This window comes from Leptodactylus fuscus, chromosome 5 (assembly GCF_031893055.1).
Source record: "Leptodactylus fuscus isolate aLepFus1 chromosome 5, aLepFus1.hap2, whole genome shotgun sequence".
In the NCBI taxonomy this organism is placed as follows: Eukaryota; Metazoa; Chordata; class Amphibia; order Anura; family Leptodactylidae; genus Leptodactylus; species Leptodactylus fuscus.
This window is the reverse complement of record NC_134269.1, coordinates 50,465,435-50,591,878: the sequence shown is the minus strand read 5'-3', so window position 1 is coordinate 50,591,878 and position 126,444 is coordinate 50,465,435. Positions and strand designations below refer to the sequence as shown.

The 126,444-nt window shown below is 42.2% G+C and overlaps 1 protein-coding gene across 1 annotated transcript; it reads left to right on the top strand.

The window, feature by feature from the left end:
- Positions 1-8,569: 8,569 nt before the first annotated feature.
- Positions 8,570-115,145, top strand: MAP2K5 (mitogen-activated protein kinase kinase 5). Its single transcript, XM_075273170.1, has 22 exons — positions 8,570-8,782; positions 12,992-13,040; positions 15,435-15,502; positions 19,980-20,049; positions 29,368-29,408; positions 31,322-31,389; positions 33,099-33,147; positions 42,212-42,276; positions 55,911-55,950; positions 63,465-63,533; positions 63,622-63,703; positions 67,340-67,401; positions 71,062-71,110; positions 73,948-74,021; positions 76,976-77,026; positions 84,367-84,438; positions 93,396-93,425; positions 102,475-102,501; positions 102,869-102,901; positions 106,239-106,300; positions 106,667-106,712; positions 114,517-115,145. The coding sequence occupies exons 1-22, from the start codon at positions 8,648-8,650 to the stop codon at positions 114,619-114,621; spliced, it is 1,347 nt and encodes a 448-aa protein (XP_075129271.1). The 5' UTR covers positions 8,570-8,647; the 3' UTR covers positions 114,622-115,145.
- Positions 115,146-126,444: the final 11,299 nt, after the last annotated feature.

The window sequence follows — 126,444 nt, the reverse complement described above, 5'->3', positions numbered from 1 at the left end:
AATTCACAAATATAATGGAGGAAATTTCTTTATCCCTCTATACCAGGTTTCTTGTGATACTGTGGTGCACATCTGGTGCAAGGTCCTTTCTTGCGCCAAGCGTGCGCCATAAACCCAATCCACTAGAGATGAGCGAACACTGTTCAGATCAGCCGATCCGAAGAGCACGCACCCATAGAAATGAATGGAAGCACCTGTGACGCTGACTTTGCCGGCATCACAGGTGCTTCCATTCATTTCTGTGGGTGCGTGCTGTTTGGATCGGCTGATCCGAACAGTGTTCGCTCATCTCTACAATCCACGTTTTGTTTGCCATTGTGCCAGTTTTCTGTCATGAGTCATAATGGAAACATGGGCGAGTTCCTTACTGCCTTCGGACGCAGGGATGTCGGATTGATTTTAGTGCACCCTCATCTTAAGGGCCCCTTCACACGGTGTAAGCGTGCCGCTCATTTAGACACGTATACACATGTCCGAGCGCGGCACTTCAAAACAGAGCCCATTGATTTCAATGGGAAGCGCGCCCTAACCTCTCAACTCTGTGCTAGTTGGGCCCTTTATTAAAACTTGCATACAATACTGTCCTAACACAATCTGCAACACATCACAAAACAAATGATACCTGTAGAGACAAAACCAGACATTACTAAGTAACAACCTAATAACCAATTCAAGCAAGACGCGTGGGAGCAAGAGCTTTCAACTCGCGAGGAAATAGGGCTGAGAACCGATGAAAAATATTGTTACACTTTACAGCTGCATTGTTGTGTTTTCTGTCTATCATGTGTACATCTTGCCAAGAATTCCCTTATTTTTCCATATCATGATCCACTCTAGGGTTGGGTTCACACAGGGTTTTTTGGATCAGATTTTGACGTGGAATCTGCATCAGAATCCGGTTAGAAAACCCCATCTCCCATTGACTTCAATGGGAGCTGTTCATTTCCTTTTTCTGCTAGCGGTTTTGTGCTGCTCACTGAAAAAAGAAGCGACCTGCCCTTTCTTGCCGTAGATTCCGCAGCGGAATCTGCCGCAGCGTCCACGGCGCGACACCTCCCTCCCGACTAGGTCCATTCATTTGGGCTTCATCTGGAGCGGGCTGCTGCGAATGGATGCCGATGCACTGGACCAGGCCACCAGGCTTACTGCGGAAGCGGCCATTTTTCTTGTGACCATGGGCATGCGCAGTCAGCTCTGCCCGAGGCCTAGAAGTTTGAACCCAGCTCCGAAAGAAGACGAGCAGAGAGGCCGTTCCTGAAGAAGATAGAGGCATCGCTGGAGAGTTCTCTTGCAGCATTGGTGACGCCCCCAGTGCTGTTTGAGCGCTGGGGCCCATCCCCAGAGCTGCGAGAGAACTCATTTGCATACAGACAAAAGCCGGGATTTCTACCGAATATGCATCGTGGAGAAGACATTTAAAGGTAGGAGAAGAATAGCCTTTCTTAAGGCTATTCTTACGTGTGAACGAGAAAAAATGTTATTTTAATGGTAGAATCCCTTAAATACACCATATGGGTCAAAATGACAATGTTTATGAAGGAATGTTATTTGTTGTAGGCACAATGTTGGTAAAACTTTACTAGGTTTGTGTCATTATTGTTAAATGCTGCGCTTTTTCTTTCCTGCATTGACTTGAAGGAAGCGCTTACGTTTGCAGAGTGTATAAGCCCTTGTTCTGAGCCTCCATTCATATTTATGTGTCAGTGTGGAGGCCATTAATAGCAGCATTTTAATCGCTTATCTGGAAAGCACCTGAGGGCTTTTTCCAACTTACATTTTACTATGCACTTGTGTTTATTTAAAGGAACAGGCCAAGAAAAAAAATGAACCCGTTATGTTAAACAATGAACCTGCGTCTTGTGTGCACTTGTAGTGTTCCTTCTGCGAGTGCTGCATTTGTTGTGCATCTTTTGTGCTTTCCTTTGTAAATAAAATTTTCGTTTTGAACTGTAAATACCTAAAATGCCCATAAACCTAAATATGACTTGAAATTGAGATACATATACACCACTACTATACAGGGGCGTAACAAGTAGCCATAGGGTCCCATAACGAAACTGGTAATGGGCCCCCCACTCTTCTTGAATTGTGTGGCAAAAAAAAACAAAAAACGAAAAAAAACCATACTCCCATTTCCCTGGTGCCTACCAGCGCGGTCCAGTCCTACTGCTCTAATTAATGTTTTCTTGCAGAGGAAGTACCTCATTTTCTTGGAGTACTCCCACTGCAATGTGACGCCCCTGTACCTTTCCTTAGGCCACTGAGGTCACATGATTGCTGAGGCCAATTACCTGCCTTAGAAAAGGACCCAGGACATCACAGGCAGTGACATCAATGTCCTTTGTTGGGGCGGCTGATTGTCCTTCTGCGATAATGTGCAACAGGGCTTCAGCCAGAAGTACACAGTGACCAGACTGCACTGGGCGACCACGGATCTCCATGGAAAGGTTTCTTTCGCCTTCTCTGGCTAGATAGATAGAGTTATCTTGGATTACCCCATTAAGACACCTATCTTGTCCAACTCCTTATCCATACTTTCTTGGTTGGGTAGAGTGGTGCAGGTGTCCTGAACTCGGAGAAGGAAGAATGGCCTATTTCCTTGAGAACAAAAGAATTAGGCAGTTGAAAGCTAAATATCTTATTCTTATCTCCCCCAACACCTGCCATCAACTGAGAGTCAGGAGGCCCCTTTATACATTAGATGGCCAGCTGATACACATCTAATGTATGTGGCCAGCTTAAAGGGTTATTTCCAACTACTCGCCTGTTCACCAACTTGCAGGCTGTATTCTCTGTTCACTTCCTGGTTTTCTCGGTAAATTGGTGGGTGGGGTTTCACTTGCTGTCTCACAGACAAAGCCAGCTCTGCTATCTCTCTTCATAGCAGTACATGTTTGCAGTCAGTAATGAGGGATGGTTGTAAATAAATTAGCACAGTATCACTGGAAGATGCACAATATGAAGTTGATGTAGCAGAGCTGGATTTGATAGGTGATGAGAATCCCAAACTTACATGCTACAAGACCAAGAGTCAGCTTGCAATAAACTCCGTTTTAGGTCTGTGTTACATACAGAGGTAACAGACTCCCTGTCTCAGCCTTTATCAGCAAAAATCAATTAGCAGGCTGATAACTGGAAGAGGGAGCTAAAGAGCTCAGAAATACAAGCTCCGAACACTCAGCCCCCCTCCCTCTCACTTGTCCTGGGCAGAGAGATAATATCATCCCCAGGTCTGTGGTTATGGAAACACAGTGTAAACAATGAAGTGAATAATCTAAGATAGCGGCCAAACAAAGCAGTTTTGCTGAAGCAATGTATTTAGTAAAAGTCTTAAATCCACATAAACTAGCAATATAGATAAGATCCTTGAGATGGGACAACCCCTTTAAGAAGTACAGCACTGAATTGCTTAAACTAAATGAAATTCATTGAACAGAGCCATAGAAACTATTGTTTTCCCTGTGGACACCTATACAGCACCACTAATATATAACAGAGATATAGTTTAGAATTTTGTGTATCCCCTGTTTTGAAGCAATCATTTCTGTTTGTTTCACCACCCAATATGCTATTTAGGCTCTGTACTGTCAGAGAGGCGGTACTAGGCAGGGGCAGACATCCCAGGACAGCCCATCTGACAATACAGAATCTAATTAGAATATTGGTGCTGAAACTAATAGCACTGATTGACGACTTTTATAGTCCCTACTGAACGGTAGTGACTAGAGAAAAAACTGCAACTGTGCTGGAATCACTAATACGGCACCTATTGAAGGATCAAAAGAGTTGGAGTTAGTGGAGATGGTGAAAGGTCCTCTTTAAATCTGAGCCTAAGACTATATTCACACGGACGTGAATGGTCTGTCAAAACATAATACATATCCTATTTTTGACTGATTTCACAGGTCACAGAATAGACGCAAATCTATGATAGATCTGTGAAAAGTGGTGCCCCAATCCTATTAATATTATAAAGGTGAAAGTTTGCGAGTTTGGATGTTTGTGGGTTTGTGTGTTTGGATGTTTAGATGTTTGTTCCTCAATCACGCAAAACCCGCTCCACCGATTTGGCTGAAATTTTCCACAAACATAGTCACTACACTCGATTGCGCAATAGGCTACTTTTCGTCACAATAGCGCACATACTTTTTTCCCAGGACCCCCACAAAACCCAAACTCACATCACTATTTCTGCAATCTCACACACTTTCGACCTTACGATTTGGCTGAAATTTTCCACAAACATAGCCACTACACTCGATTGCGCAATAGGCTACTTTTCGTCACAATAGCACACATACGTTTTTCCCAGGACCCCCACAAAACCCAAACTCACATCACTATTTCTGCAATCTCACACACTTTGGACCATAGCAAGCCACAAAATTCATATTACCCTTCACAGCAGAGGTCAGCATGCCAAGAGTGGCACTCCTGCCATATTTCACTGGCACACCAGCAGCACAGGACCTGCAACCTTAAGACCTCTGCTAGAGCTCAAGCATAAGGACACTCCCCTTTGAGAGGGGTGCAGGAAACCCAGGGGGTGGAGCTTAATCGCTCAGGTCTGTGCCTGCTATAGTGGTCTGCATCCTGCTAACATTCCCCGAGGAGAAAAGGAAGCTGCTAGCAAAGTGACACTGAAAAACACACAGGTACATAGGATTACTGTTCTCATTAATGCCCGGCATTTGGGGTTATTAGTTTAGTCTTAGTAACTCCATGTGCCTCACATTAATAGGAATAACACCCATCATGTCCCTCATATTAACCCCTGTGTGCCTCACATTAATAGGAATAAACCCCATCATGTCCCTCATATTAACCCCTGTGTGCTTTACATTATTAGGAATAAACCCCATCATGTCCCTCATATTAACCTCTGTCTGCCTCACATTATTAGGAATAAACCCCATCATGTCCCTCATATTAACCCCTGTGTGCCTCATATTAATAGGAATAAACCCCATCATGTCCCTAATATTAACCCCTGTGTGCCTCACATTATTAGGAATAAACCCCATCATGTCCCTCATATTAACCCCTGTGTGCCTCATATTAATAGGAATAAACCCCATCATGTCCCTCATATTAACCCCTGTGGGCCCCATATAAGGGTTACTAATAAACCTCAATAATGAAGATACTTAACTATTACCTCCAAGTCTCTCACATATCAGTAACTCTTACACAAGGGTTAATGTGAGGGACATGATGGGGTTAATTGCTATTACTAAGAGGCGCATAGAGTTACTAAACTGTCATGCACAGGGCCAGACTTTATGTGGCTGCTCGAGAGTATCCTGTGCCCAAAACTGACATGTACTGGCGGAAAATAACAAATCATACAATGTCGTATATCGAAGTATATTAACCTGAAATACCTCTGTCCCAAACACACTATGTGCAGTTTATACCAACACCGTATAGCGGCTGAAATACAAATTACATTCAACAAAAAAGTCTCATGTGCTCTCTGAATTACAGCAAAAACAAGATACACAGTTACATTTCATATCCCATACCTTATACACAGTACGAAAACCTTACCTGCGCCTGTATATACCCACTTCTACAATCACCCCAGACGAAGTCGCGGGTACCAGCTAGTGTATGAATATAACCTAAGCAGGAGAATTGGATTTACTTACTGCTACCACTAGGGGAAGAACAGGACATTATTATTACTTTGTTTAGTTTGTAGCTATGGCTGCAGGTCGCCAGAGACTTACATTGTAAATGTGTGTGCATGTCAGTTACTCGAGATACATTTTTACACTATGTTCATATCTGCAAGCAGACATGACCATAGCCTGCAGGACCCCATTGATGATAATGGGGTTTGTTGGGTGTCATGTTTTTTGTTTTTTTTTAACTGCAGCACTTTTCCGTCTGTTAGTTTCTGATGAACACTGTTATGGAGACTCTGTACAGCTGTGAACATAGCATAGGAAATAAAACAAAAACAACAAAAAGATATTAAATACGTAAATATTCCTCAACTAATCCGTATCCGATTAAGTATGTTGAAGACTTGAAACTACGCATCATCCCGATAATCTGCTGCAGAATATTGTATGCTTAAAATGGATACAGATCTGAAGAAACCTTCTACTGGCATGGGACTCTACTAAGCTAAGAAACTTCGTGTGGGGTTGGCAATCGACATTTTGCAACAAATAAGCGATGTGTGAACTTGCCTCAAGGCTGCATTCATGCCTGAAAAACATGAACTGCAGGCTGTTCTCCTGAAAGTAACTTTTACCATAGAAACCTATTAAAGGGATTCTACCATTAAAAACTTTTTTTTTGTAGATAAGACGTCGGAATAGCCTTTAGAAAGGCTATTCGTATCTTACCTTTAGATGTGATCTCCGCAACGCCGTTTCTTAGAAATACCAGTTTTTATCGGTATGCAAATTAGTTCCCGCATTTCCAGCGGGCCCCAGCGCTGGAAATGCGATTGGGGTGTCCCCACTGCTGCTCGAAAACAGGCTCCAGCAACGCCTCTGTCTTCTGCTGGATCCACCCCTTCTTTCTTTGACGTCACCTCCAACACCTGCGCAGTTGGCTCTGCTAGTGAGACACTAGTAGAGCCGACTGCGCATGCACGGAATTGCGGCGTCGGAACTATGGCCACGGGCATGCGCAGACGGCTCTACTAGTGTCTCACTGGCAGAGCCAACTGCGCAGGCATTGGAGGTGACGCCGAAGAAAGAAGGGGAGGATCCAGCAGAAGATAGAGGCATCGCTGGAGCCTGTTTTCGAGCAGCAGTGGGGACGCCCCCATCACTGCGAGATAACTAATTTGCATACCGGTAAAAACAGGTATTTCTAAGGAATGGCACAGCGGAAATCACATCTAAAGGTAAGAGACGAAAAGCCTTTCTAAAGGCTATTCCGGCGTCTTATCTACAAAAAAAAAGTTTTTAATGGTAGAATCTCTTTAAGATCTAAGTTATATTCAAAATAACCATGGATAGGGAAAGCATATCTCTGGTACACATGTTCACATCCTCGCTCATATGCAGATGGTGCACTGTCCATGGTCGATAAAGTTTTCATGTCTGCAAAAATCAGATCATTTTTTTCTTTACTTTCATTCCTATATTCTGGATGCCTATGGGTCTGTGAAAAATGGATGACACACGGATGTCATTCATTTTTTTTTCACAGACCCACAGACTTTCATTGATGTAATCCATCCATGAAAAAAAACAACTGATGCCTGCCAAAGATATTGAAATAAACAGGCAGGGCCAGCGTCAGCGCACGGCATAGTCGGGCAAGTGCCGGGGCCCACAGAGCCTCTGGGGGCCCCCCAGCACTTGCCCGCCCCAGCACTTGCCTGTCCCGATTTAAGCTCATCGGCGTCCGACGGACGCTGATGAGCTGAATACATAAGCGATTAAAGCAGGAGCTGTGAGATCAGCTCCTGCTTTAAAGCTGTGGCCTGGTGTGCGTGTGTAGGCGCGATGACGTCATCACATCGCGCTTACACACGCAAGCCGGCCCGCAGCTTTAAAGCAGGAGCTGAGCTCACAGCTCCTGCTTTAATCGCCTATGTGAATGGAGTGGGAGAGCAGAGAGAGGAGGCGTCGGGGGAGCGATGGAAGGTGAGTGTAAGTGTTTGTTTTGTATTAAATATTAAGGTGGAACATAATGAAGGGGGCCCATGAAACTGGGGGGGGAAATGAAGGGGAGGGGGGGAACGGCATGACACTTTCTACTCTTTAAAAATTGGGAGGTATGGCATTGGTGACGCCACACTCCTGCGTGACGTCACTCACTTCATCTGCGACGCACAGTGTCTCAACTCCCCCGCCTCCTTTACAAGGGGGCCCACTGAGGCTCTGTCGCCCAAGGGCCCATAAAAACCTGGAGCCGGCCCTGTAAACAGGTACATATGGAATCTGTGAAAAATGCAGGTGCTATTGGTACATGAAAACCTAAGGTTATGACTACACAAGGACATGTGTTCTGAAACAGAGTCGCATAGTATAGCAACTAAAACTGTTGAGCTACTTTTCTGCAATTTACTGCTGCGTGACTATTTTTTTAGGGATATGCATTGGCAGTCAAGTCATAGACATGTTGCAAGTGACTTCCATTAAAGGCTATGGTAAAAAAAAAGTGCACGCAACTTGTGACCAAAATACAACAGGTTAGATTTTCTGCGACTATCGTGTCATGTTGCACTGCAACACCATAGATTGAAATTTTGCCATGCAACTTGTGTGACACATATTGCCATGTAGCCTAAATGTAACCATATCATCCATTTCACTAGACTTCTCCTTTCAGGAGTAGGAAAAAGTTGGGTCACACCCTATGTAGGATAGAAAAAGCTCATCAGGATTGAGTTTTCAGTAGAGCTCCCATCAGCACACAATATATTCCTGTCCTTCAAGGCAAATATATAAACTATTCTTCCAAATAGCATAAAACCTGCCACTAAGAAGCTGGCTGCTGTTTGCCATTCACAAATATGGCGTGCTTATAGTTACGTGACGATTTTCCCTTCCTAAATATGGCGACATGTCCGTTGCCCTTTTCTTCCCCAGTCTTCCGGCTCAAAATTATTTGGTTCCGCCAGTCACAGTTTGTCCCCGATACCCCCGTACGATGTAACCCGGCCCGGGCCGGGATGCTGTTACTTGGCTACGAGCAGCCTCAGGACATGGACAGCCAGGCCTTGGTCATCCGGATCCGCATTCCTGATGGTGGCGCCGTGGACTGGACCGTGCAGCCGGCCACACAGCTGCTGTTTCGGGATATCCTGGTAAGAAAAGCCACAGAGGACGCTGTGTGTGAGTGTGCTTACGTCATAGTGACGTCACGCAGTGCTGGATGTGGTCTGCCCATCTGTGTGCAGTGTCTATTGTGCCCTATGGTTGTGGTGCTGGGTTTGGGTGACTTCTGTATAAGCAGGGCACCAATCACAGGTCCTTGTGTTGTCTGTCGGCTGCCCCAAGAGGGGGCAGGAAGATTCAGGACACTGCCTACACTGCAGCCTTGTGTTTAGATGCTATGTTGTCTGTCCATATAAGTGCCCCCATAATACAGTGCCCCCTTAACGCTAAGGGACCTGCTGCACTGAATGTATATGGAAATTGTACTACATAAATGACAATGCTGATACAAAGTCAATGGCTTTTATAGCACCAACATAGTCTGCAGCGCTGTACAGGGTATGCAGAGAATTACATGACGCCCTGTCAATCTTGTGGCTTTTTTACACAAACTCGTTCAGGTCCAGAAACATGGCCAACGCACAGACCGTATGTTTTGGCCCCTATACATTTGTGTGTAAGGGCCATCATACATGATTTGCTCGGAAGCTGAAAAGAATTGTGCAGGTCATATACACGCCAGTCACCCTGACATGCACCTGTGCGTGTAGAGCAGTAACTACACACGGAACTGGACTGTATAGCATATCAAGCTTTTCCCCAGTGACACATCACACATTGCCCCCCAATTCCATAGGGCCCCATGTTTAAACCAGCCCTGCCTGGTAGTCACCCACCTCAGTGATTGACTGAGAGGGTATTTGTTTCTGCTGTTTCGTCTCCCCCCCAAAAAAACTCAATAAAGAGTGATCAAAAAGTCAGACACTGCCCAAAGCAGTCAAAATAAAATTTTCAACTTGTCCCACAAAAAAAAAAAAAAAAGACACCTAAGGCCGGGTTCAAACGGGGTTTTTTGGTCAGTATTTTGACGCAGAATTTGCATCAAAATCCTGGTAAAAAAAACGCCTCCCATTGAAATCAATGGGAACTGGTCATTTTCTTTTTCCGTGAGCAGTTTGTTCCCGTTCATGGAAAAAAGAAGCGACATGCCCTTTCTTCAGGTGCATTCTGCGGATGTCCGCCTCGCGACACCTCCCTCCCTCCCAACTAGGCCCATTCATTTGGGCCTAATCTGGAGCGGAATGCTGTGACTGGATGCTGGTGCACTGCATCGGCATCCAGGCGTGGCTAGCCATTTTTTGGTCTGGAATCTGAGGTGGCCTCAGTGTCAAATTCCGGACCAAAAAACCCCATCTCAACCCGGCCTAAGGCTTGGTTCACATCTGCAGTCGGGCCATTTCGTTCCCCTGTCCGAATAAAATATGCGGAGAAAAAAGTCCTGCAAGCAGCACTTTCATCTCCGCGTTTTTTGTGTGGAAACCACACAGACCCTATCTTAGGTAACCACTTTTTTTGTGCATATAGGTTTCCCTTTGGTGAGTCCCCAAGCACACTCCCCAAAAGGAAACCCAAACGCAGATGTGAACTGGGTCTTACCCAGCTCTCTACATGGAAATATAAAAAACTGTTAGGGGTTCCAGATTTTTTCTCGGCTTCCCAGTACATCATATGGAATACTAAATGGCACCGTTACAAAGTACAACTTGGCCCACAAAAAAATAAGCCCCCATGTGGCTCTGTGAACAGAAAAATAAAAATTCTTTAAAAAATGCAAAATTGAGAAATGCCTGTAGCGGGAAAAGGTTAAAGGGGTTATGCTGAAGCAGTTGTTTTTTTTTTTTACTTTCCTGTCCAGGTTCTTTATATGTTGATGATTGGGCTTGTTGGCCGGTTCTGACACCAGGTAACATGATCAAAACCAGCACTTCATGTTCCTTAGTATGATGTGTATCTGGGGCCGGCAGACTTCACCATTCTAATAAGAAAGCCAGTTTCCATATCCACGAAATACTATTGAACACTGAGCCAGTCATGTGATCCGGAATCAGCCCATATAATCCCGGTTTTCCAACTAAAATTCCTCTGCTATTCTACCTGACAATTTCTGAATAGATTGACAACAGGGTGATACCATTCCTATGTGATGTGTTCATTTACATTTTGACCCTGTCGTAGCTAATAAGGTGAATAGATCACTCAGTTGTCTATTTCCAGGAGGAATAACATAGGGACATTACATAATAGATTTGTAAGAAATGCTCCAGATTTTTTATCTTATGAGGCGTAGAAGTATTTAAAGGGGTCATCAAGCCTTTTATCCCGAACTTTTATTCCTGAAACTACCAAGATGCTCGTCCAGGCCCTCATAATCTCCCACTTAGACTACTGCAACACCCTTCTCAATGGACCAAAGTTTGCATGCAGGGAAAGGGAAAAGAGGAAAATGCACAGCCTCCCGCTCGATATTAATTCTTAAGGTAATATATCATTAACAAATTTCGAAGTTCATAAGATTAGATCACTGACCCGTCTATCTGAAGTCCCAAACACGGAATATGAGCACAGACTTCTCCGCTCCTCCGGTCAGAAGCATTTGTACACGTCCACAGGAATAAAAAATTGAAGATCCAGCGTATCCGTAAAAAATTTTTCTCTTACTTTATTAAATGGCTCGTAGCCACATTAAAATTGAGTCACAGACATGGATGGTATAGGCAAGATGGAAACAGCATTAATGCTGTTTCCATCTTGCCTATACCATCCATGTCTGTGACTCAATTTTAATGTGGCTACGAGCCATTTAATAAAGAGAAAAAATTTTTACGGATACGCTGGATCTTCAATTTTTTATTCCTGTGGAGGTGCTTCTCAATGGACTCCTAGCAAACACCCTCACCCCCCTCCAGTCCACCTTAAACTGCGCTGCTCACTTAATCCACCTCACCCCCCCCCCCCCCCCCCGATCTTCATCGGCTGCTCCCCTCTGCCAGTCCCTCCACTGGCTACCTATAGCCCAGCGAATTGAGTTCAAGCTACTAACGCTAACATACAAAGCCATCCACAACCTGTCCCCTCCATATATCTCTGACCTAATCTCCCGCTACCTGCCCACACATAACCTCAGATCCTCCAATGACCTCCTACTCCACTCTGCTCTCATCCGCTCCTCACACAACCGTCTCCAAGATTTCTCCCGTGCATCCCCCATACTCTGGAACTCCTTACCAAGACACATAAGACTGACCCCCACAATCACAGGCTTCAAGAAGGCCCTGAAGACTCACCTATTCAGGAAGGCCTACAACCTCCAATAACACTATCACCGCACCCCCATCTGTACAGTCTCCTCCCTCTCCTTCTGTCTCTACCCCCTTCCCTCATAGATTGTAAGCCCTCGCGGGCAGGGCCCTCTACCCCACTGTGCCAGTCAGTCATGGTTAGTATGATATGTACCTGTATATTTTGTGTATTGTATGTAACCCCCAAATGTAAAGCACCATGGAATTAATGGTGCTATATAAATAAACAATAATAATAATAATAATAATCATAACGTTAGAAGGGTGAGGGTCCAACTTCCAGGATGGTATGAGTCGCAGTCTGTACTTGACCGTACTTTTAGTTGTGGCCATTGTGAGTACCGCAGTGTTGTCTTGTACTGGATTAGGAAAACAGCTGATCTCTGTTCTTCTCACCAGTCGGACCCCCAACAATCTAATTTGATGTCCTGTCTTAGGCTAGCTGACTCCTTTAATAAAACAGACATGTCAGGAGATCTTCTTTGTAAGGTGGTAATAACTAGAGATGAGCGAACACTATTCGGAACAGCCGTTCCAAATAGCACGCTCGCATAGAAATGAATGGAAGCGGCCGGCACACCGACTTTGCCGGCGGCCGGCACGCCGACTTTGCCGGCGGCCGGTTGCTTAACCCCCTGCGTGCCGACTACGTCCATTCATTTCTATGGGAGCGTGCTATTCAGAACGGCTGTTCCGAATAGTGTTCGCTCATCTCTAGTAATAACTAAGGCTATGTTCACATTTGTGCCAGAGACTTCGTTGCAATGTCCATCTAAAATCGGTGGGCAAAAAAGTCCTGCACGTGTTTTTTTTTTTTTTCTTTTTCATCTCCTGTTTTCAGTTTAATAACAAAGGACACCCGATGGCCCCAATTATATTCAATCTGTTGGGCTCCTTAGGTAACCACTATTTTATTAGTCCGCCTCTAGTGTGAACCTAGCCAAAGTTACATGAATTGTTTTGCTGAGACGTTGTCTTCTGCTTTCTCGTTTCTTCTAGGATGTGATCGGTCAGGTCCTTCCTGATGCTACAACCACAGCATTTGAATGTGAGCTACGTATTATTATCTTCATTATGGGAATTATGTTACAGACTCTGGTATTGGGACAGTCACCAAATAGAAGACCATTCGCAACCAAACACAATCTGCTATGGTGTCCAATACCTCAATACCCTGCAAAGAAAGCCAAAAAGAAGACAAATGTGTTGTATAGCTGGATCTACTGTATGCTTTTCTCCTATCTATCTATCTATCTATCTATCTATCTATCTATCTATCTATCTATTTCTTTAAAAAATTGCTTTCTCTTTCTGGCACAGATTTAGGTAAGTATTCACATACGAGGTATTGCTCACTGTAGAAGTATTTAAGTCATTAGCTAATGTATATCACAAAAGTATGGAGTGAGCTCCCTCTAGTGGAGGCTGCAGTTAGACATAATGTTATCATTTTACTCTATGGAAGGAAGGGAATCAGGTGATGCAGTGTATTGCTGGGTCCCCTTAACCCACAAGCCTTCGCTTTTACATGGTACAACAGTAAAATTTTGTATATCCCAGTCTCTGTTCTGATATATCTATCATTTATCCAAACACTATTACTACAAATGATCATTTTTTGACAGATCATCTTGAAAACCGTGTTTTGATGTATACAATGTCGCATATTTATGATAGGGCTGTAGTGTGAAGGTAATGCAATGGTCTAACCAAACAAAATATAATTTGTAACAATAATAGCTGTAATAGCATACATTGTATCCGTTGGGCACCAGCACTTGGTGGAGGTCGAAATAGTTTCCTTTTGGCCTCTGTTGAGCCGGTATATGGCGGTATATCACTGTATAGTGTACTGCATAGTATATAAGGTTTTTTGTTGTTTTTTTTTTTTTGCATGGAAGTCAACAAACAGTTTATGTCACTATATCCTGACAGAAGTCTGTGATGTCATGTGATGTGAACAGGGCCTGACACTGCAATGAGTGAAATCTGGTAGTGTATATTGTATATTTTAAAACCCGCAGCCTGCCTCCAAACCACTTTTGTGTTTTTTTGCACCATATCTGAATATTTTTAACATCTTTATGTACTGAAAGGGCCGGGGTCAGCAACCTCAGACCTCCAGCTGTTTTTAAACTACAACTCCCAGCATGCCCCATTCACGTCTATGGGATTTCCAAAAACAGCACAGCAAGTACGCTTACTGGGAGTTATAGTTTAATCATAACTGGAGTGCCGATGGTTGCTAGCACTTGGAATTGGGCCTGTAAACGGTGCTTGTCTTTGATACAGTCCCTTTACTAATGGAAATTAGGATCTAGTTGATATCGGGGTGCTGCTCTATTTACTGTCTGCACTAGTTTTTATACTTGAGTCTCACTGTCTGCAGTTCACAAGCTGTAAAATCTCTGAAGGACACTTTTGTGCATTCGTGCAGGAGCCGGATAGTGTCCTGTATTTACTGACTGTGAATGTATTGTAGCGAGCGTATGGGTTATGCTCCCTGTCTATGCGCCATCTACATGATGAAAGTTTCTAAGCAGCATCGGGCGCACAATATCAATTAGCGTCTGGCCCTCAGATACTGTGAATATTTACTGCGGCACCGCCAGAGTTTTAATTTAAGTTTTTACTGCATCACTTTGTTTTATATGTGCTAGATTTTATTAGGTGACCTCCTGGGCAGCTCCTAGAAATTTCTGGTGGAAACTAAAACCGTAAAAAGAAATAGGTTGTGCAGCTATCTGTACAGAAGAGCTGTGAAGCGCAAGCTGGAACCGTAGTTAAGTCGCTTCACTGGCGTTGCTTTGCCCAGCTAGACTATTTTACGTTTAAGATGTCTATTTTGTTGACATGGTTTCTGCATTTGTGTTTTTCAGTGCTTTTCTTTTTTGGCATTTTTGGCTAAATGATGTATATTGTTAGTGTTAGGGCAGGTGTCGTGCTGTAGTCGTCTTCATTTCACATCGTATTATTAGGTGGTAGCTATTGTGACTCGGTATGTATCGCTGAAGCTGTGGGTAATGGCACCCCTGCTGTAGGCTATGGCTATGTGATGACTATGGCGGCAAGTTTCCCATTCATACCAATATTGGGCATTAAGAGTCTCACTAGGGACTTTGATTTAATGTGGTCAAATGTTTCGCAGTGGAATACAGTAAAAGTTTCAGGAGCGAGAAGTCGCTAGGGCAACTTTTCTGTAGAAGTTTTAGTCGTATAACAGAATTATAGCAGAATACTGAATTGCGGGGACCATAACCTTATTATATTCCAGTAATAGACAAGCTGTTTGACTCTGATCCTGTATAATCAATATATGTTATGGGATAGCATTAAAATGTAGCCCATTTACCAGTGCAATACACACTGGATGTCAGATACACATATGGATCCATATGCATGCCCTAAATTCCTGTTTTACCTTATTTTTCAATTTTTGTAGATGAAGATGAAGACGGGGACCGTATTACCGTCAGGAGTGATGAGGAGATGAAGGCAATGTTGTCCTATGTAAGTGTTTCTAGTTTATTTGTTTGTCCAATTTCGTTGAAAAATTGGCCACGGCTGGGTGACCCTAATCTTTCTTTCTGTGGCCTGGGTTGATATGTTGGTTTTTGGTGATGGATTCTTTTTAAAGAGTACCTGTCATGTCCTCATAGATGTGCGGTATTAAATAACATTAGAAAGACGACAGTATGTTGTGCACCCCAGTGTTGGAGGTATCGGTGCTATTAGTCTTGGCACCAATATCTCCCTAATGTCAGAAGGGTGGGCCTTACAGTCTATAGTCATTGCTAGGCTGTGAGGGACGACCCCTGGCTGCACTCTTCCATAGTTTTGAGATTTTTATTGTTGGGAAGGGAGTGGAGTGTCTTTCACAGCTCAGAGATGACGCTGAGCTGTAAAGCCTTCCTTTCTGACAGTGGGGATATATCTGTGTCAAAACTAAAGCCACCAATACTGACACCGGGCCGCATCCAGGGAATTTATTGCTGCTTTCTAGCTGTATATAATAATACCACATATCTATGAGGCGCTGAAAAGTCTTCTTAAAGGGATTCTATCATTAAAATGACATTTTTGTTCCTAACACATAGGAATAGCCTTAAGAAAGGCTATTCTTCTCCTACCTTTAGATGTCTTCTCTGCGCCACTGTTTGGTAGAAATCCCGGTTTTCTTCGATATGCAAATGAGTTCTCTTGCAGCACTGAGGGCATCCCCAATTCTGCGAGAGAAATCTCCAGCGCCGCCTCCATCTTCGTCTGGAACGGCCTCTCTCCGCATCTTCTTCCGGCGCTGGGGTCAAACTTCTACGCATGCGCAGTCTGCTCTGCCATTAGGCAGAGCTGACTGAACATGTCCGCGGGCATTTTTTTGTGCAAGTAAAACTCAAGTGTACTAGTGCTACAGCCCCTTCATTCAGTCTCAGAGGTTGGATCTCCATTGGTCATAAATGATGGCATATCCTTTAAGATGGGGATACTGCTTTCAGCTTGATGGACCTGTGACCTCTTGTACAAGGGGCTCTCCTTGCAGTATATGGGTGACATGACTGTGCTGTCCGATTTCAGTGGCTTGTATTTAGTCTCTAGGATGTGCACTGTGTAACTGTGTTGTCTGATCTCTCCTTCTCCCTCTGTTTTTCTTAGTCTACCATTTACCTGTGTCTCTGTGTAGTCATCCAGTCTGTCTTCCAGCGTCTTGTCAGGTCCTGGATATACAAATGATCTCTTATGACTCGGAGGGTTAGGGTCTCGCTTGATGTTTTTTAATGTGAACAGCACATTAGGAATAATCTCTCTTAATGACTTGTGCATTAGGTATTGTGCCGGATAAATGAACTATCAATTTCTAAGCTTTTTTTATGCAGTACTTAAAGTTACGCCTCATTGGTAATTAACCCCCTCCAGGCTGTCTGCTGCCTCTTCTTCTCATTCCGGTGGGATTGCACTAACTTAAGTCTACTTGTGAAGTGTATCCATCCACACATGCTATAAACTAAGGAAGAGATTATGATAAACTTGCTGTGTTTGCAGTACTTTGCACCAGAAGTATGAAATGACTCCATTTTTTGTGAGCTATTGCTCCCGACCTACCTATACACATACGTGTATTGTCCATGGGAACAGGGTAGTAAGCAGCTGCTGGACACTTCATGTGGTGGATTTTCTACCCTGACTAAAATAGGCTTGAGCATACTGATATCTTCAAATGGGACACCGACATACACATTAGATTAGTTTCCTGCTTCCTTTCAAACTGATCCTCTTTCCTGCTCACTGCTGCTTCTGTTTCCCCTTCTGCCCTCCAGGGGGCCTCATGCGTCGCATATGATGTTGCGAGGCACAGGCTGCCCTAGAGGGCAGAAGGGAAAGCGAAGGCGGCTGTATGCAGAAATTAATTAAACAGAAGACTCACCCCAAATGCCCTTTTTAGCTAAGATCTCGTTCACATCTGCATGGGCCCCCCGAACAGAATACCAAACACATTTACAAGTGGTGTGCGAGTGAATGCACACGGACCCCATAGACTATAATGGGGTCCGCGTACTTGCTGCGAGATCTCCGCAGGGAACATGCGGACAGGAAAGTAGTTCACAATAGATCTCCATGTGGACCCCATGATAATCTATGGGGTCCATGTGCTTTCACTGCACACCGCTTGCAAATGCGTTCGGTAGTCCGTTCGGGGGGGTCCCCATGCAGACTCTCCGAATGGATTACCAAGCGCAGATGTGAACCAATAAAATACTGATTTTCATGAAAATGGAGATGCAATGCAGAATAAGGAAGGCATCTTTGGAAAGTGTAGAAGCCGCCCTTGAAGGTACTGACATTAGTTTAATACGGATTTTCCTACTGACAGACTCCCTTCAAAAAGCTAGTGATTGACTCCTATGAAAGTTTATAAGTAGCATACTGTACATCTAATGAATAATTGTATAACATAATTACATTTATTAATTATTTTAATTTGAAGCCAGAACTGACTTTGACTCCACAGCCCTGAATAATCAATGTAATGCTATGGTCAATGTTGGACCTTACCTGTCATATAGTTACTCACACTGAATTTCCCCATGTGGGACTATTAAAGGATTATCTTATCTTATCTTATGAAATGGGAAGTTCTGCATCCTATAAAAAATTATTCTGAAAAAAAATAGATTTGTTGACATTGTGCCATATTTTCTGCATATAAGCTAGCAGAGGCTGACGTGCTGAAATATGGAGCAATATTTCTGCTTGTTATAATCTGTGCAGCAAATATGACTCTGTAGTAGATTTGCTATATATTCATTGATTCTAAACATCACGGCTTTTGATGTACATCATTGTGCTGAACTTCATTATGCACATAAATGTAGGTCAGTCGTATATTTTGCTTCAAGTATAAATACTGAGAAAATGAGAAACGCGTGGTGGGGTGAGTAATATAGTAGTGCTGAAATTTGAGATGAGACCTCATTGGCAAATTTATGGAAAGTATTAAATAATGGTCTAGTTAGCTGCGTGTTAATATAGAAATTAACTTTTGCATTTACCCTTCTCAATTCATTTTCCGAAGAAACAGCAGCAATTTGTCTTATAAAATTCAGGATGAATGGCTCTACTAGCGGTTTTATAAGGTTTAATGGAAATATTGCTGCTGTAATTTCTTTCTGTTTTGCATAAAATTCTACCAGCGTTGGAGGAATACTTTGTAAGGTAGAAAAAGAGACTAGAATATATTTCTATAATGTGATGTGTGGCAAGTATTCCGTGTAAGTACTGTGCTTTTCTGAATTCTTCTATGGCTTCAGTGGGTTCCATGATCAACATATTGATCAAATACCTGCAAGCTAAATGTCCAATCGGGTTCAATCCATGAGTGTAATGAACACCAACAATTTTATCATTTTAGCAGTTCTGATTTAGATACTGCTTCACAGTGCTCTTAAACATGGCGATGATGTCATCACTGGACACTTCAGACTGAGTGTACTCACTTTTTCATTTGTATTCCTTTTTGAAGGCTAAGGACACCTTTGCATAAACATTGATATTGCTCTTTTGTTTCTTAAATTCTCCTTAGGTTTTTTTTTTTTTGCTGTTGTAGAGTCTGTGCAACTCCTTTACATAGCTGGCTGCCCTGCTGATTTTGACATGCATATAACACATTGCACCCGACACTGTCTCTCTTTTCTCTCCCCCTCCTTTCTCTCAGTGTTAGAAATACCAGCAAAGTTATATATGATGTAAAGAGGGGGGAAAACGGCCAATGAGCGGGAGAATGCAGTTGAATGCATTCAGATAACACTGAGTGATCGGATACTCACTTAGTCGTGTGCATGGGGTCTTAAGAGAGGGTAGATATCGTAGGGTGTATCAGGGTGTGGATAGAGAGGAAAGCACACAAGACAAGGGAGTAGAGGGAACACAGAAGCTGTGTATTAGTGTTAAGAGAAAAAAAAAACGCTACTACAGAGGGAGAGTAAGGGCAACTCCTTGGCATCAGTGTCTTTCAGCACAATACTATTTACCTGTATGGGACTTAAGGAAACAGCATAGCAGAGCCATGTACCCCTGTCTAATGAAGTCCTGGCCTAGTGGTCACGCATTGAGCCCTGTATTCCCATCTCAGCCATGACTGGTTGAGATGGAAATAACCCTTTAAACTTGAGATATAGGGTGTGGTATTGCCCTAACCTTTTTTTTATTATTTATTGTTTTTGTGGAGGAAAATTTTCTAAATTCTCTATCTACTGGGGTTGTGGACTGTTCTTGATGTCTTAACATTGCAGACAGTATAAAGACACCTTGGGGAGGGTTATTTATCAAAGTAAGGGTAAGGAGGAAGAGTGATGGTGTACATAACAACCAAAAATGTGTGTGCCTAAGGTGTGCAAGTGTCAATCGTATATAGCGAGTTGTAGTTGTGTCTTGTAGTCTCCTTGTTTTTGAAGGACTCATTATTAATAATAATAATCTTACATTTTCCTTGCAGTACTGCAACATGGTCCTTGAGCAGCAGGGTAGCAGTCCTCTGATTGAACCTCTGCAAATCTATCCCCGTGGTAAGTGTTTTTACAGTTCTTTTTTTTTTTTCTCCTGGAGGCTGGGGAAGGTGAAAAATAAAAACAAAAACAGCTGCCTCCAGTGATCCAGTGTTTCCCTCCCCTGTCCAACATCACCCTATGGCTTCTTCCGGTGGACGTCCTCACCACACGTGACCGCTGAGACCAATCAGCCACCTAAAGAAAGAACTCGGGACGTCACTCGCATGTCACCTGTGACGTCTCTGGTCCTTTCCTGAGGGCGCTGATTGGCTGGAAGAAGCCCCAAGCCTAGTTGGACTGGAGCATCGGGGGATAGGTGAGTATGGTGTCACATTGGGTACACCACCCACCAACTAGTCACCGCAACCAGAAGCTAGAGAGGAGAGCAATGGTAAAGACTCAGGAACAGTTAAATAGAAAATATTTTTGTATGTTTTTGGATCTGCTTTTGCAGGTGGAAATCTTGATGAAGGTGTGAACTAGACCCATGACTCTGACCCATAGACTTTGTCATTTAGACACCAGAACAGGATAATAAAAACTCTTTAGAGATGGCATTATACTCAGAAAAACTAGTGCCAAAAATGACCATTAGTCCAAAGCAGTTTTATTTCATCACTGACCCATCAGTCGGACCCCAGGTTTTTACAGGGCCCATAGTCACATCTGCAATTTTTGGGTTTCTCATAAATTTTCTGAAACTGTGGTCAGTAAAAACGTGTATGGTAAAGAGAAGGTGAAGGACAATTGTATCCTTGTCATTGGATCTCTTTTCAGTTTTATTGATTGATTGTAAAACAATGGAACTGCAGCTTTTATACATATAAAACCTAAACCTCTGGTCTCCCACCCCATAGCAGACTTGTGACGTTATCTCTTCTAGCTGTGATTCTCATCCGAATTTGTTGTCCCCATTGCAATATCCAGCCATTGTATAAATCACAAAATGCATTACCATGTGTCAAACCTAAACTGTTAGCACATCCTACCCGTATGCTTTGTGTCTATGGCGTCTGCGGTGGCGGGGAGGTTATTTATACACCCTTTGTGTTAGAAATTCACATTCAAGATGAGGTTTAACCTCTTGATGCCCTCTTTATTATTGGAGGTTACTGGCTGATCACACATGATGGATAGTAACTAACTGATTCCCTGTATATATGAAGCCTTAAGGGCCATTCAGTCGTCCAAAGCCATCGCAAAGTGTGACAGATCATCAATGAAACTGATGCACTCAGCCTTGAAACAACATCTAGATCATTTTTTCCAGATCATTTCTTGTAGGAGACTTGGAGACATTGGGAAGGAAACTATGCAGTCTCCAAGGGACTTTACACTCTTGTCGTCCAGAACTGAGACAGATGATACTGTTTCGTAGCAGTCCGGTTTATCATAATTTGAGGTCTGAAGGGATTCTGGAGAAGTTGCCATTGGTTGTGTTCAGACAGTGCAGTTAAAACTGCATCAAAACCACATGCAATGAAACTGGGTTTTTTTTGGTGTGCCTTTTGTTTTTTTACAGTAAGTGTTTCACCTGTAAAAGAACAAACAAAACACATTGAACGCTGCAGAAAGAAATGCAGCAACCAAGATATCGCTTCATAGGTAGGCATAATTGCCTTTCAGGAGATGGGGAAAGTTGGGTTGTAGTTCAAGTTGTATGGTGAATGTATTTGTTTTTGCACTGTTTTGTGTTATTTTAGGAGAAATGTTGAAGGGAAGGAAACTGACATCTTCCTCTTTATCGTAGCTGTCGTTCATGTCTGATCAGCAGACTTTCCACTTGCTCAGATTTTGTAATATTTTATTATCAGAGGCTTATGTTGTCAGGGGGTTCTCATAGTACAGGTGTGTCTTTAAAGTTTAGTTATTCAGCAAGTTTAGATTGTAAAAGGGCATTTGGTTACTTTTCTGTTTCCGATATAGCGCCATCTTATTCCATAGTGTTGTACAAATCATTACCATCAATCCTCACTGTTCAAGTCATAGGGGCTTGTTTTAAAGGATGGACACCACTCCAGGTAGTTGAGTTTGCTTGTTAGCTCTCCCTCATCCTTGGGTTCTTTACCAGGATCAGTTCCCCCAGACCCCACGAGTAATATATTCATGCTAGCCATCACGCCTACTTATTCAGATTCTAACCGCCTGAGGAAGGGCTCTCGCAGCCCGAAACGTTGCTCTTGGTTCTTTGCTCTTACAGTATCTACACCTTGTATATGATGCATTGGTCTAACATGGAATAAAATAAAACTAACAAGCAAGCTCAACTACCTGGAGCGCTGTCCATCCTTTAACACAAGCTTCTATTTAAATTGGTGGGTTCTGGTCAGCCACCGGTGGAATAAGTGTAAGCTAAGGAGAGTGCTACTCACATGAATATTGTATGATTCTGTACATGTACAGATAAAATCTGACATTATATAGTAGCAAAACCAAACATTCAAGCAATAGGGGTGTGGGCCATGCCTGTGAAAGAATAGGGGTGACACAAGATAATACTGTATACTTTGGTACAATGATCCAGCTATGTTATACTACATAGAGTGGTATATTGCCTGTTAAAGCTTCCTTCACTCCGAACCATATGTTGCCTGCTTTTACTGGACTGAATCTGGTCCAGAGACTGGGACTTCTTGCATAGTGATCAGTTATACTGGGAGTACTGTTTTGTCCCTTATCGTATATAGTGTGGGACAGTAGAGTCACTGGGGGAACAGGAACTCCTAGGATGCAAAGAGTCATGGTCTCTGGACCAGGACATGTGGGTAGTATACAGTCTGGATTTTCCAGGCTGTATATGCCCGTGTGCAGGAGGCCTAAGGGCGACGGCAAACATACCAGCAACTGCATGCAGCCGAAACCGGCTTGCATGTGGCCACTGGCTGTATGATGGAACTGGTAATACCTGTATTACCCGTAACATTTTGCAGCCATTGGGCAACCAGAAGTACTTTGTATACCTTTACCCCATATTGGAAAGCCTATTACATTGTCACCTGCATCTCTATCATGACAGTTGCAATTTTGTAAAAGGCAAAAAGTTATGGCTCTTATTTGTATAGTTTCCTATAGCCACTACCCATTTGTTATAGTCCCAAAACTTGACACCAAAGTGTTGTTGTTCTCCATCACTTTTTATATGTAAGGTTCTCAGTTTAGGACGTGAGTCTCCTTAATGCTTCCTCTTCTTGCTTATTCACAAAGTGCATTTGCATTTACACCAGCATCACGCCTGAGAAATGTTTACACACGCATTCTGCTGCACAAAAGTGGGAAGGGGTGCACCTGTTCCCTGCTGCAGGCCCGCCCGCGCTCCAACATTACTTCACATCTTGCTGCGTTGCACAAAGGCTTATTGATGTGTGCAGTAATTATAGAGTGCGTGACGATTGTTAATAGCTGGGGCACAGCGCACTCTCCGCTGACACAGCAGGGGTTAAATATGCATTCCACCGAGACAGAGCAGGGGGCAAAAATGTAATTCTTTACTTCAAGACAATCAATCAAAATTGACAGTGACTTTAACAACAATTTGTGGCGTGCAGGGGACGTGGAAAGGGAGCAGCCTGCGCTGTGTGAGCCAAGACCTGTGAGCGTGTTTCTATTCATAATAATCATCTTTATTTGTCATGTAGTATTGACAGGCAGAACATGTCGTGGATATGCGGCAGAACGCCGAGCCTCTTGCACGGTCCAAAGGAAAGATTAAAAGAAAAAATCTGAGAATTATTTACCCTCCTCTGTTGGGTTGTGGCAACTTCTGTTGAATTGTATCTGCTCTTGAGAAAGCTGGGTAGTGACCTAATGTGAATGAGGTTCCGAAGAGGGGTTGTTGTCCAGCTTTTCCGGTCTCTTACTAGTTATACAGAAGTAGATCCTCTGATTTGGTGTCACAGTGTAAATCATCAGTTTTATTTTTCTGGACCCCAGGAAAGCTTGGTAGTGGATATTTTGGGGATGTTAGTAGCAGGGATGCTGCACAGCTTTCCCAGAAACAGATATACCTATATACAAACTGGTGCTAAAATCTATGTAGATTATTTTATTTTAGGTATAAAACTTCTTAAACTAAATTTTAGTCTCCTTGTGAGGGAATTGTTACTTAAAGGGTTTCTCTAACAGGACAACACTTTATAAAAAAGGAGCATTCTAAACACATCCTAGGCCCCACGTCTTGTTCTTGGTCCCCCTTGATACGAGGGGAAATACCATTTCGCCAAGCACTATGTAAGGGCGGACATTGTGGCCAGCATTCATTTCCTGCATGCCAAGAGGGACCAGGAAGTAGAGAGCAGCGGAAGACGGGGGAAAAGACCTAAAAAAAAAAGTATCCTGCTGAAAAAATCCTTTAAAAGGGTTGTCCAGGATTTTTTTTTTTATAGCCTAGTCTTATGATAGGCCATAAATATCTGATCCTTCAGGTCACCTGTACGTGGTCATTTCCAACATCTGAAGTATAGTATATAGTGTTCAGAGCCAGAAGCCACTTCCAGCGCCTATACACAACATGAGACCCAAAGCAGATGGCTCCAATTCTTGTATAGTGGCTTGGCGCTGTTACCGCAGCTTGGCTTGACTTTAATGAGAGCTACGCTGCATTATTGGCACCTGATCACTCTACAAGAACCAAAGCTATCTGTTTCTGGCCTCATGTTGTGTATAGTATGGGTGCTGGAAGTGGCTCATATAGCTGATCTGTAAGAATGGATATTTATTGCCTAAGGATAGGACATAAAGAACTATGGTAACTCCTAGACAACCCCTTTAACAGTTAGTTAATGGATATTTCCCTTTAATGGGACTCATCGCAATCCATAAGCCGTACAGAGTCTATTTTAATCTGGAGGACCCACCATGTTTGTACAGTGCATGGATAATCCATTGATTTTTGGTGTGTACAGTGTAATGCTTCATTTTCCCTGTGGTGGCGCTGTATGAGTACTTGCTCCTGGCTTTTTCTACAGATTTACAGCTAATCGTGAAGGGTTTCGCTATGGAATAGTCTATTGTCTGCCTATTACTAGGGGTCCTTTTACCAAAAACTGATTGTCAAAACTGGATAATCCCCTTTAAGACCCTCAAACCTTATCCCATTGCATCTAATTGTTCTCTACAATGGTTGCACCTTTATGTTTTTACAGTGAATAGAAAAAATGGAAATATGTAAAGGTTTTGTAAAAGCCTCTGTGTCTTTATAGCAAAGATGGAGTGTCTAGACTTTATGATCTGTCCCAAAGGGTATAAAAATCAATAATATATATTCTTACTTTCTGTTATTATCAGGAGGCCTATAGACTAAAGCTGGGAGGCTTCCAGCAAACATCCAAGCCAAGCTGGACAGCAGTGCCGTAAATTTAGTGCTATGGTGTGTTATTTTAGGAATTAAAGGGGAGATTAACTCTTTATTATTTTGACTTTACAGGCCATGGTTTAGGAATTCTATTTGGTAAAAAATATCACCATAAGGGTCCATTCACATGGAGTTTTTTGACGCTGAATCCGCATCAGAATCCACGTGGAAAAAAAGCCTCCCATCCTTGCTTGCAGAAAAAAGAACCCATTGAAGTCAATGGGAGGCTTTTTTTCCATGTGGATTCTGATGTGGATTCAGCGTCAAAATCAGCGCCAAAAAACCTTAAGGCTGAGGCCCCACATCATGGAAATGTAGTTTGTTTTTTTGTTGCAGATTTTGATGCATTTTTTTGAGCCAAAACCAGGAATGGATTGAGCAGACGTATAAGAACTTCCTATATATTCCCCATTGCTTTTTGTATCCAATCTTGGTTTTGGTTTAAAAAAAAAAAATCTGCATCAAAAAAAGCTGCGTTTCCACATTGGCCCCACATTGCAGAAACGCAGCTTTTTTATGTTGCAGATTTAGTTGCGTTTTTTTGACCCAAAGCCAGGAGTGGATTGAGCAGAAGGGAGAAGTATAAGAACTTCTTATATATTCCCCATTGCTTTTGTATCCACTCTTGGCTTTGTCTAAAAAAACAAACAAATCTGAAACAAAAAAAAGCTGTGTTTCTGCAATTTGGGGCCTTAGCCTAAAGGGGTCTTTCACCAAATGACGTAATGGCCTAATGCTAAGATATGTCACTTCCTTAACTGTGGGACCACTACCAATTTCCCCTAGACAGTGCTGATTCCATCAAAAAAGTCAAAGAACCCTTGTCAAAGAAGGGACTGCCAAAGAAATACCCATGCGAATACAAACCTTGAAATCAGTGTGTTCTAAAAATGGCTATTTGATAGGGGTCACGGGGGTGTTTCTAACATTTGTGTGAATAAGGCCTTATTTGGTCAATGCTCTGCTGCTGCAGTGAACCCGAACCTGTCTGTTTGTCCTGCAGTGATCACATCATCTCCATTCATGTGATTGCTGCAGCCAATAGCTAGATTTAGTTGTCTTGCTGCAGAGAAGTAAACCCTGATGTAGCAGGTGTATATTAAAAAAAAAATAAAATATATATATATATATATATATATATATATATATATATATATATATATATATCCTATTAATGTTATAAATGTGAAAGTTTGTGAGTTTGGATGTTTGTGGGTTTGTGTGTTCGGATGTTTGTTAGTCAATCACGCAAAACCCGCTAGACCGATTTGGCTGAAATTTTCCACAAACATAGTTAATACACCCCATTGCGCAATAGGCTACTTTTCGTCACAATAGCGCACATACGTTTTTCCCAGGACCCCCACAAACCCCAAACTCACATCACCATCTCTGCAATCTCATACACTTTGGACCATAGCAAGCCACAAAATTCATATTGCTCTCTACAGCCTCGCCCCTAACCCCACACAATCACATATACATATACTTTACCACTTTGCCCCTCACCTTAACGATACTCCAGGAGGCGCTCTTTAACGCTCCGGAGCAGCCATGTTTGCCGACCCCACCGCTCTGACAATCTGCGACACCGCCCACCCATGTCAATACCCCTAGGCGGTCTAATAAATGCAAAAAAAAAGTTTAAAAAAAGTAAAAAAAATATTAAAAACAAAAAAAAAGTATTAAAAATTCAAATCTCCCCCCTTTCTCTAGAACACATATAAAAGTAGTTAAAAACTGTGAAACACATACATGTTAGTTATCCCCGCGTCCAAAATCGCCCGCTCTACAAAGCTAGACAAATATTTTTCCTGTTCGGTAAACGCCGTAGCGGAAAAAATGGTCAAAAGTGCCAAACCGCCGTTTTTTCACTGTTTTGATTCTGATACAAATTTGAATAAAAAGTGATCAAAGCAATAACATTTCCTGAAGATGGTAGAACTACAAAGTACACCCGGTCCCGCAAAAAAGGACACCCTATACATCCCCGTACACGCACGTATAAAAAAGTTACGGCTGTCGGAATATGGCGACTTTTCAAAAGAAAACTTAACAGTTTTGAATTTGTTTTTAAGGGGTCAAAATGTAAATAAAACCATATAAATTTGGTATCCCCGGAATCGTAACGAAACACAGAATACAGGGGACATGTGATTTTGGTTGCACAGTGAACGCCGTAAAACCAAAGCCCGTAAGAAAGTCGCAGAAATGCATTATTTCTTGAAATCCACCCCACTTTGAATTTTTTCCCTGCTTCCCAGTACATTATATAGAATAAATAATGGTGGCATCATGAAGAAAAATTTGTCCCGCAAAAATTAAAACCTCATATGGCTCTGGGAGCAGAGAAATAAAAAAGTTATGGGGTTTAGAAGGAGGGGAGTCAAAAATGAAAATCAAAAAATGCCATCGGCGGGAAAGGGTTAACTTCAAATACTTCTGTCCCAAAGTCACTATGTAAAGTTTCTCACAACACCGTATATATAGCAGCTCAAATACAAAGTAACTGCAACACAAAAGTCTCACGTATTCTCTGAATTACAGCAAAAACAAGATACAAAGTTACATTTCATATCCCATACCTTATACACAGTACGAAAACCTTACCCGCGCCTGTATATACCCACTTCTACAATCACCGCAGACGAAGTTGCGGGTACCAGCTAGTATAGTAATATACTGTATTAACATTAAATATATAAATCTATCATATATATATATATATATATATATATATATATATATATATATATATATATATATATATATGATTTTATATATTTATTTTTCTTTGGGAGCCTTCACATGGAGTAAACGCTCCGCTCACTCTGAACGTAAAACTCGTTCAGAGTGAGCAGCGTTAAAACAGATCCCATTGATTTTTATGGGTGCCGGCATACGCACGCTACCAATACGCAATGGTAGGCTTTTTTACCTATTGCTTTCAGTGTGATACACGCGTATACCGAGTGTGCATTCAGAATGAGCGGAGCGTTTACTCCGTGTGAAGGCTCCCATTTTTCAGTTTTCCTGCTCTTAGCCTTAGCTAGTGCCCACCATTGAAAGGCTAAGTAGCCCCCATTCCTATCCCAGCCGCTTCCTGCTCTGTCTGAAGCTTTTTCGATTGTATTTTTTTGTATCCATTTGCAACCCCTGGGTAACATTTTTACTCAGCTGGAAACCCCCTTTAACATCCCATACACCCCTTTAACTAGAGCAATATCCTGCTGCCAAAGTGTTAAAAATTCTATTTAGAGATTTGTAAGTTAAATCTATTTCTAGGAAGAATGGATGATAACCAATATTACCTCCCCCTTAGTCGCTGTCACCCAGTTTTTCCTCTTTAATGGGTCTTTGCTGGCGTAGGCCTGCTTATTTAGGATTAATCCAAGATTTGATATTGAGGTTGAGGTATTCACTGCACAGTTTCAGTCTCGGGGTCACTATTATTTAGAAGTGCTTGCCGCCTGCATGTCACAATCCCAATATGATTGCAATATGCAGGGCTCCTGTCTGCGGCCCAGGCTGCCCCTTTCGGAGATAGATATTAGGAGCATTTAATAAGACGCCCTATTCTGACAGGCAGCACGTGGACGGCATCCTGGATATTAATATGAATAGTCAGTTCTTCCTATTGCCAGGAATTCCCAGTATCACAGCACCTGCTCCAGAATGTGGAATTAAGGGCAGCATACAATCAGTTTTAGCTTACTCTGTGTGTGTGTGTTTTTTATTATGTGTTTTAAGCAGAAATTAGAATTTAGATGAGCCGGTGTCAGGAGGGTGTGTGATTTTGCAGAAAGGATCCAGTCTTCTGGGACTCCTCTCTCTGCTCGGAGAGCCTCTCTTCAATCATTCCTCGCTGCTAATTTTGGTGTCACTCTCATTTCTTTTTAAACGATTCATTTCAAAGGAAGGAGAAGGGGGGGTGGGATTGTAAATGGCCCCGATGTGATCTACAATTTAGTCTATTACTGTTGCAGCCTGCAAGCCTCCCGGGAAGCGGAACATACATGGCCTCAAGGTAGGAATTTCAATAATTGTTTCAGTAAAGTTGGATGGATTTGAAATGCTGTGTTCCACTTATTGAAACGTCAAAAAAAAAAAAAAAAATCTGTACTTTCAACATTGCTGACAAGCAGGACTTACATTTACTAGCAGGAACTGTGCCTGTGAGTACAGGACGGATCCGAACCTTTACTTGGCGTTAACCCCTTGACTGTCTGTATATGTGCTATTATAATACATTGCATTTTCCAGTTTATCATATTACTGTGTACGTAATAGCGCTACAGGAATAGACTATTGAAAAGTGGTAGAAAATAAAGCATACCAAATAATAATAATAATAATATATATATATATATATATATATATATATATATATATATATATATTTTTTTTTTTTTTATATGGCACCAACGTATTCTCCAAGGACATACAGAAATTGCCTTTGCTCACGTTGATCACTTTTAAGAGTATGGGAGGAAGCCTATGCTGACATGGGGCGACCATACAGATTCAGATTCAAATCCAGGGTCATAGAGTTACAAAGCAACATGGATTTCATGATAAACTGGACTCAAGGTGGCGCTGTTCTGTAAAAACGTAAAATTAGAACAATAAATACAAAATAAAAATAATACTTTGCAATACATGGGCTACCAACAAAATCTGGAAAAACATTTGCTTGTAAACAGTTGGACAGCAGAAATGATCTATTATGGATTTGGGTTTAGACCAATTTTTCATTTACACATTGTGTCTATTAAATGTAAAAATGTGTATGATAAAAAAAATTTTAAAAAAATTATATTCATGTGCATACACTCTGCACTTTGATATACAGCCTAAGGATATGTTCACACATAGTATATTTATGCTACGGTTTTCCATCCGGATTTGAAACAGAAAATCTGCAGGGTATTACATAAGCAGCAAAGTGGATGAGAGTCTAACAAATCTCGCCAACGCACTGTGAAACAATTTCATGTAGAAATTATCATGGATTTTAAATCCGCAGACCATCATTTCTTTGTTTTCACCATTTCCAATACATCGGGTGACATCTCGCCCAACAAATTTTGCTTGTAAAACAGCTGGATTTTGTTGCAAATTTGCCGCAACTCTACAGTGGAAAACTTCCATTGTGTGCGGATTTAGACCAGTTTCTCATTTCCTAGCATTGTAACTCTGATGAACTCTGCTTTAGTAAATGAAACTTTCCTAAAAGAGAACAAGTCGCACGTTCATCTTTAAGAAATTGCTAATTTAAGATGTTAGTTTCATAATTTATTTTGAATCTAGTTGATAATTTTTTTTCTATATTTATTCACTATCATTATTATTGTTAAAATATATATATATATATATATATATATATATATATATATATATATATATATATTGGAGATTAGCCAAATATATTATTTTCCCATTCCCTGTGGCAGGACCATCCAGGCAATCCCCATAAAGTCTATTAAAATGATACCTATGTGGGATTTCATGTCCCTCACTCCTGTGTTCCGCAGCAGACATATTCAGGTATCCAGCCGAGCCCGGCAAGCATTGCAAATTTTTAATCACAGTTTGATTCATTTTTGAAATCACCAGCGCTTATTGTTGCAGGGGAGAACAATATTTCTAATGCTGTTTTATTAATGTAAGCAAGCATTAACAGTAATAACATTAATTTGCAAATGATATTATTGTCTTTGTGTAAATTTAAAGGGTTTCCCTCACTGTCATTGAGTTTACCGTGGTATGGTCAAATATATTAAAACCGCCTACCCAGGCCATGGTGTATTTCCATAATGCTAGTCGCTCACATGAACCAATTCTATTGTACAATAAGCTTTTTTTGGTTTTGTTTTGTTTTTGCACATGAATGTTAAAAATGACATAGATGCTTTTTCTTATTATGATGCATAATTACAGGTGAACACCCGAGCGGGATCATCTAGCAACTGCAGCTCCTCGGTGTCGGACACTTTACCCAGCAATAGGTGAGTGCCTTCTTGCAAATGAAAGCTGTTCGTGTCAGTCAGGCCCACCTATAAAAGCATTACCCCAGGGCTGTGTTCAGGAAAATGCAGCGAGCACTGTGTGCTTGTGTTTCTCTAAACTGTCTAGGAGCAACTTAACGGCTGAGGCAGTGAATGGAAAATAATGGAAGTAATCCACGGATGGCTAATAAGGGGACTGAAGCACGACCTATTACATGTGTACATTCATCAGGGTCCTAACCCTATATTACTCACTGCTCAGGGCTCTGGAGATTTGTCATACAACTATTATGTCAACAGACTAAACAAAACACTTAAAGGGGATGTCTATAAGGTCTGTAGGTATTCCTTAAAGCAGCGCAGCTAATCATAATCCATGGGAGAGATTTGCACTATAGGCATTAATGCAATTATTTATGATGGAACATGAATATTAGGACTCTTAGGCTTTATTCACACATCCACATTTCACATACGTATGGCATCCGTATTTGTCATGCTTGGCATATGGATCTATCCATTGCAATGTATTCTTTCGTTCATGGACCACGGGTCTATATATAGAAGAAAAAGAAGCCAGTCCGTTTTTTTTGTCCCGGACACAGATGCTTCACACCAATGCAAGTCTATGGGTTTTTGATCTTAAAAAAACAAACAGATGGCAAGAGATCCATTTGTCATGTACCAAAAGACTTTGACAAACCATAACAATTTTGGATGTGAAAAATGAATCAACCACAAAAAGCACTCAAACCAGAATCATTGTTGACCATGGTTGAAGGAGTTATCTGGGATTACAGGAATATTTTTTTTGTTGTGAGCTCCTCAGTACTTACCAGTCACAGCGCTGTACGTTGTATAGTGGCTGTGCTTGGTATTGCAAGTCAGACCCATTCATTTGCACAGGACTGATCTGCAGCATGGTCATATGACTAATGGAAGTGACGTCACTAGCCTAAGGGGCTGAATATCATAGTCCTGGACAACCCCTTTAACATGGACCTCACACACCCACTTTTAGTGGCCTTAGAGTATAAGCACGTGTCTCCTAGAAATTTATACTACTGAAAATGTGTTCCATTCATATAAATGGGGCTATTTCTGCAGGCCCTAATTGCTTGAATAGTATAGTAGCAACAAATCTGCCACATGTGAATATATCCCTACAGGTAAGTGACGATTGACTGTAGGTCCTGTCTTCTTTATTTTATGGATGCACCTTTGTGTCTTAATTGTTCAATGCACAAAGTTGATTTGACTTTTTATCCACATATCTTCAAGTTACACAAATGAGAGTAAGAACTGTATCTTTATTTATGTACATGTGCAATTTGTAATACATGGACCTCTTTCGACAGCACCCATATGATGCCTAGGGAGAATATCTCTGTGTAAGACAGTTTGGGATTTTTGCCTGCCACAATTTTGTAGATTTCTAGCGAATATTTGAGAAAAAGCCACTGTATACCACCATTGCCCATGTACATAAATGTCCAGTTTAACTTCTTAAAGTGGTACAGATGCCAAGTCCTAGATACGTCAAGACATGATGTGATCTATTTCTAAAGATTGGTATAGTAGTAAGTGTAACTTTTATTTAAAAAAAAAAAAAAAAATCACTTGAACTATTTCTTCTATCATTATTGCATAGAGTTTGAGCTTATAAAGTTTGGTTTCTCATTGGCCAAGTGTTATGTCGTCTCTTACAGCCTTAAGACATCTTCTGCAGAACTTAAGAAGATTTTGGCCAATGGACAGGTAAGCTGCCATCTTCCAAAATATTATGTCCTTATCACTACAGGATATAGTCACCGTCCATAATGGATACATGGATTGTCACATTTTGTGGATTCTGAACTAGTTATATAACACGTAGTTGTAAGTGTAAAGAACCCGATAAAGATAATACATGCTGTAGTTGTAAGTGTAGAGAACCTGATAAAGGCCCAGAATCTTGTGATCGCCTCAGAAAACCTGCTGATAATAGAACCACCGACTCAGACTCCTTTTCAATTTTTTGCAGACCAACTTCGACTCCTTAACAAAAGGCTGACGGCCACAAGCAGTAACGATTCTCTAATTCATTATAATGCTAGTGATTGACTTCCTAAGAAAGTAAATATGTAACAAACTATGTCCTTAATTAACTATATACTATTAATAATTATGTAATATCATTAAAAATAATCCATCATTTTATTTAGGAGTTGAAGGGTTGTTTTCAAACTCCTTCTTTAGCTAAAATTGGTCCCGACTCTGACTCCACAGCCCTTTATTGCCCAGGGATATTATAGCCATCTATATACCGTATATGCTCGAGTATAAGCCGACCCGAATATAAGCCGAGGCCCCTAATTTTACCTAAAAAAACTGGGAAAACTTATTGACTCGAGTATAAGCCTAGGGGGGGGGGGAAATGCAGCAGCTACTGGAAAATGTCAAAAATTAAAATGGTCAGAGTTTTTGGGTGCAGTTTTTGGGTTCAGTAGTTGCTGGGTGCTGGAAAGGGGAGGGGTTGTTTTGGTTGTCTGTCTGCCCCTTCCCTGAGCTTGAGGACTGGGGTTTTTCCCCCCACTTGGAACTCAGTCTGGCTGAATATAGGGTATCTGCAGTGCTCCTATTAACCCCTTCCGGATGGAACAGGAGCACTGCAGATCCACTATATTCAGTAGACCGGGCACTTTCAGACACAGGGATACCTAATGTGTATGTGTTTCACAGTAATTCTCTACTTGAATATGTATTCTAGGGAAAGGAGGGATTTAGAACTTTTATTTATTTTATTTTTTATCATAATTTTTTTTAAAGCTCGTTTTTTTTTCACTATTTTATGGGAGATTCTATACATCATAGACACCCCCCCCAAAAAAAATAAAAAATAAAAATAAATAAAAAAAATAAAAATAAAATAAAATATTTTATTGTTTCTTTGCTTGCCTCGAGTATAAGCCGAAGGGGGGGGGGGCTTTTTCAGCACAAAAGCTGTGCTGAAAATTCGGCTCATACTCGAGTATATACGGTAATTTCCTTCAGTGGAAATATAGTATTACATAGTGGGCTTTTATATGAATGATTTCATAGACGTACGGGCTGAGTCCCTATCATACTTAATGGATCTCCAATGTGTCTTAAAGAGGTGGCTACAGAGTAGGGGTCCCCTTCAATAATGACTTTATGTCTTAATGCGTCATGGGATTATCTAAGGGACACAACTCCTTCAGTAATGTCTGTTACCATAACTATTACAATAATTGTAGTCCTATGTATGTGAATTGCTGTTTAGCTATTCCTATATGTATTCTACAAGGCCGCCCTTCTCTCTTATGAAGGAATTGCTAGTGCTGTACTTCTAGATGTCACCAGGGATAAATACCATCATATACCTTGGCTTATTCTCTTTCTTCTTGTAGAAGGGGACCGTTGTAATCCCTCATAGGGAAAGCTTTAGCCTGATCCATACTCTATACAAATAATCTTCCCCTTTGATGCCTCATTTATCAGAATTATTTCATAGCGTCATGTCCACTTCTACTTTTAATCATCTGCTGGAGTCAGGATTTGGCACCTCTTATGTGTTGTGTAGCAAGAACTGGTCCAAGTCCGCTGCCTGCGTAGTAGACGCGTGGGATTTGTGCATTTGATAAGCAGCAGGCTCCCCCTTGCTGCTCTGGGGAGGCAGCTGCCCGATGCTATCAAGCCTACCTATTAGGATCAATTGGCCAAGACATCTGTGTCACAGCAAATAAAAGGGTCTTATTGATTTCCTAACTGCTGCTCACTTTCCTTCCTTGTTCAGACGCCTGAAATCTTAATTATCTCAGTGTCTTCCCTGCGTGACCCTCTCCAAGACTCATCGGCATTTCATGAATCAAGTCGTCATAGTTGAACATGTCAAGAAGACAATTAAGCGGCCCCTCCCGTCGGCGTGTCCTCCTCTCACCCCCACCTAGTAAACACACACCCATCCATCACACACTCTTCATTTACTCACACTGGACACTAACTCCACCATGCAGAAACCAGTTAACTTCATTGCATAGAGGCAGGCTGCTCCCACTCCTCTTACTACTAATAAAAAAGGCCATCCGGGGAGCTCTAAACCTCAAAGTGTGGTCACAAAAAGCACCATCTGACCTGGATTTGTGCCCACCGCACAAGGTTGTAAGCTTCCAGCAATGTCGGGGTTACTATGACTCGTTATTAATCATTAATAGAAAACGAGAAGCCATTCCTCAAGTTAATCAGATATTGACAGGCCAGAAATAGTGGTGCATTGATACAGGTTGTATGGTATAAATATTTATTTCTTTCCTGTCACTCTGGGTGAATACGGGTATTGATCTCTTATTGATAATGTCAGCACATGATAGGAAGCATTGTCGCAGCGGCTAGGAGGCTGCTTTTCTTGGTTCACCTTAAATATACTCATTCTGCGGTGTTCTATTATTCTTAGGGGTATGCGGAAATTTTATTGGCATATCCTGTCCTCTTCACTTTTTAGCCAAGCTAAATTAATGGAAGCCCCTAGTCAGCATGTAAGTTGTCAATCATGAGACAATGCAGGGCAACACGGTGGCTCAGTGGTTAGCACTGCACCCTTGCAGCGTTGGAGTCCTGGGTTCGAATCCTGCCAGGAACAACATCTGAAAGGAGTTTGTATGTTCTCCCCGTGCTTGTGTGGGTTTTGTCCCATTCTACAAAGGCATACAGATAGGGAAAAAAATGTACGTTCTGATCCCTATATAGGTCTCACAATCTACATTTAAAAAAAAAATAAAAAAATTACAGGACATTGCAGAGGCTATATGGGATTCGTTTGCTACATTCGCCTTAGAAGAAGCTATCCATCACGTGTACAGGTTCACTTTCAGTGAACTTTGGACCTTGGTATGATCAGAATGAAACATACTATCAGACTATTAGATGGTGTTTACGTCATGTTTGATGTGTACGCCGTGAGAAGTACTTGACCTACATCCTAAATGTAACCGTAGTATTCCATTAAGTCTGATGAAGGGCCAGGAGAGTCTCTTTGGCCGCCATTGCACCACTATATGTTGGTATATCTCCAAAACAGTAGTGTAGTAAACTATACTGCTTTATACATAATATAAAGTGCATGGTACAGGTTCATTAACATAGGACCCTATGAGTGATGGTTGACGCTGTATGGCATCCATTGAAGGTATATGTTGGGATCTATCTGACTGTATGTACATGAAATGGAGACCATTAACGTGATGTGAATGGGGCCTTACTGAAATCCCTATCAGCAACTCTTCTACCTACTTCATCTTCAATTTTAGGTTTCATGGTCTATTAATTCCAGTGATAAAATATTCAACACGAACGGCGGTGCAGTAAATTCTGTTCATATACTGTAGACATAACACTTTATATAAAGGTATCATGGGGTAAATGAAAAGCGGTGTTTGCACACAGATTGTACAAATGAATTTTGCTGGGTTGGGGAAATATAAAATCTCTGTTTTTATATCAGTTTTCTTGTAGTCTGTGTTTCTATTCTGAAGGGTCTAAGACTCAGTAGTTGGATATATTTACTTCTTAGCATTATCGGTAGCTTTCCTTTAATATATATATATCAGAGAACTTGTAGTTTAGGTTTAATCGATGTTCTCAGTGTCCGTGAATGTATGTTGTCAGCGTAGTCAGTCGAAAGTGAGAGCGTAGGTGATTTGTGACGTCACAGAAAACCATTCTGGCTGTCTCTTTGGCAATGCCACTGACGGGAGCAACAAACATTCATTTTCCTTGTCATCAATGAGGATCTGTAAGTACATGAAGGTGACTTGTAGCTCTAGCCAGATCTTTGCTCCGTCAGCTTAACTCAGAAAATTCCGTATCTGCAGTCATATTGATCTCAATGGAAAGTCTGCAGCCTTGTGTATGCACTCACGGACATCTCACCAGTGACTTTTTCACCAGGTCTGTCCCCATATTATTCCTATGCTAAGGTATTAGAATTAGAGGTGAGCGAACAGTAAAATGTTAGAGGTTCGATATCGTTTAGAGTAGCCCCTCAATATTCGACTACTCGAATCGAATATCGAACCCTATTATAGTTTATGGGGGGAAAATGCTCGTTTCAGGGGTAGGCAACGTTCGATCAAATTACAAGCCTATTTACATTGTAGTTTCTTGGATTGTGGTGCATAGATGTGCATGTGTAAGGCAGGGTTCACATATGTGCCAGGTGTCCAAACTGCACAGATCTGTCAAAAGTTCTGCAAGCCTTTTTTTTTTTGTTTTGGGATTTCAATTAAAAAGAACATACACCCCGTGACCCCTTTACAGTCATTGGGGTCTCTTGGGCTCCGTTGGTGTCTGCAATGTTTGTGGTCCGTCTGTGCATATTTTCTCTGGTCCTCTGATGGATCAGACGTACAGACACCAGGCACAGATGTGAACTAAGCATCAATTATACTACATGCCCATATAGGATTGGTTCAGAAGAGGCCAGCTCTGGATCCACATTAGCATACATTATATCCGATATACATACACATCAGTAAAATCACCTACAGTTTTGCTGCAGTCTTTGCATTTACATGTAAAAACGACACTTGCAGTGAAAACCACATAAAAACCACGTGTCACTCCAATGTGTTTTTGATTTGGCTTTTAATCACACTGTGTGAAACAGCCTAAGAAAGATACAAGTATAAGGTACTTTTCTTGTCTCCATCCTATGACTGGTACTTTTTCAATAATCTTGTTGTTTTTGTATTGTTCTTTTATCTGTCCAAGACCTACACTTGTGTAAGGAAGAGCAGGTAACCTGATGTAGATCCGTCTGCAAATTATTGGTGCTAAAAGTAATGTCGCAGGTTATAGAATTTATAGGGAATCTGGTGGATTTGGTACAATAAACCACCACCATGTCCTTATAGACCAGTGATACAGTGCCCCAGACATGCCTGTCCTCAACTGGCATTGTATAATAATATGCCCTAGTATTTATGGATAGATGTGCTTCCGATACATGAAGACTTATCTACACATACAGAGCGAAGAACAAGTGTATTGCCCCATCGTCATTGAAAGATGTGTATGTACTGGGAGCCTCAGACAAGAACATCAGACAAGTGTAGGGATGTTTTATTATACAACCCTGTGGTGGATAGGCAGGGCCATTTTTGATAGGTTAGTGGGCCCAGTTCAAACTAACATTGCCCCCTCAATTTTCACCATCACATAAAAAAATTATACTCCCCTATTCCCATTCTCATGGACTTGCCCACAGGCTCCGGTTGTAATGATGTCTGTGGCTTTGCACTCATCGCACTTCCCTGCAGAAGACTTGAATATTGGAGCACAGAACTGAAATCTCTGAGCAAAACCATAGTATTCTGGGTTGAAATTGTTAATTGCTGCCTGGAACAGCGGGAAGGCACCCAAAATAAGGAACTGTCCCGCTCGATCTGGGTTGACTGAGCAGGCCTTCAGTACCATAACACTGTTTGCCCCGTGGTTACAGCCACGTGTGGACAGGTATACGGTATTTTGTACACTAAGCCACTGGTTACTTTTTCACATTGGTGATCTGGGTGTTGGAGAACACTGGATTCCGTATATCCAGCATTACATATTGCTTAAAGATCAGAGACCATTCAGTCTGACACATCTGGTCGGGGCAAATTCTTTTTTTGCAGGACATTAAATATCTGAGGGTTTTGTACATGTGAATCCACCCAGGTAACCTTCACGCAGTTGCCTGTAAATGCTGCGTTAAACAGGCTAACCCATTCACTTAGTGTCCGTCCGAGCAGCTTCCTCAGCCCTCCCTTGGTGTGACCCTCCGCACCTCTGATATATCATCCAAGCCTGACACCTTTTATCAAACTTTAATGAAATGACCCAGGCAAACAAATTGTCATTAAACTTTCCATCACTCTGTCCCTTGGTATCACCTTTTATAAATTGGACGGCAAATGTTGTATTGATCTTGCTGTTCTTGCAGCTGAACTTGAAATGACCTGGGCCCTGTGTTGTTTATTGCCCCAAGTTGCTTTTGCCTGACACTTTACATCCTTAGCCTGACACGTTCTTCCTCTGTCACTCATTTTCCATGTTCTCTGTCTCTCTGTTTTCGTTTCTTTCTCTCAATCCCCCCCCTCCCCCCGAATATATCCCAATTGCATCCTCTCACGTTCGTGTCTCTTTATCTCACTCCTACTTTTGATCTTCATCATTTTTCCTTTTATCCTCTATATTTTGTTTAATTTTTTTTTAGTAGTATTTTATTATTTCGTAGTACGCTCACCGGCCACTTTATTAGGTACACCATGCTAGTAACGGGTTGGACCCCCTTTTGCCTTCAGAACTGCCTCAATTTTTCGTGGCATAGATTCAACATGGTGCTGGAAGCATTCCTCAGAGATTTTGGTCCATATTGACATGATGGCATCACACAGTTGCCGCAGATTTGTCGGCTGCACATCCATGATGCGAATCTCCCGTTCCACCACATCCCAAAGATGCTCTATTGATTTGAGATCTGGTGACTGTGGAGGCCATTGGAGTACAGTGAACTCATTGTCATGTTCAAACCAGTCTGAGATGATTCCAGCTTTATGACATGGCGCATTATCCTGCTGAAAGTAGCCATCAGATGTTGGGTACATTGTGGTCATAAAGGGATGGACATGGTCAGCAACAATACTCAGGTAGGCTTTGGCGTTGCAACGATGCTCAATTGGTACCGAGGGGCCTAAAGAGTGCCAAGAAAATATTCCCCACACCATGACACCACCACCACCAGCCTGAACAGTTGATACAAGGCAGGATGGATCCATGCTTTCATGTTGTTGACGCCAAATTCTGACCCTACCATCCGAATGTCACAGCAGAAATCGAGACTCATCAGACCAGGCAACGTTTTTCCAATCTTCAATTGTCCAATTTCGATGAGCTTGTGCAAATTGTAGCCTCAGTTTCCTGTTCTTAGCTGAAAGGAGTGGCACCCGGTGTGGTCTTCTGCTGCTGTAGCCCATCTGCCTCAAAGTTCGACGTACTGTGCGTTCAGAGATGCTCTTCTGGCTACCTTGGTTGTAACGGGTGGCTATTTGAGTCACTGTTGCCTTTCTATCAGCTCGAACCAGTCTGGCCATTCTCCTCTGACCTCTGGCATCAACAACGCATTTCCGCCCACAGAACTGCCGCTCACTGGATGTTTTTTCTTTTTAGGACCATTCTCTGTAAACCCTAGAGATGGTTGTGCGTGAAAATCCCAGTAGATCAGCAGTTTCTGAAATACTCAGACCAGCCCTTCTGGCACCAACAACCATGCCACGTTCAAAGGCACTCAAATCACCTTTCTTCCCCATAATTATTCTCGGTTTGAACTGCAGGAGATTGTCTTGACCATGTCTACATGCCTAAATGCACTGAGTTGCCGCCATGTGATTGGCTGATTAGAAATTAAGTGTTAACGAGCAGTTGGACAGGTGTACCTAATAAAGTGGCCGGTGAGTGTATATTTGCTGCTTCAACAACTATCTGACTCATCCTATAGGGTATGTTCACACCCTGATGCAGACTCCAATTCCAAAGGTGTTTTTTAATGTGAATTTTTAAAATTATAATTGTACTTTTTTTTTTTTTTTCTTCTTTTTTCAAGGTCTCACCTTAGTTAATGAGAGACTCAGTTTGGTCTTTCAAAAGTTCCTTTTTTTTCCCCGGCATAAAAAAAGCATTGTTTCATAAAAATGAATTGGGAACCAAGTGGGGTTTTGTTTGTCATGAAAAATGTGCCAAAAACAGTCCCCTGTGAACAAGCCCTTATACTAGGTTACCATTTAAGGGACAATCTCAGCTGTTTTACAACAATCCAGAGTCTGGAAGCCATCACATCCACAGACTGCTATAAATGGTACCCTGTGATCAATAAGCAGAATAGAAGGGCAATTCTTTTTGGGTGTCTTCACGTGGCATAGTTTACGGGCTGAAAAATATGGAGCATATTTCAATGGAACTTCTGAGATCTCGGTACTTCCTGGCCGTGTTTCCATTTTTCAGCAGCATTTTCAGCCTGCAAAATCTACCAATAATGATGCCATATAACAAATATGTATATTTGGAGTCTATTTTTGCCTATTGATCTCAGTGGATAAAATCTTCTAAGACACTCCATGAAGTGTAAAAATTTTCAGCATATGACTGATCACTATTTCCCATTGATATGAATGGGATTTTTTTTATTTTATTTTTTTTTATTTATTATGCTTACTTATATAGCGCCATCATATTCCTCAGCACTTTACAGATATTGTCAGTCACTGTCCCATATAGGGCTCACAATCTACATTCCCTATCAGTATGTCTTTGGTGTATGGGAGGAAACCGGAGTACCCGGAGGAAACCCACGCAAACACGGGGAGAACATGCAAACTCCTTGCATTTCTGTATGTAGGTGTATTTAATGTGTATTTTGGCATCTTATGAACTTCCTACCCTCTGAAATATACATCATAAAATGTCATGTAAACGAAGCCGTAAAGGGGTTGTCCCATTAAAGACATATACTGTTTGTGATAAGATAATCCTTTAATAGTCCCACCATGGGGAAATTCTTTGTGTTACAGTAGCATGGATAATACAGTAATATATTACAAGAAAAGAACACATACAAGCTCATAGCAGATAGAAAAGATACCAGGAGTCATAGCAACTAAACAGAAAAAAGAAAGACTTCAGGATCATTTAGTTCTCTGTGCCAAGTGATCTTCGCTTAGTCTGATGTTGATTATACAGCCTGGGGAAGATACACAATATTTCATGTATTATATTTTTTTGTTTGTAGATCAATGAACTTGATATCCAGAACCGTGACATACTTGGTCATGGAAATGGAGGCACCGTGTATAAGTAAGTATATGCAAAACATGAAAAAAATTGTAGACTCTATTTCAAAATTGCTGTTTTATTTTTTTTATTTTTCCTTTTTTTAAAAAAAAAAATAAAATAAAATTTTTACTGCATAAAAAAAATAATTGTCACAACTGAAATTTGTACCTATGGTATGCTCATGTAAATGAAAATGACATTGGAGTTTGGCTATGTGTAGGATCTATTTCACCAATGTACTGGCAGAAATGGTCAATGAAAACTATACCAACTACAAGATGGATTAGATTCTAGGATCGGTGCACGGCCTATGTACAAGAGCATGACCCTTCTGAATAAGATGGCTATTCCATGGGCACCAGGGTTATGAAGACTAGCGTTCAATATGCCAGTCTTCATAAATATCCCCCAACACCTGTCAATGCCACCAAAGTTTGTCTCGCCACTCTACAACTCTTCTAGTCATGAAAAGGTCGACCAGTGCTGAACTTTTTATTTTTTTGTCATAGCACCCATAGGGTTCCAGTGTGACTCCATTCACTTACACTGGTTAAGAAGTCACAGGGAGACATGGTGGTCTTTGGTCGCATAATGGTAGTCGTGGCCAAAATTGCAGTGTAATTCTATCCTCATTGACAGATCGCTCTTAAATGATAACATGGTGTTACCTCCTCTTCTGACATCCAAGAAGAAGATGGCTGGCCAAGTTCTGCCCATGGCTCCAGCTGTGCCACGCACCTGCATGTCTTCTATGTTTCCAATCTATGGCAACGCAATTGGGATGATTTATTATTGGGCTTTCTATGCAGTCACACTCACTCACACAGTAGTGTTAATCCAGACTCAGCAGATTTTTTTTTTCTGAAATATGGCAGCCACATATTGATTTTTTTTTTTTTTCCTCAGCTCAATTGGATGAAAACTTGTTTGTGTAGCAATATCGGTCTGTCCAGAACCCTGAAACAATACTCTGCACGCACTGTAATCACCAGCCCGCTTCTCAGGGATAATAACGTTTCTGTAAAGAAATAAAGCTATTCAAAGCCCCTTCCTCACATGAATCACCAGGAGGCATACCCCCCCCCCCCATAAACCTCTAAAATGCAGGAGAGTTAACCGTTTCACTGCTGGATTTTATAGTGTTAGCAAGGTGAAGCCGTGCCAGAGGTCAAGGCCTGTCGACATGGATGAAATGTCATTGGTATAATTTATTGCTGATATGTTCAGATTTCTTCATTGCTCTTACTCTGTGGTAAAGAGAAAAAGTATGTTTACAACTATTTTACCAGTAAGTTATTCATGAATCTTGTGGATTTTACTTTATAAAGTCATATTTCATAGGTAAGTTTATAAGCACATTGTTATGCAGTGCAATATTGCAGATAACCAATGTGGGTCTGTAAAGGCAGTGTCAGACGGGTGGTTTAATAGCCCGTGCCAACGTGTGGATAAAGTGCAGAAAACAGAGTAACACTTAAAGAGTGTTCATGTCCTCTGATACCAATGCGCTTTACCGAAATGTGCCCTGGATGCAGAGCTATATAGGTACCGTTAGCTTCAGCACCAATATCCCCGCACTGTCAGAAGGGCCGGCCATACTGCTCAGCATCATCACTGGGCTGTGAGGAACACCCACCTGACAAGGCTATAGAAGAGTACCAACAGGGGGCATTCTTCACTGCCCAGCGATGACATTGAGCTGTTAGGCCGGCCCATTTCACAATGCAGGGATATCAGTGGAAACTAACAGCACCGATACCTCTGGCACTGGGCGCATATTGGCGAATTCAGCGCACTGTCCGCTTTTTAGTGGTCTATAAAGCCAATAATGTCAAAGGACATGAAAGGTCCTCTTTAAGTATACGGCCATATGTAGTGGGACTGCTGTGGGTATCATTCCTTTGTGGACCTGTCAGCAGCAAAATGTAACTGGCTGATTTTCACTGTGGTTTTTACCCATATGTCTGGGCCAGTTTTATGCAGATTTCACAGCAAATGACCTGTTCTTGCAGTGTAAGACACTTTGCACTGCTGTTTTTTTCAAGCAGTTTATGGATAGGGTTTATCTAAATCGGTTTGTATTGGCTGCTAACCCACTGCAATTATACCATGCATGGTCCTGACCTTAAAGGATTTTCCCATGAACATAAATATGTTTACATTTGTAGATAATTAAGAGTTAAGCATTTTTTCGCAGCATTTTAAAGATTTTCTCTTACCATCTTAGTGGTGACAGATTTACATCTTTATTATTTGCCAATGGATATGGCCGTGAATGCAGAAACTTTCTAAGGTTTGGGATCGAGAAACCCAGCCACGATTTCTTTATTGCCAGTTTATTTCTTCATACATGAAGTGCCCCTGCTTGGTAACCTGTCCACTATGAGAAAATCATGTCTGGGTTTCTGACAAGTGCCAGACCATAGAAAGTTCAACTTAGCGCGATCAGCATTTTTGCAGGATCAAAACCTGATATTTTTGTGGCTTCTTTCTTCCAGGAACAGTGCCACTCCTGTCCATACGCGGTTTGTGGTATTGCAGCTCGGCCATTTTTTTTTTTCTAAGGAACAGAGCCATAATACCGTGCACAAACTATGGACAGGGTGGCGCTGTTTCTGGAAGCAAGCTACCATGTTTCTTTTTAGCACTGGACTCCTTTAATCTGTTTTAAGATCCTAAACCCCAGGACCCTGAATGTGATGTAAATTTTCTTGAAGCGTGCAGTTGCTACTACTAGTTTAAGTAGTGCTTTGTTACAAAAGATCCTTTGGGTATCTGTTTTTACTGTATACACTACCTAAGCACCACGATACACTATCCCAAAGCGTAGCAACCTGATGGAAAGTGTGAACAGAGACTACACCACAATAATGATGCCAAAAAACCTAGTAACTATTGCAAGAATCCGAATCTGTTGATCTAATAAATCCCCATTAAACATATCCAGATTTATTTTTCGTTGTCCCTGTACTTTGCAGCAACCAGGGACTGCCATATGCCATCCTCTGGCTCACTGGCACGTACATTTTATAATATTTCCCTTCGCTTTGTAAAGTGAAGGATACACCATGTAGGCAACAAAGCAATAAACTATAGCTAATTGATTTAGCTAAGAAAAAAAAAAAAAGGAAAAATGTGAGCAGAGGAGAAAGGCTGATATATATTAGAAATCACAGAGCGGAAAACCTCCAGAGGAAGAGCTCGTTTAAAGTCATAAAAACTTTTCCCATCACCTTTAACAAGTCTGTACGTCTTTATTCCTGGCAGTAAATGAGGAGCTTGCACGTTTATTTGAATTTAACTTTCTTACAAAACCAATTAAGCCTCAAACAACTGTCAGTGTGCCCCATCCATCCTGTTCTAGCTTCAGGAACAGACAGCGCCGGTTCTGTGCCGCCGTTTCACGGCCTAATTAAGCGTGTGCGCCACCATGCACTTCTCAGACTCTTCCTCTGCTCATGTCGTCCGCTTTATTTTGTTTCTTTTCGTCTCCATAGTAGGTACTGTATATCGTTTATCGGAGTAGAATGCAAAGAGTTACAAGGGTTGTCTGGTTTTGATTATAAAGGGTGGGTTCACATGGTTAGGTTTTCGGATGCAGTTTTTGAACCAAGAATCTGGTGTTGATTGTATAAAGATAGAGAACAAGTCATAGGTTTTTGTTTTGTTTTGTTAAATCCACTCCTGACGTGGAGTCTAAGATCGGTTCACGGCAGTCTCCATTGTGGTCCGATCTCAGGTATAGCAGAGTTGACACAGCTCTGCTACATTTCACGTGTAGCAGAGCTGTGCGCTCAACACTGCTACATCTAAGATCAGACCACAATGGAGACTGCTGTGGACCGATCTTAGACTCTGCTTCCTCACAGACGAGCCTCTGGCAGAACCAGCGTTGATTGGCCGAATGCTGTACACTGTATGGCATTCGGCCAATCAACGCTGGTCAATGCATTCCTATGGCAAAAAGTCAGCTCCTGCTCAGCTCTGCTATACCTGAGATGTAGCAGAGCTGTGTCAACTCTACTACATCTGAGATCGGACCACAATGGAGACTGCTGTGGACCGATCTTAGACTCCGCCTCCTCCGGCAGAACCAGCGTTGATTGGCTGAATGCTGTACACTGTATGGCATTCGGCCAATCAACGCTGGTCAATGCATTCCTATGGGAAAAAGTCAGCTCCCGCATTATTAGTGGCGTAATACAGGAACTTGGGCATGTTAGATGCCCCCAGGCATGCTTCCCCTGCTGTCCCAGTTGCATTCCAGAGGTGTTGGCATAATTTCCTGAGGTGTCATAGTGAACTTGGTGACTCTCCTGAGTCTAATAGTGGTTTCCCCTGAAACAAAGCTTTTTTTCCCCATAGACTATAATGGGATTCGATATTCGTTCAAATAGTCAAATATTGAGGGACTATTCTAAACAAATATCGAATATTTCACTGTTCGCTCATCTCTACTCGTCACGCAAAAAATAAACCCTTAGGGGGAGTTCACACGGAGTAATGTGCCGCGTGATGTGGCACTTATACGGCGTGTGAGACTTTGAGCGCCGTAAATGCTCCCATTGATTTCAATGGGAACCTGGATCGTGTTATTTTGCGGCCGCAAAATAATGCGCCGTATACGATCCAGGCTCCCATTGAAATCAATGGGAGCATTTACGGCGCTCAAAGTCTCACACGCCGTATACGTGCCACATCACGCGGCACGCTACTCCTTGTGAATGCACCCTTAAAGGGTTAAATCTGAAGTCTATATTCTTATGCAGTATGTAGTTGAATACAATCTACTGTTCCCTGCTGGTCTGAGTAATGTCTGCGCCGTCACCTCCCCATAACTCCAGTTCAGATTTATTTTTGTACATATGAGTGAAACGTATTCTATAACCTGCACTTTTCTGATCCGTAGACTTTTTAGTTTTCAAGCTCCTATAACCCTTTGTCCCGCCGCTAGTCTGTCTACGTTGCCTTGCTGCAGGTCTGAGCTTCATCTATGTCTCGGTGTGCTGCCCCACGCTGGCTGCATCACACAAGACAAAGTGCCTGGTACAGGGCAGATAGATGGAGGGCCGGCCTGAGGAAGGCGTCTTGATGAAACGGTTCAATTAAAAGCACAAGCATTTACATGGTGTAATTTCCCTAAATTGCCAGCTAGTCCCTGCAGACGGCAGTGTTTGGGGGGGGATTGATCAGAACATTGATTTTGGCTGAAGATGATAAATTTCTGCTGGTTAGTTAAAGTCATTCTGCGTTGGGTCCTGGGCTGCAGTGCTGAACAGCTTCTTTATCGGATGCTTAAAACAGGACTTATTTCCCAAGGCCGCTGGGTCTGTTCTCCGCTCAAGCTATTCCCAAACCATCTCTTACTCAGATGATTTTTGCTTAGCTTCTGTATGCAGATCAATAGGTGATTGAAACTGATTAAAACTTAGGCAACCAGTTACCGGCACCAGTTTAATTAGAAACAGGCTGATTCTTAAATGAAAAGGTTTTCTGAGCTGTTTTTTTTTTTTCTTTCCTCTTTGCATACTTAAGCGTCACGCAAAATAAAAAGGCCCATTTAAAAGGTTTGCGCAACTAAAGTCCCAGGGGCTATGTAGGCACATCTGACAATGGAAAGCTCCGCCGAGCTCTAACTCAGTTAATGTAGATACTCGTGGAAAGGTCTGAATTAAATAATAACCTCCAACCTACAGCAGTTTCAGTCTAGAAGTCTATACCTGACGTAATTGGAGATGTTTACACAGACGTTGACTGGATTTCCAGTCCCAACTAGTCGCTACATCATGTATGAGAAAAGTTCTGCAACCATATTAAGTAATAACCATTTTTTTTGTCAAGCACGTAGATATACGTGCTCCCAAGGTGGCACGTCAGTAGCCGATGACGTAGCTACTACGTCCTTGCTACTGAAGCCCATAACTCTGTCAAAAGTTGGGCTATCTTGATAGTTTTAGTGTGATTTTAAAGCCAAGGATCTTGACTTTAAAATGGCAAAGCGATCTGATGACTTAGAGGTCACCGATCGCTCCCAAAACTGTTAATACATGCAGATTCTGCTCCCTGTTTTTTCTATAGAAATGTAGAAGGAGGCGCTATAAAAAGTAGAATAGTGAGCTGAAAATGGCAGCGAGCGCTCCCATTTTCAGCTTATATGACAGCCAAGAGTCTGCCCTTTAAAATAAGCTAGCGATCAGCTGACCAAGGGGGTCCCTGATCGCAGCTGTCAACTAAAAAAGTCGGCGGTAACGCTCCACGACGCGACAGTAGAAGGGGAGGGGAGCGCTCACATAAAGCTTTACAGTGAGATGAAAATTGCAAGCAGCATCGCAATTTTCATCTCATTGGAGAGCTAGGAACATGGGCTATAAAATAAGCCAGCGAACAGCTGACCAAAAGGTCGCTGATCACAGATATCACATAAAAAAGACCGCAGTACTACTCAGTCTGTCCCTCTCTTATCTCTGGTGCTGAAGAACAGGCAGCGATCGTATAAAGTGCTACTGTGAGATGAAAATTGTGACTGTATATAATTGCTTAAATATATAGTTCAAACTGTCTCAGAGATTTAGTCTCAAACTTGAACTTTTGTGTGATTTTTGCAAAAAATCAATGTTTGATAAAAAGTTGCATGAAGGTGGCTGTAAGTATAATAAGCTAGATGGTATTTTTATGATCGTCAGGGTGTCTGCTGTTTGGAAATACACTCACCGGCCACTTTATTAGGTACACCTGTCCAACTGCTCGTTAACACTTAATTTCTAATCAGCCAATCACATGGTGGCAACTCAGTGCATTTAGGCATGTAGACATGGTCAAGACAATCTCCTGCAGTTCAAACCGAGCATCAGTATGGGGAAGAAAGGTGATTTGAGTGCCTTTGAACGTGGCATGGTTGTTGGTGCCAGAAGGGCTGGTCTGAGTATTTCAGAAACTGCTGATCTACTGGGATTTTCACGCACAACCATCTCTAGGGTTTACAGAGAATGGTCCGAAAAAGAAAAAACATCCAGTGAGCGGCAGTTCTGTGGGCGGAAATGCGTTGTTGATGCCAGAGGTCAGAGGAGAATGGCCAGACTGGTTCGAGCTGATAGAAAGGCAACAGTGACTCAAATAGCCACCCGTTACAACCAAGGTAGCCAGAAGAGCATCTCTGAACGCACAGTACGTCGAACTTTGAGGCAGATGGGCTACAGCAGCAGAAGACCACACCGGGTGCCACTCCTTTCAGCTAAGAACAGGAAACGGCTACAATTTGCACGAGCTCATCGAAATTGGACAATTGAAGATTGGAAAAACGTTGCCTGGTCTGATGAGTCTCTATTTCTGCTGCGACATTCGGATGGTAGGGTCAGAATTTGGCGTCAACAACATGAAAGCATGGATCCATCCTGCCTTGTATCAACGGTTCAGGCTGGTGGTGGTGGTGTCATGGTGTGGGGAATATTTTCTTGGCACTCTTTGGGCCCCTTGGTACCAATTGAGCATCGTTGCAACGCCAAAGCCTACCTGAGTATTGTTGCTGACCATGTCCATCCCTTTATGACCACAATGTACCCAACATCTGATGGCTACTTTCAGCGGGATAATGCGCCATGTCATAAAGCTGGAATCATCTCAGACTGGTTTCTTGAACATGACAATGAGTTCACTGTACTCCAATGGCCTCCACAGTCACCAGATCTCAATCCAATAGAGCATCTTTGGGATGTGGTGGAACGGGAGATTCGCATCATGGATGTGCAGCCGACAAATCTGCGGCAACTGTGTGATGCCATCATGTCAATATGGACCAAAATCTCTGAGGAATGCTTCCAGCACCTTGTTGTATCTATGCCACGAAGAATTGAGGCAGTTCTGAAGGCAAAAGGGGGTCCAACCCGTTACTAGCATGGTGTACCTAATAAAGTGGCCGGTGAGTGTATATACAGTAGGTTTATGGGATTTAGTCATTGATTCTAATGTATATGGCATGTTTTATTCATGCTACTATTTTTTTTCACATTTAAGGTCAAAATCAAGATTTTGAGGTGCCCTTTTTTAGGGTTTTAAAGGGAGTTTAGTCACATATATGTAGTATTGTTGAATTAAAGACACTTTAGACTTTAGTATACTAAAGACATTATGTCAGTATGCATTTGGTAGAGTTTAGGTCAGAGATTTGGAATTTTGGATTTTTTTTAGAAAAAAAAAACTTTAACTCAAATGTATACAAGTGTAATGTAGCATTCCAAGATAGATCTGTTCAAGCTATATTCCCCTGGCTCTCTGCTTTCAGAAAATATATTGGTATGGGGGTCTTAGACAAATATTTAATTTAGAAATATGCGTTTTATTCAGACATGTCAAAACTGTGAAAATTGCTCTGGCTACTGGAGGTGCAAAATTTCCAGAGACCCTTGGCAGTGAAAGGGTTAAAGGTGTTTTCAAGGTTTATTCAGTTGATATCCTATCCTTAGGATGGGTCATCAATTGAAGATTAGCTAAGATCTAACACCCTGGATCACGTAGATCATTTGGTTGAAGTGGTAGCAGCTCACACAGCTCGTCCATAGACGAGTATTATCAGGAGCGGGAGGGGGGAGTTCCTCCCCGCTCCACAGCACAGCGCGATTGGCGCCGCGAGGCAGAAGGACGTTCCTGGCTAATGGTCAGAAACGCCCTTCTGACCATAGAGCACTACGGTACCGGCACCGTAAGCTCTGTACACCGGGCACAGATCGGGAAAGCCGACAGTGCGCTGAATTCAGCGCACTGTCAGCTTTCCAGCAGTATATAATACTGCCTGTGCCCAAAAGTGGTGAAAGGTCCTCTTTAAATGGGGCTGAGCTGCAATACCAAGTACAGTTGCTATACAATGTACATTGCTGTGCTTTGTTTTCTGTGACAAGGTTACAGTATTCAATCAATCAATGTAGTCCTTTTAAACAGCTAATCGCTGGAGACTGGATCCCTGCAGATCTTCACTTGCGGACTTATCCTAAGGATAGGTAATCGGGCGATAAAGCACTTTCATGGTGCCCAAACAGAGGAGAGAAGTCGGATGTAACCACTGACTTCAACAGGATTTGGAATGTGCAGACTTTTCCGTAACACATGATGTCAGGATGAAAAAGATAAGGCATCTTATATTTCAACATGTCCGATCCTTTGCTCATGTGTGGGAAAAGCCACCACTAGGGGGCATGTTGGATTTCAGCGTGCCCAATTCTCTTGTTCTCAGATTAGCCTCCACCAGAGAAGATTCTGGCAGTAGCTTATTCCCCTCTCTCATTAAAAACAACGTGCTCGCTTGGCAGACACAAGTGGGGTGTCGGAGGTTTTCGGCCTACGATTATTGGAAGTGTATAGCCATCTTTAGAATTCTAGGTTACAGCAGATGAACTGGAATGGTGGGTGTTGGAGAACTAAGTGAAGAGTTTTTTTCTGGGAATAAATATTTTTTAAATATTTTAAAACTCCTTTGGAATGGTTAGTTGCATCCCTTTCCCCCCATTATGACACATTGTATTGCCCCAGTGTAGTGACATGAGGAATTAGCCCTCAATTTATGTTGTTTCTGAATACATGTGGGTAGAAAAGTTTAGACCTCAAAGGTCAGACTGGTGGCTGTTTTTGATTCTGGTAACCTATGTAATTCCAACTAGATTGGTGAGAGTCCAACACCCGGACCCCACACTGATCAGCTGTTCCAAATAGCCTCCTGTGCTGGAACCTGTATAAGAGCGCTGTGAGCCCTGTGACTGGTCCAGTTTCTAGAGGTCATGGAAGGTTCTGGTACTTTTAACGGCAATAATGGTGCTGTGGAGTTATTCTTTGGCATTGGAAAAGTTGGTGGAAACCCAGATCGAAATGTGAACAGAGCCGTAGAGACAGTAAAAGGTTACCCAGTAGGCAAGGAATTGGGAGACTGTTTTAGGAGTTGTTCTCTGGCTAGGATGGGAGGAAGCACCCTGCCCACAAAGGGTTAGCGGTCCCTCGTCCCGCTTAGAAGTATGCAAATGGTGCAGACGGACAGGTAATTACTGCATCTGTTACAGACTCATTTAAGGGACTGGCTGTTAAGTAAGACAGAGGTGCGTGGAAGGTGTGTGTTACAGTGTAACCAGATCCCCTATTCAGCCTGCATTAATCACTTTACAGTTTGTGTGTTTGGGGTAAGTTGAGGCAATTGAGACCTCCAACTAAAGCCTGCACATTCCCTTTCCTTCCTAGTGACATGTGCCCACCGCCCACCTGCGCTCTCCCATTGTGACCCAAATCATCCCCATAATTAAATGTTAAATTGGTACTGTCAGTGATCTGTAAACCAAACCAGGCGTGTACCGTGCACAAGAAATTTAACCCAGGCCTCCACGGGTGAATTGGCGCACACCATAATTAAATCATTAAGCCTCCCTTTTTTAATTGCTTGGGAAACTGTAGAGGCATCTCTGGAAGGCAGAGTCCAGTTTCATGATGGGCTAATTAAGTTGGCACAGACTTGGGTGCAAGAAGTGTTAATGATTTATTTCACATCCCCCTATTTGATTTTTTTTTTTCTTTAGTTTTTCTTTCTATTTTTTGTATTATTTTCAGGCTAAATAGTGAAAGCCCCCAAAAATGAATATTCTAATATAAAGCAAAATTGGGGTCCATTCACATTGTGTCTTTGTACTCTGTAGATGGTTAAAAAAGAATGCATATAGATGGCCAGCCATTTGCAAAGAGATTGAAAATGGATCTGTTTCTGGATTTTGAAGGATACAATGTAGTAACGTATACCATAGGTTTGTGTTCATCTTAAAAACAGACAAGCCGATCCATAATTTTTTATTTATTTTTTTATAAAGGGAATCTGCCACTGCGATCCGTAATTTTTTTATTGATTTTATTTATTTATTTTTTTAGAAAGGGAGTCTGCCACTAGGGTGAAGCATAGCATTGCACAGTTAGGTCAGACTGGATGTGTCAGTCAGTATGTACTTTTTCCCCATGAAATTGTTGTCTCCCTTGCCTAGAGATTCATTTCACAATATGCAAATGAGCAGTCTGGAGCAATAAGGGTGGCATTTTTGCTCCAAACTTCTGTGCTCCACACTGTTCTGGTATACCGGCATGAACACAGAAACTATGTAGAGACAGGCAGTGCACTTGCCGCAAATGAGACCACCAAGTTTAATGTGGGCAACTGTGGTAATGTAATAAACAAGTGGCCCCCAGGACCAGAGATGGATGGGGCACAGGGGTGTAACTTGAGGGGGTGCATAGAGTGTGCTCGCACTGGGGCCCAGCAGCCTTAGGGGGCCAATAAGCACTGGCATTGAGATTGCAGTTGCCATCTGGCCCATAAACCAAGGAGTCCCACAGATTACCCTAACCACACTAAGGTGGATTAAACTCCTTAACACCCGTAACCATCACTATCAAGAATTCACTGTAGGGATGAGGTAGGGGACCTCGGACAAAAGATTACCCCGGGACCCACAGGACTTTACTTACGCCACTGGTGGGGCACGTATTTATCTGGGGCCCCACGTGGCTAAAACACCATGGAAAATATTGAACCCCATCGCCACAGTGCGGGAAATTACACGCTGCAAATATGCTGCGATTTCCAAAAACGTTGCATTTTTGCAAATCGCAGCATGTCAATTAGTCCAGGGGAAACGGCAGCAGTTTTATTATAGGTATAATTGAAGCAGAAAACGCAGCGGGAAAAACGTGATTTGTTTGTTTTTCCTGTAGAGCTTTTTTTTGCTGTGGCCCACTTCATGGAGCCTTAGCTTTAGATTGGGAAGTAAAAGAAGCCAGCAGGTGCCAGCAGATCTGTTTTGTGGCACAACCTTAACTACAGTGCCAGTTGTATCCGTCCATGGCCTGAAGCTGGCACAGGGAATACATTATGAATCATATCACCCATCTCCCACTTTCATTCTTCAAAGGGTTGCCATTCTAGATTATAGTACAGGGTGAGGTTGCTCTGTTCAGAGCGTAATGTAGACCAACTACAATTGGTATCTTCTGTCCTTCATTACATATACCACTCATTTATCTCAATAGGTACTGTGTGTAATGCTCACTTTCTCCTGTGATGGCACTGTAGAGAAATTTGACACTTGCTATCAAGTTTCCCCTGATTATAGCTGATCGCTTAAGGTCCAAAAGCAGAATACTTTATGATCAGCTATTTAAGGGACCCTTCTATCCACTAGGGGTTGTCCAAGGTGGAGAACCCCTTTAAAGTTCTAGCAGGAGATATGGTCTCTTTCATAACTGGAACTTCCCCTTTAACATCTGTTCTTTCCTGACCCCAAGAAGCCGCAAACACTTGAAGTTCATTTGTGTGATGAACTCCCGACTCCCGTACTTGTAGATTTTCCTAGAATTATTGAGCAGACTCTGCTCTTGGAGGAGTTAGACGCTAAGTGGCACTGAGGAAAAGTGGCACATATTTTAAAGAAATTGAAACCTTCATTACATAGCGTTTTATGAGAGAGGAACTGAGAGATTTTATCGTCTCATTTAGATATACTATTTGGTACTGTAATGTACAGCTTCAGGGTTTTTTGAAAGCCTTAATAAGACAGGGAGATAGTGGGCTTGGTGGGGGGGCTGAGACACAAAGGTATTTTAGGATGTTCATATGATAGACTGTACCATATTCTGTTGCGTGAGAAAAGACTCATGGCATCATTTGCGCAGTAGTGTCCCTGCATTATATGTGATGGATTTCACGTATGGAGTGATCTACATGAGACTATGGTATGTTTACACCTGACAACTGCAGAGTCATTTCTGTCATCTGTAGGCATCCATGCCATAATCGGTTATACACATGTAATGAAGGCATATTGGATTAATGCAAGCAATACAGAGGATTCTGGAGAGGGGTAACATGGACGCCCAGGAGCAACCTATAGATAAGGCTACACCACGCAGAATGCAGATAAAAACCACCATGGGGGGAAAACCGTAATGGTAAAAAAAAAATATGCAGTAGAAATACTTCCGTTCCTTACTTATTTTCATTTTTTGCCTCCCCCCATTTAAGCCTAAGGGTAAAACACAATGTTCTGATAGGTAAAATTAACATGCTCTAGTTTTCCAGAGCTTTTTCTTCTGCAATGGGTGGAGGAGATTACATGAAATCTCATTGACTTTGCTGTGACTGTAAAATGTCGTTTCCTTTGTGCATTCTTTGTGCGCTAGGTGTGTTTTTCACGGCTAAGATATTGACCCATTCATTTCTGTGGCCTCATACACACGACAGTGTTTTTTTTTCATGGGGCTGCGAGATTGGGGCAAAACTCCGGACTGGTCCTATTCCGTTTGGCGGCCCATGGTGCTCTAAACTTAGTCAATGGCGCCGTGGAGGCATGGCTGACACCCAGATGTCATCCATGTGCTGTCCATACCATTTAATCATGGCTCGACATCATTCGCCTAAACCACCAGGGGCTTTACCATTTTCTCTTCACAAGAATTTTACTTTAACCTCTTCACTATTTAGATATTATATGGCCAATATGATAAGAATAGTTAGTTTTAGAGGCCATTTACATCACAAAATTTTCTTATCCTGGAAAACCATTCACATTCTCTGTGGAAGTGACAAATTACAACTACGGTATCTTTCAATATGCAACCAAAAATATTCTATTTTCTTTTTGCAGGGCATACCATGTACCAAGTGGAAAGATCCTTGCGGTGAAGGTAAGAAAACCCTTACTTATGTTTATGTGGTGACCTTGACTTTGTGGGTGTAAGTGGTTATTGTAACTAAATATGCTGAATATTATTGGTCTTACATTCATTATATAGAAGCCACGGTGTGAATTTCTTTATATTTACAAGTTCACTTGCTGGTAGAGGTGGTGAAAGGTCTTCTTTAAGTGTCATTGATATAGTCACACGATTATGATTGTAGGTCTCACTTGTAATGGTTGTGACGTCATGTACTTCCCATCATGTGATGTTCTCCCTGCAAAGTAACTTGTAAAACGTACATCACGTTATCAGTCACATCATCTTAGGCCATATCAGCGTTTAGGTTTCCATTCGGGAAGTCCACTTGGGGACAACACGAACGGAAACTATACGCATAAAAAAGGGGTTACCTAAGGAAATCTGCAGACCCCACACACTATAAATGGGGTCCGTGTGGTTACCGCTTGGTTTAAAAAAAGCTAGTCGGGTGCTGCTATTAGTTTGTAAAAAGCCCCCCCCCCCGTTTTTGTTAATTACCGTGGAAATCGATATGCAAATGAGATCAATCGTGCACAGTGGGCGTTCCGTGCACCCCTTAGCGTCATAGCTTCTGGACGCCCACAGCTGCCTCCAAGCCCTCCTCCTCCTGCTTATTCACCGCCTCCATCGTCAGCGGTTTCTGTTGAATGGTGGCTTCTATTCTATGGAGGCGGTGAATAAGCAGGAGGAGGAGGGATTGGAGGCAGCGGTGGGCGACCAGAAGGTATGACACTAAGGGGTGCACGGAACGCCCACTGTGCACAATTGACCTCATTTGCATATCGATTTCCACGGTAATTAACAAAAATGGGGAGGTCTTTTTACAAACTAATAGCAGCACCTGAATAGCCTTTTTAAAGGCTATTCAGACATATCTTTAGCTCATAACACGTAAATCTAGTGATAGAGCCCTTTAAAATCCCAGTAGATAACCCCTTTTAAGTACCATATTTCTTTGCTTAGCTGTCTGCTGCAGAATTTTTGGATTTTTCCTAGTTGTTCTTCCATTGATTTTGGTTTGGTTTTAATAAACTACAATGGGCATACGGGTTGAAGGACTTGGTAACAAATTGTGTCATTCAGCAGAAATAAAATAACCCATGAATCAACAATGTCCCTCGAGTCTTCACTCCCCTGGTCACTATATCAGTGCTTAGATTGCCTGACACAAGAGGAATAAATGGAATATCATTGTCACTTTAAGTTTGGGTCTTGAGACATGTTGCTGTGCTAAAGCTAGGGTTTTTTTTTTTTTTCTCATTTTTTTGTTTTCTAAGAAATAAATAATATGGAAATGTAATATTTTAAAATTGGATGATTATCTTAAACTGCACTAGCTTTTCCCTGATGAAAAATATATTTCTGTTTTTCTATAAAAATGCGGGATTTAAAAAGGATCTTATACACCAAATACACTGGTAACAAATCTCTGAAATAAGGTAAAAAGTTCAGCTGGCCATACACATAAGGCAAGCAGTACTTTTCTCTCCGCATGATTCATGCGGAAAACACATGGACCCCATTATAGTCTATGGGGTCCGTGTGGTTTCTTAACTAACCGCTTTTTAATGCATTCAGTATTCCGTTCAGGGGGTCCCCAAGCAGACTCCCCAAACGGAATACAAAACGCAGATGTCAACCAGATATACATTGGACAAGATATACATTGGACAAATTGTGCTTGTGTTGTGAGTAGGGAGAGGGGAGAAAGAAGCTGCTCGATCTTCTGCCAGAAAGGTATATTCCCCAAGAACAGAAGCATGTTGAAATCCAACATGCCTGACACTTTCCTCCAATTGGTGGTGGTGGTGAGATTCAGGAGGACTTCTATACATTAGATGGTTGGCTGACTTCTGTTGGCTCCACTAGAATTTCTCTAGACAGCTACATGAACAACCAGTGGACTATCTAGTCATCTTCCATCATAGGCAAAGCAATCCGTGTAAGTCATCCAGTATGATCTGTTCTTTTTGTTAAAAAGTTGCAGAATTTTCAGGATGTGTGGCCATTATTTTTTGCGTTTTTGTTAGCAGTTTTCCCTAAGTTTGATCTCTATTTCTCATTGTCCCTGATCTAGTGATTGTTAGACAAGGGCGCCATGATGATTCCCTTGCACAGTATATGGGGAAAGCAGGAAAGACTGCTCCCTAACCTTTTTTTATTCATTCATTTATTCATTCATTCACTTAGTACATAAAGTGTACTGAACAGTATTGATCTGAATAAAGCACATGGGTTGAGATAGAAGACTTACCATGAGCTGCAGCACAAAGTCTGTACCTCTGTCCCTGCTTCAGTTGGCTCCTCTTGCCCTCCTATTCCCCCCCCACCACCATAATCTTTCATGGGCAAATGTAACCTGATGCTTATGAGTCAGTCTTGTAAGACCAAGATGGATTCAGCAAGTAATTCATAACTAGTGAAGAGCTTAAGAGACGTTGGAAGGTAAAGGAGCCAAATAAGTGGAGAAGAAAAACATTTTTCTCTGATAAGATATGTTAAAAAGTTTATTCTGTTTGCTTGTGCCATCGATTTGTGCAAATGTTTGTGACCATTTAAGAGATCAGTGAATAAGGTTGATGAAGGAGACCTGAAATAGAAAAAGGAAGACGTATTTGAGTTCTGTCAGATATGCTGCGATGTTTGGTGGTACATTTGGCACTAGACCCTTTAGTCATCCACACTTGTGAACACCAGATCCCGCTCACTTTCTTCATTCCCCTTCACTTATAATAATTGCTCGCAAATTTGTCGGAACAACTATGTGCATAGCTGTAACATCCCTCTGCCTTCCTCGCCCCTCCGGCATACAAAGAATGAGGCGGCAGATAACCCTTTTCACGTGGACATGTAATCCTATCTTATGCCCTGCAGTGCTTTACTTACTGAAGAAGACAATTGTGTCGCCGGTGATTAAGTGAATTAAATCTGAACATCAGCCTAATTTGACCTGGGCGGTTTGCTGTGTTTTTCTCTGGTGCGGTTTGTGTACAAGGTCTCCTCTGACAGACATTGATAGATTGCTTTATTTAGAATTGTATATTTTAGGACTTTCCAGCTAATTTAAACAGAGCAGCAGAAAATTAATCACCTGCACCAAAGAGTCCACATAGTGTACGCCGGCTCCCCGCCTGACCCCGCAAGTGCTGGTCTGAATACCCGACCGCCCAGGACTGCAACGTAATGTAATAGAGTGGGGTCTGCCCACCTTGTACATGTCTGCTGGATACAATCTCCACCTCTGTCACCCACCCTGCCGCCTCACCTGGTGACTTGGGACATCCCCATTCTCCTCCATTCAGCTGCGACTTCCAGAGGAAATCTATGTCATATCCGATGGCAATATCCATTTAACACACCAACTTATAGGTGACAATATGTGATACAAATAATCTAATGGACCTCAGAGGCCCCATCTAAGCTTATGGATGAGAAATCTGTCAAGTGAGGCTGAGGATTTACATCTGAGCCGGGTTTCCATCCAGCTCAGGTTTGGCTTAAATCGCTAGATGAAAAACTTCTTCAAGCCCAACTTTTTTTGTCTGGTGGGACTTCATTACAGTCAGTGAGATCTCTTGATCTCCATTTGTTATCCATCTCTAGTTTTGCGGTCCATTCTTCTGGTCCTTTGACAGACAAGGAGAACGAACACCCGCCACATTTGTGTACAAAGCGTTACATGTCACTTATTCACTATCCAGGTAAAAAAAAAAGCCAGCGACCCCCTTTGAAGTCAATGGGAGCAGTGGATTTTGAAGCGGATTCCGCGTCAAAATCCGCTGCCAACTTGCCCCGTGTCAACTAGCCCTTATGATTTCAAAGCAGATAAGCTCTGATCTTCCATATCTGTTCCCAGGTTGTATGACTTTTAAGACTCCTTAGCCAGCTGGTATATCCAATGCTATTTCATTGTTCAACGCTCCATCACAGACCAGATTACAGATAACACATTTGTAGTATGATGCCCTATTGAGGTATAATATGGCAGCATACTTTGCCATTGGCTCATAGCATAGAACTGGACTGTAGGGACCCAGTTTGTTTCATGTGCATGAGGTTTTATGCAGAAATACAACTGATCCTTACATCGCTACATGTCTAGGCAGATTTGCAATGTAGGAAAAACCTGGATGCCACCCCCCTGTGGGAATTATAGTAATGGTCATATTGATGACCATTGAACATATCATAGAAATCAATGAAGAGCATTCCCCAGGCATAAAACATAAGAATTGTTCAATAAACCCATGTATTGTGATTGCAAGGTCTGACACCCAATTTACCATGGCCCATTCAGTGATGGCCATCCAACAATTCCCAAAGTGGATCGAACTATAATGATGTTTGTCAATTGTCAGATGAGGTCGGCTCAAGGATCAATTTTTTTTCATGTCTTCCTTTTGGATTTATTTCTAGAGAATTGTTAAAATAACTTTGTATGTTTTTGTAGCCTACATATAATTCAGGCTTTGTCCCTTTCTCATCCATTTTTTTTCCTGGCAATTCTGCATCCGGTTGGAGTCTATTTCTCCCTCATTCATTCGTGTGTGTGTGTGTGTGTGTATGTATATATATATATATATATATATATATATATATATATATATATATATATATATATATAATCCTTAACAATAAGGCAGCAGTGATGCCTGTGTTGGGTGACCATTCGAGGACTCCATCCCCTTACTGCTTAAAATATACAGAGAGAAAACTCCTGCTGGTGGAAACCCAGTAGACGACATTATCTATGGGGTCCAAGGGTTTTCTGCGGTAACCGCTTTTCAAGTGGATAGGGTTTCCGTTTTTCAGGTCCCCAAGTGAACCTGAAGAAGAGGAACCCGTATGTTAGAGTGAACCTTGCATAATGTGGATTTAGCTTGGATGTATAGGTTCACTCCCGAGTAGAGCAGCAGGACACATGTATGACCACTACCCTAGCACTGCAGCCATGCAGGTGAGGTGGTCCGACAGACTTATGACCGCCATTATAGTAATTGGTTGGGTTCCCACCAGTCTTTTTACAGCTCCCATTTCCTTATTAGTACGTGACCCAACAGTGGTTCTGACCCATTGTCAAACCTATACAAACACATTTTACCTATCCTATTTCTGTAGTAATCCCAGAAGCAGACTATTTCCGCTGGGACTAAGCCCCCCTCCCTTACTTACGCAGCATTTTGACCTGTCCCTGGGGCACGTTCCTCCCTCGGCTGCACCTGACACAGGTTAAATGCCTCTCACACTTTAATTGAGTAAAATTGCTATGATGTAGCAGCAAATTATTATTTTTTTTTCAAGTTTTTCTGTTCTGAAAAATGTAAGTGAGTGGAGTTGGCAAATGACTATTGATTTGGGGAAGTGTGTTTTAAATTTCTCTTGGCAGTTCTATATTACAGTACAAGCTGGATTAGTCAGAGCGTTTATAAATAACCCTAAAGCAAGCTTGTGATTGAAACAGGTTGCGTCTTATTCTATTCCTTTTGATGCCTGCGTTCTGAAATTTAATTTATGCCTTCGCATATCGTGTGTCTATATTCCTCCCCCTACTACATATAAATCTTAATTTATATGTCTGTTCTGACGGCTGCACAGATATACGAGTGCATTGTATAAGATGCGCGTCAAGACACAATGTGTATATTCTCCTGTCAGTGCCAGAGGGAACTCCGGCACACAGTAAGGAATGAAGGGTTCACACTTAAAGGCTAGATTACTCCCTGTCAGGTCGTCTCCGCTTTTTTTGTATTTATATGAATAGGAGTGTGTATTTGATGGGTGTAACAATAATTTGTACATAATCCATTAACTTCTATTAAGAGTGATGCATGATACAATGAGATAAAGCTTTTCTGTAATGTGGAGGCTGTTCTTATACATGAATTGGTATGGCCATAGTAAAAGGGGTTTTCCAGGATCGATCGCAAGACCAAAAGAGGTCCGACTTCCATCACCCCTACCATCAGCTAGCTTCTTTATTGTTCACCAGGCACAGTGCCACATATTTTGTGGGGGCGCCTTGTATCATAGTTTAGTTCTATTCACTTTAGTGGGACTGAGCTGTAATACCAGGCACTGGTGCTACCAAATGAATGGCACTGTGCCTGGACAGTAAAGGCAATGGCCCCTTTAGCCAGATGATCGTGGGAGCGCTAGACATTGGACCTTCCTCATTAATGGCAATGGTCCCCTTTAGCCAATTCGTGGGAGCGCTAGACATTGGATCTTCATTTATTTATTTATTATGCTTACTTATATAGCGCCATCATATTCCGCAGCGCTTTACAGATATTGTCAGTCACTGTTCCATATAGGGCTCATAATCTACGTTCCCTATCAGTATGTCTTTGATGTGTGGGAGGAAACCGGAATAGCCGAGGAAACCCACGCAAACATGGGGAGAACATACAAACTCCTTGCAGATGTTGCCCTTGGCAGGATTTGAACCTAGGACTCCAGCGCTGCAAGGCTGCAGTGCTAACCACTGAGCCACCATGCCCATCTTCATCTTCATCATTAATGGTAATGGGCCCCTTTAGGTAGATGATTGTGGGAGCGCTAGACATTGGACCTTCCTCATTAATGGCAATGGGCCCCTTTTGCTAGATGATCGTGGGAGCACTAGACATTGGACCTTCATCATTAATGGCAATGAGCCCCTTTTGCTAGATGATCGTGGGAGCACTAGACGTTGGACCTTTCATCATTGATACCAATGGGGTAACCATTAATATCAAGTGCCAATAAACCTCTTTAGCACTTGGCTTGATCTTAGCTGAATAGTCAGAGGCCGACCCTCTGCCATCTGTACGAGCAGCAGATGAGATGTAAAACCAATCTCATCCATATTCTGAGCCTAAAACCAGCGGAAATGTAAAGGTTGGAACCCATAGGAAGGCCACCAAGAAACCTACAGGTGTTCCACAGCAGGTCATCTGATTTTCTGAATGTTTTTGGCCTATGAACCTCTGTAGGTCAATAATTCTTTGGTCAAATTCTTGTTTAATTTATCTAAGAGTGAATAATAAATTTAGTCATGTGATGAAAAGTTTTTCAAAGCTTTTTTTCCATTGTCAACCCACTTTATTTGTATCACATGCACATATCATGTCACACCCGTGCTCCTCAGTACGTTACTCTCCACGAATCTTCAGGCATTTGTTGACTTAATGGCCATGTACGTATCGCTACAAACACTGTCACCTACATGATGAAATGTGTCTAAAACTTGCCCGCCTTGTGTCAGCCGGCTGAGACTTGGATGTACGGCTGTGTAGTAATGTTTCTTATCACACTGTCTCCGTTAATATATTTTACAACTGCGCTCCATCAGCAAGTGGAGAACAGTGCACTTGTGCCAGTGTGGGAGCACCAGAGATGGCTTGTTTGAGGTCTGGAGATGGAGCGTGCCGCTGCTATCTGTGGCAGGCCGAACACACAGTATCAATCAGTGACAAGTGTTTTGTGTCTTTTCTCCGTAGGTCATCCCATTAGACATTACTGTGGAGCTGCAGAGACAGATTATGTCAGAGCTGGAGATTCTGTACAAGGTGCGTGAGCTTGGCGTCTCTGTTTTGGGAATTGTTGTCACAAACAAGGCAGCGCTCGCTGACAAAGCTATTCTTCTCTTCTTTACAGTGTGACTCTCAATACATAATCGGCTTTTATGGGGCATTTTTTGCAGAGAATCGAATTTCTATCTGTACGGAATTTATGGATGGTGAGTTCAGACCGGTATTAATTTGACAATATATGAGTGGCCTAGAACTTTTTGCTGTTCTGGTAGTAAATGAAGGAGAACTAGTAATGTAATAAAGATGACAGCCCCAATTTTATTACAGCTAAATCTAATTAATATGACAAGAAGTGACTCCTAAACCACCCCAGCCCCTGTGCCAATTTCAGCTTCACGGGTGGAAAAGATGGTTATGACTGGTTGCAAAGGGGCACAACTGCCTCAGACCCCAAAAATGAATCTGCACTAAAATGTTTAGCTCAGAGTTGAGTGGGCAATCCACAGAGGGGGCACCACTGTGTCCCTGAAATGTACAGTCGGGTTCCCATTAAAGCAGGGATGCACAACCTGTGGCACAGGTGCATTATGTGGACCACAATCTACCTAGAAAAATTGACGGAAGGCAAAGGGCGGTCACACCAAATATTGATGGGATTTAGATTTCTCTTTTGTGAATTCAATAGTTTTAAAGCATTCCTACTTTGCTGATTTTTTTTTTTCCACACCTGTCTAAAACATTTGCTCAATACTGTATAATGGAGAGAGCCATGTGCATGTATGGTGTCTTTCTCTCCAGAGGAGTAAGGAACTTTGTCCTTTCCAGGTATAATGGAGATAGCTCAGATGGGAAATATCCCTTTTAAGTTTTGTTACAGTCCTTGGAAGTTGTAGTTTTTCAGTGTGCCCTTGAACTGGAAAAAGTTGTGCACCTCAATCTAAAAGAACCACATAACTTATAGTTATGGTCACCTATTTGTTGAAAGGCTCATTCAGTGAAGTCAATAACTTTACAGTGGCTTGCAACAGCCATATCTTGGTAGGTTTGCAGTTGTAGAATACTTTGTCCATTTTTGGACTGAACAGTGCTCCTTGGGAGGTGCTTTAACCTTTTCGCTGCCAAGGGTCTCTGGAAATTTTGCACCTCCAGTAGCCAGAGCAATTTTTACAGTTTTGAGATGAATAAATCAATGCTAAATTGCAACATTAAAAAAGCATCCAACCCCCCCCCCCCCCATACCTATATATTTTCTTAAAGTAGACACCTGCAGTATTGTCTCAATGCAACTTGGTACTGTATACGAACAGGCACCTTCATGCAATTTTGATTTAAAGTGAATGTTTTATGAAAAAATGCAAATAAATTTATATTAGCTGTTAAAACTGGAAACCAAACAATAAATTATATGCACCAAACCTCCTAAAAATAAGAATTCAACATGTACAGAGTTCATACATATCACTATGGCCTGCACCCGCATGCGCATGTCTTCAGAAAATTGCTAGAACTGGAAGGAACAAAAATCTGCTTTGAAGCTGGAAATGCTAAAAAAGTATCATCCTATAAAATCTAGGGATTACACACCATGAAAAGCAAGTGAACCCCTAAACCCTATATATTTTTTGAAAGTAGACAACCTGAAGATTACATATATCTCAATGGGTCATCGATAGCCACATCCACCTTCATGCAACTTAGTGACAAACACAAAACATTATTTTTTAAAAATGCACTAAAACACATATTTGCACCTAAAACTCATGTTCAATCTCAGATTCATATACAAAATACATCTAAAATAATAAGTTAAGGTGTATACAATGTGTATATATACTATATGTACTGCAAACATCAACTACAACAAGAGCTCGGACTCCCAAAAACCCTAATACAGAAGATAGGCAGGATTTTGCTGTTATTCACTAATATGTTATAAAACTATACTGCACCTACCAAACTGTGACTGTGATACCAAAATCTAACTTTTTTGAGATTGCACAGCATACCGTATATAAAAACACAATTTAATAGTTCATATATACAACCACTTTCATGCAATGTTGCGGCAAACAGATATTGCAAGCAAAAATTGCACAAAAATTCAAATTTGCCACTAAAGTGCGGCTCAAGCAATCCCTTTCTGCAAATATAATGTACTTTCCAAAAAACTGCAATATGTGAGGAGTTTATACATACCACACATGTATATATTTACAGGGGCGGGTGTTAAAGAAACGCCAAAATCGCAGAAATGCGCCATTCCATTTTGTGCATGCAAATTAAATAGGACTTTACATAAAAATATTAATTTCCATCCCCCTATAAAAATTTTAGCAATCTATACGTTCATCTCTAGTGATAATAGTTTTTACTATTATTTTAGCATGTAACGGATATCGCTTGAGGCGTATTTTACTCTAGAAAGCTCAGATATGGACAGGGATTGGGTGAAATGTAAACTTTATTCATGACTTTATATGTGTTGTGTAAGTGTTTGGTGCGACTTTTTTTTGGCGCTGCGACCTGGACAATAGTAAATGTCTGGGTCATAGCGCCAATAACCTTCCTGGTTGTGTTCAGGAGGTATAACAAAAGAATACCCCACTAGTAAAGCTCAGGGGGAATTATATTATACCTGTATGTGACAATCAGACAGCAAATCAGTATGCTATCTGATTGACAGGAGGGGGGAAATAGGGACTAAATCCCTCCTCCCCCCTCCTCCTAGGGTCACATAGAGGTTGTCCACAAAGATCAGAGAAAATGCTTCTCTATCTTTGTATCTGTGTCTCCGTGCAAGCTCCTGCAGCTGCAAGTTCTTCTCCCCTTCCTGTTTCACTAATACTTCCCGAGACAGGAGGGGGGGGGGGACAATTTAAAGTCCTGTATCTCAGGACTCGTTTGGCCTATGAAGATAATTTTAGATTCATTTTAAAGCTGAGAATCTCATCTTTAAAATGACACCAAGATCTTCATAATAGCCCTTACAGATTTTTAGCGAATTGCTGTTAAAAATGCTGTCAGGAATTGAGATCTTCAATGAGATCTAAATCCCCAATAGCGTTTTCAACAGTGAATCGCTTTGGCACATTAAGGGTTAACATGAAGATCTTGGTGGCATTTTAAAGATGAGATTCTCATCTTTAAAATGAATCTAAAATTATCTTCATAGGCCAAACGAATCCTGAGATATGGGCATCAGATGTTAAGCACGTACCTCTACGTCCTCGGCTATGCAAGTGACACCCTGGGAGGACGTAGAGCTACGTGATTGGCAGTGAAAGGGTTAAACTTCTCCACAACTTTATCTCTGACCTGTCTGGTGAGTTCCTTGGTCTTCATGATACTGTTTGTTCACTAGTGTTCTCTTACAAACCACTGGTGTATTTATACTGAGACTAAATTACACACAGCTGGGCTCTATTAACTCATTAAGTGACTTCTGAAGGCAATTGTGCACACTGGATTTCATTTAGGGGTATCAGATAACAGGGGGCTGAGTACTTTTGCTTTTGGTCCATCACTTAAAATCTCAATAAAATACATTTAAGTTTGTGGTTGTAAGGTGACAAAATATGAAAAAGATCAAGGGTTATGAATACTTTTGCAAGGAGCTGTAAATGTTAACTGGAGGAGCAGCTCCTACTTTGTACATATGTCTGGTAGAGCAGCCTCTCCATAGAAAGCCAGTGTAGTTTTCTACTGTATCATATTACTTGGATGTATTGATAAGGAGTAGCCATGGAATATTTTATATTACACAGTTATCTTTATTCTATCTGTTAGCAGCAGCATAGCCTGGAACAAGGTAATATGTGTTCAATGTGATATGTTTTTCACAGGAGGATCCCTAGATGTATACAGAAAAATTCCTGAGCAAGTTCTTGGAAGGATTTCAGTTGCAGTAAGTTTTTGTGTCATGATATTTACCATTGTTCCTCACTTACCCATGTTACTTTCTCTCTACTCCAGCACCCTGTGCACTGAAAATTGATCAAGAGACCTCTCTGAGGCTTCTAAGGACTTAAAGGGGCTATCCAGAGTTCTCTCTAAAAGACTGCTTTCTTTTAGAGAGATCTCCACTTCCACCTCTCAGCAAGTGACGTTCATTTGAATGGGGCTGAGATGCAGCATGGCTAGTGTGACCCTCAAATATGGTGTCACTTCAGAAGAAGAGGACTAGGAGGTCCTTCTGATAGAGCCATGTTTTATAATCCTGAATAACCCCTTTAACTACACACAGGTTAACTCAGGGTAATTATCACCTAAATCAAAATCTCGATTAATTGGACATTTTACCTCTCTTACAATTAATTTAGGCTATGCCCCTTAAAACACACCCCTTTTCATCTATAAGTATGTATTGGGTGAACATTGTGAGGTTTGCCCAACAGTTTAGTTCAGACTGGACATATCTGAACCAGACCCCAAATTATAATTAGCTGAGGCCTATGAGAGGTGAGCAAACATGAAAAAAATTGTGTTATTTACCTTCCCTGTACTCTAGAACTGCTCCTGGTCCTCTTAGGGCTAGTTCACACGTGGGCAAAGGGGAGGTTTTTGACAGCGGAATTCGCTTCAAAAACCTCTCCTTTAACATGGTGGTCTATGTAGACCACTAGCTTTTTTTTTCCTCCTAGCGTTTTCCGCCTGAAGAAGCGACATGACCTTTCTTCAGGCGGAAAACGCCTGAAGAATTGCATAGAAGTGAATGGGAGGCGAAAACCGCGCGGTAAAAAACCGCGCGGTTTTTTGCACACAAAAACCGCGCGGTTTTTTGCAAAAAACCGCGCGGTTTTCGCCTGCAGTTTCTATAGCACATATAGGGAAAAAAAACCTAGCGAAAACCGCTAGCGAAAACCGCGTCAAAAACCTCGTCAAAAACCGCGCGGAATGCAAAAAACAGCGTCAAAAAAACTCCTCGAGGTTTTTTACCTCGCACAAATAAGCTAGGCGGTTTTCACGTGTGAACTGACCCTTAAGGCCCGCTGAATGATGTCAAGGATCACTGAGGAATGTGATTGGGCCTCAGTTGTACTTGGCATTGTGACACAAAGACATAAGGGTGATTGGCATCGTCACGCTTACGTTTTTGCATTGTGATGCCACGTGATCACTCAGGCCCAATCACAGGCCTCAGTGGTCCTTGACATCATTCAGTAGGCTTCAAGAGGACCAGGAGCAGTTCTGGAGCCCAGGGGAAGTGAGTAGCAGTGTTTTTCATGTTTGCTCACCTCTCATGGACCTCCGCTAATTATCCTTTGGGATCTGAAGAGATCACAGAATATAATAGTTACAATTCAAGGTTGGATGTATTCGATGTGAACTAAACTGCAGGTAAGGCCACACAAATAATGTACCTTATATACTCGAGTATAAGCCGACCCGAATATAAGCCGAGGCCCCTAATTTTACCACAAAAAACTGGGAAAACTTATTGGCTCGAGTATAGGGAGGGGGGAAAATGCAGCAGCTACTGGAGCATTTCAAAAATGAAAATGGTCAGAGTTTTTGGGTGCAGTAGATGTTGGGTGCTGGGAAAGGGGAGGGGGTGTTTTGGTTGTCTGTCTGCCACTTCCCTGAGCTTGAGGACTTTTTTTTTTTCCCCCAGTTGGAATTCAGCCTGGCTGACTATAGGGTATCTGCAGTGCTCCTATTAACCCCTTCCTGACGGAATAGGAGCACTGCAGGTCCCCAATATTCAGTAGACTGGGCACTTTCAGACACAGGGATACCTAATGTGTATGTGTTTCACAGCAATATTCTACTTTTATATGTATTCTAGGGAAAGGAGGGATTTAGAACTTTTATTTTATTTATTTTTTTATATTTTTTTAAAGCTTCTTTTTATTTTTCACTATTTTATGGGAGATTCTATATATATATTTTTTTTTTTGGCTTGACTCGAGTATAAGCCGAGGGGGGCCTTTTCAGCACAAAAACTGTGCTGAAAAACTCGGCTTATACTCGAGTATATATGGTAATAGCCAAGATGAAATAACCAACATGCACAAAATGATGCCAGTTATCCGGAGTTACGGCTGCTTTTGGTTATTTTTCAATTAATTGCCCAGCCCTAATACATCTGGATTATATTATCCCTGATAATATAACTTTCTAAGGAGAGAAGTCTCTTAAAGGGTTATCCAGCTGTCCTTAGTAGTGTATGGAATGCTGGACTAGAGATTTCAAGATGATATATGATTTGATATATGAAATAATTAAAAAAAGTTTAGGTATAATTTAACCCCCTTTATTTAATGCTTACTTGTAAAGCGCCATCATATTCCGCAGCGCTTTACAGACATGATCAGTCACTGTCCCACAATCTACATTCCCTATCAGTATGTCTTTGGAGTGTGGGAGGAAACCAGAGTCCCCGGAGGAAACCCACTCAAACACGGGGAGAACATACAAACTCTTTGCAGATGTTGTCCTTGGCAGGATTCAAACCCAGGACTCCAGTGCTTCAAGGCTGCAGTGTTAACCGCTGAGCCACCGTACTACTTATATGTCTGCTCAGAAGCAGAGCAGGTGCCATAACCACCAGGTCGCCACTGTTTTATACAGCAGAGACCTGGTGATAATGGCTGTGATCAGAGTCTATGCCCCCTGATTCCATCTCAATGTCCCGCCGCCCCATCCCTAACCCCTCTGTTTACATTTATATGCCAGTACAGATCCCAGGAGCCGCCCGCTCCCTATGGCAGGTAGGAGCCTTATGAAGGTTCCCAGGCCTGTCCTATAAATATTACTACTGAGGCTTGTCTAAAAGCAAAACCTGTAAGAAGCTGGCGCAAATGCAGTTTTTGTCTAACTCTAATAGACTATTAATTTTTAATAGGAATATGATTACAATAATTGTAATCACATTGAATTGGACAATACGTTATAGCTATATAATTAATTGTTCGTAGTAGTCTTTGTATTTTTATCACCGCCAGCACTAGTGATGTTTCTTCACGGTTTCTTGTACTGCTATATCTTTAAAGGGATCCTATCATTAAAAGTCAATTTTTTGTGTCCCTAACACATAAGAATAGCCTTAAGAAAGGCTATTCTCCTACCTTTAGATGTCGTCTCCGGGCCGCTGTTCGGTATATAATAAGGTTTTTGTCGGTATGCAAATGAGTGGCCGCTTACAATACTGTGCAAGCGGCCATTTTCTTGTGGCTGGTGGGCATGAGCAGTTGGCTTTGCCCGAGGCCTAGAAGTTTGAAGCCACGGCCGGAAGAAGACGCGAAGAAGATCCGTTCCTGAAGAAGATGGAGGCAGCGCTGGAGAGTTCTCTCGCAGCATTGGGGACGCCCCCAGTGCTGTTTGAGCGCTGGGGACTGCACCCAGTGCTGCAAGAGAACCCATTTGTTTACCAACAAAAACCAGATTATATACCGAACGGCGGCCCGGAGAAGACATCTAAAGGTAGGAGAAGAATAGTCTTTCTTCAGGCTATTCCTATGTGTTAGGGACAAAAATATTACTTTTAATGATAGGATTTCCTTTAATAGAAATTTTAATATCCCATACTTCACAATCCTAATACTAAACGCTTCTTTTATTCTAGGTGTTGAAAGGCCTCACATACCTTTGGAGCCTAAAGATTTTACACAGAGGTGCGTATCCTCTGTCCTTTCACTTGATTATATAGGATATATTATTTATGGTCGGGGTTGAGTGATGTATAGAGTAGCTGGGAGCATCAGTATTGTAAAAGGAAGACTTGTAGGGGGTTATTCTGATACGGTAAGTCAGTAATAAGCCTTATGAGCTTACTAGCTTTTACCCGCGACTTCGTCTGCGGTGATTTGAGAATTGGGCGGACACAGACGTGTGAAACTGTAAAAGTGCTTTAAAAAGTTTGGTAGGCTAGCTGATGTGATGTGTTATATTGTGTATGTAGTGATACAGACAATGTGATGTGTTGTATTGTGTATGTCGTGATACAGACAATGTGATGTGTTGTATTGTGTATGTAGTGATACAGACAATGTGATGTGTTGTATTGTGTATGTCGTGATACAGACAATGTGATGTGTTGTATTGTGTATGTCGTGATACAGACAATGTGATGTGTTGTATTGTGTATGTCGTGATACAGACAATGTGATGTGTTGTATTATGTATGTCGTGATACAGACAATGTGATGTGTTGTATTGTGTATGTAGTGATACAGACAATGTGATGTGTTGTATTGTGTATGTAGTGATACAGACAATGTGATGTGTTATATAGTGGAAATCTATATGTAAATGTGAGTGAGTAGAGTGAGGGCTACTCCTGAGGTGACAGTAAGGAGTGTGCAGGCAGGTTGAGGCAGGAAATGCCAGGCAGTGTGTGTGAGTCTATAGCTGGGGCTAGGAGTCCTGCTTTTGTGAGTCTCCTGCTAGGAAGCCATGATGTTTAGTGGCACCAAAAGTAGCCTGTGACTCAATCCTAAGGGAAAACTATGTTTGTGGAAAATTGCACGCAAATCCGTCCAGGCGTTTTAGCGTGATTGAGGAACAAACATCCAAACACACAAACTTTCACACTTATAATATTAGTAGGATATGATGGCTTTGTAGGCTGTCATGTAATGTAAGTACTATGATCATGCGGCAATGGTGATTATATACCAGTCTGTGGTGTCGTTTTTGATTTCTATGATATATTTATACCAATACCAAGTTGCAACCTCTCATTTCGTACCAAAACTACTGTCATGTGTCATACTATGTATCAGACTATCGTACCGTAATGTGGTAGTACTGCATATAGCCAAAGAATAATGTGCTGTCATATATGAATAATCCTTACTCAGGCTCCAGTTAAAGATCAACATGAAGCAATTATTGTTAATAAACTAACATAATTATAATTGGCCCTTATAAATCAGCAAAACAATTAGCACAAACATAATTGTTGACATACGGTAATTGATTGGTTGTACATAAGAATTAATATAATCTATATGATAAAGTGTTTCTCATTAAGTGTCAGTAGAAGTCTTGTGTCGGGTCACGTTTCTCCATGCATTCTGACATAGTAGCATTGTCATATTCTGCCAATGTAATACAATATAGTGTCTAAATAATACACAATGTCCAAATAAAGAGCCCATGTAATACTGCCATACAGTTACACTAAATAGCAGCTCAGTTTATAAATGGAACCATCACATACTGCAAAATAGTACTAGCTGGTTTTAGCTTGTTTCTGGAGTTCCTGTCCCCTTAAAAATAGCAGTTGCTCAAATTTCCCTAAAACTGTTTCTGACTATATGGGAATATAAGATAATCCTTTTAATAGTCCCACCATGGAGAAATTCAGTGCGTTTCAGCAGCATCGATAATACAGAAATATAATACAAGAAAGAACACATACAAGCTCATAGCAGATAGAAAAAATATACTAGGAATCATCGCAACTAAGAGGAAAAGAAGTCTTCAGGATCATGGTTGGGAGGAAGGAACTTTGATAATGCTCCTTCTCACACTTGGGGTGAAGCAGTCGGTCCTTAGGATCACAAGAATATTGTATATCCCTAGGATATACCATAAGTGTGTAATTGGTACAGGGCAGATCAGTCCCCAAGAACCATGAAGTTTTACCAGATCACTATGGGTATGTTCTCATGGCATCCTTTGGAGAGGAATTTAAGATGATCTTCAATCTCAAAATTGCCTTGAAAAATTGTCCCCAATCTGCTACCTATTGTTTCGATGGGAAGCAGTGCCAGATACAATATAATATTAATAACTAAACTTTATTTATATAGTGTCAACATATTCCGCAGCACTTTAAGGCTAGTTCACATGAGGGAAGTTGGCAGCAGATTTTGACGCTGAATCCGCTGCCAAAAATGGCTCCCATTGACTAGTAGCGGAAAAAAGAAGCAAGCTGCCCTATCTTGCTGCGGATTCCTCAGCTGAATCGGCCCCGGCCCGAGGCTCCGGGCTATTCATTTGGGCTTCCTCCATCGCGGAATGCCGCGATGGGATGCCAGTGCACTGCACCAGCATCGCCGCGACGGAATATGTACACGCGGAGTTCATTTAACTCCGTGTGAACTAGCCCTAACAATTGCTATGATCAGGTCATGTGATAGGCACTTCTTTTCTCTCACTTCTTGATTTGCCCCATTGTTTAAGAGGCTTACTTATCACATAAGCAAACCCACCTCTTAAAGCCAAGGTTTGACTTCCACATTCCACCATAGGTTCCTCAGAGCTTTGGAGAGAACTCTGAGGTGGAAGATAGCATTCTCAAGATTACGCCATGTGAACATACCCAAACCGTCACATACTGATAGCATATCCCAAGAACATGTCATCACATGACCCATATAAGTGGAGCGAGTCTGAGGATTTAGTAAAGGACTATAGATTATATCATTTTGATGACTTTCTCTTAATAATAATAAGAGTATACATGATTTGACGTAGCCAATGATGTATTCTTGCGTTACAGACGTTAAACCATCCAATATGCTGGTGAACACGCGCGGCCAGGTGAAGCTATGTGACTTTGGTGTTAGTATACAGGTAAGTGACCTGTAGGCTGGTGACCTGAAACCTCCTCCCTGTTTTACTCCATAAAGGGGTTACTTTTCTCCACTCACTTGTCACTTTACACACAGTTTTATATGGCACTGGACATTGTGGGTCTCTCCAGCAGGTGAGGGGTTAAAGTGAGTAACAGATGATGTGGTAATTACTAATGGGATTGCGGCCTCATTAATATGCGTTCTGGGAAGTCAGGAGAAGATCGGTTCTGTCCACACAAAAGAATGAGGTGGGGGGGGGAGGCTTCCAGGGGAGACTGTTATCAAAAATAATAATAATTAATAAAAATGAATGTTGAGCAAAACAAAGACTGTGAGGTCTGGGCAAGACCCTCCTCCCAAATTGTAATTAATTTCCATCTCTAAACCTCCCCAGAGATTACCCATCAGGTTGACCCCTGACCTTCCTGTCATGTCACTTTCAATAGGCCCCTTCACTCCCCCTTACTCGGCTAGAGACCACAGGGCTCAGGGGGCCAGTAGCTATTCTGTCTGGCCCCACCTGCTGCACTGCCAGCCTCACTCATACAGGCTGTGGTATTGTGTCTTCAGAGCTGTCTCTGTCGATCTTCTGCACATTGTGTATTTGTGTCTGTCAGTCGCTCTGGAGCATTTTGACTCCTCTTTGTGCTTTGCCACCGTAAGTGTCCATCTGACATTTAGGAATTACAGGGGAATATATGTGTATAGTCTCACGTGTCCTATGAAAGATAACACCTGTAGGGATTTATGGCCTCAGATTACTAAAGGAAAGGGACTAAGATGCTTTCTAGGAGGCCCAAACTGCTCAGGATCCATTATTGTAGTGCTTGGGGTATGGCGATAGAAGTGTCAGAAGATCTTCCACATGGCTCAAACCAGTTCTTTTCATACAAGAAGTATTTTGGATTTTGGTCTGAAGCATTTGTGTTTTACCAGCTGGGCTCGGGGTCTAACAGTGCTGCACTTGGCAATTTCCCTCCATACCATAGGCCTTGAATGCTGCAGCAGGGTACATGGTTGGTCCTTGACTAAAAAGACCAGGGCATTAAAAAAAATAAATTATAAAACAAAAAACTAACACTTCTGAAAAACGCACATACACTAGGTTTATACCTGCATTCAGGTTTACGTTTGGGGGATTCCGCTTGAGGACCCCCTGAACGGAAACCTAATGCGCTTAAAAAAGTGGTTTTCCGCGGACCCTATAGACTATAATGGAGTCTGCCGGGTTTCCACCCGAAAAGGGCGAAGAACGCAGAGAGGAAAAGTGCCTTTCTCTCTGCATTGTTTAAACTGCTTCGGGGATGGAAAACCCGAACGGAATTCAAACACTGGTGTGAACTAGGGTGGAGCCGATCTTGAGATTTCAGGATCGTTTTTAAAATCCGATTTCCGATCATTTTCCATACCGATCCTAATGCAAGTCAATGGGATTTTTTTAATAATCGATCGGATTTTAAAAACAATCCTATTCACTAAAAATTGAACGCTTTAATTTTTGGACTCCATGCTGTGTAATGATTTTAAAAAAATCCTCTGGCTACTTAGACCCCCCTGGTGTCCACTTACCTACATCACTCACGTCTCCCCTCCCAGTACCCGCCCACACTCTCCTAAGCCACAAGACCCGCCTTCTTCTTAGGTCTGTAACACTAACTTGGGAGGCAGGGGCAGCGAGGTGAGAAGAGGAACGAGAACAGCAGGGAGCGGCAGCGATCTGTGCAGGTAAGTGTTAGCTACTAGAGATGTTAGCTAGTATCTTGGCCAGTAGCAAAGCATTATGGGAAATAACCTCCGACCTCGATCCCGCCTAAAATGATCAGGATCAGTATTCCGATCACGATCGTGAAATTTACTTGATCGCCGATCGGAATCCGATCTTTTCCGATCCTGATCGCTCAACCCCAGTGTGAACCTAGCCTTACGTTGCAAAATGATGTTGTGGGGTTTTGAGAGAATGAGGCCCAAAAGTCATAATAGAGACCCCCCCTTGTTCCCTGCTCCTACACCCATCATTTTCGTTGTAATTTTATCTTGCATATAGTACTCACAATACTACTGTATGAAGCCTAAGTTATGCTGTCACGTAGTTCCCACATAATTCTAGGGATGACCATATAATACACCACTGGATGTACTGGATGATTTTAGTTTCCTCCTTGGGTTTTGGGCCTTAGGAACCCCCCTAGAAAGAACCTGGGTGATTGCCCAATTGCCATACCCCTAAAACTGACATCATACAGCTCCTTTTGAAAAACACACAGGCTACAAATGTGAACGGTCCTCGAGTGAAACCTGAAAGTCTTTGTTTCCTGACTCATCAGGTCACCCATATTTCTTTTTATCCTTTTTATATAATATAACGCGTATGGAAAAAAGTCCAAAGTGTACCATCCCCTTTAAATCACTTTACATATGGTATTGTCTTGTGCTTCATTACAGTCACCCATCTCTCTGTTTCTCTTATGATCACCTTAGGCTATAGTCAGACATTATAATATTCCATTCCTCCGACTTCTCCTTCACGCAGTAACATTTCTACATAGAAATTTGGGCAAAGTTAACTGTACGGTAATGCCACATTTGTAAATAACGCTGGTAGATCTCATCTTGGAGTCATAAGCGCTTGTATATGTACTTGGAAATGATACTTACTACATTATGTCTTCCTGAATTGTAACGTACCGGAGTATGCTGATACTTCCAGCAGGCCAGGGGTTTGAAGCTCCCATTTAGACAATGGCTTGGTTTACACGTGGGAGGGGAAGCAATAAGTGTAATCATTTTGTGTTTAATGCCTGCAGATAAAAGCACTCTATATATTTTTTATTCTGTCTTTTATGTCATCATTCTATTTCCTTCTCTTTTTGTTTGATGGGTGGATTAAATGAGAAATAATTGCCCGTTTTATGCGGTTGTCGGTTTAACACCATCCTTCCCTTTCTGTCCTAGTTGGTGAATTCGATCGCCAAAACCTACGTGGGCACAAACGCGTATATGGCGGTAAGTTAGAGGTATTTTCAGTGGGATCATTTCTAATAGTTTTCGCTGCAGCGTGTAAGGATTTGCTTGGTATTCCTGGGTATGCTTTGACTGCGGTTTGTAAATTTTGCAGGTACGTCTAGTCACCAAAATGAAAGTCTCATAGGATTAACCTGATAATCCTAGATTGATCCTGTCTCTTGTTTAGGATGGTTAATCTGCCTAGTGTATAGGACACTTGTATACCTCAAGGGGTTAAATGTACCAGATCTAACTGGCACATGTAATGGGACAGTAATTAAATTGAGGGTCCTTTTGATGACATGAAGGGAGATCCCAGGTGGGTATTAACCTGATTGACAGATCAAGGGGACATCCATCTACTAATTGGAAAAGGGGATTAGATCCAACAGACTGGACACATTTGTCTTATAGTCTCTAACCTACAATGCATGTATACCTATTAACCTTATACTTGCTGCGTATACTGGTACTCCTGAAACATGCTTGCCATGATATTCTCCTCTTGGATGCAGAAGATGTTGTATCTGTAATAAACCGGTCACCGAAGCCATCAGTTTTATCTTCCTCTTTTTTCCTCCCTCCAATGTTACTGTAGGTGAACCAGGAATGAAGGTATTGACCCATGTTTAGTTAGACGGCTTGTACTTGGACCTCACAATTAGGGTAAGTTCACACGGGGTTTTTTTTACCAAAACCTGAGGCAGAGGCCGCCTTCAGGTTCCGGTCTAAAATACTGGTAGCTGCGAATGGATGCCGGTGCAGGGCACCAGCATCCAGTCGCGCACTCTGCTCCACATTAGGCCCAAATGAATGGGCCTGGTCGGGAGGAAGTGTCTTCAGGCGGATGTGGCGAGGCGAATCCGCCTGAAGGAATGAGCATGTTGCTTCTTTTTCCGGGAGCCGGAACAAATCGCTCCCGGAAAAAAAACTGACCGGCTCCCATTGATTTCAATGGGAGCCGTCTTTTTGGTCAGGATTTTGAGGCGGATAGGGCCTCAAAATCCTGACCAAAAAACCCCGTGTGAACTTACCCTTACAAGATGTCCAAAATTCATCCTAGAGGTGCAAGATGTGTGATAGATTTGGCACATGTAGAAGTCATACACTCTATTTGAGCCTACTCTTAAGCCAACTACATACTTCAGATTTTTGTTAGCCATGGCGATCAGACTTTTAGATGATACGAATGGTTGTCATTGGCTGGCTGACAGCACATATTTCTCACATAAAAAAATACACCTATTGCCCACACATTTTTGTAAAGTGTGCAGCATGGTTCATTTGGTACAAATCAAGAATATATTTGTCTATTTGACTGATCTGTACCAAAAAGAAGTTGCTAGAACTTGTTGCAAGTAAATGTTGGCCATTGTGTAGTCTGCTAAGCTCAAACATTTACTTAGTTCCAACCCAAAGATGGCGATCGGAGGTGATGCGACCAATAAACACATGGACCTTGTTCCTGAAGCATGCAGACTTGCAGAAAGACACTTTTCTTGGTTTTCAGTTTCCAGGCGTACTGTCTCTTTAATACGAGTTGAGTAGAAAGCTCTGATTTTGATAGCTGCAGATCCATAGTAGTAAGTAAGAGTTCTCTGCAATTCCCAGGCCAGAGCCAGCAAGAGGCAACACTGGGATATTCAGCACATTAGGGTCCCAAGTTGTGACTCTTATTTACTGTTCCTTCCTCTCACAAGCACTGACCTGGATAAGCGCACAGACACACTCAGCTGGCACTAATTTCTGAGTTTGTTTTCTTGTATTGAGGCCCCGGGGTTAGGAGGCAGCGAGAGGAAGTGTCAGGCAGCCAGGTGCATTAAGAGCACAGCACGAATCTATGTCTTGGGAGTGCTCCTTGCTTAACTCTCTTACACTCTCCTGACCTTGACACACAGAAAAATTACTCAAAGTGAACTTAGACCTTGAACAAGTAACATTCATAGGCTCAAAAAATAAAATACAAAATATTTCAACTGTGTTTATACTATTACGTGAGCAACAAAGAGGCATCACTGCATATTGTATATCAGTTACCATGCACTGAACAGCCACTACGAGGTATATGGAGGCTCTTATTCTGGGTACCTTCGTGTAGGAGTGACATGGGATCATGGGCGGGTTGCAGGTTTCCTATTATTGAAATAGTCCCTGTCATTTCCAAAAACTTTGCATAAATGAATAGTACAAAATGCTTCTTCCTCCTCTTATCAGGCTTTCTCTCTGAAAATCACAGCTATATCTTTCTCAAGGAATCGGACTATATTTATCTATAGAAGCCTATGGAGAGGAGAGGAGAGGAGGAGTAAGCAGGAAGTGCAGGGAATAAGAGGAGAACCAAAGGCTAGGTTCACACTTGCCCCATGCTCCTCGCTGTGGGATCCGAACGACTGAGAGCCCTCTTCTATATAAGCAGTTACCCATAGACATATGCAGCTCCCATAGATTATAACGGGGATGCACACGTGGACGGCGCAGGGGCTCACGCCGTGGATCATACAAACAGCACTTGGCCAACTATACGCGGCTTAGCGCCAACACCAACCCGCAGACTAAGTCATGGGCAGATGCTAGTATCAAAATAGTCCTGAGGGTCATAGTAGCAACTCTGCTAGGAAAACAATCAAAGCTTTTCATGCAGTTACTTCCATGGAACATGTAAAAAAAAAATGTATAGGTTTGGAAGTTTGGCAATTGTTACTTAGTGAAATTTGGCATTTCTATTATGGTTTTTTGCCATCATTTTTGTAAAAAGTTTACAGGAAGTTCATGTACTGTAGGATGTTACACTTTAATAAGCTTCTCAGAAATCAATAAGCGCCTGTGATTTTGTCAGCATGTTCAGGGTAAGCTTACATCCGTGCCAGAGTTGACTCCGTTGCAGAAATCTTACAGTATGAAAGCAGTGGACACTCTGCACCACCCTATTATCATCAATGGGGTCCACGGGCAACCACTGCTTTAGCAGTCCTGTTTCAGTCATTTGGGATCCCAGACTGACCCAAATGATAGAGAGCCCAAAGCAGGTGAACCTAGTCTAACTAAGGTGAAAAAACAGAACCCAGGAAATGCCAGGGTCTCATTAAAGCAAATCTATCAGATGATTTCTGCTGCACTATATAAAAGCAGGATATTTTAGAGGGAAAGAAGCTGAGCTTGTGATATATAAGTTCATATGTGTTTGAGCAGGATTTCTGAGTAAAAAGTAGAACAAATCCTGATAAGACTCCTTGGAAAAAATCTTAAGAGTCCTGTTGACTCAGCCTACATGGAATGATTGCAGTTCACCCTGTAGTGTTGTGTACACGAAAGACTGTGTGTGTGTGTGTGTGTGTGTGTGTGTGTGTGTGTATAGAAGAGGCAAGCAGGACTCTCACATACCCTCATAGGATTACCTCTACATTTTAATCAACAGAAACTTGCTCCAAATTATATAAATCTGTATATCCCACAGTTCAGATTCTCTCCCTCTATCATATAACACTATATATCACAGAGCTCAGCTTCTCTCCTCTATCATATAACCCTATATATCACAGAGCTCAGCTTCTCTCCCTCTATCATATAACCCTATATATCACAGAGCTCAGCTTCTTTCCCTCTATCATATAACCCTATATATCACAGAGCTCAGCTTCTCTCCCTATATCATATACACCTATATATCACTGAGCTCATCTTCTCTCCTCTATCATATAACACTATATATCACAGAGCTCAGCTTCTCTCCTCTATCATATAACCCTATATATCACAGAGCTCAGCTTCTCTCCTCTATTATATAACCCTATATATCACAGAGCTCAGCTTCTCTCCTCTATCATATAACCCTATATATCACAGAGCTCAGCTTCTCTCCTCTATCATATAACCCTATATATCACAGAGCTCAGCTTCTCTCCCTCTATCATATAACCCTATATATCACAGAGCTCAGCTTCTCTCCCTCTATCATATAACCCTATATATCACAGAGCTCAGCTTCTCTCCCTATATCATATACACCTATATATCACTGAGCTCATCTTCTCTCCTCTATCATATAACACTATATATCACAGAGCTCAGCTTCTCTCCTCTATCATATAATCCTATATATCACAGAGCTCAGCTTCTCTCCTCTATTATATAACCCTATATATCACAGAGCTCAGCTTCTCTCCTCTATCATATAACCCTATATCCCACAGTTCAGCTTCTCTCCCTCTATCATATAACACTATATATCAAAGAGCTTAGCTTCTCTCCTCTATCATATAACCCTATATATCACAGAGCTCAGCTTCTCTCCTCTATCATATAACACTATATATCACAGAGCTCAGCTTCTCTCCCTATATCATATACACCTATATATCACTGAGCTCATCTTCTCTCCCTCTATCATATACACCTATATATCACTGAGCTCATCTTCTCTCCCTCTATCATATAACACTATGTATCACAGAGCTCAGCTTCTCTCCCTCTATCATATAACACTATATATCACAGAGCTCAGCTTCTCTCCCTCTATCATATAACACTATATATCACAGAGCTCAGCTTCTCTCCCTATATCATATACACCTATATATCACTGAGCTCATCTTCTCTCCTCTATCATATAACACTATATATCACAGAGCTCAGCTTCTCTCCTCTATCATATAATCCTATATATCACAGAGCTCAGCTTCTCTCCCTCTATCATAGAACCCTATATATCACAGAGCTCAGCTTCTCTCCTCTATCATATAACACTATATATCACAGAGCTCAGCTTCTCTTCTCTCTCATATAACCCTATATATCACAGAGCTCAGCTTCTCTCCCTCTATCATATAACACTATATATCACAGAGCTCAGCTTCTCTCCTCTATCATATAACCCTATATATCACAGACCTCAGCTTCTCTCCTCTATCATATAACCCTATATATCACAGAGCTCAGCTTCTCTCCCTCTATCATATAACCCTATATATCACAGAGCTCAGCTTCTCTCCCTCTATCATATAACCCTATATATCACAGAGCTCAGCTTCTCTCCCTCTATCATATAACCCTATATATCACAGAGCTCAGCTTCTCTCCCTATATCATATACACCTATATATCACTGAGCTCATCTTCTCTCCTCTATCATATAACACTATATATCACAGAGCTCAGCTTCTCTCCTCTATCATATAATCCTATATATCACAGAGCTCAGCTTCTCTCCTCTATTATATAACCCTATATATCACAGAGCTCAGCTTCTCTCCTCTATCATATAACCCTATATCCCACAGTTCAGCTTCTCTCCCTCTATCATATAACACTATATATCAAAGAGCTTAGCTTCTCTCCTCTATCATATAACCCTATATATCACAGAGCTCAGCTTCTCTCCTCTATCATATAACACTATATATCACAGAGCTCAGCTTCTCTCCCTATATCATATACACCTATATATCACTGAGCTCATCTTCTCTCCCTCTATCATATACACCTATATATCACTGAGCTCATCTTCTCTCCCTCTATCATATAACACTATATATCACAGAGCTCAGCTTCTCTCCCTCTATCATATAACACTATATATCACAGAGCTCAGCTTCTCTCCCTCTATCATATAACACTATATATCACAGAGCTCAGCTTCTCTCCCTATATCATATACACCTATATATCACTGAGCTCATCTTCTCTCCTCTATCATATAACACTATATATCACAGAGCTCAGCTTCTCTCCTCTATCATATAATCCTATATATCACAGAGCTCAGCTTCTCTCCCTCTATCATAGAACCCTATATATCACAGAGCTCAGCTTCTCTCCTCTATCATATAACACTATATATCACAGAGCTCAGCTTCTCTTCTCTCTCATATAACCCTATATATCACAGAGCTCAGCTTCTCTCCCTCTATCATATAACACTATATATCACAGAGCTCAGCTTCTCTCCTCTATCATATAACCCTATATATCACAGACCTCAGCTTCTCTCCCTCTGTCATATAACCCTACATATCAAAGAGCTCAGTTTCTGTCCCGTCATATAACCCTATATGTTATAGAGCTCAGCATCTCTCTGTCTGTCATATAACCTTATATATATATATATATATATATATATATATATATATATATATATATATATAAAATCACAGCGCTTTTCTTCTATTCCTCTACCATATAAATCTCTATATAAGGCCCCACGCTACAGAGCGCAGCTTAAAAACTGTACTTTTTTGCTGCGTTTTTCTCTGCAGTTTTCTTCCCTTAATATATTAATAGGGAAAACGTGAGCATTACCACGGGTAAAATTGCTATGTTGCGTTTTTGAGCCAGAATCTAATTCATTTTGCTGGTACAGTAAAACTCTGTTGTTTTTTTTCTGCTGCAATTCTGCAACGTGAGGCCTTAGCCTAACACGAATTCTTTCCCTCAACCATATTCTGGACTCTGATAGGATCACGTGACGGAAACAAAATTAGCAAGTTTTAGCTGCTTCTCATGTCTGATTTACTAATGTATGGTTTATTATTATTATTATATAGTGGTATTATATGTACCGTATATACTCGAGTATAAGCCGACCCGAATATAAGCCGACCCCCCTAATTTTACCACAAAAAACTGGGAAAACTTATTGACTCGAGTATAAGCCGAGGGGGGGAAATGCAGCAGCTACTGGAAAATTTCAAAAATTAAAATGGTCGGAGTTTTTGGGTGCAGTAGGTGCTGGGGAAGGGGAGGGGGTGTTTTGTTTGTCTGTCTGCCCCTTCCCTGAGCTTGAGGACTTCTTCCCCCCCCCCCCCCACTTGGAATTCAGCCTGGCTGACTATAGGGTATCTGCAGTGCTCCTATTAACCCCTTTTCGAGGGAAGAGGAGCACTGAAGATCCCCTATATTCAGTAGATCGGGCACTGTCAGACACAGGGATACCTAATGTGTATGTGTGTCACAGTCATTTTCTACTTTTGTGTCTATTCTAGGGAAAGGAGGGATTTAGAACTTCTAATTTTTATATTTTTTTTCAAGCTTCTTATTTTTCCCACTAGTTTATGGGAGGTTCTATACATTGATATTGCTGCTGGTCATAGACCTTCCCCCCTAAAAAAAAAAAAAAAAAAAAAAAAAATTTTTTTTTTTTTTTTTGCTGACTCGAGTATAAGCCGAGGGGGGCTTTTTCAGCACAAAAATTGTGCTGAAAAATTCGGCTTATACTCGAGTATATACGGTATGTTATTATGGTGATATGATTTATACCCATACGATTTTTACTTGTTAATTTGCTCTGCAGGTTGAGGTCATTATTTATTTATCTATTTTTATTTTTGCCCCCCTTCTTTGTATAGCCGGAGAGGATTGCTGGAGAACAGTATGGCATTCACTCTGATGTTTGGAGCTTGGGCATCTCATTTATGGAGGTGAGTCTACTATGTGCATATGTGTGTGTGGACACAGTATTAATGTGCAGTCCAGTAACATGAAAGGACTGGCATTTTCATTGATGTATTATCACCCTTCCCAATATGAGCCTGGTACGGAGCTTATAAATGGAATGCACGTCCTGTGGAGGGAATGGACAGTGTTCCAGTTGGTTATAGATTTAATAATTTCACATATTTTTGAAGCCGATCCCCAGAGCACTGACAGTGATGGTTATAATAATAACTCCATTTATATACAGCTTGCTTCCCTATGGGAGTCAGGCGCTTCATTATCACAGTATAAAGGTAACATTTTAAATAATCAGAAGTCAAGCACAGGAATAAAAATACAATTTATGTGGAAAGACGCAATGTGTCTCCGTATCCAGGCCCTCCGCAGTCACCACATGCTTGGAGCACTGATGAGCCTGGGCCAGGTTTTATGGCGATGTACAGGTACAAGTGATTACAAGACACTGAACTGTATATAATAACGCTGTGCTCTTAGCGTTTCTATAGTATGTCCTATGGCACAGAATTTTACTGCTTTTGCTGTAGTACAGTTAAAGCTATCCTCTATGTCAGCAAATTGGTCAAATTCAGCAGGATTCAGCACAATCCCATATGTGTGTGGGAGTCTCCCACTTTCCTAAATGGCATTTCAAAGGAAAGAAGGCTTTGACATGTCCAATTTTTAGGTTCTTTTAGGAACTAAGTTGCTTCAGAGGTGTTTGATTGCTTATGTCGTCTCCCCATTCAGAACCACTAATAGTAGGGGTCACAGCAACGACCTGGCCCAGAGACTAAGGGGGCCCACAGGTTAAAGAGGACCTTTCATGGGTTTGAGCACAGGCAGTTCTATATACTGCTGGAAAGCTGACAGTGCGCTGAATTCAGCGCATTGTCGGCTTTCCCAATCTGTGCCCCGGGTGAAGAGCTATTGGTGCCGGTACCGTAGCGCTTTACAGTCAGAAGGACGTTCCTGACAGTCTGTCAGGAACGTCCTTCTCCACAGCAGCGCCTATCGCGCTGTACAGTGTGAGCGGAGAGGAACGTCCCCTCCCTCTGCTCACAGTGCTCAGTGCTCGTCCATAGATGAGTATTATCAGGAGGGGAGAGGGGCGTTCCTCCCCGCTCACACTCTACAGCGCGATAGGCGCTGCTGTGGAGAAGGACGTACCTGACAGACTGTCAGGAACGCCCTTCTGACTGTAAAGCGCTACGGTACCGGCACCAATAGCTCTTCACCCGGGGCACAGATTGGGAAAGCCGACAATGCGCTGAATTCAGCGCACTGTCAGCTTTCCAGCAGTATATAGAAGTGCCTGTGCCCAAACCCATGAGAGGTCCTCTTTAACACACTAGGGCTCAAACTTCTTTGACCATCTTCCTGATTCCCTTTAATGGCTAGCAGTCTGTGTATTGTAAATGTATTACCCCTGCCCTCTACTGCACTGGAGTGAGAAGAGTTGATACATAGCCTTCCACTGTCAGAGAGGAGAAAATGGCAAAAATATAATTTGTTTATCAGCAGATAGAGAGGGAATCCATGGGGGAGACTGGCACAAAAGGGGGTACATTTATTATGTGGAGGGGGCACTGACAAGTAACTGGAATGCTGGGAAGCTTGGGTTTACAGACATATTGTGAATAAGTCATAATGGTAGCCTGGACCCAGATAGAGAAGGAAAGGTGATATAAAATGTATGGATAAGATGTGGCTGATGGTTGTGAGGAGATCGTGAAGGGGAACCAAGCTAATATTGGGCTTTATATGGAGTGTAACTTGGTTTACTAAGAGCAGGTTTTCCCAGCAAGCAGTTAAATAAAGTGCCCACTATGCAGGGTACCCCTTACTTAAAGGGATTGTCCATACAGTGGGGCAAAAAAGTATTTAGTCAGTCACCAATAGTGCAAGTTCCACCACTTAAAAAGATGAGAGGCGTCTGTAATTTACATCATAGGTAGACCTCAACTATGAGAGACAAAATGAGAAAACAAATCCAGAAAATCACATTGTCTGATTTTGTAAGAATTTATTTGCAAATTATGGTGGAAAATAAGTATTTGGTCACCTACAAACAATCAAGATTTCTGGCTCTCACAGACCTGTAACTTCTTCTTTAAGAGTCTCCTCTTTCCTCCACTCATTACCTGTAGTAATGGCACCTGTTTAAACTTGTTATCAGTATAAAAAGACACCTGTGCACACCCTCAAACAGTCAGACTCCAAACTCCACTATGGTGAAGACCAAAGAGCTGTCAAAGGACACCAGAAACAAAATTGTAGCCCTGCACCAGGCTGGGAAGACTGAATCTGCAATAGGCAACCAGCTTGGATTGAAGAAATCAACTGTGGGAGCAATAATTAGAAAATGGAAGACATACAAGACCACTGATCATCTCCCTCGATCTGGGGCTCCACGCAAAATCTCACCCCGTGGGGTCAAAATGATCACAAGAACGGTGAGCAAAAATCCAAGAACCACGCGGGGGGACCTAGTGAATGAACTGCAGAGAGCTGGGACCAATGTAACAAAGCCTACCATCAGTAACACACTACGCCGCCAGGGACTCAGATCCTGCAGTGCCAGACGTGTCCCACTGCTTAAGCCAGTACATGTCCGGGCCCGTCTGAAGTTTGCTAGAGAGCATTTGGATGATCCAGAAGAGTATTGGGAGAATGTCCTATGGTCTGATGAAACCAAACTGGAACTGTTTGGTAGAAACCCAACTTTTCGTGTTTGGAGGAAAAAGAATACTGAGTTGCATCCATCAAACACCATACCTACTGTAAAGCATGGGGGTGGAAACATCATGCTTTGGGGCTGTTTCTCTGCAAAGGGGCCAGGACGACTGATCCGGGTACATGAAAGAATGAATGGGGCCATGTATCGTGAGATTTTGAGTGCAAACCTCCTTCCATCAGCAAGGGCATTGAAGATGAAACGTGGCTGGGTCTTTCAACATGACAATGATCCAAAGCACACCACCAGGGCAACGAAGGAGTGGCTTTGTAAGAAGCATTTCAAGGTCCTGGAGTGGCCTAGCCAGTCTCCAGATCTCAACCCTATAGAAAACCTTTGGAGGGAGTTGAAAGTCCGTGTTGCCAAGCGACAGCCCCAAAACATCACTGCTCTAGAGGAGATCTGCATGGAGGAATGGGCCAACATACCAACAACAGTGTGTGCCAACCTTGTGAAGACTTACAGAAAACGTTTGACCTCTGTCATTGCCAACAAAGGATATATAACAAAGTATTGAGATGAAATTTTGTTACTGACCAAATACTTATTTTCCACCATAATTTGCAAATAAATTCTTACAAAATCAGACAATGTGATTTTCTGGATTTGTTTTTCTCATTTTGTCTCTCATAGTTGAGGTCTACCTATGATGTAAATTACAGACGCCTCTCATCTTTTTAAGTGGTGGAACTTGCACTATTGGTGACTGACTAAATACTTTTTTGCCCCACTGTATCTGTTCATATTCCCTAATAGGAATATGAACACTTGAGCCAAATGTGCATGTGTAAAGGGTAGAGATTGGTCTTTACCGAGCAAAATGCCCTTCTCTGCCATATCAGCATTGTTTGACAGCTGTTGAACTCCAAGGGTGAGACTCGAGTGACGGTACCATATTAGGGATTTGTTATTTAACCAATTATCTAATGTATTTCTGTACATTTACCAAAGGTGAATCCAATCACTGGGGCCAAGAATAAATGTGCAGGATAATTACATCAATTCTAGAAGAATAACATTTAGCGGACAAGATAAATTAGAACATTCGGCTCTAAATGATTGATAATTAGAGAAATGAGTGTAAAGAGCCTTTCCCCAGTGGAAGTCGCACAGATCGGAGAATAGCTCAAAATCAAAGTCCCATTTAGCATTATTTTTTCAGCTGTTCCTTAGTTGGGTGACAACCAATATGGCTGCCAAGAAAGCTTCTCAGACTTAATTTGGTATAATTTGGTATATTTTATTTCCTTTCCCTCCAATTCCTTTTTTTACCCATTATATTAAATACAAACAATGCTCACTAGTGTTATTATCTCTGTGAATGATCGGGTTAGTTCTTGAGATGCATGAGGTCTAGAGAATAAAGTCTGATGTTTGTGAATGCACCACATCCACACTACAATGACATTACAGTGATGTGGACATGCCAAAACGGGCCGGTAATGTGGTTTGGGTCTCCTGTCCACTGTACCTTTCATTGTAAAGCATCCTATGTAAAGGGTTTTCCAAAGAAAGTCCTTTTTTAGGCAAGCTGGTCTCCTGCGCTGGATGACTCTTCACTGATATAACTTGGAGTTACACTGGTGATAAATAGCATAGGACATAGACATTTCTTCCCTGATTGTAACCAATATTGGGCAGGGATGAGGATCATCATTGTATATGTATGATACCCAAAAGTCGCATAATATAGACTGATACCTTTAAAGGGATCTTATCATTGGATACCCTTTTTTTTTCCTGACTAACACGTAGGAATAGCCTTTAGAAAGACTATTCTTCTCCTACCTTTAGATGTCTTCTCCGCGCCGCCGTTCGGTAGAAATCCTGGTTTTCTTCGGTATGCAAAGGAGTTCTCTTGCAGCACTGGGGGGCGTCCCCAATGCTGCGAGAGAACTCTCTAGCGACGCCTCTATCTTCTTCTGGAACGCCCTCTCCCTGCATCTTCTTCCGTCCTGTGTTTCAATCTTCTAGGCCTTGGGCACAGCCGACTGCGCATACCAGGGCCACAAGAAAATGGTCGCTTACTCAGTAAGCTGTGTAAGCCGCCGTTTTCTTGTGGCCGCTTACACAGCTTTCATTTTTCAATAAAGGGTATCCAATGATAGGATCCCTTTAAGAACAAATGTAATGTTATCAGAAAGCTAACCAGAGATATTGGACATTAAGTTGTTATTGAATGGTATACTGTGGGGGTCTAGTAAATTTCGACACTTGTAGATTGAGACCTTTTGGGAAACTGTCTTAGGGCTTAATAGGATTGTACGAAGTTAGAAATACATGGCTGATTATTTCAAAAACAGCACCACTATTGTCCATAGGTTATGTCTGATATTGCAGCTCAAACAAACTTAAAGGGCTTGTCCAGGCTAAAATCCTGTGATGAGGACAACGGACATGAAAATGGAGGGGCTGCATTGTTCATTCAGGGTGGGTGGGGGTACCATAGTTGAGACCCTGACCTGTCATAGAGTGATGACACATCTAAAGCGATATCCCATCACTTTATGAGATGGGAATACCCATTTAAAGGGTGTGTCCCATTAAAGACGCTTCTCCCCCTATCTCTAGGGTAGGAAATAAGTATGACGTTGCTGGTGGTCTGACTGCAGAAAATCCCACTGCATTCTCCCAGTGTGCTTGTGTGACCAGCGCTTTATTCATTTCTAAGGAGCTGCTGGAGATTAAAGACCCGGCAGCCCTATAGCAGTAAATTGAGGGCTGTTCACTCAAGCGCACATTCACAAGGCAGCTTTAGGGTGACTTTCAGTTCTCTATTCTCCCGATTGCAGGGGGACCTAGGAGTCGGACCCCCAGTGATGTGACACTTATTCCCTATCCTGTGGATAAGAGATAAGTGTCTTTATTGGAGCAACCTCTTTAAGGATTGCCCTCATTTGCTCCGGATTCTGCATGCCTCGTACGCAGTAAGTACTAGATCAGTGAAGAGTCACTGGTTTCTGCCATTGTCTATTTAATCAGCCAAGGTTTTGGTTAAATTAGAACAGTTACATCTTAATTAAAGTAAGGAGAAGCAATGAATAAGACTATTGCACGTTATCCTTGTGATGTACAATACTAAGCAAAGTGCAGCCAGCCACTCCGGGGCCAGGGGGCTCGCTGACACTCGCTGACCTCACTAGGTGTTGATTTTGGGGGCAATTTAGGTGCACAATTAACTGGCAGCACCTCTGGCTGTGAATTAATAGTTGCTTGCAGAATATCCCCCTCCTCTTCTGTCACCAGTGCTGAGAACGCTGTGGCTGCCTTGAGGAGGGCTATCCATCACTCACTGACCAGAACTTCCATAATTAGTGCATGTTATGGCCCTGTGCTCCAGCGATTCAGAAGCTGGCGCTCCAGCCGCACACAAACTTTGCTATAGTAAAACTCAGAGATGATTTATCCAGCGGCTGCGCAGGGACATGGAGCGGGGGGCTGCAGGACGTCTGTGAAGTGTAAGCGAAGGTTCACTCAGGCCCGACTGGGACTTCCATGCATCAAACTCAGGCAGCCAATGCACACACAGCTTGTGCGAGAGCCACAAGATAAATAAGGCAATTATAGCAGCTACTTTAGGTTACAGTGTGAACGGGAGCTGGTCTCAGTCCAGCAGGGTGGGCAGAGGGGAGCAAGGCTTTTAAACAAGAACTGTACACTTTGGATGCACAGAGTTCACATTCGGTATAGTACGCTCCGCACTGACATAACATTCAAAGGGTTTCCCAATTTATAAAGGTTACTCAGTAGATGCCGTCTAATATCTCAACTACTGACTTCTAGTTTTATTTTATTTTATTGTGTAGGCTGTAGCATCAGTTTCTCTGTATACAAAGAGTAGATTGTAGACGTCATCCCTTTTAAAAGTAGGGCTCCTGAATAACATGTGCAGGTAACGGACACCATATATATAAAATGTGACAACGCTGTAGGATTGATGACATCAGCGACATGGCTTTCTTCTTTCTGGATGATATGGGTGATAAATTTGTGGGGGGGTTTGTTTGGATTTGACATTGATTTTCTGCCTCAAAATCTGATCCAAGAAATGCCCCAATCTGACATGTGCTGAAAAACGAAGTGTCCTGCCCTATCTCACTGCGGATTCCGTGTTGCTGATCAGCCCAACTGAAGAGGCTGAATAGCGCAAGTAAACCAGATGGAAACTACAGCGATAAGCATCTCCAGTTTTCTGCCATGGTTTCCACAGGCAATATACTTTTTCTGAAGAGTATTTTAGAAAAAACACAGTGTCACCCATCCAAATTGGACATGTCCTTTGATCAGCCATTACCTTAAAACTACCAACCTAATATCGTGTAAGTCCCGTTGCCAAAACAGTTCTGTATGTATCCTGTCCTCTGCACCAAGATTTTAGCAACAGAACCTTTAAGTCCTGTAATATATGGGGTAGAGCCTTCATGGATCAGACTTATTATACTAGTATATCCCACAGAAGCTCAATCGGTTTGAGATCTGGAGAATTTAGGTATTGAGTCAACACCTTGAACTCTTCATTGCACTCCTCAAATCATATTTGTTGCAAGAAGCGTTATCCTGGTGAAATAGGCTTTTGATATTAGAGGTTCACATGGCCTAAAACCATGCGTAGGTAGGTGCTATGAGTCAAAGTGGCATCCACATGACTGCCAGGATCCAGAACATTGCTCAGATCATCACACTGGCTCCAGCAACTTACATCCTAGTGCCATCTCTTACCCATGTGAATATTTAGTTGTAATGCTGTATGTGTCCTGACACTTTTTGCTAATAGCCAGAAAGCTGATCGGTCAGGTACCCATGGCCGATCTCCGTACCTATAGCAGGTTTATCATATCCTTCATATGTTTTCCACAAATACAATTGTCAATTTTCTTCCAGTATCCTGTAATGTGTCATTCTCCATTCACCTGCTCCATGTCCTACATCCTGTCCTGACCCGCGGTGCTCCCATGTTCGGTCACTAGTCACACACTGTGTCCTGCTACAGGTCAGGCCGTTGTCTCCTCCATCAGTCTGTGTTGCTGGCTCCGGTGCCCCTCCACAGGGGTCAGAGCCCCTGCTCGCTGCCAGCTAATAGTGTTATACATTAAACATGGAGCTTCCTTGCCCCCCTCTCTGTTCATGCTTTGTTCTAAACCCCCAGACACACAGTGCATTTGGAGCCTGTACACATCAGATTACATTCATTTGTAATTCCTTCACTTGCTCTCTCGGCCTCATTCACAGTTACTATACCGCTGCCCCTGTAATCGCTCACTCGGTGAACTGTTGCAGCTCCATGCGAGACACCCACATGTGTTACCTGCCCTGCGTGTTCGGTGATTAACCCTTCACTTCCCAAGATCTAGGCTGTCCCTACAAAGATGGTGGCTCGCTGACATCGCTAGCACTATATGCGAAAGCTTGCACGTACTGAGGATAGCAGGCTCATGGGTTTGCAATGAACCCGCTCACCTCCTAAGTGATTCCAATCTAGCATTGTGCTCTATGATGTTCAGCTCCCAGCCTTTAAGTCAGTAGTTAATTAAGAAAATCCTCTGCAGTTCATGAGCACATCACTTTCTCCCCCTGCTCGCTTTGCCCAGTAATAAACTACCCCTCCTGTCTGGGTGACCCTCCCTGAAACACAGGCAAAATTAAGAAGGCCATAAAGGCTTCATTAAATCTGAAGCACATTTTATACACTGCAATGTCCGCAGGCTGTGTCTGAATGTGGTGCCATGCTCTTCGCAGACCCTCCTTCCCAATACTTTAGCCATTAAGACTTGGAAGAACTAATAATTAAGAAGAATCTAGATGTGTATGGGAAATGTGTGATCATGAACAACCTTTTCTTGATTTCATTTCGGCTGAAACCACATCTATAAAAATGCATTTTTCTCATGCTTTTAGGGGCAAAGCTATAAGGGTTGCAAAGGGGGCCTCAAAGGTCCCTCTGCCCCATTAAAATATACCTATATTCTCAATGGCATAAGTTTGGTGGCCCCATTACAAATTCTGCTTTGGGCCCAGGGGCTTCAACTGTTGTGAGGCACTCCATTTTTTTTAATTTTATTTCCTTGTAAAAGATTGATACAATGACTGTAGATTCATGTGAATAATCCGCTTTGTAAAAATACACAATATATAAATATATACAAACGTTTCATCACTCCTCGATGTCTTGCTATTTTATCTGACACATCTTCCCTTGTTTTTTTGCAGCTAGCTCTTGGAAGGTTTCCGTACCCACAGGTAAGATATATTTATGTTACATACTTCCTATAAAGAAACCTACTATATTCTGAATGAAGACGATACTTGTCCTTTTTCAAGTTCTGTACATAATCTTTAATCCTCCTTATTGTGCTGTGTAATATTTATATGGTTTTGTAGGATTTGTGTGCTTTACAGCTGCCGAAAACCCCACAATCTAATATGGTCTTCAGAAAGTGGTAAATGTCAGGGGGCGACGTATTGCCTTCCTAATGTCTGTAGTGTAATCCTACCTATCTGGTCTCCAGCAGTACAATAGACCTGTCAACCAGTCATTATTACCCCATTATCCATGATAATTGGAACAAAACAGCCAATAAAATATATATAACATGTGGATTGCCTGAGACTAATGTAATCTTTTCTAAGTGTCCCCACGTAATCACAGATTTAATGGTGGCCATACACATTAGATTATTATTGACTAAACAAGCCAAGTTGGGTGGGATTCACTCACTCATCTAATACATATGGGGCTGTCCTGGCTTTTCCATGTTGGTTGCTGTGGGGTAAAGAAGGATCAGGCTGTTGGATTTCAACATGACAAATCAACTTTTTCTCAGGGGCAATCGCCAACGTAAACGTTGGAGGAGCAATCATTGGTCGAACACTCAGTTGGCCATCGGCTATAAGCTATGGCTAGTTAAAGTCTGTGAAGCGGCCATTTTGAATCCTTGCTTTCTGTGTTGGATACCACAACGTTATAATTCTTGAAAAACTTTAATACTTACAAATTGTCTTCCTATAAATTTGGATCTAGAGTTGTTGACTGAGATATGGATATTCTGCGAGCCTGTTCAAATATGGATTTGCACAAAAGTTTGTGACCCTCTTAAACATACAATAGACTTGGAGAGTTTAATAAATTCCTCCCATTGTGCCTATTAGAGGATGGTGCACACAAGGTTTTTTCTGCATTTTTGTAATAGGCATGTATCATGATAGTACATAGCTTCCCTACCTCATCTTCTAATGTCGTCTTCTGTTACATGCCTGATATTAGAGGTGTGTATGACGGAGTTCACCGCTTCCAAAGAGTCTTGCTGTTCTACATTGCCCCAATGTAGCTAATATTTGGTGGTGTATAAGAAAAAGCAGCAACAGAAAAATCCAAGCAATGTCTTTGGACCGAAACATGCATGGAATAAACAAGGGCTGCTGCCTTTATCTTAAATATATGGAATAACCACATCGAATGAAGAAAATGGACATAATTACTCCATGCGTGACTTTTCTATCCAAAGACCTTTCTCAAGCAGTGTCTATATGGAAATGGGATATTATCCTTACGCCTACTTGTCAATCGAATACCACTCTCCTACTTAGATCTTTATTGTTTTATAAAAAAAAAAATATAGCTATATTATTCTATGTTGTATCTAAGGAAACATTATTTATTAAATTGCCATTTGCACAATTTCTTCATCTATATCGTTGTAAGCTCTAGACACAGATCCATAAATATAACGGTTCTCTGGACTTCCACTTTGTAATAGACTTGCAGGAAGTTAGTAAATCCATAAATTTAGCATGCAAGGTATTTGATAAGGAATGAGTTAATGTTGTCTGCAGTAGGGCTTGTGAACTTGCATCTGGCAGTCTTGTGACACTGGCCTTCATGCTGCAGCATATGAAAGGCTGGACACTTGCTTGGCTGAGGATCCGCACCCTGGGAAAATCACATGCTGTTGGTGAGTGAAGACACCGGCGTCTGCTCCATGCCTCGGGCGCTGCTTGGTTATTTATAGGAGGGGACTGGCGGATCTCTTCAGGCAGCTATTAACAGACTATTATAATGCTAATCAAGGGATCTCGTCCTGGAAGATTATTAGAATAACATCTTGGTCTGTAAGTGTTTTGGACTACAAACATTTTGAGAAGAAATATTCATGTGTTTTATGTTAAGGCTCTCAGCCCCTATTACATTGCTGTCTTGGTTACTGCAGTATCATCATCTAATGGACTTCCAAAAGTGTCAGCCATAAAACACCAGCATGCTAAATTCTGCCACAGTGACATGACGGAGATGGGTGGCATTGACCATCATGGTTACTTGACATGTTGTCCACAGGGACATCCCATGACCAGAGAGCTCAGGGAATCGTATAGTGTTGGTGTGACTAAGGTGACCACATTGTACAGTTAGAATTGTTTTAGTTAATTGTCTAAGTGGAAGTGGATGAAGTTGACCCTATTAAGATGTAGGAGCAAATTGCTATCCTGATGAAAATTGGTGTATTATGCTTCAATTGCCCATTAGAGTTAATGCTTATACTACATAATAATGGCTAATCCAGTAACATGGATCCTGGAGAAAACAGAACCTGTGCAATTTAGTAAAAGATCCATTCCCCAATGAAGTCCAGGTCACACCACTAAACAGAACATTGCTGGTTGTCGACGCTTATTCTCCTTTACCCCCTAAAATCTTAGTTTAGTTGATGGATTTCTTACTGGTCCCTGTAACCATTCACATGACTGTGTGTGTGTGTTGTACCTTGGTCCTGATTTATAAATGGACCTCAACATGACCGCGCTGTAAATATCAATGTTAGCAAGTAAACTCAGTTGAGTCCTTTTATTGTCTGGTTTCCTAGTACAGACATAGAGATGAGAGAATGCAGGTCATCTATAAGGAGGCTATTGTTATTTAAAGAACATCACGGAAGTGTTTTTCTAAGAATAAGAGCCGCGCTTTGGCTCCAGTTGTAGAAATTGTCCAGTAAATGAAACAAATATACCCCAGAGAGGAGCTGATCAGATATGTGAGTGGATATTGTCTGTTACAGCCGAGCTGCCTGTGTTTTCACACCCCATTAATTCATTACTTCCATCCTTTCATCTCCAAATTTCATTTTTCTTTTTTCATTTTTTTTTTCTATCCCCTTTTCAAAAAAGAATGGTGCCCCCTCCTCTTTCCACCTGCCCCCTGCTGCTGCCTCAGTCTTCTCTGCGCTGTTAATTTTCCTGACTCCATATGGAGTAACAGAGCTTTCACCTGCAGGCTGAATGAGATTCTGCCGCACGTCCTCAGGCCAGAGCTGTGAGATCAGGTTCCCGATGCCCGAGTGTGCCAGGCGCCCTCAGTGGCAGAGTACAAATAACAAATTGGATGCATCTACAAGCCTCCCGTAAAGTGTATTTATTGCGCGCCTCTTGGTTTCCAAACACTGATTGTAAGGTTATTCAGGCATAGGGAACAAGCATGCTCCGACCGCGGCAGCAGCATATAGGCTGGAGGTAGCCATTGATGACATTTTACTAGGCATGAGAGGACAAGAGGTAATAAAGTGGAAGACAAAGAAAAGTTCTATTAAGTTTTACAGCTATCAAAAGTCCTTCCAAATGACAAGCAAGTAAGATTCATCACTCCTGATGTCAGATGTACAAAAATGGCGCATGATAAATTCGCTAGATCATTTCCTTCTCCTTTCTCTACGTCATTGCTGGAATACATTTACACCAAAGAAGGCATACAATATATCTAAATGTATAGTAAATCTGGTACGCGGCATATACTCAATTACAATAAATCTCTCAAGATTAAGGAACATTTGACAAGGGTTTGAGAATATTTTTGTCACCAATTCTCACATCCTTACCCTGTGCCATATTCCCTGTTGTCCAGCACCTCATATTGGTAAGGCCAATGCTGTACAGTATACAAACGGGGATTAAAGGACTGCTTCCCCCACCAGTGAGGCAGCAGGCAGCCAAAAAATATAAAGGTAAACATGCATCTATAATTGTAGTGGAAAGAGATAATGGCGGTGATTTATCTATCCCTCTATGGCAGTTTTCTGATGTGAGGGATGATATTGTGGCTCACATTTGGCACAAGGCTATTTCTGTGCCTTGCTTGCCACTTTATTTGAATTTAGGCGGAGCGGGGTGGGGACAATTTTCTGGAGCTATAATGGAAATCTACACCAGATCTTAACTAACATAGATTTTCATTCTGGCAATAGGATGTTTAGCTAATAGATATTTTGTGTGCCCAAAATTGTGCAATTTGGACTTATACTTGGTTAATGCTGTTTGTCACATTTAGGCAGCACATAGGCTACACAGCATGAGAAACACCATTCCATCAGCAGCAGAGAGTAATGGAAATAAGAGGCATTTGATCTATGACTTCCCCTACATCAGAAAGGAAGACAATATAGATAACCACGTGTTCAGGTACAAAAGGTCACGTGGAGAAGATCAACACCAGGAGCATGTGAGACTGGCTTACATAGGTTCCTCAACTACAGACCATATATCAGTAGATAACTAGTTTTACAACTTGTAAACAATTTACCCAGCTTTACTATTGTGGTTACAATTAGACACTGATGTAAATGTGGTGCATGTTAGGTGAAATGGGGCATATCATAGCACATCCAGTGTGGTCTAAAATGTTTTGGCTGGCTAGACATGTCCGTGTGAGAAAAAGTCGTACTCCGAGAAAGAGGGCGTGGCTGAAACGCACCATGATACCAAAAATGTGTCCTATAATTCTGACTCAAAGTAAGCCAAGTAAAAGATGGTGTAACCATAGTCTAGACAGTCACTAGATTTAACATCCAGCATTAGTCACTGTGATAAATCTGATACATGTTCTTAAATTTACACTGTCTGTTTGTAAATCTGGGCCATAATCTTTAAAAATCAGTGAATCCTTTGAAAGAGGGGCACAGCAGAGAATCATACAATGGCTTTGTGACTCTGGAAATAGAGCATCAGCTTGAGCAAATTGTGCATTTTCCCAGCACAGTCTGAACAGTATTGTATATTATATGCTATACAATTTCACAAATCGACCTGGTGTGGGCTCAGTGGGACTTATTGCATAGGCATACATGTTACATGTAAAAATTTGTACCAAGCATGGTCAACCTACATCGTCAATTTCCACCACTTCTAATTTTTAGTTGGTAGTCAATTAGTCAATGTCACATGTGGTTCCTCGACGGATTCACATGAAGGATATTTTTTTCTAAATGTACTCATCATTTTTGGTTCATTTGCTCTGAAGATTGTTGAAGTTCTATCTGGAAAACATGGCTGGTCTTTCATTGCAGGATTGTGAATTGGTCCCACAGGCCTATCATGGGTTTATATGGGTTTTCTCCAAATGTTCTCCAGGGTTCCTCAAGGGTACGCTTTCACCCTGGTGGGGGTTTTGGGGAGGTTTCTCTAGGCATAGCCTGTGATCAGAACACACACTAATTCCAACCCTGCCCCATGTTGTGATTAATTTGCATTCTTTGTCAGAAGTTAATGGAGTTTTTTATGACTGCTTCTGAAGAGCTGATCTGCTGTTTATACACTTACCAGCGGAAATCCTCGCCCTCCCCCGCACTGATTGATGGAGATGCTCTCTGTTATTCCAAACGGCTTTTTAAGCTGTTTTTAAGAATTATTTGAATAAAATGCTGGCGTGCATTGTGTCAGGGGGGAGAAATGGAAGATTATCTGATGAACAAGATAGAAGAGACAGATAAGAGAGCTCAGTGGGAAGAAGAAAGATCACACGATGAAAAGAGACTGTGACATGGAGATGGGGGTAGAGATGTGTCTACAGCTGGTACAACAGACACGAATAAAGTAAAAATCGCTCCTTGGTCGAATACGAAGGATGTTGATGATGGTTACACATGTAAGCATGAAGCCCACATTGTCTGAGATCCATAGTCGCTTTGCTTTTACCTTTGGATGTGGATGGACTTGGAGGATGAACACACTCTCTAAGGAAAGTCTCTCCAGTTGGCTTTGATCAAGGCTCCTGTGCACACCCACAGCTTACTCCGGAACGGAACTTCCAGATACAAGTGAATTCCAATACACATTATATTTTTACGACTATTATGTGCAGGCCTGAGAGGTCAGTGCATTTACTGTATTCGTGTGCCATGTCCTGCTCTTATACCTTCTTTATGACTGGATGACTTCTGACGACACATGACAACTATTTTCACTGACTGTTCCATGTAAGCTGTGATCACTTCTCCATTAGGAACCTTCATCACATTTTTCATCAAATGTGCTGAAAATTAACACTGTATATGGTGCTATTTTTTCTTGAAAAACACTGGATACCACAGTAGGACCTTACAGACCCCTACTGTAGGGCAGGTGCTTCTGGGGCTGTTCTGGGATTTCCATTACAAATGGGTTTCACAACGTAAATGTGAACAGAACCTAAAATTACCTTTGCTTTGACCCAAGAGTTTCAGAAGAATTGGATGGATCCATTGGCAAAATCTTGTGTACGGCCTGCTCTGACAGAATAAGGCCTGGTTCACATCTGCGTTTGGGCCATTCCGTTCTCCTACCCATATCAAATATGGGGAGAGAAATGTCCTGCAAGTAACGTTTTTCTCTCAGCATTTTCGTGCGGAAGCCGAGCACAAACCACACGGACCCCATTATAGTTTATGGAGTCCACAGGTTTCCTTAGGTAACCGCTTTTTTTTTTTGTGGATAGGTTTCCGTTCAGGGGGTCCCCGAGTGGACATCCCGGATTGGAAACCTGAACGCAGATGTGAACCGGGCCTAAAAGTTCTGGACTACGATTGAATAATTTATCCCATGTAAAGTGTTATTTTGCTGATGAAAGTTTTTATTATACAAAAGACAAGGTCTATTATATTTCTTGGACTTAGTCTTGAAGTCCCTGACAGTTCTTGTTAGGGCTAGTTCACACGTGAATAGGGTGTGGTGGAATTTGGTCCGGGAAAAAAAAAACGCTTCAGGAATTAGGAAGCGATTTTTGACATTTGGGCAGTTTTTGGAGCGTTTTTCACTCCAGCACAGCGAATGGACCTTTAACAAAAAAAAAAAAAAAAAACGCAACATGGGTTTTTGCCAAAAAATGCCTTGCGATTTTCCACCTCCCATTCACTTGTATTGATTTCCTGAGGCAGAATCCGCCTCAAAAAAGGGCAGCTTGCTTCTTTTTTCCACTAACGGGAAAAAGACCGCTAGTGGTTTACATAGACCTCTATTGTGAGGAGGCGGATTTTGAGGAGGATTCCGTGCCAAAATCCGTCCCCTCTTGCCCCGTGTGAACGGGGCCTTAATGATATTTGTCCTCATTAGATATGACATAGGGGCCCATGTCATGTTCTGTTCTTAAACACACTTGTCTATACTCTGTTACTGGCTTATGTGAGATTAGCATACAAAGCACATTAAAAACTATTTTGGGACAGGCCATGCCTCCCTTTGTGTCACATTCCTTTTTGCTATGCGAGCTACCTAGTATGTTCACACTTCTGTTTTTTGGGACAAGTCCAGTACATAAAGTCCTCACGTCACAGGTAAAGTGGCGTGGGAGATTTGCCAACTCTCTAGGAGGTCAATCTTCATTTCATGAGTCTCCTGGACTTTGGGGGAAGTTGGCAAGTATGTTCTTAAGGGGTGCAAGCACTGTCTGCTCCACACAGCTTTAGTGATAAGAGGAGGTTTAGAGCTCTGCAGAAGGTTGGCGGCTTTTATGTCCTATCCACCTCTGCACTCTGTAACTTTATGTGGTCTGTCACTTTGTGGCCGACTTACTGTGGTTCCTAAATCCTTCCACTTTTCTATAACATAATTGGTAATGAAATATCACCTAGGAAATAAATGTCACAAACTGACTTTTTAGAATGGGGCCATTCTATTACAGCACATTTGTCATTCTGCGAGATCTTTAGAACAAGCCATTCATTCACAAATGTTTGTAGTGACGGCTGTATGGCGAGGTGCAGGATTTTATCCACTTGTGGCAATGAGAGTATGAGACTGAATCAAATGCTTAGATTTAGACCTGATACTTTTCTCCCATGGCCCATGCACATGACTAAATGTGTATCCGAGTGGGGAACCAAGCTTATCATGGGATGCAGTTGGAAGATATCCATATCCATTCCATGTTGCATTCATGTCTATGGAGTGTCTGGATCCATTCCAATAATACAGAACATAATAGGACCTGCTGTATTATCATCCATGTTATCGAAACGGAATGGATCCAGAAGCCCCATAGTCGTGAATGCACTCATATGTTCCGACTGCATCCGTGACAAACTCTACCCCCAACTTGGTTGCACAGTCTGTGGTGTGCATGGGCCTTTATACTATAGGTATGTCAGAAGCATGTTCCATAGAAATGAATGGATGCACCCGGTACTTCCGCTTTGACGGCGGCCTGCCGCTTAACCCCCGTGTGCCGGCTACGTCCATTCATTTCTACGCGAGCGTGTTGTTCGGATCGGCTGATCCGAACAGTAGTCGCTCATCTCTAATGGCAACTTCTCCAACCCTTCACCCCCGCCGGACCCCTCTTTGCCCCACTTCCGATCTCTCTTGTACATGGAGCGGTCTTCTTTGGCAGCTCCGGCCCCTCTCTCCACACACCAGCTCCCTGTCCCATTACAGAGATATAATTAAAGTTTGTGTCTCCCAGCCAGAAATTAGGCAGGGGTGACACGCCAGGCCAGCCCTGGCAGGCGGCCAGAAATTCTAATTTCTGACGATGATTTAATTTCAATTTTAAATAAATCGTTTTTTAATTTAAAAAGAGCGAGTTTCCTCACATTAGCGATGATTGCCACATTAAGCTCTGCGCTCACGATGGAGCCGCATAAAACATTATTTATACACGGAGCGGAAACGGCTCTGCCTCTGAAATGGATTATGGTTTTTTTTTCTTTTTTTTTTTCCCTCCCTCTTCTAATATAACCTGGAGGATACTAAAAAGTGTTTGTGGTAAATTAGCATTCTGCCGACTTTCACCCATAAATGAGAGAAGAGCTATTAACACTTGTGTATTTTCATTATGTAAATTGTGTTAACACATGCCCACAAATTGCCACCAGCAAGACAATCATTTTCTCCCAGTGATCATAATGTGTCCTAGTGAGATGTTTTGATTATGACATGCTAATTACATATTGCCTTTTTCCCCTCTGCTCTCGCTTTTCTATTCTTTCCCCTCTTTTGTGTATCTTCTTATTTATTATATTTTTATGTAATATTTTTCCTCTCTTTACCTCCCCAGATTCAGAAAAATCATGGCTCTTTAATGGTGAGTGTTATGAGTCCAGGCAGGAGGGTGGGGGGGACGGGGAAATCTGAAAAGGGGGGTATAAAAAAAAAAAATTCACTTTTCTCTTTTTTCCTGATGGCTGATTCTTCCTGCATGCTCCACTGCCTTGTTTTAAACTTTGCAAATTGCATTTTGAAGAAAAAGCAAACATTTAACTGCCTGTATTAGATTAGGTACCATTAGAAATAATAGCAATGCTCCAGCATCAATGTTTTTATAAGAGCTCTCTGCCGTTGATTAATCTTGCTATTTTTATTGCATTAATGGTGTTTTTTTTGTCTCTCTTATGACTATACTGTAGAGATATTGCATATAGGTTAATACTTGTCTCCCTCTCTCTCCGCAGCCGTTCCAGATATTGCAATGCATTGTTGATGAGGTGAGTCTCAGACTTATGTGCTTTCGCTCCTAAAGTCATTCCTAATGGAGTGGAAAGCTTATATTTTGTTTCCTAATGAAGCACAATGGACGACACCCTCTGAGAGAGTTCATTGGCAAGGCTTGGAGCTGTTTAACATGGCTTGGCCTATGCTCTCCCCCCACACTCCTAGCTCTTTGAGAGCCCCCTGCAGACTGATCCTATCTGTTGTACCAGGCCCCATGGACAGGGCTGGAGAATATTAATCGGGGCTCAGCCCTGCCTGCTGGAGTTATATAGAGAAGAGGATCTCCATGTGGAGGTAGCGTAATTGAATGGAGCATAGCGGTGGATGTATATAGGGATTAGGATCTGTCACTCTTCTATATCGGCGTGGGAGTGCATAGATTTGTAAATTTATGTAGATAAAGACATAAACATGGATATTTTGTCGGCCTACGTGCCTAAATTTTTATTATGTCTATTGGCGCCCAGCTCTGTGGCTGTCGCTGGTCATCTCAATTCACCGCTCTAGGACTTGTTGGTTACATAAACTCTCATTGCACTCTAAGCAACATAAATGGAGTAGATAAAGGTTAGAGTATCCCAGCATTATTAGCATCCTGCACAATGTACTGGCCATATTGGCCCCTATCTACTAAACATTGCTCAGATTTCCTAGCCCATATGTTACGTTTATTGTAGACTGGAATTGGCCCACAAATCTGGTCTGTTCTGCATTTAATTTGTGCAGGAGCAGATTGTGGGTTGTATTGTTTCCTGACTGTGCTGGATGAACCATGTTCTGTTAATATGGGAATCGAAACCCTTAATCAGGGCTCCCACTAATTGTCCCTCTTGTAATTACAGCACTTGTTTCCCTGATAATTGGGCCACAGTAATTATCTATATGGTTAGCAATCAGATGGCAGTGTGATGCCACCCTAGTGATTGGCATATGCTTGATACTGTGTTGTTGTACAAAGGACTGTATGGTCACCTTTAATATATGGGCATGTGGCTGGCGGCGTCCGCGAAAACTGCTGCGAGTGCTGATCTGTTTCTGCAACCTCTGCAAGGTTTTATATATGTCCAAGGTAGTTGTGTAAAAATTTGGAGGACTTTACTATTTTTTTTTTTATTTAGAATTTGACAAAAATTATCACAATTCCATTTTTACCAATCAACAATTATGTTTTCAGTGCTTGTTTTTTGGTTTTGTTTTTTTACATTGATTGGCATTGCAATTGCTACTTTCCCCAAGTGTTGGTCACCGAGAAGCAACGAAATAAAGAATAGAGGCCGTTCCCTTTGCTACATGAGGAATAAATGCACAATCTATTGTATATTGGAATATGGGAACATTGCCAAGATCCTTCTGTTATGTCAAGATATTATCACTTACAACCAATAGGGAGTTGCTTTACAATTGTAGATAACATTTAATCCATGAGGAAATACATGTGCAGCAATACAGATAAATGAAGCACGCAACCATCACAATTCTCCTCCTGCCATCCTGACAGATGCAGATTCTTGGCATGTATGTCCTGTTAAAGGGGTTGTCCCATGAATCATTAATTTGCAGTGTAGCTAGGATACAAAATACCTATTTTGCTTCCATGTTTACCCCATTGATGGTGCTGCCAATCTGGGGTCCGAGGATGAAACTGACCAAGGAGAACATTTGCAGAGTTTGTATGTTTTCCCCATGTTTGTGTGGGTTTCCTCCCACATACTAAAAGTATACTGATAGGTAAATTGGTTCCCCCATACAAACAACTGACACTTGTTGGCGTTGGGGATGAGGGCCTGTATGGCAGCCACTGTCTCCCCTGCACTTTGAGTCTCCATGAAAAAAGTGCAGTACAAATGTTGGACAACATCATGCTACTGTAGAAGCTCTGTTCCATCCTCGACAAACATGGCAGAAAACTATTTCTGTTGTCTACTCTTCCATGAACACCTGATTGTGTAGGGAATGACTGTGCACGTGTGCCCGGAGTGGCTGAGCACGTGTGTCCGGAGTGGCTGTGCACGTGTGTCCGGAGTGGCTGAGCACGTGTGTTCACCTCCAGCAAGCTCATTAGGTGAACCTGCACATGGCTTTACAATTTGAACACCATGGGCACCATAATATATAAGTGAATGCTGTAACTCTTTTTGAGCCTTTAACTGCATGTCGATGGCATGCAGTATTATTTTGTATGAGCTATACAATGAATATAATACCTAATGGTGGAACATTACCTTTAAAGAATTTGCAAGAGATTAGAAGGAAGTGAACAACTTTTTTTTCCCCCCAGACAACTGCACTTGTCATAGTTATGTAGTTGATAAGACTGAATAAAGACACAGTACCGATTCTACCATATTTGGGGAGAAATTCCTCACCTGAGTTTGCAGTCGGAATAACTCTGTGGATCAACTTTACATCTCTAATAAACATCTCTCATTTATAGTCAGATTACTTATAACCTTCAATGGTATTTTAGGTTCTTCTTATTAGCTAACCATCTAGCCCTTTATAAAGTATTGGTATGGTGTTTGTCATTTTTACTTTATGGGGTAAAGCATTGCCAGATGTAAAACTTGTCAGAAACTTGGACAGATAAAGAGCAAGTTGTGATATACAGTATGTATCACAACATACAAACCGTATATACTCAAGTATAAGCCGACCCGAATATAAGCCGAGTAATTTTCTACTTATATGTGTATTCTAGGGAAAGGAGTGGTTTAGAACTTTTATTTATTTATTTAATTTTTTAATTATATTTTCTTAAAGCTTTTTTTCACTATTTTATGGGAGATTCTATACATTTCATAGACCAACCCCCCCAAAATAAAAGAAACTTTTTTTTTTTTTTTTGCTTGTCTTGAGTATAAGCCGAGGGGGGCTTTTTCAGCACAAAAACTGGGCTAAAAAACTTGCCTTGTACACGAGTACATACGGTATATATATTTAGCCAGCTGAACTGGCACACTTGAAGAACTTTCTACACCCTACACCCAGACATTGGGGCCCAATTGCGACCATGTGAACACAGCCCAAACCATGACGGAGCCACGTCCCTGTTGGCATGCAGGATCCATGGCTTCATGGGGCATACGCCACACTGGCACCCACAACTGTAAATGCCATTTTGGTTTGCTCCAGCTGTCATATTCCAGATACCTGCTCCACCTTTTCTAGGCACCAGTTCTGATAAATCTGCTTGTTTGTACTATTACATGCCTCCCAGTACATGTTCTGTTCTGCCCTGGATACATCACAATGAGGTCTCAGTTCTTCTCATATGTACAGAATATTGTATGTGAGCTCTTCAATAACTGACATTGTATTTGGATTTTTTAGGATTCTCCAGTTCTTCCCATGGGGGAGTTTTCTGAGCCATTTGTACATTTCATTACTCAGTGGTAAGAATATTACATGTATGTTCCTATTATGGTGTAGGATGACTTGTGCTCCTTCTCCATCTCTTCACCTCTCCATGTTCATTTGTAGACATGAGCTAGATTAACATTGCATTGCAGTATATGAGGCTTTCCCAACATGCATCTCCTATTTGTGCCATGTATAAGTATAGTGGCATACATTGTCCATAGGTGTCCATGGTTTTTTTTGTTTTTTTTTTTTTAAAAGCATGCGTTTCTGTACTGGATAGTCCTCTTCACTATTTTATATCGCAAAGAAGGCAACGCTGACATTTACCAGGCCACCAAAGTGTCATTTTGGCCTATGTAAGGACTGGTCTAACCATTTACCTCTTTTCTGTGTGACAGTATGAGAAAACTTCCAAAAGAGAGGCCAGCGCCAGAAGAGTTAATGGTAAGAGTTATGGCCAAACTATTTGACAATATGCTATGAAATATATCAGATATATCCTACTAATATTATAAATGTGAAAGTTTGTGTGTTTGGATGTTTGTGGGTTTGTGTGTTTGGATGTTTGTTCCATAATCACACCTAAACTGCTGAACGGATATGTGTGAAATTTTGCATATACTTACCTTGGGTCCCAGAATAAAACGCTACTTTGTACATCCCTCCGCCACCGGTCTTCACAGCAAATTACGCCGATGTTCGGTCCGGTGTCTGCTTCAGGACCTGAATGACGTCATCCCAGGCCCTGAGAAGTAAGCCGATTGGCTCGCACTGCAGTGTTGGCGGAGCTATTGGCCCTGCAGCAATGTAAAGACATGCTGTCAGGACTCCTAGGACTATAGGAATTTGGCACACAGATAGGATTAACATAAAGGGTATTTTTTATCCCGGTAAATGATGTCACTACATGACTGTTAAGCACGAATTTATACACACACTATGTTTGAGCACCTTTGATGACATCACAGGCTCTTCAGTCATCCCATTGAATCACGTTACGTGGTGGGCGAAGCTACACGCTTATTTGGGGGTTGAGCTAGACAGGAGGTAGTCACACAATGTGAAAGCATACACTGTATGTACTCTATATACCACTACTGTATATACTACTGTATACACTGGATGTACTCTATATACCACTGTATACACTGTATGTACTCTATATACCACTATATACTGCTTTATGCACTGTATGTGCTCTATATGCTGCTGTATACACTGTATGTACTCTATATACCACTATATATTGCTGTATACACTCTATGTACTCTCTATACCAATATACAGTGTTGGCCAAAAGTATTGGCACCCCTGCAATTCTGTCAGATAATACTAATTTTCTTCACAAATTCTTTGGTATTATTATCTTCATTTAATTTGTCTTCAATGGAAAACCACAAAAAGAATTGTCAAAAAGCCAAATTGGATATAATTCCACAGCAAACATAAAAAGGGGGTGGACAAAAATATTGGCGCTGTTTGAAAAATCATGTGATGCTTCTCTAATTTGTGTAATTAACAGTATCTGTCACTTACCCGAGGCACCTAACAGGTGGTGGCAATAACTAAATCACACTTGCAGCCAGTTGAAATGGATTAAAGTTGACTCAACCTCTGTCCTGTGTCCTTGTGTGTACCACATTGAGCATGGAGAAAAGAAAGAAGACCAAAGAACTGTCTGAGGACTTGAGAAGCAAAATTGTGAGGAAGCATGAGCAATCTCAAGGCTACAAGTCCATCTCCAAAGACCTGAATGTTCCTGTGTCTACCGTGCGCAGTGTCATCATGAAGTTTAAAGCCCATGGCACTGTAGCTAACCTCCCTAGATGTGGATGGAAAAGAAAAATTGACGAGAGATTTCAACGCAAGATTGTGCGGATGGTGGATAAAGAACCTCGACTAACATCCAAACAAGTTCAAGCTGCTCTGCAGTCCGAGGGTAAAACAGTGTCAACCCGTACTATCCGTCAGCGTCTGAATGAAAAGGGACTGTATGGTAGGAGACCCAGGAAGACCCCACTTCTTACCCAGAGACATAAAAAAGCCAGGCTGGAGTTTGCCAAAACTTACCTGAGAAAGCCAAAAACGTTTTGGAAGAATGTTCTCTGGTCAGATGAGACAAAAGTAGAGCTTTTTGGGAAAAGGCATCAACATAGAGTTTACAGGAAAAAAAAGAGGCCTTCAAAGAGAAGAACACGGTCCCTACAGTCAAACATGGCGGAGGTTCCCTGATGTTTTGGGGTTGCTTTGCTGCCTCTGCCAACAGATTTTGCAGCATAATGTAGGGCCCAGTGTGAGAAAGCTGGGTCTCCCTCACAGATCATGGGTCTTCCAGCAGGACAATGACCCAAAACACACTTCAGGTCAGCACTAGAAAATGGTTTGAGAGAAAGCACTGGAGACTTGTAAAGTGGCAGCAATGAGTCCAGACCTGAATCCCATAGAACACCTGTGGAGAGATCTCTTGATGGCAGTTTGGAGAAGGCCCCCTTCACATCTCAGGGACCTGGAGCAGTTTGCCAAAGAAGAATGGTCTAAAATTCCAGCAGAGCATTGTAAGAAACTCATTGATGGTTACTGGAAGTGGTTGTTCGCAGTTATTGTGTCTAAAGGTTGTGCTACCAAGTATTAGGCTGAGGGCGCCAATACTTCTGTCCGGCCCATTTTTGGAGTTTTGTGTAAAATGATCAATGATTTGACTTTTTTTTCATTCTCTTTTGTGTTTTTTCATTGCAAGCAAAATAAATGAAGATATTAATACCAAAGAGTTTGTGCTTGCAATCATTTTCTGGAAGAAACTGAGTATTATCTGACAGAATTGCAGGGGTGACAGTACTTTTGACCAACACTGTATAGGTGGACACGGTAATAAAGAGAAATGGTTAAGGTGACGTGTTCTGGAATAACAATATCCAGTCGGGTTTTGTGGAACGTCTTGTGACATTCTCTATCACTGTCATGGCTGCTTTTGTCATTGTCACCTTTATAATCGAACAAATGCTAAACCAAGATAATTCCATTAAACGTCTGACTATAGTATAGTATAATAATTCACACCTTTTCCTAAATTTCTTTCGTTTATTTAAAAATATTCTTATTTTAGCACATTTCTGCTGTGTGTAGTAAATAGCCTTATCACAATATGAATGGAGATTTCTCACAATGTATAGTAGAGCGTTGTCCAGCTTTAGTCACGTCATATAGATAAAAATCACTTTGCCGTATATTTTGCAGACATGCATTAACCCCACATTATAACCTAGAGCTGGTTCACTTCATACATGTACAATACCCCCTCCCTCCCCCTCTTAATATGTTTTCTATATGATTAAGACCCTTTTAGCACATTTGCTGTGTTATTCCTTTGTGGCCGGCCGGCCGGCTCAGCTGTGACAACAGGTCGGTCTGCAATCCTTGTGAAATCTGCTGAGGGTTCTGTATGGGAACTAGCGGGATTGAGAAGAGAGAGGGACGGTAATAGCAAATTCTTGTATTGAGCTTCTCTATAGCGCTTAACACTCAGCCCTCCAGGGGCCTAATTCACTCATTTCACAAGGACTCTAGGAAAACATTTGTCTGCTCTCTAAAGTGATGAATTGTGTATTGATATTATTACTATGTGAAGGAAAGGGAGGGCACTGGCTGTAGATCACAAGGAGCTCCTCAAGAGGTTTATGCGTTGTTGCGTGTAACACCATGGAGGACGAGGACTTCTCATATACAGTGCCAGGACATCCGACTGTCTATTGTTATACTGCCCTATCATAGTAGATTAGTCTAGTAATGCTATCACATATTAATATAAAATATATTTTAAAAAATTATGTTTATGGCTTCACTTCCCACTCAGTACAATGCATTACTGAAAGTAGGGTGGTAAAGAGAGAAAAAAAAAGAAGGGCCCAGCTCTTATCCTTAGGATAGGTCATCAATATTCTATCAGAGGGATGCGACACCCAGAACATCACCGATCAGCTGCTGTACAGAGAACAGGGATGGAAGCAGGCAGCACAGTGGTTGTGCTGAGTTACTGCAGCCCAGTTCCTATACAAGTGAATGGGATCTATCCTAAAAAGATGTCACATTATCATTTAATTACTGTGTTCAGGTGTATAAAATCCAGCACCTCCCTATGCAAACATTTGTGAAAGAATGGTCCTGTCAAGAGGTAAACTTCCTCCATGCGCCACATCACCCATAAACTATTCAGTCTATACCACAAGGCTACCGAGTCTTAGCTTTGCCGTTATGCAGAGAGCCCTTTGAGCAGCATTGATAAAATTGTCAAATGCTCATAATATAAAACTGCAATGTACTTTATATTTAACAAGACACCAAAAAAAAAAATCAAGGTCCCCATCAACATCTCCCTGGTAAGTTTTCATTGATGGAAGGGATTAGTTCATCTATAACCTTCGTAGACAATTTTTCTTTTTTTCATCCTCTCTTTACAAGAGCCATATAACTTTTTGCTTTTCAGTCATCCTAGCTATGCCTTATGTATATTTTCTACTGACCCTTTGTAATGTCCATATGATATATTAAGAAAATAGAAAATTGTACATGGGGTGCAGTGGGAAAAATGCAATTCTGCCATTGTTTTTGAGCACTTCAGGTATCCGCATAATTCAGAATATACCAAATATATATAGTTTTTGTTACGTTATTAATTAATTAATTTTTTAAAAGTTTTGTGTCACGATGGCATCACCCTTTATTATTCATATCTCCATCAATGGAATTGTATTCGGGGCTTTTTTTTTGCTGGACAAGTTGTACTTTTTATTGGTACCATTTCTGTTGAATGCAGAGACATGATCAGATATGGATGTCACCATATTCTGATGCCCCTAATTTTTTTTTTATATATCATTCTGTGGAACTATGTGGCAGGGTTTTTTTTTTTTGCTTTGCTGGACAAGCTTTACTTTTTATTGGTACCATTCATGATGTTATTGATGAGGCAGGTCCTTGCAGGAAAGTACCTTGATTTCTTGACCAGACATTGGTTTTTACAAGATTCACAATAAAGTGGTTCTAATAGTATGGCAGCTGGATTGTGTCTCTTCCTACTTGACCATGACTTAATCTACTAGAAAAACAATCTTTGCTCCAAAGCCCAACATTTCAGGGTCCTTGGCATTATCCAAAATGCTGCAGAAAAATTTGATGCATGAAGAGCATAATACACCCACTGCCATCACATTACTCTTCGGAGCCTTTGCAACCTACTGAAGAGGAATACCCTGGTACCAGAGTAGTAACTTATACCTTCTGTAATTAAACCCCTTCCATTGACTATAGCGTTAGTACGATAGGAAATGTTCCGGCGCTGCCCCTTTAATGCATGAATGATCAGCATGAGTTGGAGAACAGTGTTTGGCAGCCCATCACATAACCCTGTCATCATGCGCCAAAGGATTTTCTGACCTTTCAGTCAAAGTATTGTCTCAATCTGCAGAATTGTGGAAACTTGCTCTGCGTATTTTAAGTAAGCGCTCCTCCTCCCCTTAATGAGGTTATGACCAATCGCTTATTATAATTGCTTCCAACTCCTTTTAATTTTCAAGCTTATTAATCATAAGAAGAGTTATTTAAAAATGCATAAATTAATCTTGGATTAAAAGACCATCAAGGCCTAGAAACAATTAAGATTGTGCGGGGAGTCCCAGGGGCAGTGTGGTGGATGATTGTCGCAGTCAGGTGGGCCTGGCTGAGCGGGCGGCAGAATGATTAATGCACACAGCATTTCAATAAGAGCTTCACAAATGCCACTTGCTGACCCCAGAACTGGATCACTTGCCAAAGATGAGAAGCAGCTACTGATCCTTGCCAAGACGAAGCACGGGCTTTAAGGCCTCCTGACATGACTAGGTCACTCCAGGGGTAAATAAGAATGAGGGCAAAAAGAAATGACTTCATCTCCTCAACAGGTTAATAACTGAGTGTACTGTACATTGTACGATCTTAAGCCGTTTATTTGTCATTGCTTATACCGGCTGCCATAGTTATTGCTCCAGACATCCTATAGAACAAAAGAAGCCAAGATGACTATATCTAAACCACTGATTAGAAGTTTCCATGTCATTACAAAGTAATAACAAAACTTATATAGAAGTGCAGACCATGTTCTGTTCATAGATCAAATTCTGGCCTAGGATTATAATTGCAATGGGTTGCACCAATGAGCTGAGCTGTAATACCAGACACCACCTGTGGACAGGTGTGGCGCTGTTTCTGGAAGAAAATAATTATGACTTTGTAACCCTGTACAGTTCTTCAGTTAAAGCGATTAAAGGATAAATAGGTGATTGGTGGAGGACTTATCATTGAGATCCCAACCAATCCAAAGAACAGGCGGTGTTTACCTCTCATCATGCGTTTAACCTGACTACAGCCAGGCTGAATGTAGACATGACATTTGGTGGACAGAGGAATCTATTCTCCCATTCACTTCAATGTGAGTGAAAGAGGTAACTGAAGTAAAACACTTGTCAATCTTTGGTGCTCCCATTGATGTGAATGGGGAGCCATGTCCACCAGGTGACGTGCCTACACCTAGCCTAGCTGCAATGGGGGGAGAACATCACCCATTCTCAGGATTGTGGGGTCTCCGCGATCATATTAACACGGACCAGTTATATATACTGTGCGTTATTGATAGAAGATAAATATTCATGGTGGAATAATCCTTTTAAAAAGGGTTTCCCAGGAGCAAAAATAGAGCCCAGAAGGTTTTCATAGCCCCTGGTAAGTAATCTAAGTAGTGAGACCAGCACTTAAAGGGGTTTTCAGGACTTACATATTGATGTCCGCACCTTAAGAGGGGTCATCAATGTGTGATTGGTGGAGGTTCGAAACCCAGAATGCCCACACATAATAGTGATGTGACCTCTTCCCTATGCTTATGATGTCACATCCATTGGTCATATGGTACAGCAGCAACTCCGGTCCATTCAAGTGAATATGGCTGAGCTACAATACCAAGAACAGACACTAGAATACGTACGGCGCTGTGCTTGGTGTTCAGTGAAGAGACTGCAGTACTTACCTGAATGGGACGGGGTATCAGATCCCCGCTGATCACATATTCATGACCTATCTTAACCCATTAACTGCCAAAAAAATTTCAATAACACGGGAACTGCACCGTGAAAATGACCTCATGTGCGCAAGGCAATGCATGCACGGGATCAGTTTAGGTTTCCTATCACAGGCAACATCCTGCTAGAGCCCGTATCTATCCTGTTTCTATGCCTCAATGACAGATGGCGTTTGTAGGCGGATTAAAGTACCCGATCCCCAATTGCGTTAATGGTTTAGGGACAAATCTTCAATCTATAAGTGCTGAAAAACCCTTTTAAGAAATGGTAGTACTTTACTGATTGGGCTCATATTACTTTACTGAAAGCGTAGCTGGCCCGTAAGTTGCCCAAAATGGACCATTGTGGCCAACCATAACTAGAAAATTATCATTTAGAAAGGTTGACAAAAATATGACCATTCAGACTGCAAATTTTGGGCCATTGGTGACTGAAACTGCACATGAGCAGAATATATAATTTTATTATTATTATTTTTTGTAATAAATCTTTCTGATCTGGAATTTTGATGTTTGAGCAATCCTTTGTACAATTGAATGGCTGTATTATGACCAGTGCAAATTGTACGGTTTATAGATAGATAAAGTTAAGAGTGATTTATATAATTAAAATCAATAGTGATTTTTTTTTCTACCCCATAAAAGAGTTCCAGGTGTCTCTAAGTCTTGTAAAAAATGTTCTAGTAAATTTACCTTTTACATTCATGAACACTCTCCCGTTCCCCAGCCCTGTTGCCCCAATGCGAGCTCTTGCTATTTGTATTACTTACAGGGAGGGGGGGAGGCTTTCAAGTATTACTTTAGCTCCATGTCAGCCATTGATGCCATTGAGTTTGTTTATATGAAAAGACACTTTGTATCTTTATATTATGAAATGTATTTAATGCATAAAAAAACTTTTTTTTTTTTCATATTTTATCATATAAAATCTAAATTTCCCATATAAATCCCCTGGTATTCTCTAAACAAAAGCCCAGGAGTGTGAGGATTGTAAAGTACATTTATATACATGAGTGACATGCAGTCCTATTATAGTTCTTACATATTAAAATTCATGGGTAGAGCAATGGGTGCTGAGGAATGAAGCTGTTGGGAGTAATGCAGCGTGGAGATTCAGGATATAATGGTCTTATCTCTCTCTGACAGGGTCATCCGTTCATCGTTCAGTTTGATGATGGGAACACAGAGGTGGTGTCGATGTGGGTGTGTAGGGCGTTAGAAGAAAGACGGGCACAAAACAGCCAGGAGTGAGAGGACATCACAAGGATGAAGCGTCTACTGAAGACTATATTAATGGACTAGCTCAGCCCCGCCGCTGTCACATACACTGCGAGCAGGAGCCTATTCTTTGCTGAATACATGTTGTGTTCAGTGAGACTTGCTACTAACATATTCCACATACATCCAGCGTCTGAAGAGTGTACACGACGAGGAACTAATGGTCACCAGTGTTATTCATTGCAGCCAGCTAGCTCATGGAAAATACAATGCATTGTAAGCAGGACTAAGCGGACATAGTCCCCACCTATACACATAGCATAAGTCACACTATTAGGAAGATTGGGACTTTTTTCTACAGCTTCACTCATTGTGATCATCGGTTCATTACGGCGTCTTCCAGGATTTTCTACATAAAAGTGCCATATTATTCCAGGCCTCAGGAGTTTCTTGTATGCTTGAACATATGACAATGGAGGTTGTAGGTGACAAGATACTGTAATCCTCTTGTTGCAGTTATCCTGGTGCCACCAACACCCCCTCTTATATATAACATTGTATGTCTTGCACATATCTGATTTTTCAGTTTAATAAACTTTTGTATTGATTTTTTTTTTTTTGTCTATAAAATTGTCATGTTACCTTGTTATGATTTGGTTGTTGATTTCAATCACGACTAGACCCTATTATAATGCATTTACAAAGCTATGTGCTAACAGATTGTACTACCAATTATTTCAACTTTTTAAAGCAGGGGTAGAGGAGCCTTCAGCTCTCCAGCTGTTGCAAAACTACAACTCCCAGCATGCATACCTGCTCTGCTGTTCTTTGAGCTCCCATGGAAGTGAATGGAGCATGATGGGAGTTGTAGTTTCACAGCAGCTGCAGTACTGAAGGTTGACGACTAGAGATGAGTGAATATACTCGATCGAATACCTCCGTCGCATAGCTCCCGTTGCAAAAACACTTTCAGGGCTTCAAATTTTTACTGCCCCTCCCACCTTCCCTGGCGCTGGGAGCTATGCGACGGAGGTATTCAATAAAGTGTATTTGCTCATCTCTATTGCTGACCCCTATTTTAAATCAACTCTTTAGACAGAGTAACAAGTGATATAGAAGGCCTGGTAACTGGTTGTAAAACACAGCCAAGCTCCTACTACAATAACCACGATCTGTGATTTAAATATGACCTTAGCGGTGTATCCTCATAGGTGATGCAGTTAAAGGTGAGGGGATCCTCTTTCCCCACTAATGCTCTTTTGGGGTTCCGATGGGTTGCCCTGATGACCTAGCAATGATGTCTTGGCCGCCATTTTACTATACTCATTAGGCCTTGCCCAAAGCGGGGCCTAATTGCATGCCTGTAAGTGTTATGCTGCCTGTTTTGTAGTGTAGTATTATATTACTGATCAAGTTATCACAAGTTGAAGTGGGACTAAAATGGCAGAAAAAAGTTAACATAGCAAAAGCGAATTTAAAGAATCTAAAAATAACCCTTTTCTTCTACTATGAAAATAAGTAAAACCAAACAAACTAGAACATAATTGGCATTATCTATATTGAGAGTAAAATGAAAGAAATGCTAGTATGGCTATTTTTGTTTTTCCTGGCTCAGAAAAATATAACAAAATAATCAGAAAAGCCTTGGTAACAATAAAAACTAGAGCTTATCCTGCAAAAAAAACAAGTCCCCATGCAACTATATGTCTATGGAAAAATAAAATATTAGGGGTCTCTGAATTATGCAAACCATTTTTTTTACACCTTTATTGCTACTCATTCTGTAAAAGCGGAACCTGGATTGTTAAAATAAAAATAAAAAAATAAATAAAAAAATAGTAAGACTAGGATTAGAAAACCAAACACTTGCACGGTTCTGAATGTCAAATTTTCTGTGGCTATGGAGGTTCATACTCCAGAATGCAGTACCTGCCCTATTCCTTATTCATGTGTAGGTAAGTACACTTTGTTAATATTCTATATACTTCAGAAGAAATAAAATATCTAAGAACAAAGGGTCCAAAGCTTCAGATGAAATATGACAAAGGTTAAACCGTAAAAAAGTGGAAATTGTGCATGGCAAATACACGAGGACACAAGGAAGCTAAAGAACAATTGATAAATCGATAACCTCATTCAGTCCTTCAGGGGAAAAGCGATTTAATTTATAGGACTAATATTACTTGTGTCTTAAAGCTGTCAGTGCGGAGTTTTAGGGTAATGTACTCCACACCAATATTTTGATTACAGTGAGTGAGATCGACACGGTTTAATTACAGAATGTTTTTGATACAGACTGAAATCTATTGTTCCTATAGAAATGGTATTATAGAGATGGAGGCTTTTGCACAGGAGGGGACATTCCCCTAAATTAATGGCATTTTATATATCAGATAAAATAACAAATTAGCTATATACAGTAATGAAACAAAGTACAGCCTCATCAAATTTAATGGTTTTACATACCAGGACGTATAAAAACAGCTGGTCCTTAGAAGGTCTTACAATTAGAAGTGAAATCCTGTGCCAGTCAGGGACTAAAAAAAACCTTAAAAATTTAGGAGACAAAAAACTTTTTAGTTGCTAAATTGTATAATGGTCTTCCCAGTGCCCCCCCACACACACACACACACACACACACAGTACAATGCTTTACAGTTTACTGTTTTTTTTTGTTTGTTTTTTTTTTATATTTCTTGTAATGCTATGTGCTTACAGGTTTTTTTTTAGCAGTGTACTCTCACTCAGGGCTGTGGTATCTGTAGTCAAAACCACTGACTTCATCTCTGACACCTCTTTTTTTTTCTGCTCCAATTCAGACTCTTGCTCTGACTCCTTTATAAATGGCTGACAGACATGGTCAGACAAAAGCCGTAAAGATCTTCGAAATCAGTAAAAAACTATGTAACTGACAAGTTCTAAATCTAATTATAGAATATCAATTTGTATAATATATACCATATTTTTCGGACTAAAAGACGCACTTTTTCCCCCCAAAATCTAGGGGAAAAATGAGGGTGCGTCTTATAGTCCGAAAGTACCTGGCATCCCGGCAATAGAACGGCGGATGCCGGGAAGGGGTTTTTAGAAACCGGCACAGGTGTCGGGGCCTGCAGCGAAAGGAGTGTGGCAATGCTGCAGGCCCTGGCACATGTGCCGGCGTCTAAAACCCCCTTCCCGGCATCTGCCGTTCTATTGCCAGGATTCCGGGTCTGTAAGAATAATGGCGGCCGCTTTGCTGCAGAGCGGTCGCCATAGCAACCGGGTCTCCGCTATACGCGGAGGCCCAAAGCTGATGCCCGCAATTAGAATGCATTCTAATTGCGACCATTAAAACTTAACCCCCCCTTCCCCCCAAAGTGTAGAATAAACCCCCATACCTTTAAAGTTGCAGGCCGGCTCCTGCGAGGTCGCAGGAGCTGACCTGTTCTGGTGACAGCCGGGAGCCAACTGAAGGCTCCCAGGCCTGTCACTGCTATATTACTATTGTGGTGGGTCTATGACCAGCCATAATAGTAATGTAGAGAATCTCTCATAGACACCAATACACTTCTATTGCCGTCTATGGGACTTGCAATCAAATGATTGGAGGTTCAAGCCACCTAGGGGGAATGGGCAATGAAATAGTGAAAAAAAAAAAAAAGCTTTAAAAAAAAAATTAACAAAAGAAATAGAACTTCTAAATCACCTCCTTTCCCTAGAATACATATAAAAGTAGAAAATTACTGTGAAACACATAGACATTAGGAATCCCTGTGTCCGAAAATGCCCGCTCTACTGATATTTTTCAAACCGCTGTGGGGTTTTTTTCACTGTTTTGCCTCCGATTTAAATAAAAGGTGATCTAAGCAATAGACATTCCCCAAAATGGTAGAACTGAAAAGTACATCTGGCCCCGCAAAAAAAAAAACGCTCTATGGATCTCCGTACAGCTGCAGGGTCACCTGTCAATGTGGCCTTGCAGCTGTTGCAAAACTACAACTCCCATATATTAAATATTTTACCATTTTTTTTGCTTCAAAATTTTGCTTCAAAACCTTGGTGCGTCTTATAGTCCGAAAAATATGTTTTTGGGTTTTTTTTGTTTTTTTTTTCTTATGGTAGAGTTGGAAGGGACGTCAAGGGCCATCGGGTCCAACCCCCTGCGAGTGCAGGTTTTCCTAAATCATCCCAGCTATATGTTTATCCAGATTCCGCTTGAAGATTTCCATTGATGGAGCGCCCACCACCTCCCGTGGCAGCCTATTCCACTCTCTCACTACCCTCACTGTCAGAAAGTTTTTCCTAATGTCTAATCTGTATCTCTTTCCCTTTAGTTTCATCCCATTGCTTCTTGTACTTCCTTGTGCTAATGAGAATAGGGTAGATCCCTCTGCATTGTGACTACCTTTCAGATATTTGTAGACTGCTATTAAATCTCCCCTCAGCCTTCTCTTCTGCAAACTAAACAATCCCAGTTCTTTTAGCCGCTCCTCATAGGACATGGTTTGCAGACCTTCCACCATTTTGGTTGCTCTTCTCTGGACTTGCTCCAATATATCGATGTCTTTCTTGAATTGAGGCGCCCAGAACTGTACACAGTATTCCAGGTGTGGTCTGACCAGGGAAGAGTACAGCGGAATAATGACCTCTCTTGATCTAGATTCAATGCTTGTCTTAATACATCCCAGAATTTTATTAGCCTTTTTTGCAGCAGCACCGCACTGTTGGCTCATGTTGAATTTGTGATCTACTATTATGCCCAAGTCCTTTTCCCCTATGCTATCACTTAGTTCTATTCCTCCCATACTATATATGTTTTTTACATTTCTGTTACCCAGAAGGTTAGTCTGACAAGATTTATTGGTCATAAAGCCGTGCTGGCTCTGGTTAATTAATGCCTTCCCATCCAGGTACCGAAGTAAATGTTCCTTGACAATTTGCTCAAAGATTTTTCCTGCTATCAAGGTCAGACTTACCGGCCTGTAATTTCCTGGATCGTCCCTTTTCCCCTTTTTGTAGATGGGGACAACATTTGCCCTTTTCCAATCTAAAGGGACCACTCCTGTTTCCCATGACTTACCGAAGATTATAGCAAGGGGTTCTGTTATTTCCTCTGCTATCTCTTTCAGGACTCTAGGGTGTAAATCATCTGGTCCTGGGGACTTGGTTTCCTGTAACTTGGCTAAGTGCTCTCTTACCAGACCTTCGCTTATAGTCAGCTTGGAGTCCTCCTTCCCCTCATCTCCATCACCATTAATGTCGATATTTCCATTAGTTTCTTGGGAGAAGACGGATACAAAATATGAATTTAGTAGCTCCACCTGCTGTTCCACCATGTTAACTGTTTCTCCTTTGTCATTCTTCAGGACTCCAATGGTCTCCTTCACTTTTCTTTTGCTTTTAACATATCCCCAAAATCCTTTTACCTTACTCTTTGCTAGAGATGAGCGAACACTAAAATGTTCGAGGTTCGAAATTCGATTCGAACAGCCGCTCAATGTTCGTGTGTTCGAACGGGTTTCGAACCCCATTATAGTCTATGGGGAACAGATACTCGTTAAGGGGGAAACCCAAATCCGTGTCTGGAGGGTCACCAAGTCCACTATGACACCCCAGGAAATGATGCCAACACCTCTGGAATGACACTGGGACAGCAGGGGAAGCATGCCTGGGGGCATCTAACACACCAAAGACCCTCTATTACCCCAACATCACTGCCTAACAACTACACACTTTCCACATTCAAAAAAACCTCTATCAAAGTGGGAAAATACCTGGAAACCTTCTTTACTCCCCAAATGGATGGACACAAACCCCAATTTAAGCTCAACAAACAGTAACAACCACCCCTTTAAATCACGTTCCCCATGACAACCACAAATGGAATAGGCAATGGGAATTCCAAAAGCCCTCACCCTTAACTGTCATTGTGTGTGTGTGTGTGTGTGTGTGTGTGTGTGTGAGATGTGGTAAGACCTTCCAAAATTCACTTTTCTAGCCCTTAACATGAGCCCTTCCAAACAAAGTTACATGACCTTAAGCTGAGCTACCAGCAGAGATTGAGGCCCTTGGCATGAGTAGAGCCTTGCACCAGCAGTGTTTTTGGCACTTAGGGTGAGTTGAGCCTTGTACCAGCGTGTGTCCCTTAACATCAGGCGGGCCCTAAGTTCTGCGCTTTGCACAAAAGTTCCACATTAACTAGGCTGAATGGTACAAAGATTAGTAGGCCCGAGAACCAGGAACAGGTCTTGCAATGGCTGTCGGATAACGCTTAAAGCACATTGTCCACCAGCCAGTCAGCCTCTACCTCCTCTTACCCAACAGTCTTGTCCTCCTTCCACCCAAAATTCCCAATCTTCTCAGAACAATAACCCCAACTGTCCCTGCTCCCCAGAGCTGTTCTCCCTTCCTTTGACTGTACCGCAACCTGCCCCTCCATTTCGCGATTCCACGGACCTAACAGACGAGTATCTGTGTCCAGATGCTCAAACACTAGAGTCTCCTCCATTCCATCTCCGGTCGATTTGGTGGCGGATGACCAGCAACCCACCCTCATCGACGACGATGAGACGCAGTTGCTGTCAGGGCAGCCAGTTGACATGCGCATTGTGCAGGAGGAGGAGGCGAGACAGGAGTTGGAAGAGGAGGTGGTGGACGACGAGGACACCGACCCCACCTGGACAAGGCAGATGTCAAGCTGGGAAAGTAGTGTGGATGTTGAGGCAGGTGCAGCACCAAAAAGGGTAGCTAGAGGCAGAGACATGTCCAGAGGCAGAGGTCAGCTGCTTTGCCGAAGCCAGGCCAGACCCGGAATGTCCGAAGATGTTCCCTTTTGTACCCAGCCCAGAAAAACTCCCCCATCGAGGGCACGTTTCTTGAAGGTGTAGAGTTTTTTCAAGGAATGCGCCGAGGACAGATATAGTGTCGTCTACACAATTTGCCTCTCGAAATCGAGTAGGGGCCCTGAGAAGAGCAACCTGTCCACCACTTCAATGCACCGTCATTTGGAATCCAAGCAATGGAATCAGTGGCAGGCAGCAACGGCAGGACAAACGTCGCCCGCCGTTCATGCCACTGCCTCTGCTCACAGTGCTGGCGATGCACTCCAGAGGACGAGCCAGGACATCACTTCATCTGCCTCCGCCACTTTGTTGACTTCTCCCTCATCCTCCCCTGTTTCTGTCTTATCTCCTTCTCCTGCACCATCAAAGGCACCATCAGGCGCTTCTTTACAACAACCCACCATCTCTCAGACATTGGAGCGCCGGCAGAAATACACCGCTAACCACCCACCCACGCAAGCCTAGAACGCCAACATCGCTAAACTGCTGGCCCAGGAGAGGTTGGCGTTCCGGCTTGTTGAAACTCCCGCCTTCCCGGACCTGATGGCAACTGTGGCACCTCACTATGCCGTCCCTAGCCGTCTCAACTTCTCCCGGTGTGGCGTCCCCTCCTTGCACCAGCACGTGTCACTCAACATCAGGTGGGCCCTTAGTTCCGCGCTTTGCTGCAAGGTCCACTTGACCACCGACACTTGGACAAGCGCCTGTGGTCAGGGATGCTGCAGTGCTTATCTTTAATGACAGGCAGGGTGAATGTGGTGGAGTCTGTTCCCCGGGTGCAAACTGGGGTGGCCTATCTCCTCTCCCAGGCCAAAATTCATGGCAGGAGTAGACTGAAACCCTACGACGCTGCAACCTCCACCACAGCTACTAGCGGCAAACGCTAAAACACTGGTGTGGGGAGACGTCAGCAGGCGGTGCTGAAGCTCATCAGCTTGGGGGACAGACAGCACAGTGCCTCCGAGGTCAGGGATGCCATCCTGGCTGAGATGGCATTTTTTTTTCCCTGCTACACCTGGGGCCTGGCATTTTTACGCCTGTGATAATGGCTGGAACCTGGTAGCGGCTCTGGAGCTTGCCAGCCTCCAACACGTTCCATGTTTGGCCCACGTCTAACCTAGTGGTGCAAAGTTTTTTAAAAACATACCCAAATGTACCGAAGCTACTGTTGAAAATGCGGCGCTTGTGCGCCCACTTTTGCAAGTGCACAGGAGTCGCTGCTAGCCTAAAAACACTCTAGCAAGGCCTACATCTGTCCAAACACAGGCTGTTGTCCGTCATTCACACACGCTGAAACCCTACAATACCATATCTTGAGCAGGGTGTGTGAGCTGCACAGACCTTTGATGGAGTTCCATCTACAAAACCCAAGGGTTCCTCAAAGTCAGCAACCAAAGTTTCTGCACCATGAGTTTCCAGGGGTGGCAGAGTTATGGCTAGGGGAAGAGGCATGGATAGGGATGATGTCTAGGGGCAAAAGCAGTGTGGATGTGGAGGCAAGCTAAGCAGGAAAAACTGGGGGTACAAGCTAAGGCATGGACTGGGGTGATGTCTAGGGGCAAAAGCAGTGTGGATGTGGAGGCAAGCTAAGCAGGAAAAACTGGGGATACAAGCTAAGGCATGGACTGGGGTGATGTCTAGGGGCAAAAGCAGTGTGGATGTGGAGGCAAGCTAAGCAGGAAAAACTGGGGGTACAAGCTAAGGCATGGACTGGGGTGATGTCTAGGGGCAAAAGCAGTGTGGATGTGGAGGCAAGCTAAGCAGGAAAAACTGGGGGTACAAGCTAAGGCATGGACTGGGGTGATGTCTAGGGGCAAAAGCAGTGTGGATGTGGAGGCAAGCTAAGCAGGAAAAACTGGGGGTACAAGCTAAGGCATGGACTGGGGTGATGTCTAGGGGCAAAAGCAGTGTGGATGTGGAGGCAAGCAAAGCAGGGAAAATGGTGGCTAGAGGCAAAGGGATGTCCATAGGCAGCAAGGGCAAAGATGCAAAACTCTCCCGTTTCAAGAATTTTCCTGACTTGTTTCCCCACAAAACATTCCTGGGAGGAGGGCTGAAACACCACCCTCCTCCTCCTCCGCTGTTAGATTTACCCCAGCTACGAGCTGAAAACGCTGCAACACTGGTGTGGGGAGACGTCAGCAGGCTGGGCTGAAGCTCATCAGCTTGGGAGACGGACAGCACACTGCCTCTGAGGTCAGGGATGCCATCCTGGATGAGATGGCAATTTGTTTATCCCCGCTGCCCCTGGGGCCAGGTTTTTTAGCTTGTTGGAGGGCTCTGGAGCTTGCCAGCCTCCAACACGTTCCATGCCTGGCCCACATGTTCAATGTAGTGGTGCAATGATTTTTAAAAACATACCCCAAATTAGCTGAGCTAAGGGTGAAAGTGCGGCACTTGGACACCCACTTTCCCAAGTCTACAGTACCTGGAGCTAGCCGCAATACACTCCAGCAAGGCCTACATCTGCCTGAAGCACCTACTGTTGTGCGAGGTCACCACACGCTCTAACCCTAGATACCGTATGTTCAGCAGGGTGTGTGAGCAGCAGAGACCTTTGATGGAGTACCAGCTACAAAACCCAAGGGTTCCTCAGAGTCAGCTCCCTCACTTTCTGCACCATGAGTTTCCATGGGTGGCAGACTTATGGCTAGAGGCACAGGCATGGATAGGGGTGATGTGTAGGGGCAAAAGCAGTGTGGATGTGGAGGCAAGCTAAGCAGCAAAAACTGGGGGTACAAGCAGCCGGTGACATCATCACTGACAAGCACAGCTGTCTGTCAGCTGACAGGCTGACTTTCACCAAAATGAACAGACAATGGATAGACTCATCATATACATGTCAGTTACATGACAAATTTAGTGCAATTTGCAAGTCCAAGATGGTTTGGAGATCTGCGGAGAGGAATCTCACCACCTCTTGCGGGTGCCATCATTTGGAAGGCAAGCCCTGGGCTCAGTGGGTGAGAGCAAGCGCAGGATAATCGTCGTTTGGCCTGGCGGCCACTGCCTCTTCCACTGTTGACAGGGCTGGCGCTGCAGTCCAGACCAGGAGCCAGGACACCTCCACATCTGCCTCTGACACTTTGGGGAGTTCACCCTTATCTTCACCTTTTCCTGCCATTTCTCCTTTTGCCCGCGCCATCATGCGCCTCTTCCCAGCAACTCCCCATCTCCCAAGCCTTTCATTTCATGCTAAAGTACAGCGCAACCCACCCACATGCCCAAGGCTTCAACGGCCTCATCTCAAGAAATCTGGCCCAGGAGATGTTGGAATCCCGGCTGGGGGACACTCTGCCCTTTTTGGGCAGAGTGTCTACTGCGCCACCGCACTGTGCCGTCCACACCAGCACTTTCCCCCAAACATGAGGCGGTCCCTAAATTCAGCGCTTAGCCCTAAAGTTCCATGTGACCAGTTACGAATGGACAAGTGCATGCGGACAGGGACGCTACCTTTCAATTTGGGCACAGTGGTTGAATGTAGTTGAGGCGTGGACCGGGTCGCAAAATGTGGTGGCCTGACTTGTCTCCCCACACAACATTCCTGGGAGGAGGGCTGAAACACCACCCTCCTCCGCTGTTAAATTGACCCCAGCTACGAGCTGGAAACGCTGCAACACTGGTGTGGGGAGACGTCAGCGGGCCGTGCTGAAGCTCATCAGCTTGGGGGCCAGACAGCACACTGCCTACAAAGTGAGTCATGCCATCCTCGATGAGACGGCAATGTGGTTTTTGCCACTGCACCTGGGCCCAGGCATGTTGTCATGTGTGATAATGGCCGTAACCTGGGATTGGCTCTGTAGCTTGGCAGCCTGCAACATATTCCATGCCTGGGCCACGTTTTTAACTCATTGCTGCTAATCTTTTGAAAAAGGTACCCCAATGTTCCTGAGCTACTGGTGAAAGTGTGGCGCTTGTGCGGATAGTTTTTAAAGTGTATAGTTGCCGCTGCTAGCCTCTATGCACTCCTACAACGCCTGTACCTGCTGGAACAACGGCTGTTGTGCGACGTCTCCACACTGCTGGCACTAAACATATCATGTGTTGAGCAGAGTGTGTGAGCAGCACAGACCTTTGATGTAGTTCCAACTCCAAAACCCTCGGGTTCGTCAAAGTCAACTCCCTCAGTTGCTCAACCATGAGTGGCCATGGGTGGCAGACTTATGTGAAATCCCATCCCATCCATTGCACTGGACACGAAACATTAGCATGCGCTCAGCACAACTTCGGATATGGCAGATGCGTTAAGCAGGGTGCAGGGTACAACACAGACCAGGCCCGAGCACCAGGAACAGGTGTTAGAAATACTGCAGCATCTGCCATTTCCTTCCAATTTTGGGGTTTTGGACCCGCCACCGACTTGTCTGGACCTAAGTGGGGATCATGAGACACAGTTGCCATCAAGGCAAGCTGTGGTCATGTGCGGTTTGCAGTAAGGGGGCAGTGCGCAATTGGAAGAGGAGTTGGTGGATGACGAGGCCACCGACCCCACATGGACAGGGGTGATGTCTAGGGGCTAAAGCAGTGTAGATGTAGAGGGAAGCTAAATCAACAAAAAACCTGGGTAGAAGCAAAGGCATAAACTGGGGTGATGTTTAGGGGTGAAAGCAGAGTAGATGTGGAGGGAAGCTAAGCAGCAAAAACAGTGGGTAGAAGCAAAGGCATGCAAAACTCTACCCTGTTGGAAGACTTATTCCTAGGTCTGGAACACGTTAATGGCCCCCCTGGACAAATTACTGCCACTCAGGGGCCTAGTGTCACCAGGAGGGACAAGTATAGGCGCATGTTGTGGGAATACCTGGCCGACACCAGCTCTGTCCTCTCCGATCCCTCTGTGCTCTACAGCCTAAACTTATTTTCTCATCTTTTTTTCTGAACTGCACATCTCTTGCCTGCTTCCTTTGGGATCTTAGAAATGGTGGTCCACTTCCACAGATGGTAACTTCAATAGACAGTGTAACGGGAGTAGCTGAGGGATCGCTGTCTTAACCACTTTTTGGCACAAAATTAACTTCCAAAGCCAAATATGGTG

Coding starts and splice junctions, on each gene's coding strand:
- MAP2K5 (XM_075273170.1), top strand. CDS start 8,648: ATGCTGTTACTTGGCTACGAGCAGCCTCAGGACATGGACAGCCAGGCC. Junction 42,277..55,910: donor AATGGAGGCACCGTGTATAA/GTAAGTATATGC, acceptor TTCTTTTTGCAG/GGCATACCATGTACCAAGTG. Junction 55,951..63,464: donor GAAAGATCCTTGCGGTGAAG/GTAAGAAAACCC, acceptor TTTTCTCCGTAG/GTCATCCCATTAGACATTAC.